Below are 144,179 nucleotides of genomic sequence, written 5' to 3'. Positions count from 1 at the left end.
CCAACACTCGCTCAGTGGTTTCCTATTGCCATTAAAGTATTATTGCTAATCCAAAAATCCCACAAAAAGGAAAGGAAAGTATCGGATGATAAACGATTTCAAAATTCACATTGCATTCTAGTAAATTCTAAAAATGATTGTGATACGAATTTTAGAACTAAGCTAAAAAAGAGAAAAACTCACTTAGAGGTTTAGATTTTTTCTTTTTTAAAAGCTACAACAAATACTACAAAAATACCTTATACTTGTAAAGCCTCACATGTCAACACCTGGAGTCATTATTATGATCATTATTATGTTAAATAAAACGATTTCAGTATCTCTCGGCTATCTTCATTTAGCCCTTAAAACAAAATCAAAAATTAACAAATCAGTTTTCTTAAAAAAAAAAAAAAGGAGTTTGCTTTCAGAAAGCCTTTATTGTCCATCATCGAATTCATTTCTATTTGAATAAACAGTACACAAAACAAGGTTCATGCTGTGAAAATTCCTGAAACTTCCAATCAGCAATATGCAGGAGGTAGAGACTTTGTTTTTGTGTCTTTTTAAGGCATACATTTTCCACTTATTTTTAAATTTTGAGCATAATTGTTTTCCAAAACATTTTTAATGTGAATTATAGAACCTCTCCCTTGAAACTACAGCTCCTGACCCCAAAACACTACTCTTTTCTGTGAGACTAAATATGCCTATGATAGGCACCGTACATCACAGTTTTCGCAAAGGCATGCAACTACTAATAAAATTATCGTTGTGGGATTGAATATACATTTGGTATGTGCTTTAGTTTTCATATATGTATAGGATACTCTTTCAACTCTGTACTTTAACACTGGAGGAGAGAAAACTTATACATGAATACTAAAAAACCTGATCCTCTCCAGAACTATAAATAGCATGAAATAACAGTTGTCCTTCAGAAGCAAATATTGTATTGTTAGCTGGTGATGCTTGCTTCTTTCTTATTCTGCCCTTTAAGAGAAGATTTTAAAATTCAGTGATTCCTGGATATACAGCAACCATTTCCTCCCTCTCAGGGATGGACCCCTGAGAATGGTCCAGGCAGGATTAGTGAGTTGTCCAAAGTCACTGTCAGACCAGGCAATGTTTTCCACTGATGACACAATCAACACAGTCAGAATAGCCAGAAGCAAGAGTGTAAGAGTGAGAATAAAAAGGAGCAGAGAGCACGTTCTAAAGCTATGACAAAATAAACAAGAAAGAACAAGAATCCAATGGCTTCCCTCACCAAAGATAAACATAAAGCAGAAAAGACATTAAATATTGCTTTTTAAGATATAAACATAGTTCTTGATGAGTTACAGCTATCAATTTGCTCAAAATAATACTCTTTGAACATGCTGCACCTGATCTTAAAATATCCAGAGAGTCTCCCAACTCAGTTACACGTCACATTTTCCTCTAGAGCACAGATCAGCCTGACAGCTACTTTTTACAACAGCAGAATATTGATACTGGAGGGTCACCTTCTATTCTGTATTTTCCAGAATTGGGTAGATCTTTGCACTCTGCTATAAATGTATGAAGTTCAGTCTCTGGGAAGCCAACTTGTTGGTAATGCTATACAGAAGAATAAAAAAAGCTCTAGTTAATAAACTCCTTGAAAAAAGTTTATTCCAAATTCAAAATAGATCATTTGGTAAGGGAGGGGATCTTCCTAGAGGGATAGTTAGTCACTTCCGAAGTATTTGCAGGAAGCTGTAGCCTCTAGAGCCACTCTTAGGTTTGGCTAAGGTCAAGTGGGCTTGGGATTCTGGAGTGCCCTCCTGGGCTCTCTTTTGTGGGTCTGGTTCAACCCAAAATGGGCATGCCAAATCTGAGTCTGATTCTTTTCACGGAGAATACAGCCAGTGTTGTCCCAAGTCTAAGAACCTCTGTCACTACTTTGCCCTGCACCCCATGACTTCCAGGCCATTGTGAAGCAGACACCTCAGATGGAACCTGGTTCAGGCCACAAGGAACCTAGCTGATCTAAATTAACAATGATGCAGGCTGCGGCACTGTGGCTTAGTTGGTTAAAGCGCCTGTCTAGTAAATTAACTATGATGTTGTTGGGGGCTGCGGGGTGGGCATACCTAGCGTTCCTCTGAAGACTTCAGCACAGCCCTGGATGCTCCTGAGCTAGTCCAGGTATCTGGGAAAAGATCTGAATGCTGTAAGGGTCCTTTCCAGTCTGCACACCCTTTTGGAGTCTCTCTTCTGGACAGACAGGTTTGTTTAAGAGCCTCATATTTATATCCGTTTGGGATCTAAGAGGTCTAGAATGTACCCTGACCAGAAAGGATCAAAAATAACTTAGCTTGCCCATTTGGAAGTGCTCTGAGCCCATGGAAAGAAGTTAACACGTGAACCATGAGTGTCAGGCTTGTGTCATGGAGAATTGTCAACTCATGTTACTCTCAGAGATCTTGATGTCACCTTTGAATAACATATGGTTTTCTCTGCATGCAGAGTCAGGGTGGTGAGTTTTTAGAGGATTTGGACAGGTTCAACTAAATTCTTTCCCAGTCGCCTTGGTGACTTTAAGCACACAGCCAAGCAAGTACTGAGGAAAGTCAGTTCCTGAAATCTGATTCAGTAAGAATGAGGTCATGGCCCTGGCTTCATGTGTAAGCTACTCACAATTATCAACTCATAATCCATCAACTCCTGATGGCCTTCTCTTTGTCCCAGGACCATTCACATGGCCTCATGTCTCATTACCTTTCTCATACCAGAAAGAGAAGTCTTCAAGCGAAAGTATCTATGCCAATAGTATACCTGATGGTATAAGGTTATTAGAAATTTAAATAAATGTGGGTATTTATTCTGCCTCTCCACATTTCAAAGGGCTCAAACTGATTTTTAAAATATCCCAGGTGAATGACAATATGAATGATAACAGCTTTTCAAATAATGCTTCCGGCCGTATAAAGCACACATGGCTGGTACTTGACACATCAATCCCTCCCCTGTTCTGGAGACCAGGCTTCTGGGATAGTGCCACACAGGGCCTTGTAAAGGGTAATGGGTTCAGTTACAGCACACTCCAAGTGAAAAGGCCAATTTTTCTTCATGAAAATTGGATTTTAAAAGTTCCCCACAAAATTTTGTCTTTCTCAAATGCCATCTGTTTTACTCACTCAATACCTACTGATCCTTATAATTCCAATAAATGACTAGAAAGCTTGTTTGCAAAAGCACAATTACTTAGAGACAAAACTTCCAACGTTCTAGAAATGCTGTTTCTCCTTCATTTCTGTTTCTCAGTATCTAAAACTGAAGTCCTTCTTCTCTACCCTGAAGAAATGAACATTCCATCAATTCCCTTCCCCTTTAAGTACTATATTTTACTGTCTCTCTACAAGTTCTAGAAAAATGCTGCTGCTGATGGCTCTTGATGAACCTACCTTAATTGTTTCGTATGTGTCAGTGATCAGTGCAATGAAAAGACTTAAAATCATATATATAAAGAGGCTTATGAACGAGTAGAGGTAAATTCTGCTAAACAGCCAGACCAAGTAACTTTTTTGGTGCATCTCTGCAAACGTGGCAAACATATCGTCTCCATTTATCAGAGAGAAAAGGCACTCAGAGACTGTGTTCAGAGAACGAAACTGGAAAAAGAAGAAAAGAGAAATGTTCACTTTAGTTCATATTCCTTCTGACTGGAGAGTTCATTCATGACACCATATTTAAAAATAATGGGACCAGTATAAGCCAATAAGACTTCAATAAAATAATTTCTAAAACAAACAAATAAATAAATAATGGGGCCAGGTATCCCAAGTTACCCCTTTCAAATAAATTACCTGAGGTAACTACAAGCTTTGCTTTGTGACATGCATAACGTGTGTAAGCCTACTATTTTTCCTGAGACAAGCAGCTCCTCTCCTTGATGCTCCTCTTAATAGAAGCAGAATGATTTGAAGGCAGAGGGGCTGGTCCACACCCACAGCGATCTTCTGAGTCAAGCCTTACCCACCGCACCCCCCTCCATTACCTTCATAGAAAGAGATCCTTAAAGGCTTCTGCAGAAATACCCAGGTCCCAACATTGCAGGCTCATGCTTCTCCTCATAAAGTTCATTCAGTTAAGATAATGGCCTTATAGTCAAGATTAGAACTCTGGTAACAAAATTTTCAAGTATTTCCACAAGTTTCTCTCTGTATTACTTTTTAAAATAAGGTCACATCTTGGGAAGGCTTACCTAAATAGCCTACTTGAATATACATTGATGAATCAAATTTGATGTAGCTGGTGACAAAAAGGACTTAGTTATCTGACAGACTCCATAAGCAGAGTTGAGGCAGTTGAGCGAATCAATTATCCTCTCAAGTTGGTCACACTTACCGGTTTATAAACATACTGATGGATATACAGTCGGCCCTCAGTTCCACATCTGCCTACAATGGTTGCATCTGTACTGACTTTTTTCTTGTCATTATCCCCTGAACTATACAGTATAACAACTATTTATATAGCATTTACGTTGTATTAGGTATTACAAGCAATCTAAAGTATACAAGAGGATGTGCATAGGTTATATGCAAATTTTATCTAAAGAACTTGAGCATCCCTGGATTTGGGTATGGGGGGCTGTCCTGGAAACAATCTCCCAAAGATACTGAGGGACGACTATACTACCTTCAGCATTTTAAGGCTGAATCACAAAATAAAAGGAGATCATTTTAAAAGGATAACAGACTACTGGCACTATTCTAAAAGCTTCATAGGAACAGAAAAAAGTTGGTTATCAGTACCTTCTCATGGTAAGGCCCCAGCACAATCCATCCACAGAAGCAATAGCCTAAATAAATCATAGCTGCACAGCAGCAGAACCTCATGACATTGGGCAGAGCTGCCTGAAGGGTCAGAATAAGGAGCTGCAAAAGTAAGAGAGGTCATAAGAATTCCTCTGTCCTTCAGCAAAAGCAGTGCAATAACTTTGAAAGGGAAACACCAACAGCATGGAGATCCATGGAATTCCTTACATTATACTTCTGAAAGAAACCGAGGTATCGGATGACTCCAAGCCACACAAGCATGGTAGAAGTCCCAAGAAGTATGCTACAGACGTCATAGCTTGTTAGACTCTGAAACAGAGTGGAAGAAAATAATCAGATTATATGGCAGAAATTCATTTGGGTAAAAAATATTTATTGGGTAGCTGTGAGTCAGGCCCTGTTCTAGGTGCTAAGGACAATGCAGTCAACAAACAGACAAAACCCCCTGCCCTCATGAAGCTTACATTCTAGGGTGGGGAGAGAGACAATGGAAATAAATTATCAAAACCCTTGGTAGATTAGCTAAAGGTAAGTGCTGAGGAGAAAATTCAGGGGAAGGAATAAGGAATGGCCATGGGGTTGCATTAAATAGGGTGATCAGGGAATGTCTTACTGAAAAGGTGGCATTTGAGCAAATGCCTGAAGGAGTGAGAGAACAAGCCAAGCAGAAATCGAGAGGAAGAGCTTTCCAGGCACAGGAACCAGAAAGTGCAAAGACCCAAAGCAGAAGGGCGCCTGGCAAGATAGTGAATCTGAGCAAAGGGAAGAATATGGAGTCACAGAGGTAAGGGAGCAGGTAGTGTAGGACCTTGTGGGTAATTTAACAACCTTGTCTTTTACTCTGAATACGTTGGGGAGATTTGAGAGCTCTGAACAGGAGTGATATGATCAAGTGTTGGCCCCTATGGTTGAGAGCAGATTGTTGGAGAAGCGAGAAGCCTATTGCAATAACGTAGGTGAGAGCTGATGATGGTTTGGACCAGGCTGGTGATGGTGGAGGTGATGGGTGATTTTTGAAGGTAGACCAATAGAATTTCCTCTTGGATTAGATGTGGGGGAGAAGGGATTGGTGAAAGAGAGGAGTCAAGGATGAATCTATCACTTTTGTCTTGAGCAACTGAAAAGAGTTGCCATTAACTGAAGTTAGAAAGGCCATGGAGAAGCAGGTTTGGACTGTAGAGGTGAGGATTTTAGAGATTCTGTTTTAGGTATGTTAAATTTCAGAGGCCAGGTAGACATCCAAGTGACGATATGGAACAGACACTTAGATAGTTGAGACTGGAGTTCGGGGAAGAATTCCAAGCTGGACATATAGATTTGGAAATCATTGGCAAATAGATACTATTTAAAGACATGAGATAGGATGAGATTACCAAGACAGTGGCAGAAAAGAGATGCCCAAGCCTATACCTTGAAGCACTCTTGCTGTAATAGGTTGGTGAGATGAGAGGGAGCCAGCAAAGGAAAGTCAGAAGACCAATGTTTAATTTAGGAGGAAAATCAGGTAAGTGGTAGCCCACTGAAAAATGGCATCAACCAAGAGGGAGGGCTTGCAGTGTTAAAAGCTGCTGATAGGTCAAGATGAGGATAAAAAATTGATTGTTGCACTTAGCAACATGGGAGGTCACTGGAAAGAACACTTTCCAATGGAGTGGCAAGGCAGCCCAATTGGAACAGATAGAAGAGAGAATGGAAGGAGCAGAATCAGAAACAAGATTAACTACTCTCCTGAGGTCTTTTGCTATACAAAGGGGAGCAGAGAAATGGGAAAGTAACTGAAGGGAGAAATAGGTTGAGATTTTGTCTTTTTAGAAAGGAGAAAAAATCATGCTAATAGAAATGGCGTGGTTGAGAATGGGAAATTGATGATGTGTGAGAAAAGGAAGAACAGCTGGAACCACATTCTTGAGTAAGCAGGCGGGGATGGCATTGGTAGGCACGTGGAGGAGTTGGCCTTAGATAGTACCTTAAACAATATATCCACAGGAACAGAGAACAAGCAGAGTATATGGGCACTGATGCTGGTAGGTAGATAAATGAAGCAGAGGTTTGTGGAATTTCTATATTTTTCTATTGTTTTTATGAAATAGGAAAGAAGGTCATCAGCTGAGAGTGAGGATGGGGCAGGGGTGTTAGAGGTTTCAGAAGGGATGAGAACATATGAAATAACTGTCTGTAAGACAGGGGAGTGAATGGTCTAGAAAAATGTAGAAAGATTGTTGGACACCATTAAGAGCTTATTCAGGTTAATGATAGTTGAGGTTGGTAAAAATAAAGATCTACTGCAAATCTCCCCTTACTCCTCTCTTTGTTATCCCTAAAGTTAAACCCCGATTCCAATGATATATACCACAGTTGCATATGGTGGCAGCTGCTCGATGTCAACCTAAACCCATTCTCTCCTTCTGAGGCACGTGTCTGGGCTGTATTCCCCAGTGCTCCTTGCAGTTAGATGTGACTAAATTCTCTCTCCAATGAAATGTGAACAGAAATGAAGGCCACCACTCCTGAGCCAAGGCTATAAGACTGTGGGAGAGCTACCTTCATACCATGTTTTCGCTTCCCACAGGCTGCAATCTGTTTCTGAGGCAACCCAGCATCAACCCTTAATGCTGGCAGAGAAACAAGATGGGAGGAAATGAGTCCCTGAATAACTGCGTGGAGCTGAGTGACTCACCAACCTGAGAAACCTGCCCTGACTATTAAATGAGGGAGAAATGGCTCTTCTGAGCCATTGCATTTGGGGGTCTGTGCCCAGGAATCTGAATCATAACAGGCTCCCCAGGTGGCTCATTCTCATACTTAGTTGCAGTGAAGGCTAGAAAAATATAAATTTGAACAATATTAGTTTTTTAATTTGATTTTTGCTTTGGGGGGAGGGTTGATTTCTAGACTGGGTTAATCCTAACTTGAAATGGAAAATCTTGTAGCACACCAGTGGGAAAAGTAAGAAAGTGGGAACATTCTCAATTTGAATAGACAGAGGAAACAGCAGCAAGCACTCCCACAATAGCAGCTTGGCCTCACTTTCTCACCCAGCCCTACACTTTTTATTGTTGTTGAAGTTTCTGACATTTCTCGAAAGAACAACAAAAAACACCTCTTACCTTAGTTACTTGGATGTATGTATGAATTCACAGGCCCCACCCCCAGAGTTCAGATTCAGTAGATCTAACTTGAGGTACCCAAAGGATGCTGATGCAGAAGCTTGTGGATCACACTTTAAAGAACTCTGCCTAAGAGATTTCCTAACTAGATTTAAGAAAATTACTGTTACTGATTTTAAGTTTACTTGCTACAAAATTTGAAAGAAATCATTTACTCTGCAAATTCTCACATTCTGGGAAAAGAAATTACTGCTAGTGTAAATACGACACTAATAATTGACATAAATAGGGAAAATTTTACCTTAGCTTGTATTTCCATTTTCAGAATTGATCCACTGATTGTCAATATGTCACTAATAATAATCATAATGTACCATCCATTGATGAATTCCATTTGATCTGAAACAGAAACTCCCTTCTTATAATGCAGGAGGAAAAAATTGACAAATTCCTTTAGGGAAAAGAAGAGAGGCACAGTGAATTTCTCTGTCAATCAACATGTTCATAGCATTCCTAGAAAGCAACAAGTCCTACCTGCTGAAGCTGAAATCCTCGAATCACAGATCGAATGCATAGGATCATTGAAGCCAAGCATATCAGAATAACAAAGGCATCAAAGATCATCATGTAATGAGTGTTCTTCTGAACTGGAAGAAAAGAGGATTACCTGTTTATGTAGTGGGGCATTAATATGATGACATCTGCTTCTTTTTTTCTTTTCATTTTTAGCCTTATTTATTTTAATTGCTACATTGTATGCCACAGTATAGATGCACAATACTTTATTTATAAGGACAATCCATTTTTTCCCCACTACAAATAATTCTCCACATCCTCTTTGTGCACAGGTGCAAGTGATTCTTTTCTATTTCTTTTCTTTTTTAAAAAAGCTTCAGTGTACGGTTATGTATCCTAGTTGTTAGTTTAGTTCTCTCTATGAGCCGCTGCCACAATGTGACAACTGACAGACAGGTGGTGTTGTTCCACGACCAGGAAATAACCCAGGCCATGGTGGTAGAGCACCAAATCTTAACCACTAGACCACCAGGGCTGGCTCACAAGTGGTTCTTTAGGTGAATGGATATCTAAAGGTGGAATTGTTGAGTTAAGGCATATGCGTATTCCTAAAAAGAGATCCTAAGAAATTACTCTTCAAAAAGATCATGCCAGTTTATGTCCCTACATATATCTCCACATCTTCTCCTTCATTGGATATGAGTAATCTTTCGTTTTTGCCAATCAAAAGAGCAAATCTATCATTCCCAATGATTTGAAATGCCATCTTTATCATGTACCAAATTACTGTATGTATTCAAGTACTATATCTTACCCTTTTGATGTTTTTGTGCGTTTTAATCCTTAAGATAAATATCTCTCTTTTCTGGAATTTTTGCTGGGTATTTTAGCTTGTTTATTTTTCTATATATTCTTTAGGATCAGATTGTCAACTTCAAATAAGAATCCTACCAATAACTTTTTTTTGCGGGGGGAGAAATAATGTTAAATTCATACATTAATTTAGAGAGAATTGACATATTCATGATGTTAAATCTCTTGTCCAAAAACATGTCATGCCTTTCCATTGATTCAAGTCTTCTTTTTACCTCTTTCAGAAGCATTTTCAAGTTTTATATGGATCGTTCACCCTCCTTTTTAGAATAATTTAGATAATTCAACCATTCTTTCCACAGAGACAACAAAGAGAAAAAGTCCTGATAAATGGTCTTCCCATTAGTATTTAAAGAAGGTTAAAAGTCCTTCTTTTAAAAATCACCACAACCATCATTCAAAGATCTTTAATTACAGCTTGTGGTCTTTCGTTCTTCATACAGTTAGCCTCCCTGAATTCCCTATTAAAATATACTTATCTAGGTATAAAATATTTATTAAGCACCCACAATGTGCCAGGAATTTTTCTAGATGCTGAGGATATAGTAGTGAACAAGACAGACAGCCCCCTGGCTTTGTGGAGCTTCTATTCTACTGCAGTGAGACAAGCAAAGAAGTAAACAAGCAAATGAACAAAATACTTTTAGGTAGGAGTAAGTGACGTGAATAAAATAAATCATAATAGCTAACATGTATTGATAGGCCACACATGGTTCTAAACACTTTATACGGATTAATTCATTTGATCCTCAACCCCAGTGAGGTGGGTGTGATTATCCCTACTTTGCAGGTGAGAAAACTGAAGCACAGAAAGGTCACTTGCCCAAGGTTACACAGCCAGTACGTAGCAGAATCAGGATGCAAACCTTTGCAGTCTCCAGCATCTGTCATATTCTATTAGTGGTTCTTGGCATCCCTTGGGAACTTGTTAGAAATGCACATTCTCTGGCCCTACCTTAGACCCACTGAATCAGACCCTGTGTTTTCCTAAGTTCTCCTGGGACACTAACGTTTGAAAACCACTGCTCTACATGAGGGAGGTTGGTGTAGGGGCACGGTGAGAAGAGAGGTTCATCTATATTGCGTAGTAAAGGAAGGCCTCACCAAGGGGGCAGCAGGTTTTAGAGGAGACCTGAGTGCTGAAATAGAGCCATCATGCAGAGTCTGGAGAACCCAAGTGCAAAGTCCTGGCTAGCAGGAGTGCAGCCAGGTGAAGGGACGTGGCAGAGGTCTCAGCATCCTATGCTCTGCTGCAGAGCGTGTCTTTATTTAACAAGTTAGACTGCTCTATACTAATAAAGCACTTACGACTAATTCTGTAATGAAGCATCCCGTTAATATCAGCCAAGGGCATCTCATTATTACACAAATGTCTGAATCTACTTTAGAAAACAACTTATAAACCAAGAAAAAAACATTTGAGAGAAAGCCTATGTGTCAAGCACTTTCACATGCTCTTTTTTTGCCTATTCTGAAGTTCATGGAGAAGTATTACAATGTTTACAGATGACAAAACAGGATTGTGTTTCAAGTAAACAATTTTGTGGTTGAAATAAAATTTTTGATTCAAAAGCCTCATGTATTTGAAGTTACCTATTGTGAAAAGAATACTGGAATAATAAATTTCATTTTATTTACTCTTACTATCTCATTAGTACTTCTGAACTTGGTGAGTTAATCAGTAGGAAACCCTAAAGCAATTATTATCCAAGTGTGGTATGAGTAAGGACCACCTGCACATTCCTAGGCCCCACCCCAGACCTACTGACTGTCTTATGTGAAACTAGGGAGAACTGCCTCGTAGCAAGTACCTGCGATGATTCTCCCACTCACTAAAATCCAAGACCCCCAACCTACTCATTAAGTCAAGCACAACATACCATTATGTTACTTACAACGGACTAGAAAATGAGATACACAAATTCTTTCCAGTCAATTTTCTCCAGATCAGCTCCAAAATTCTCAATGGTACTCAGTCTACACCTGACCTCATGTCCATATTTTAGGAATATACCCTTTCCTTATTTAGTCTACTTTTTTTGACCCAGATAGAAGACAGCTATAATGTGTGGGATGCTTCAGAGTCAAATCCTACTTGACTTCTCCTTGGCTGTATGACCATGGACACTAAGTTTCTCTTCTGAACCTTAGTTTCTTCATATTTAAAAATAGGGATGCAGCCTATCTCAAGGATATTTAAAAATACTAAAATGAGGAAAATGTAGGTGGAAGTACTTATGCAGTAAGCACTCAATAAATATTGGCTTGACTACATGTGATTTTTTGCTGAGGGATGTAAGCATTTTCTTGGTAAGGAGTGGGCCAGTGAGGGCACATGGAGAGGCAGGAAAAGTCATTTCAGTTACTAATAAGTTATGTATTGCCTGGAACATCAGGTATCTACAATTGAATTGATCTACCTGCAGAGAATTAGGGACCTGGGAATGATCCAATCCTTTCATTTGATGCTCTACTTATCCTTGAGACTAGTAATTTAATAAACATTTTGAAAGCTAATAAAATACATCACTTACTTGATCCAGATACATGCCAGTTTTTACATTCTCTCATGGATATCTCATTATCTAACCTTATCTTAATTCTTCCACTATGGGCTTTGTTGTCAAATGTTATCTGTGAAGAACAGGAACACGGTCACAAACATACCTATAGTTTTTGAAGCCGAGATACTTCTATGCATTAATCAGAAAACAGCTCTTTCAAGGTAACAGGAGACCCAGATTCTCTTCCCTGACCTATTACTAACTCTGTTCAACCTTGGAACGTTCTCTTCATTTATCTGTGAAATAAGAAAGTTGAACTTCTCCATCTTTAAAATCCTATGTTTCTAGGACAGTAGTCTAGCCTTGGATGACTTCTAGAACAAGAGAATTTCCCCTTTCTTCCCATTCTCAGCACCTCTAGATGCCCTCCTGACATGAGCAGGAGCCAATTCAACTGTGCTTTTCCCCACATTCCAGCAGGGCCTCAACTGGGGACAGATTTTTAGTGTTACTGCAATTTGTACTAACACAGAGGTTCATTACTTTGGTCTTGAGAGATTTCAGGTGGAGCTTTTTCGATTTTCATTCTGCGCCTAGATTTCTAAGTCACTCTAGAACCATATGTATTACAAAGGATGTGGTCCCAGGGAACCGACAGCCATGTCTTGCTTCAAGGATAACCATTTCCGGACACCTGGCACCAAGCAGGTCAAAGCCATGCCAGAACACCTTCCATAGTCCTTCTACTGTTTTCCCCTTCTAGCTCCCTCCACTTTCCTCACACGGGGAACATAAAGGCAAGGCAAGAAAATTAGTCTGTTTTTTTGTTTTTTTCTTTTTTGGTTTTTGGTTTTTTAGTGCCTCCTCTTTCAAGTCCTAAAGAAAAAAAGTTCTTTTAATTCTGACGTTTATATGAGTTTTACTGAAGCTTCTTCATGTGAGGTAGTCAGATAACACTTCACATATAAGATTTCAAATAAATGTAATGAATCTAGTCACTCTGTTTCTCCTCATATTGGATTGTAGGTTTCTTTCCTTGACAAGCAACAAAGGGCATTGTCAGTGTCTGCCCATCCCCATGCTGCTGGAGGACCCAGCCCACAGCCTCTTGCAAAGAAGATGCTCAGTATTATTTGAATGAGTCAGAAATCCTTGCCAAGGAGAAACCGGGCTTTTCCCACACAAAGAGCCTCGGGCTCTTATAAATAGCAGGTGCTCACTAAATATCTGTTGAGTAAATATACTTTGACTAATGTCAACCACGTCTCAGTTAAGGCTTAGAAGAAGCTGAATTCCTTAAACAAAGAAGACAAAATACTGTATGGGATTAACAACAGATTAAATAATAGAGAAAAGAGATAAGTGAATTTGAAGACATAGCAATAGAAACTATCCAAAATGAAACACAGAGAAAAAAGACTGAAAAATACTACAAAAAAGAGAGTGTTAGTGAGCTGTGGGACAATTTCAAGTGCCTAAATACAAATGTAATTGGAATCTCTGAAATGTAGGGGAAGAGAGAGAAAAAAATTTGAAGAAATAATACTGAGTAAAGGTCAACTATAATGAAAACTATAAACCCACAGAACCAAGATGTTCAATGAACCCCAAACACAAGAAGTATGAAGAAAACTACACCAAGGTATATCACAATCATATAGTTAAAATCAAAGACACAGAGAAAAATTTTAAAGCAGCCAGATGGGGGAAAATATATCCCATACAGAGGATCAAAGGTGAAGACGACAGCAGATTTTTCATCAGAAACAACGTAAGCAGGAAGAACAACATCTTTAAAGTATGAGGGGGAAAAAATCCCTAGAATTATATAACCAGTGAAAGTATCTTTACAAAATGAAGGTAAGGGGCTGGCCCCGTGGCCAAGTGATTAAGTTCACATGCTCCACTTCGGCGGCCCAGGGTTTCGCCAGTTCGTATCCTGGGTGCGGACCTGGCACTGCTCATCAAGCCATGCTGAGGTGGCGTCCCACATGGCACAACCAGAAGGACCTACAACTAGAATATACAACTATGTACTGGGGGGCGTTGGGGAGAAGATGAAAAAAAAAGAAGATTTGGCAACTGATGTTAGCTCAGGTGACAATCTTTAAAAAAAAATGGAGGTAAGATTCTTTTTCAGACATACAAACACTGAAAGAATTCATCACTGGCAGACCTACACTATAAGAAATGTTAAAGGAAGATGTTTAGACACAAGCAAAATGACACCAGTTGGAAACCTGGAGCTACGCAAGGGAATGAAGCATGCTGGAGATGGTAGCTCCATGGGCAAATATATAGACTTTTTTCTTATTATTGAAACTTCTTCAAAAGGTAACTGTTTAAAGCAAAAATAATAGCAATGTATTGTGTGGTTTATAACAGATCTGGAAGTAAATTGTATGACAACAATAACATAAAGGCTAAGATGGGAGAAGCGGAAATACATTGTTGATAGGATCTTATTCTCTACATGCAGTGGTATGACGCCACTGGAAGGCAGACCATAATAAGGTAAACATGTACTATGAACCCCGAACTAATACAGCAAAGAGCTATAGCTAATAAGCTAATACATGAGATAAAATGGAATCCAAAAAACATTCAATTAAACCAAAAGACAGCAGAAAAAGAGAGAAATAATATTAATAATCACATGCAATTTAAATGGTCTAAGCACCCTAATTAAAAGGTAGAGATTGTGAGGTTGGATTAAAAAGCAAGACTCATATGCTGTTTAACAAGAAACTCACTTTAAATATAAGATACAAACAGGTTAATATTAAAAGGATGGAAAAAGGATATACAATGATAACACCAATCAAAAGAAAGCTGGAGTGGTTATATTAACATCAGACAAAGTAAATTTTAGAGAAAGAATATTACTGGGGTAAGGAGTGCCATTTCATAATGATAAGAGAGTCAGTTCATCAAGTGAACACAAGAATCCTGGATATTTATACACCTAATAAAGAGCTTCAAAATACGTGATACAAGAATTTATCAAACTAGTATGGATGAATGCTAATACAGTACTTTTACACTACGAATCCAACTGGGCACACCCAGGAAAAGTTTAATAAACAGCTATTGAATGAATCAAATATTACCAAATACCAGATATTCAGGCAGATCTTTTATATATGTTATCTTCTGTCTTGACAACTTTTCAGGTAGGTGGACATTAATTCTGTTTTATAAATGAGAAAACTGCAGTTCAAACCAATTAAGTAATTTGCCTAAAGTTACACAGCTACTAACTGGTGAGCTGGAATTAAAATCTAGGCTTGTCTGACTCTGAAGTCCCCGCATTTTATATCAGGGGTATACTGTCCTGGTTCATGTTTACTTATGACAATGAAGTTGCACTAATGGTTTTTATTATTAAACTACCCTATAGGATGTAAGTTCTCCCACAGTTCCATGAGATCCACTGCTAAATCCACAAGGCACAGGCGCAGCTTGGGGTGACTCTACAATAATGGTGAAAATGCAACATCTGCATGTGGCTAACAGGCCAGGTGGCTTTCACTACTGTATTGAGTCATTGGAAAGGACCTAGATTTCACAAGTGTTTCATTTATTCATTCAACAAATATTTGAGTCACCTACTATGTTCTTTGAGGGATGAAAAGATTAATGAAACAGTTCCTGCCTTCAAGGAGCTTTCAGTCTAGCAGAATTAATGAAAAACACCCAGAAAATCCTGAAACAAAGGAGAAGGTGCTAAGCCCATAGAAAATACAAAAAGAAAACCTGGGAGTTCAGAGCACAGAACTTATTTCTGAGGAACCACAAAAGGATCCACAAAGGAGGTGTCAGGTGAGCTAAGCCTTCAAGGATTACAAAACTTCTGAAAAGTACCATTTCTCAGTTCAAGAGTGGGGAGGAGAGAAGAGACAAGACTGTGGATAATAGCTCAATTTTTTCAGAATCAAGTAATATTGAAAATTCATAACTGCTGGTTAATATTAAGATCAAAATTTGTAACCTATTTCAAAATAGTCTTATAATTTTAGTGCTTTTTCTGGTTAAATGATATGCATAATTATTACATTATACTATATTCTGAAAGTTTTTTAAACCTCAATCTCTGAAAACTTGATTTCTTACAGCCAATTAGGTGAGTATCGTGACAAAGCTTTTGACATAAACTACTGCTAAAGTAATAGAAAGGTGGATCATATGAAGGCAAGTTGTATCGAATGTTATCCTGCATATGCCCATTCAGCATTGCGTTACTGACTCTGATCCTCTGGCCCTCGAACTCACGGGAGAGGCATCGTGTGCTCTCTAGAGAACATTAATGGCTCCATTTGCAACTGGAATCCAGAGAACATAGAAGTGATAGGGTGGGCAGGCTGAAAGGGGAGGAACTACCCGGAGCGTTCAGAGGCAGCACAAGGAAGGTGCTGTGAGCAATAACCCAAAGGCTGCAAATGTCCATGGGGAGAAAACCCAATAGCAAGAACCCTTGGCAATGACTTTAAGCAAACAGCCACAGACTGCTAAGAGCTGACCATACAGAAGCTAAAAACCTCTGTTCCTTTTGTATTTGAACACCTAGTCTGTGCCAGGCATGTTCTTGGTACTGGAGACACAGCAGTCAACAAGGCAAGGTCCCTGCATCATAGAACTTACACTGAGGTGCAGAAGACAAATAATTAACAAGTAAACAAGTCATTATAACAAAACAGAGCTAGCTGTACCTATGTTTCCCCTATGCACATTCACGTGGAAAGATCCTATATATTTGATCACACCTTAATACAAGTAGATGAAACACATAACTAGATAAAACAATTGTTTCTCCAGACCAGAATCAAATTCCGTCTGGCCCACACTTACCGTCAGGGTAAATTTGTAACAGTCAGGGAGCTCCTGATGACGAATAGTCTGCAGATTAATGGCCTTCAGTTTAAACTGCAGCTTCACCATTACGAGTCTAGAAAACAGACGAGACTTTAGTGCAGTGAAAACACATACACGTGAGCATAAGTTACACTCCCATCTGCGTGCCTCACCTGTGAAAGTCCAGCGTTAAATTGAGTTTATGTTCTTCTAATGTTCCGAGGTGAAAAGATTCATCTGGCTCTACAAAGAAACATTCTGCCACAGAAAGGACCAAAATATAATATGGCACCTAAAGTAAGTAAAACTGCATCTTGAAAGGATAATACATTTAAGACTACATATTCAGATTCCAGTATTTTCCTGAATTAATATTTTATAAGCTAGGCATCCATACTACTTGGTTACAATGATTTGCTTGTTTTTAAGATGTTGTAAAGCAACAAATGTTGTTTTATCAGTGGCTCCAACATTTCTGGAGTGGATAGGGATGGAGAAAGATCTGAACTCTCTCTCGTTTAGTCTTCCATAGAATGCTATCTGCCTTCCCGTCTTTAAACCTAAACTTTGAGTCTCTTCTTTCTTTTTAGTGTTCTAACCATAGGTTTGAAGCACTTGGGGTGCCTAAGACAAAATTTTCTAAGTTTAAAGGATCTATTTTTCTTTAAATATTATGTGTTGATAATTTTTCCTCAATAAGCACTCAAAAGAAAAAAGAAAAAGGAAGACAGTATCTTAGAAGGTTTGCACTAGTTAGTACTGTAATCCTTTACTATCCCTCTCAAAAAAAGTCCTGGTGGATATTGTTAAAAGTATTTGAATACTTGTTTTTTAACTCAACAACCTAAGCTAATGTTTTAGGTACAAATTGCGAATAAAACTTTACTAATAAGAATAAGCTGGGGGCCGGCCTGGTGGCGCAGCAGTTAAGTGCTCACGTTCCGCTTCAGCAGCCCGGGGTTCGCCAGTTCGGATCCCCGGTTCGGACATGACACTGCTTGGCACGCCATGCTGTGGTAGGTATCCCACATATAAAGTAGAGGAAGATGGGCATGGATGTTAGCTCAGGGCCAGTCTTCCTCAGCAAAAAAAGAGGAGGATTGGCAGCAGTTAGCTCAGGGCTAATCTTCCTCAAAAAAAGAAAAAAGCATAAGCTGAGCTATTCTAAGTTCTGGCTCTCATTCTGCCCCCAACTTACCCCTAAAGATACTGAATAGTGAAGTGCTATTAAGGGGAGGGAGTTTTATATACATCAAGAATTTGCAAGCGTAATGTTTCATAAGGACAATATCTGTCTATTTAACGCTTCTCCAGCATGAAAGGCAGTAGAATACAATGGCTTAGAGCACAGAAAGGCTGGGTCAAATTTCAGCACTGCCTCTCACTAGCTCCGTCATGAGTGGATCGCTTCACTTTCTGAGCCATACTTGAGTCTTCTATAAAATGGGCATCATCATAAACTTTGCCTTCTTGGGCTTTTTGGTGTTTGTGTTTTTTCTTTGAAGAACATGAGTTATAGTAAAGTATCTGACACATGATAATTCCTATATAGTTCTTACTATGACCTAATAGCAGAGACTAAATCAATGTTTTTAGAGATGCAATGACTGACTTCACATATAAATCAAGAGGCTAAAACTAGAAGTTCTAACTTATAGAAGAATATCACCATTTTCAATTTTTGGATCAATGTCAAAGGTGTCATTTCCAGGACAGATGTTTCCTTGCTTGTAGAAGTGCTGACAGATTGCCATCGCGGACTGCTCCGTCTCCTTGTTCTCATAAGCATGATTCCCAACTGAGATGTTGCGTAGCTTGAAGTACTTCAACCAAAAAGAGAAACAGAAAATAGGAACACCAGCCAGGGCAGAAGTGAAGCCCTGATTTCCCTCCCTCCCTGCCTTTGAGACTGGCAGGTCCCATCTGCCCTCTAGGTGGCGACATTCATGGTGATCTGCAGAGGAAGTTGTGCACCAGGACAGCAGAGGGCAGAGTTTGGGGTTCAAGTCTCATTTCTGTGACCACGGACAAGTCACAAACTTTCTGAGCTTCTGGTTCCTTATCTGCAAAATAAAGGCTTAAACCACATAATCTCTGAGGTTCTTTTCTCCTTTAAAGAACTGTGTTCAGGAATGGATTTTACATTCAGTGTGAATACAAATTTTCTTCCTCTTTGAACTGCTTTCTGCAAGGTCAGAGTTCTGCTTTACTACCATGATATAGTAGGTGGAACATAATTGTTCCAGGCTAACTAGCAAAACTTCTTCTAGGAAAATTTTTTTTTAATCTTTATCTTTGTATGAATGCAGTGTAGTTACTTTTATAGCAATATTCTCCTGTCCCAGTGAATCCTCTAAATAAAACAAAATGTTAATTTTACAAATGAATTTTATGGTACCTTGGAATAACTGTCAACTTGAATTCTTAATGATTTCTATAGATGGAAGACACAAAACTCAGTGTTTCCGAGCTTGCTATGAACAACATTGTTTGGCACAATTGGTGATACAAAGATAGGGATACTGGCATCTGTCTCTTGGAATGAATTTAGTGGGATGGACACATAAATAAACAACTCTCCTAAAAGATGCATGTGAAACATTCTATAATAAATGAAGGAAATCATTTATAATCTGGGCCTATGGGAGGGATTCTGAGCTGGGCCTTGTCGAGGGCACCAATGAGCAGGATGTTACCAGATCTGATTTTTAGCTCTCAGTCCTCATCTAACTCCACTTCTCCATGGTGTTTGCTGCAGGGGACTCCTTTTTCCTTCATGGAATATTTTTTTCACTCAACTTCTGGGACACTGGTTACTTCTCAGTCTCCTTTGCTGAAGCCTCCTCTTGCCAACCTGTACATCTGGGAGTGCCCTTGGATTCAGTCCTAGCCCTCTTTATCCACATTCTCTGCTTAAATGGTCTCAACCAGTCCCATGTTTTAAACACCATTTAAATGCTGACCACTTCCCAATTTACACTTCCTGACCTCTCCACTGAATTCCATACACAGATAGCAATCTGCCTACATGACTCCTACGGGGTCTAAGAAGAATCCTAAATGTAAACATGCAAACAGAAAAACCGGCTCCTTCGACAATAATTCCCTTCTCAATAAATGACTCCATAAGTCGAGAGCTGTTCAGGCCAAAATTTAGGAATGATCCTTTCGTCTCCTTCCCTCATACTCCACTTCCAGTCCATCAGAAAAATCATGCATTACGTTCAAATTATATCCCCAAACTGACTGTTTCTCGTCACCTTCACTGCTATTGCCCTGGTCTACACCACCAGCATCTCACACCTGAAGAAATTAAGCCTCTTAAGTGGTCTTCCTGCTTCCAATCCACCTCTCACCACAGTCTAGACTCCAAACAGAACTAACTCGAGGACTGTTACAAGGAGTAAGTGAATTAGTGCAGGGAAAGCCCTTAGAACAGGGACACATAAAACACGAACCTGTTCAAGACTCTGTTCTTGCTGTCCTTCTCTCTGGAAGGTTCTTCCTTGAGACAGCCACAGCTGCCTCCCACATTTTTGTCTGCTCTCTGCTCACACTATTCCTGACCACCTCGACTCATTCACTCTGCCTGGCTTTTTTTCACAGTGCTTATAACCAACTGACAGATGATATCCTTGTATACTTCATTACTGCCTGTCTCTTCCTTTTGGAATATGATCCTTGACTTGGTCTATCGATTCAGGGCAGTATCCCTGCACAAAAACAACATGTGAGGGCCAGCCCCGGTGGCCAAGTGGTTAAGTTCAGCACACTCCGCTTCGGTGGCATAGGTTCATTCCCAGGTGCAGGGTTACACCACTTGTCTGTCAGTGGCCCTGCTGCAGAGGCAGCTCACATAAAAAAAGAGGGAGATTGGCAACAGATGTTAGCTCAGGGTGAGTCTTCCTCAGCAAAAAGCAAAAAATAAAAAAAAAAATCTGATACATAACAGATGCTAAATATTTGGGTGAATAAATGATGTTAGCTTTTGCGAATGTACATTACAGTCTCTCCCTTACTGAAGGCCCTCTCATGGTTTCCTGTCTCTCCAAGACTAAACCTTAAAGCTCTTTTCCAGGGCCTATAAAGCCTGGAGAGGCCTAGCCTACCCACACGTGCCTCCTTTGCATTTCCTTAAACATACTAAATGTTTTCAGGCCTCCAGAGGCTTTGCAGTTGCTACCCTTCAGCCTAGAACACTCTTCCCCAGGCTTCAGTCCTCAGAGAGCCCTTTTCTGACCACCCTGAGGTCACTGGGTATTAAGCTACATTATTTTACTTCATTGCAATTATCACTATCTGAAATCAAATGATTTCAGTTAAACTTGTTTAAAATCCATCTCCTCGAATAGAATGTAGGCTCCACAGGGCAAGGAATTCCTCAAGTCCTCTGCTCTAACACTTGCACTTAGAACATAGGAGGCACCGAGGAGGTGCTCAAATATTTGTCAAACTAATGGTGAGGTAAGAAATTAGTATATGGCTCTGCATTCACTAGAGATAATCTATGCACAGTGAGATGGGGAAAGGCTAGGACAGAATATGTGATTACGGCCACAAGCTTTCTGTTAGCACTGGGATTGAGAAAGTGAGCCAGAAATCTATGGGAATGGAAGTAAGCAGCATAAGTTAAATAGCGTAATGGCTGACACGTAGGGGGGAAATAGTATAACGCGGGAGATGTTCATTTTGAGATTTTTGTTTTCTATTCAAGGAAAGAAGTGTATTAAGTCTCTCTAAAACTACTCTGAGCCAAATTGGTAGTTTTATATTGGGGGGCAGGAGGGGGGATAGATAGTCCATTACGTGGAAAAGAAGGTAAAAGATATTAAGTGTGGTAAGGCACCAAGTAGACCAGCCCAGTGTGCCTGGAATGTGGGGTGTATAACGGGAGGTAACGCTGGAAAGGCCAACAGGGGTCAAGAAGGAGAGTCACACCTGTATGGGGCCCTGGAACCTTTCTCAGTGCCCACTATCTCCACAAGAACTACCTAAAGATCTGAACCTCTTGACCACAGAAACTTGAGTGTCTTAAACCTTGTAAGAGCTTGACACACAAAAGATCTGGGGCACAGGGCTGGGGTACCTGTGACCATTATAAGCTATGCCATGGCCAGACTCCCTTGCTGTCCTAAGAAGGCTCTTTGTGGAGGTCTGAGCACCTGCAAGAGCTGGGTGGGCTGGGGCACGTGGCAGAGCCGTGTCCAGCTAAAGGGCAGCACTGAAGCCTGAGCCAGAGGACCTTGGGACATGAATGTGGTGTGGGCCCATGGCTAGAAGGCAGGTGACCTGTGGGACTGACCAATCGGGCACCTAAGTGGCTGTGGCCTCTGTGAGTCTTTAATCGGGCTGGGCAACTGTCCCCTTTTGCCTCTGCAGCCCTGCCTTGAGAGAAGGAGTTTTTCACACAGATTCATGGGTCCAGGTCATCTTATGGGGGACAATAAAAATACACATTAACGGTCCTTACCTGAGTGATGTGGTACCCAGAGTAAAGCAGATTCAAACCCATTGCTCCTTGACTACAGATTGCTTGTTTGTAGTCCTTCTGTGACCACTTGATCCTAACACATAAAATGAGCCTTTTAGGCTCATTCATTCATTCACAAACATCTGAGTGCCTGTATGTACCTTTGCCTTCATGGAATAAACATACCAAAAGCTGTGTCTCTGAACACTGTTTGCACACACACACACACACACACACACACACACACACACACACATATATATATACTGAGGAGTATTATGCAATCACGTCTGTGATTTTAGGTGAATTCTCTAGAAAGCAGCCAAAGAGTAGTAGGGCAGATGGGTGAGGAAGAAAGGAAGCCATCCAGAAGTAGGAATTTAAAGACTACACTTGAGCTTCAAGAGTAAACGATTCCAAGACACTGAGGTCTTTAAATCTAACTGACCAGAAAGATAAACAGGTCTGGGAGCAGATGGGGAGAGAACGTGGACCTGCTTTGGACGGGCTTGTTCTGAGGCGCCGGACAGCTGGCTGGCACACAGCAGTGTGAGCAGCTGTTTCAGAGTCACTTCGCCTTGGTGACGGCTGAGGCTGTGCAGTGGAGGAAATGCTGCAACAAGAGGACAAACCTTTGAGGACTGCCTAAATTTAAGGGGCTGGCGAAAGAAAGGAACCCAGTAAAGATGTCCCGAAAATGATTGAGGAAAGCCAGGATATAGGGCGAAAATAAAATAACTAGGTCTTTGACATTCAAATATATAATCATATATAATAAAGAGAAAGTGGTGCTGTTATAACCAGTGTTGGCTCAGGATGAGCCATAGACATTATCCAGTTAGACCACAGCTTGGGGCTAAACCTTCAGGATAACTAATTAGTCATGGAAATACATCAAAGGGCTGAGAAGGCACTGTCTTATCTGTGAGTTCCCCAGGTGACTATCACTTCAACTATCAAGGGATTTCCTTACAGCAAAAAAAGATCCTTCTTTAATATCAGTCTGTTTCGTCCCTTTTCATTTCTCTGGAATCGTGTCGAATAACCGACCTCATTAACCACAGAAACTGAAGATATTCATGAAAATCGTGATCAAGATACTTTCTACCTTCAGCTAAAAATGCCTGAAAAAATGTCCAAAAAACCTAACTACCAATTTGGTTCAGAGTAGCTTTAGAGACACTTAATATGCTTAAAACAAAAATCTCAAAACTGACTGTCTCCAGCATTATACTATTTTTTCCCTTTGCAAATTGTAGGACATAATTCTCTTTAACAACGTAGGCAGCTGACTTCTATTACTATAGATTTCTGGCCAATTTTCACAATCTGAATGCTAACAGAAAGCTTTGGTATTTATCCTGGCAGTTTACTATCTCACTGTGCATAGATTGTCTCTAGATAATGAAGCCACAATTGTGCTATAATAATTTTTTGAAGAAGGGTTGTCATAATTTTGAAATGTGGTCTGCAAGCTAACCCAGGTTGGAAATATTGACTTCAAAAACACTTTCAATGATACCTACAAAACAAGAGATTTAGGATCTCAGGAAAGAACTGTTTTAGCAAAAACGAACTGATTAGAAACTCAGAATAGGAATTTGACTCATCTGTATGAAAAAGGAGCTTACTCTTTTTTTGGCAGTTAATCAATGTTACAATAAAATCATTGTCATGCATGACACAAAGGCCTTACTATTTTTTAAATGAACTTTCAGGTCTTGGTTACTATATATACTCTGCAAACTTAATATTCTCATTATTTGTTAAGGGCCCCCGAAAGTATAAACTCTGAAGACCTAATGACTACTTACAACCAGGGCCATGGGTAATAATTTTAAATCTTGAGGCTCCCATGCCAAGCCCTAGCTTTGATTCGTCTCATTAAGTCTTTAAAGTTTCTGTCTCTCTGTTACTAAACAAAAGCTTTTCTCAATTTCTAGTTTTGTAAAAGTTTGTTGGCAATATTTTTAAAAAACAATTTTAAAATGGTTTTATACATGTCATTACAGAAATGTCCACCCTTTTACACATGAATGTCGGTTTCTGTTATATACATTGCTAACAATTTTCCAGTCTGTTCTTTCTCCCGAGTAAGGAATGAACGTGCTTGATTTACCTGGTTCACCGCGAAGGTGATCTGGTCGTATACGTCACTTTGTGTGTACACTGCATATGTGTCATCCATGCCGTCCACATAACCTTTCAGGAAGAGGTGTTTGAATGCAATAGTGTTCTCTTCCTTGAAAGTTACCACCATCTGGTTACTTAGCCCAAATGTGACCAGCTTAAAAGAAAAAGTAAGAAGGTGAAAAAGCAATGAAATACAGGTCTCCATATAATGATCAATTTATCTATTCAAAGTCTAATTGATCCCAAATACATTCAACAGAAATTAAACTTTTGGTAGCTGTGAATTAATTTCTTCTTAACGATAAGATGTGTTTCCAGTTTGAACATGAGAGAAAGTGGCTTTGCATGTTTTCAACATTTATTTTCACGTATGATGTCACTTATGACATTGCCTCCACCATTAAAAGCTCTAGGAGTTCACAAAAGCAAAGTCACTTTGGCTAGAGAAATGGGAAGGTTTCCTTAAGGAAATAGTATGATAGAAAGCCTGAAGTATGTGCATCGCTTGGGCAGGGGGCATCTGACGAGCACGGGGGAACGGTGGAGTAGAACTTGGCACTTTGAGGGGCCACGAGGACACCAGCATAACAATCAGAGGAACAGCAGGAAAAAAACGCGAGCAGAAAAAGTGGGGGCAGATGGTACAGGGGCTTGAACAGCATGTGGAAGAGTGTAAAATGAATTCCATGAGACATCAAGAAGGGCACGAAACAGGTACACCACACAATGTAAGAAATACCGTTAGTCTAAGCTCTTCAAACACTATTCCTAGGTCTAATTACCAAAACTGTGACAATAAGACGACAAGTAAAAATATCCTTTCCACTCATCCCTAAATTAAAGAATATTTATAATATATCCTTAATATTCAGGCAAGATTGACCCCAGAGTTTAACGTGAAACTCAGTGGTTCACACACACAAAAGTTGTCTAACTGCACTGCTGACCTATTAACATAAGATCGTTCAATCATACCCCAAACGTTACTGTACTCTGAGTCTCTCTTTCACCTTCTCTTCCCTCCCAAGATGCCTCAATCTCTCTCACTCTTGCTTTTGGTCTCGCTCTCTCATACACAGACACACACACATATGCTGTGAATTTAGAACATACACTCTGATTTAGACCCCAGAGTGAGGCAGGGTGAATTTCATATGGAAAAGGGGAACAACACTGAGCACCTATGTGCCCTACGTTATTCCAGGAATTTTCCTCATACTAATTCCACAGTATAGTTCCTAATATACCCATTTTACAGATGAGTACATAAAGGCTCAGAGAAGTTAAATAATTTTTTAAAGTCACATCACTAGCAAGTGTATAGTAAGAATTTGAACCCAAGTCTAACAGACTCAATCAAGCTCTATCCACCCTACCATGCTAATAATCCAGGCTCAGATCAGGAAAAAAGAGGGAGGAGACAAATTTTTTCCCATCACCTCCCCTTGTGATGTATGCTTTGCACCCTACCCACGTAATCAGTCTCTACCTAACTCAATTCCCATTTCCTAAGAGCCTCTTAAAGCTAAGTATCCTATTTAAATCTCAATAAGATGACAGCTTGATATTTCATGGATTTTACATCTATTGAAGCTGATGACCACAAAGTCTTGGCCAATTCATTCAAATACAGGAGTACCTCCCACAGGCCAGCCCTGAGCTAAGTAGTGAGAATACAATGAGAAGACTACAGGCTCTGCCCTCAAAGCCTAGTGGCAGACAGGAGAACCAATGGCAGAGAAAGAGCTGTGATAATTCAGATCCTGAGCCAGGTAGTGGGAAAAAGGAAACTTTTAGTACGGCGCCTAATGTCACAGACATCCTTCTTTTGCTGCTGCAAGCACAAAAGTCTCCAACTTAACAGAAAGACTACCTTTTTTTTTCCTTGAAAAGAGGAAATCTGTCACCAAATCACCCTCATTTGCTCAATTACAAAGTTGTCTTTATGTATTTTTGCTTGATTTCTCAGATATAAATTAAGGAAACATCACAATTAAGAAATCCTCAGTTCCTTTTGAATCTTAATTAAGTGCCTTTTACTCGCTTATTCCTAACAGGCTTAAACATCTTAAACCATTGGTCAATTTTCCTCTTGATCACCCTAGGAAATCAGGAAGATTAGATGAGCTCCCTAAAAGATTAAGGAGTAATTAAGAACATAAGTTTTAGACGGAATAAATCTGCATTTGAAGCTCACTTCCACTCTTCTTTTCCTGCCTATGACAGGTTATTTTACTCCACTAAGCTTCAGTGTTCTCATCCGTGAAATGGGGGTACCACTACCCACCTCTGATTTGTTTTAAGAATTGAACTTGATGATGCCTGTAACACGTTTAGCCCAAAACACAGCAAACACTCAAGAGGTACCTATCATTCTAAGTAGAAAATATCCACATTCAACTGATATAGGCTTTTCTCCCTACTCATCAGAAACAGTACAGATAAATTTTTCACTATCGTGACACACTGTATTATCATCTGAAAGTTAAGAATTTCAATTCCAACTTGCCAAATATTATACCGAGAATTGAACATCCGTTTTCGTGGTGATAGAGAGAGAGCATTGGCCTCTAATGTCTTGATTCCACCAGTGACTAGCCATGCGGCTTTTTAAAAACTCTATAAACATCAGTTTCTTCTTCTGTAAAATGAAGGATGCTAGTGTTTATCCAATAGGAGTGTTGATGGAATTAAATGAAGTACTGTCCTAGAACAACAGAGTAATCACTCGAATATTGGTTTCCTTAAGACAACATCTAGCATCAGAGAGAGGCAGGAATTCTGCCAACTTCACGTGAGTATAGAGATTGTCTTAGCTTCTAACACTCTTTCTCAATAACATTTTGTTCTCAATAATCAGTTAAGATTAGCAATTTCAGGGCTGGCCCCGTGGCTGAGTGGTTAAGTTCGCACGCTCCGCTGTAGGCGGCCCAGTGTTTTGTTGGTTCGAATCCTGGGCGCGGACATGGCACTGCTCATCAAACCACACTGAGGCAGTGTCCCATATGCCACAACTAGAAGGACCCACAATGAAGAATATACAACTACGTACTGGGGGGCTTTGGGGAGAAAAAGGAAAAAACAAAATTTTTTTTAAAAAAAAGATTAGTAATTTCAGAGTTTTAAAAAAAAAATTCTCCTTGAATAATCAAACATGCATTTTTCCACCAAGTTAAGAAGAGAAAGTATTGATAAAAAATAAACTGATCACATCTATTTTTCCTATTAAAATCTGCTTGCATTTTTGCCCTTTTGCTTTTAACAAGAGATAGTTACTCTCACCAGCAGGAAATCCTATCTTCACAAGAGTAAAGCATAACTAGTGTATATAAAGGATCACAAAATATAGTCTCCCCAAACAATGTTAAGAGAAGTCAAGGAAAGGAAATTCAAAAAGCCCTAAAATGAAGCCTCACATTTCACTACCTAATGCCACTCCTTTTTAGTTAACCTACCTTCTCCTGCTGCAGGTCTGCCATGATTACAGGGCTGTGAGAATCAGGACTTGCTTAACAGAAACCCCTGAAGTTTCCAATGAGGGAGAAATTCCCAGGAAACTAACTAGGAAGAAAAAGAATCCTCTGGTTGGGTAACAGCTTGTTTCCATTTCTGATTTAGAAACCTTCAGCTAAACCTTTCTATTGTAAGCCAAATAATAAAATGTTCTTTTCCTGAAAACTAATTACATGATGTGACTAAAATTATAACTTAATGAAAGATGAGAAGGAAAAAAGTAAGAAGAAATCTCCAAAGTCTTCTTTCACAAATATTGAAAAGAGAAGGGTTTAAGATTGTATGTTTCCTTATTCATTGTTCTCTATTATGCATACAGTTTAAAAGTTATTAAAAAACCACTGTCCATAGTCCTCTTTGTTAATGAAAGAGGACTTCACTAAACTCACCATCTGAGATGCTTACCTGAATAGTCACCATTACAATTTTTAGAATTTGTATGCTAAGTTTCCACGGTTTTCTACCTCGAGCCCAGAACTTTTCACAAGGATTCATGAAAAAAAACTTGAGTTTACGCCGCATCTGGTCTTCTAACAGAAGCTTCTCAGAGGGAGTCGTATGCTGGTTACAAGTGCAGGCATTCTCGTCTTCACAGGAGCTGCAGCTACTTATAACAACCTCAAGATTTGACATCTCTAGGGGAAAAAAAATGTTTCCATTCTGTAAGTAAAGGCACAAATCCACATTCTTAGTTATAGCAGGATAGTTGAAGAAGCTGAAACAAAAGGTCTGGTTTCAAATAAGCACCATTGTTCTAAACTGCACTTTAGACATCCACAGATCAATTAGAATGTAACACATCACTTTTCTTTTTGTTTCAGTTACTAAGTCACCCAGTTGAGAGTTACCAAATTCAAGGGCTGCTTCTATCAGTAAAAGATTATATGTGCATATAGAGTATGTATATGCTTTCTGCCTCATTCAGTAATAGATACAGTTAGAGCATGGTGACGTGAAAGGCCAGGGAAGGGTTTCAGAGGGTAGGGGGACCCTGAAATTATGTGCAAAATTTTGTGTATATGTGGATATGGCCATTTTTCCTGGGGAGATACTTAAAGTTTCATCAGAATATCGAAAAAAGTTTAAAAGCACTAAGTCGAAGGTAGCAGATGTGGTGTAGAGAAACAAGATATGATTCTACTGAGCATTAAGTAAGAATGCAAATAAAGCCCTTGCCTAGGGTCTAACACCGAGCGAGCAGCCTCAGTTTCCGTACAGCCCAGCAGACAGATAGCTTCCTAAACAGCCAACAAGGTTCTTAAGGGGCGGTGTGAGCCTCAGGCGACTCGACTGTTCTACAAAGGGAAACGCAGCAGCTGAATTTAAGTCCAAATCCCAATCAGCCATGCCACTTGCATTTGCTTTTCACTGAAGGCCTTATATTTATGTAGCACATTTTACTTTTCAAAGTACTTCATACCTATTATTTGTTTTGTCCCTTTGAAAAGGATGGGGCTGATTTTATTGTCTTCATAGTCAGCTTTTCCAAAATGGCACAGAAGTCACTCCAGAAGCTGGGACCTATCTTGGATTTTCCCTCAGATTAACATTAGTATTATGGAAACCTGTTCAACATAAAATACCCCAGACCACTGGGACCAATACAGTTCTTCCATCGAGACTAGAAAGGCTGGCTCTGTTTGAAATTTTTACAGTAACTTCCAATTGCAGATCAATGGGGGGAAATTGAAACCATATTAATACAATATCTAACAAGTCACTGTTTAGGTACCACGCTGCTTTCCAAGAATAGTACCTCACATTGGGCTCTGACTCAAACATTCTTAGCAAACCCATCATCTCCAAACAATAGACATTGGCTATAAAAGCTAGCCATAGGAAAAGTTTTTAAATGCTTGATTAATGAAAAGATTATTAAGGATGTTGCTGAGTCAATAAAGCATAAAAGATATTTACAATAGCATATGTAATACCTTGAATTAATGAAATGAAACAATTATGAAATAATGAAATGAAATAAATACGACAGAACTTATTAAAGCGTGGCTCAAGGCTGGCCTGGTGGCGCAGCAGTTCAGTTCACACGTTCTGCTTCGGAGGCCCGGATGCGGACAGGGCACCGCTTGGCAAGCCATGCTGTGGCAGACATCCCACATATAAAGTAGAAGAAGATGGGCACAGATGTTAGCTCAGGGCCAGTCTTCCTCAGCAAAAAGAGGAGGATTGGTCGTGGATGTTAGCACAGGGCTAATCTTCCTAAAAAAAAAATTAAAATTAAAAAACCCCACAAATATTAAAAAAATAAAATAAAATAAAGTGTGGCTCATGTATGTGTTAAAATGCCTGTCAAAGCATGAGTACAATAACTCTTAGGTAAAGACATAAGGGAGAGAAAAAAGTTCTCAATCTCTTAGACTTTTCACTCAAGAACGCTTTATTTCCTTCTTCAAAAAGGTATGCTATTTTAACCAGCATTTAAAGAGACTTTATCTATGGGATTTAAATTAAAAATGATTTTTGTTCACTGAAATTCGCATATGAACACCAAGATAATAATGAAGCAGTTACTTATCAAGCACGTTGATGAATTACAAGTTTGAGGTCACATGAAGCCCTTTCTATTTTGGTCAAGGGAAAATTAAACTTTAAACAAAGCAGCCACACACCGTGTAACAGTAACCCACGGGAACAAAGAGAAAACGAGCCAACCACAATTAATTTATTCAACGCATCGCGCCAAGTTGTCCCGGAACCAAGACATTTCATTCACAAGGAATGGCCGCTCAACTCGCTGCAAATGTTAGCTTTACCGCGTCACAGAAGCCCTTCCGAGGTGGCACTTTAAAAATTGCCACCTGTCCAGACCCCCAGCCGCGTAAGGAGTGCTCCCCAGCTCCACGCCCCCACCCCCACCCAGCGGAGCGCCGCGCAGGGTGCAGGGTGCAGGGCCGGGGGAGAGTCTCTCCGAGGTATTAGGCGTGCTCTTAGAATCTACAAACTAACACACAGAGGTTATTTATTCCTGACGAAGAGAGGCTTGATTGGATTGAGGCGCAGAAAATTAGAGGAAACCGGGAAATGTGTGTAAATAGTAAAAGCCTCACAGTCGACAAAAGTAACGCAACTCAGTTTCTTCAGAAGCGCTTTCTCATCAAACACAAAACTTCAGTCTCTTTTTCTTTCTTTTCCTCTTGTTTAAAACAAAACGAGCCTTTAGACTGACTGCGCTCTCAGGATCGGGCGCGGGGAGCCGCGGGGGGCGCTGCGCGGTCACCCGGAGCGCGGCCCGCAGCAGCGCGCCCTCCTCCCAGCCGTGCGCCCCAGCTCCTTAGACGACCCGGGCGGGCGGGGGCTGCTGTCGCCCAGCGCAGGGACCCTGGCTCTGGCTCCCATTTCCATCCGCCCCCCACGCGCCTAATACAGGCACACTCCGAGTCCAGAGAGGCTGGCTGTGCAACTTCCAGACCATCTCGAGCCCCGGCCACACCCAAACGACCGCCCCGTCCCCAGGCCTCTCAAGGCGAGACTCTGGTCCGCCGGCGACTTTCTGCTCTCGGATCCCTGCCTCCCGGCCGCCACAGCTCGGGTCCAGGCTAACCGGGGCGCGGGCACGCCGACCTGGGGGGCACGCCAGGGGCCACCACTGACCTTGCCCGGGCGGCCGCGCGGGCGCTGTGCGGAACTGCTGCAACTCGTGCCCTGCGCCCACCTGTGTCCCTTCCATGGTGCCTTCGGCCTGGGGCCGGACCCTACCGCTCTGTCACCGGCGGCTCGTGACATCTCGGTCCCTCCCTGGGTTCCCACGACACCTGATGCCTGCGGGCAGTGCGGGGCTTGACTCACCTGCGGCCCGAGGCGCGCGGAGGGAGCGCCCAGCAGGGACAACTGGACAAGCCGGGGGAGCAGCGTCAGCGGGCCGGCGGGGGGCGTCAGGTCTTCACAGCTGCAGGGGGCCGCGGCATGTCAGCGCGCCGCTCTAGAAGCCTCTGAGGCTCGGCTCAGTCCAGAGTCCAACGTGATCCCGCGGCCGCGAGTCGCCGCCCGTGGCATCCTCCCTCCTGCGGCCGCTTTAACTCGTGACCCTTCTCCCCATTGCTCTGCTCCCTTCCACGCCCCTTCTGGGGCCTTCTATCAGGATAAGTAGGGTGAAGGAGGCCATCTGCAAGAGCCCAACACTGTCGCGTTCTCTGGGCACCCCATCCCTTTCCAGTCCTCCCTGTCGCCATAAACAACCCGCACAACCTCACTCGCGTTTTCTCCGGTTGCTCGGGTGCTGCCGAGCAGTGAGGTGCAAGTGCGTGGGCTCCAGGCTTCAGACCTGAACAGTGGCCACCCCTCCTGGCCCACTCCTCTCTCGTGGTTACAGACGTGAGGATGGATGTCAGGTGCCCCGCCGCGTGTGGGTGCTCAGGCCTCGCTAGCTGCCGTCCGTTCCTATTTTTGTACACAGGAGAAATCATGAAGTGTAAGACTTTTCAAGTCTGCGCCTTGTACCCTCCCTAGGCCTTCCAGTTTCGCAGAATTGCTATGAGCTTAGTCAACTGTTGACTAGGCTCTTCTCTAGACTGAGTGCTGGGACAGAGAGAGTCCTGGAAAGCTCTTAGAAATGTAACCAGAAACATGTGAGGTAGTGACAAAGCTTCTCTGCTTGACCAAACTTCAGTCAGTCTCCCAAACCTTCTCCCAGGCCTATGTTCCTTGTAAAATCCGATTTTAGCAAGACCCCTGCTAAGTCACTTTAACTAGAACCCCCACCCTCAGTATCTGATCATCTTCAATATCTGATCATCCTCAATTATCTGATGGGGTTCCTCATCCACCACCCTCCCCCAGGTGGTGTCTGATCATCCCGGCCTATTTTCAGCAAGAATCCTGTTAGGTCAGTTTAGCCAGAACTCCCGTTAACCCTGTTGTTTTCTCTTAGTCATTTTCCAGCCACTGATCCTTACCCTGCTCCTGGGCTGTAAATTCGCACTTGCCCATGCTGCATCCAGAGTTAAGCTGCATCTCTCTCCTACTGTCCAATCCCATTGCAGTGGTTCCTATAACTATCCTCATGGTCCTGAATAAAGTCTACCTTACCCCGTCTTTAACAAGTGTCATTGAATATTTTTTCTTTAAGAGTAGATGTCCAACCATAACCTATTTCTTCATGATTTTTTAAAATTAAATCTTAGCTTACTCCTTATCAGGAATAGATCAGGAGCTTTGATTAATCCTAATTACAACCTCTTTGGATATGTTTTAATTGACTTTGATTTTTGATTTTTTTGGTCTATAACAGGTAATTCCTCAAATTATATTAAGAGCTGTCAGGTCTTTTTCAAAACCTTTCTCAAATTCTAAGCCAGTTTGCATGGATAATTTATAAGTGGAAATATCTTTTCTTGCAATGGGGTACAAGAATTGTATGCTATTCATAAACCTGAATCCCAAGTACTATGAACAAGGTAGAGACTCAAAGGTTTAATTGGCACACAACATTCTCAAGTGCAATTTGGAAAATGTCATTTAATCTCTAACGCCTGTATGCCTCCACAGGATTTAACACTTTCTCCTTACCGTAACAGTGAATTCATCATGATGGTTGGGGTTTGAAATGCTTGGTTGTTCAGGAACAATCTGAACTTTGGAGAGGTTTGCAGGATAAATGATGGCCCTCACTTAACCCTAGTTAGAGCTGAGTTAAGTAGACTGGAGAATAGAAAAAGCCAGGTTTGCAGTCAGACAGGTGGGAGCCCACATTCCCTTTTATGCCAGCTACTGACTGACCTTGGGGAATTCCTTAACCTCTCCACCTCCCCATTTCCTTCTGTGTATAATCTGTCTAATAAAAGGAATGGTGAATTTTAATTAATAGGATGCATGTAAAGCACCCATTACTGTGCCTGGCATATTTTATGTGCTTGTAAATATTGATCCTTTTTTATTTTATTTTATTTTTTTGGAAGATCTAAACTAATGAAAAGATCAACCATGTTCATGGATTGCAAGACTCAATAGTGTTAAGGTATCAATTCTTGCCAAGTTCATTCTATAGATTCAACCCAATCTCAATCAAACTTCCAGCAAGCTATTTTGTAGAAATTGACAAGCTGATTCTAAAATTCATGTGGAAATACAAAGAACCTAGAATAACCAAAGCAATTTTTAAAAATAAGGACAAAATTGGAGGACTTACCTTACCTGATTTCAAGACTTATTATAAAGCTATATAAGCAGGACAGTTTGGTATTTGTGAAAAGAAAACTGTGGAATATATAGAGACAATGGAACAGACTAGATCCAATAGATCTAGAAATAGATCCACACATAAATGGTCAATTGATTTTTTTTTTTTAAAGATTGGCCCTAAGCTAACATCTGGTGCCAGTCTTCTTTTTTTCTTTTTCTTTTCTTCTTCTCCCCAAAGCCCCTGAGTACATACTTGCATATCCTAGTGGTAGGTTCTTCTGGCTCTGCTGTGTGGGACGCTGCTTCAGCATGGCCTGATGAGCAGTGCTGGGTCTGCACCGGAGAAACCCTGGGCCGCCGAAGTGGAGCATGCAAACTTAACCACTCAGCCGCCAGGCCAGCCCTGGTCCATAGATTTTTGACAAAGGTGCCAAAACAATTTAAAGGAGAAGATTAGACCGTAACAATCAACATAGTGATATTATTGGCTCAAAGAAATATACTGACATCAAGTCAAAAGGAAGACAGGAAATACTAACATGCAGAGTCAAAGATTAAGGTCAACATTTCTGGAAAGCACGACAGGAGCACATTATAGAGAGAAACAGTTATGATCTAAGTAGTGAGTCTTGTTTGTAATTGTTGTCATTTTATAAGTGTGTGTTCCTGGCCCTGCTGGTGAGTACTTCTTGCAAATAAAATAAACATTAATATGTTTATATACATAGAATACATTGTGCTAGTCCTATGGATAGTATTTCAAGAAACAACAAGCTTTGCAAGCAAAATAACTCCCTAAATTGACGATTTCAACATATTTCTATGTAAAACTCTTGGTCATGCTAGGAGATCCAAATGTTACATTATTTGACTACTACCCAATAGTGTTTACTGTGTTTTCCAGTGTTTGAATATTCACTAATGCATACGGTTCTTTATAAAACAGGCAAAATATCTTCATTGTTAAAAAAGTAAACGAGCTTATGTAAAGCAACGTATGACCTAATGCCCAATCTGATAATGCTTTTAGGCACATTTGAAAACTGAACCGGGGCAAACCCGGTGACACAGTGGTTATGTTCGCACGTTCTGCTTCTTGATGGCCCGGGGTTCACCAGTTCGGATCCCGGGTGTGGACATGGCACTGCTTGGCAAGCCATGCTGTGGCAGGCGTCCTACATATAAGGTAGAGGAAGATGGGCACGGATGTTAGCTCAGGGCCAGTCTTCCTCAGCAAAAAGAGGAGGATTGGCAACAGATGTTAGCTCAGGGCTAATCTTCCTCAAAAAACAAGCAAACAAAAACCAAAAAAACCCTGAACCAACATCAAACACAGAGTAAGAGAAATTTCCCCTTATCTGGAATACTTATCACAAAACGTAGATCCCATCTGCAGGCCGGCGCTGTGGCCAAGTTTGCGTGCTCGGCTGCAGGCGGCCCAGTGTTTTGTCGGTTCGAATCTTGGGCGCGGACATGGCACCGCTCATCTAGCCACGCTGAGGCGGCATCCCACATGCCACAACTAGAAGGACCCACAACTAAGAATATACAACTATGTACCCGGGGAGGGGGAGGAGAAAAAGGAAAATAAATAAATAGAAATCTTTTTAAAAAAATAGATCAAATCTATTGAATAAGGCAATTAATGTTTTGTGTTTTAAATTGTCATTTGAATAATAACTTTTTAAATATTTTTATTTTTAAAAATGATTTTCATTTAGAATTTACTTTGCATTAATGCTTCCTTCTTTTAATGATTTTTATTATGAAATATCTATAGCAGGTAGTAATCATTGCTACATGTAACTGAAATATATAATCTTGTCCAATATGTTGGTTCATAATAATAATAAACTATGCTTTTATTATTATCTCTTTTAAAACAGAAAGAAACCTCTGGAGCTTCTAGTATACCCCTCTTACAGAAAAATGATTTATTGCTTATTATTATGGTGACTTATATTTTAAAAACATGTAAATAGAGTTGGCCTGTGCCCCAGCCGTTAAGTTCACCAGCTCAGCTTCAGCAGCCAAGGGTTTCACAGGTTCCCATCTTGGGCGGCGCCAGGCACCCCTCATCAAGCCACGCTGAGGCTGCATCCCACATAGCACAACTAGAAGGACCCACAACTAGAATATACAACCATGTACTGGGGACTTTGGGGAGAAGAAGAAAGGGGAAAAAAAGAAGATTGGCAACAGATGTTAGCTCGGATGCCAATCTTTTTTAAAAAAAGAAAAAGTAAATAAAGTGTTATGAAAAATACAAAATAGTTTCAGGAATTCTATTTTTTTTATTCCTGAATCTCCAAAATTAATATCTGTCAGGAATTGGGAAACACTACTACAATAACTAATGGATCCCTACAGCATTGTTGCTATCTAATGGATGGAAGAGAGCTTTTATCACGTCTTTATCTTCTTGCCATCTTAAAAATCCTGTCTTTTTCAGAGTAACACAGCTCGACTGGAAGTCTCAGGCAGCATGAGTATTAATTCATGCAAATGTCAACCCAACATATTTTTCACATCTGTACCACTTCGGTCTTTTTACATCTGTACCGCTCATCTTCTTTCCCCCTTAATTCTGTCTCCTTTTTTTCATTAAAATGTTTATTTATTCAACACATATATATTTAACAAGTATTTATTGAGGACCCCCTATATCCTACTAAGAGTACTAGGTACTATGGGTAGAAATATGAATAAAACATAATTTTTGCAGTTAAAGATCTTGCAGTCTGGGAGACAATTTTTTCTTAATTTTGAGAACATTTCAAATACAGAGAAGTACAAAGAATAACATATTAATTCCACTCCATACCCACAAGCCCCAAATTCAACAAATTTCACATTGCATTTTGTTTCCAGTCTTTCCATTCTATAATAAATAAAATGTTATAAAATTAACCATCCCTCCTAAATGCAATCCCCTGGCACGAAGTGGTGTGATTCATCTCGGTGGTTCATTCGTGATGCTTTTCTCATGTATAGGTACCCATAATAAATAAAAATAGTTCATGCATGTTTTTGTTCACAAAGATGGCATTGCTCTGGACAAAGTCCTCAACATTTATCTCACCATTTTTGATTCTGCGCTATATCCATGCAAGTTTATTTTAGCAGCTTTATGGTAATTTATTGACTATACCACAGCACTCTATCCATTTCCCTACTGATGGACATTTGGGTTGTTTCCATCTTTTGCCATTACAAAAAATTCTGCAGTGGACATCTATGAACCGTTGTCTCGTGCACACGTGTAAGAGTTCCTCTAGGGTAACTCTTCAGGAGTAGAATTGCTAGATTATAGGATATGTACTTTTCAGTTTTTAATAGGTACTGCCAAATTACTCTCCAAAGTGGTGATTCCAAATCATTTAATGGACATAATATGGTACACCTTCTCTATGGCAGGCAGAGTAAAAAAGACAAAAATTTCTGCCTTTGTAGAGTTTACGTTTTAGTGGACAAAGACAGTAAGTAAATTACAGAGTGTGTTAGAAGGCGATAAATACTATAGGAAAAGATAAAGCAGAGAAAGGAGAATGCAGAGAGTTTTGAGAAGTTGCCATTTTAAATAGGATGGGGGTAGGGCTCATTGAGAAGTTACATTTCAGCAAAAACTTGAAGGATATCTGGTTTAAGTGTTCCAGGCAAAAAAGAATGGCCAATGCAAAGCAGGAACGTGCCTGGGGTGTTTGAGTAACCCCAAGGAGGCCAATGTGTCTGCAGCAACATGAACCACAGGGAGGAATGGTAGGAAATGAGGCTAGTAACAGGGACTAGGTTATGCTGGACCTTGTAGGCCATTGTGAGGACTTTGGCTTTTACACAGAGTGAAATGGGAGCCATTGGAGTGTTTCAGGCAGGGGACTAGCATGATTTGACTTATGTTTTAAAAGTGTATCCCTCTGGCTACAGTGTTGAAAATGTATCCCAAAAGGGTGAATGATAGAAGCGCAGGAATCAAGAATGACTCTGAGGTTTTTGCCTGAGCAACCATAAAGGTGGAAATGCCATCAATTGAGGTGAAAAAGATGGCAGGATGAGCAGGTGGGTGGGGAGAAGCAGGAGTTGAATTCTGACCAGGTGTTTGAGGTGTCTGCTAAGTGCTTCTCAGACTCTCTATTGGGGGCTACTTGATTTGGTTTTGTTTCCATAACTCTCACAGGCTGATACTTCTGTAAAATACAGTACAAATAAATTACTAGAAAATGAAATAAAGACATTTAAAATACAAACCTTAATTTTGTTCAAATGTAACGTAAAGTAGTTACTCTATCAAAGTGCTATAAAGTTTTTAAATGCTTTCCATTTCTGTACTTCTTTTGTTGCAGATGGTGACAAATATTTCCTGGACTAGTGGACAAGTAACAAATATTTCCTGGCTGGCTGTGATCTGAGGGCTACACTTTTGATAAACCTGTATTAGACTTCCAAGTGAATATGTCTAATAGACAGCTGAATATTCACATCTACCTTTAATTATCACCAAATGGCAGAGGCAATGTCTATATATTCACTTTGAACAGAATTTAAGATCAATTCCGGTTCAACAGCTCTTGAGCTTGAGCCACATTTGAGGCATATGTTGGCCTTTTTATAGCAGTGCTATGGGAAAGGGACAGATTAACGTCTGTGGGCAATCTGGACAGGCTAATAATTTGGCATCTGTCCATACTAATAGTCTTTAAAAATTTATTCACCAGGTATCTAGTGAAAATAGGGAAAAACTGATTTCTGTTTACAAATATGTATACTCTTTCTTTACATTTGAAGTAATTTATTAAACACAATTTTCCAAACTAGACAACTTATTGGGCACATATTGAACTGTTCAAAATTTAAATATTAAAACTGGCTGACCTCAGGGATGGGAACATTGTCTTTTGGTGAAACCTTGTGATTTGTACCGTCACATGGCAAAATCTTTCAACATAGGTTTTATTTCAAATCTGAAGCTGTCTACTTGGTTGAGAGAAGGATTTTCTCTCTCTCCTGATGTGTACAACGTCCCCTGTAGAAATCTGAACTAATTAACAGACCACCTATTTCCAATTCATTCCTGCAAAGTTTTCTCTCTTTTGAAGAATATCCTCACAGCAGAAACATGGTTGTTCTCCCCCTTTGTTTGGCTTGGCTGTGAGGAAAGCATTAGCATCCTAGATTTTGCAGATGTAAAACGGAGAGATAGAGAGTTTAAAAACTTGTCCGATGTCACTTATCCAGAAAGTGACAAATCTTGGCTCCAACATAATTTCCTGTCTTTAAGGACAGTATTATTTGAATGATTCCACTTTAAAAAATATTTAAAGTACCTTAAAGGTGACAATCATTATACACATAGAATGATATTTCACTGGCTCTTGACGCCTGGTGACATTGTAGGACTACCACCTCATAAAATGGCTCTCCCACCACCAACTGTTTCTGAGTGTAGAGAGTGGAGTTTCACCTATGCTCACAAATAAGTTCACTCTGCTACCCTATGACCCCATATTTTCCTTCTCAGCTCATGCATTGACCTCTCTAGAAACATCTCAATTGAGATGTCCTTAAATAATCAAATTATTTTTAGTTAAAACTTCTTGACTCATTACATTTTCACTCAGCTAGTAAAACTGAAACTAATTTTTAAACATCTTCAAATTTTAGGCGAATTAATTCAGCATCCCCTGGAAGAGCACGAAGTGTTCACCAGGCACCATGGGGATGTTTCATTTCTGACCACTCCCATGAAAGAAGAGATGTTCTGTTAATCATTCATAATTTGAATTTGTAACTTGAAAAAATTACTAAACATTTGCCATTTAATTTCTAACTTTCTTGGTATCAGAACTTATGACTCATGCCTCCAAATCCCCTTGGGGTGTTTCTAAAGAAAAGATAACAAAGGTTTGGTATCTCATCCAAATCACAAGATTATTATCTTTACTTCCTTAAATCTGACTGCAAAAGATCATGAATTTTTTTTTAAGAAAGGGAAATTCTTTGGAAGAATACAAAGAAGCTTTTGTTAGAGTTTTTTCTAGATTTGCTTTCAAGAATAGTCCATCAATGAAATAATTCAACATATGTGTTATTAAATACCCGTGGCAGACGCTGTGTCGAACAACAGAGATAAAAAGGAACCAGATACTGTCCCTGCCCTAAGGTCCAGCGGGGGAGACATCCATATAAATTAGCCAATGCAACACAATGTAATACTTGCTGTAGTGGAAAAACAGAGAAAAGAGTGACTAATTCTGTTGGGTGCCTGGATAGCTTTGCAGAGAAGGTGATATTTGAGTTGGATCTTGAAAAATAAATAGAAGTTTACCAAGTAACAAAGATGAAGAAAGGTATTACAGGTTGAGGGAGAGGTAGAAGCAGAGGCAGTGGGATGAACAGATGCACAGTTATCAAAGGGCACAGCACATTCAGGCAGCGGTCAAGAGCTCTGCCTCTGATCCTGGGACGCACAAATTCCTGGGCTTGTGCAGCAGTATGCCAAAGGCTGTGGAAAACCACAGTAGGAGCCCGTCACAGCTGCCTGGCGCTTCTTTGAGTTTATTCAATTTATGTCAATTTTAATTCATAGGGGTTTTAGATATTTTTTCTGTTTTTTTTGAGATATAATTGACATATAATGTTGAATAAGTATTTTAGACATTTAAGAAAATGAAACCAAACATGAACACATTGTGTAACAGAATGCAAAAACTTCATAAATTCTTTATATGAAACAAATGTATCTCAGTTGCAGAAGTCTATCTCAAGTGATAACTCCTCTTAGCACCAGCCAGTTACCACCCCCAACCCCTGTGGTTTCATGCCCCTTGGCATCCAGGAGCTTCACTTGAGAAGCACTGTACTAAAACATGGTTGAGTCTGGGAGAGAGGCAGGAAATAAGGTTAGAAAAATAACTCGTTATCTTCCAGATATCTTTAAGATATCTTTCAGAACCCTGTTTATACAGGATTTCATGTGCTAGACTGAGAGTTTTTAAGCAGAGTGATGTCAAGATTGAATGCATTTTAGAACACGCTGTGGCAACCTGGCAAATAAATTAGACAGGAGGAGATAGAACAAGTCAAGAGGCTATTACTACCATCTAGGCAAGAGATGAGACACACCTGAAATAAGGCAGAGGCTGTGAAGATGGCTACGAAGAGATAGATTATTTGAGAGATAACTTAGGAAGGAAAATGACACGACTTAGTGAGGTGTTGACCGTGGGCGATAGAAGTCAGGGATGACTCAGGTTTCTAACTTTGCAAACTAATGAACAGTGGATGCTATTAGCTAAGACAGAAAATAAAGAAGCAACAAAAGTTTCTGAAACACATATGAAAGATATCTGAAAGATAAGGAGTTGACTTTTGCCTCTGCTAAGTTGTAATGCCTGTGGTACAGTGATTATTCATTCAATATCTTTATTCACTTATTCATTCAATATCTTTGTTTAGCAATTACTAAACACCATGAGCTAAGCTAGAAATGTGTTTGGAAATGTCCAATGGATAGTGGAAATTCAGGTCTGGAATTTAAGAGATGTATTAGGCTGAGAGTATAGAAATGGAAGTCATGGGTGTATTTAGGGGGGTGGTTGAAGCTAAGGGAAATAGATATGATGTCACCAGGAGTGTGCGAAGAGTAAGAAAATAAGACTCAGGACTGAGCCCAGGGGATGCTAACCTCTCAGTGTCGGAGAGTGGAAGAGACTGGGAAAAGGTTGTCACAATGTCACAATGATAAGTCCTCCTCCTAGATTTGTTTTGTTTTTTAATGATTTCTTTAGTAAAGTGTATTTGCATTTTGCAAACACAAATTCTTCAGGAATTTGAAAGACTATACATGATCTTCCTACATATCATGTGAAGCCATCTTATTTAGGATCACTAAATTTCAGGTATGTTATGAATCTATAAGCCTCTTCTCAATAAAATACTTTCATTTAAATTGGGTGTAAAAAATTAATTTAGACCAATTACAGCAGTCAATTGCATTACTTTATTAAATTCGGCTAGCTTACAAATTAGGCAGGGGAGAAAGGGAATCGAGAGCAACATTGTTCAGAGAGATGAACTTGACTGTGTGAATCCCACAGGACCCACAAACCACAGATAAAATGAACCTTGGAGCTACTTAGGCATTTAATCTTCTTCCCCTGAGGCTCATGCTTCTAGTTTGAGTCAAACTCTATACAAACGTTATTTTGGCAGGAGGAAAATGTAAAACATTAGAAATTCTGGGATACCCACGACACACAGTTGAGCCGGACTTTCTCTCCTTCACACCTGAATCTAAGACAGGTTCCCAGGAAGGCCCCAGCCGCCGGCGGGGTAAGCAAGGCGGCTGCCTAGGGATTCCCAGCCCGCAGTCTTCGTGTCACCCTTCCCTCCCCGCTGCTCGGGTCCACACACAGAAGGCTTCTCCTTTGGGTACAGTTGCACTGAGTGCGAGGCATGGCCCACGCCTGTCAGTCCTGGGGCCAAGCCAGGCCACCAGCCTCAACGCTATTGCTAAAATTGCTCAACTCCTTCCTCGCTAGCGGAGCTCCGAGGACTTCGCGCCGGTTCATGTTGCGTGACGTCACCACCACAGCAACCAATCACAAGCCTGCCCGGAAAGAGACTGTTAGGGAGCGGACACTGTATTGGTGGTGGTAGTTTGTCAATCTCAGCAGAGGCGTCGCCTCTTTTCTCTTAGCAACGGATGCGTCGTAGCAACAGCTTGCCTGCAAGCTGCCGTTTGTACTCTTAGGACTTGATTTTATGAGAGAGGAGAGTCAAACTTCCATCTCCAGCTCCTGAAGGAGCTTTTCTCCGGGGTCTACAGAGACTTTTTTTCCCTTCCGTTTAGCAGTATCAGGTAAGGGAACCTCTGAATGGGAAAGGAGGCTTGCAAGACAATTTTTTACTCACTCTTTCAGGGGTGTTTAGAACACTCGCTGTGCCAGCGATGTGCTAGATGCAGTGAAGACTACAAAAAAGTACATTTTCCCTGCTTTCAAAGAACTTCCAGGCGAAAATAGCAACGAGAGAGCAGTTAACGACAGTTTAAGAACTTTGAGGACAAGTACTGTGTCCTATTCACAGGTTATATATCCCCAATGTCTGTGACATTGCTTGGCACATAGTAGGAGCTCAATAAATACTGAATGGATAGATAGATGGATGGATGGATGGATGGATGGATGAAAAGGAAACACCATGATCCTTGTGTAAGGGATCAAAGAAGAAAAGATTACTGTGGGCTGAAGTAGCTTAAGAGATGACTTCAGGACTGTTAAGAAAGGGCTGGAGTAGATAAAGAGTGAAGATGAATAAGGGAACATTAACTCTTTGAAAATAGGAACCTTGTCTTATTCCTCTAGTACCTTATTGCTGCTCAGTAATTTCTCTCTCCTTCATAGTGTATACTGAATGCAGAATGAACTCACCCTAGTCTTTCAGGCAGCTCTGAGTTTGAGGCCGTCTGCCTTTGCAGAGGCCTAGCATAATTAACTGTACTACAGTGTGGTTACAAAGTGTCAGGGAGAACAAGGTTATTTCAGCCTGAGTGAGAAAGTTGGGGAGGCTCCTGAGAGAAGGGCATATTAGAGTTCAGCCTTGAAGAGTGAGTAAGATTTAAGCAAACAGAGAAAATGTGTGCATGGTGTGGAGCAGGAGAGAATGGGAGGGAAGGGGATTCCCCAGGGAGAAGAAAGGAAGGGATGGGGACTGTTTGGAGAATGGATAGTAATCCCATGAGGCTGGAGTAGAACTGGAAGAGTGGATGTGGTGAGGCAGACTGTGAAGGGTGTTAAAGGCGATGCTTGCAAGTTTGCACTCTATCCCATTTTGCAAAGTCTGGTCTGCAGACCACTAGTGCAAGACCACTTCATGGTGATTTAAAAAATGCAGAGTCCCAGGCTCACCCAGACCTGCAGAATCACAGTGGGTCCAGGAAATTTGCGTTTCAGATGAGCTCCATTTCTACACTGCTGGAGGAGGATGCTGCTATGGACAATAAGGACCCACACTATGTTCCCCAGGATACAAGGAAATGACTTGTTAAGATCTGTGTTTCGGAAAGAGAGCTCTGAAGGCTTGCCCTGGGGGTGACTGTTCTGGTTGAAACAGAGGCAGGGAGGCAAGTTAAATGTCCATGATTTAGGGGTCGGCCGGGTGGCACAGCAGTTAAGTGTGCACATTCTGCTTCGGTGGCCCGGGGTTCACGGGTTTGGATCCTGGGTGCGGTCATGGCACCGCTTGGCACGCCATGCTGTGGTAGGCGTCCCACGTATAAAGTAGAGGAAGATGGGCATGGATGTTAGCGCAGGGCCAGTCTTCCTCAGCAAAAACAGGAGGATTGGCAGCAGATGTTAGCTCAGGGCTAATCTTCCGCAAAAAAAAAAAAAAAAAAAAAGAAGAAGAAGAAGTCCATGATTTAGTCAGAGGGTGGGGGAAGGGGAATCTGTGGATAGAACAAAAAATTACCCATTTTTACTAGCTGCTAATTGAAATGTGTGCGTTTGGTAACAGATCACAGCAGTATTAGCAGGACTTGTAACTTTGTTACCCAAAGAAATTACAGCTCTTTTCATAATATATTATGGATGTAATAGGCATATTATTTATGCTCGTCACTTCTTCAAAATTAAGGTAGTAATTAGAACCACTGCTAGATCTTGTTATTTAATGAAGCACATGAGTTATCATATTATAATTTCAAAAATAGTTTGATAGCTATTTCAATATAATCTATCTCCCTTGTAATCTCCTGTTTTCCCTTGATGCATGGGCTTCACCAGGCTGCTGAAGGGGTTCATGGCACAAGATAGTTAGGAACCCCTGGTGTAGGAGGACAGGTGGAAGGCCTGAACCAGAGGAGGCTGTGGGAGAGGAGGGCTGGGAATTTAGGAGGCATTTCAAAGGGAGAAGAGATGGGATGGCATCCACTTAAATAAGTAAATATCCAGTCTTGGAAAGAAGTGGAAGTAGGTTGGAAGGGGAAAAAGAAGAGTAGTAGACTAATCAGAAACACTGCAGGAACAGTTATCTCTGGAGAGTGGATGTTGTGTCCCTGTCAGAACATGGCTGAAGAACCCAGGAGAAGCTTGAAGTTTAATCGCGGTCTTGGTGGAGATTGCCCAAGAAGCAGCAGTTCTTGGAGACGCATTTACCAGACTCCAAAGATGTTAGTCTTGGATCTTATTCTAGATCTCTATTTAAAAAAAAAAAAGAGGGGCCAGCCCCATGGCTGAGTGGTTAAGTTCGTGCACTCCACTTCTGTGGCCCAGGATTTCGCTGGTTCAGATCCTGGGTGTGGACATGGCACAATTCATCAGGCCACGCTGAGGCAGTGTCCCACATAGCACAACTAGAAGGACCCACAACTAAAAATATACAACTATGTACCAGGGGGCTTTGGGGAGAACAAGAAAAAAATAAAATCTTAAAAAAAAAGATAGGGGGCAAGCATGATGAGCTTACAGATGCTTTGGAAAGAGAAAAGAGGATGATGACTACCTAAACAAGGTCAGCTAATTGACGAAGCCTGGGGGAAGTCACACTTTCTAAGGAAGACCTAGGTGAGGAGAAAGTGTCAGTGCTACAGGTCTTCTCATAACGAAAGATCTTGTGGCTGGGAGTGATATTGAACCTGAAGTGAGTTCACTCACCAGTCACGCAGCAAGCCAATCTCTGACACCGGGTCTAGTGGAAGAAAATAGGAATTTTATTATTGCACAGCACTGAGCAAGGAGAGAGGACAGCTAACGCTGAAATCCCAAACTCCCTAAAAAGCTAAAAGGAAGGGTTTTTATTTGGGGTTTTAGGTAGGGGAGGGGGAGCATATGGCCTTGCTGCTCAGAGCTTTCACACCAGGCTGTCTTTGGCGTTGAGACTACTTGCAGAGAGGAGGGAGCCCGTGACCTTGCTGGTCAGTGGCTTTCCCACCTGCCTGTATCTCTTTGCAGGGAGGAGATAATGAATCCAGGTGCTTGTCCTTGTCTATGTCTGTCTCCATGGAGGATAATGGATTCTGGAGCCAGGAAGCCAGGGAGTAAGCAGGGAATGAGTGCTTTGGTTTTAATCCCATATATGCTGGGTTTAATGTAGGGAAACTGATATCAAGGTCGGTATCAGGAGTAAGCCACACATGCATGCGGGTAACAAAGGGGAACATGGAAACAGGTGTATGTGTTACAGCAGCATAAAGTGAAGAGAGGAAGCTAATACTTGTTTAAATCGTGGAATTTGTCAATTATAATGGTGTCACTGATCCCTTCATCTGCAGTAGTTATCTTCCTGAGTAATCGAAGCATCATCAAAAGACGCAGTCACAGACACCTCTTGAGAATTAGTTTGGAGCCAGGTCATGGACAGCTCTGCGTGCAGTGTTCCTCATCATCAGTGAAGTGCATCACAGGTTTTGAACTGTTACGTGGAGGACTTACCCAGTACTCACTTCCCTTGTGACTCCCTCGTGTCTTTTGCTGTTCATGTGCAAGGTAGAAAATGTGTCCTTTGGTACATTTTTGTTTTCCCTAAAGATTGGCACCTGAGCTAACAACTGTTGCCAATCTTCTTTTTTTTCCCCCTGCTTTTTCTCCCCCAACCCCCCCAGTACATAGTTGTATATTTTTAGTTGTGGGTCCTTCTAGTTGTGGCATGTGGGACGCCGCCTCAACGAGGCCCAATGAGTGGTGCCATGTCCGCACCCAGGATCCAAACCGGTGAAACCCTGGGCTGCAGAAGGCAGAGCACGTGAACTTAATCACTCAGCCACGGGGCCGGCCCCCTTTGGTACATTGGTAGCAAAAAAGTGTTCTGGAATAGGTGAATTAATTTAAAAGAAAATAAGTGGTTTTAATATCAAAAATATTTAAATGGAATGCTTAAATATTTATAGGTATTATCTTTCACAAATTCTATTTTGAAATTCAATCAGTTATAGTAGCTTTGCAAACCAATAGTAAACAAGCCACTGGGGTAGGCATAACCTTTATTTTAGGAATAAATAAAGTATCTCTTCTGTTACTCTTGATAACAATAATGAATTCACGTAAGTTGGGAACAGGAAAAATGTGGTAAGCATTTCAGAGCAGTCTTAGTAAAATGAAATCTGCATTGAAAAATTTTCATGACCTTTTAGTAGTCAATTTAATGGGAAAAAATTTTGGCAAATATAAAACAGTGCATTCATTTGCCTGAAACATGCAATTAATTTTATGAAAAAAATTTTAGTAAGACCTGCTGTATTTAACAGCAACATCTTTTATTTGAGATTTATTTTTAAAAAGAAAATCTGCATAAAAAATAAACCTTGAATAAATAAGTATGTTTATTGAAATTGTGCAGACCACATTATTCATTTGATTTAGATATCTCCAATTAAAAGTGATTTATTTTCCGGACCCAATACTGGTAAGGTTTTTATTATTTGCGAATACTAAAATAAACTATAAAATTTTGCCTGAAATGCAAACACGATAGAAGGTAGCTACTCCCACAGTAATCATTTTCTGTTCAGTTTAGATTATATTCACCAGGCTGACCTCAGCTAATGAATTTTTCCATCCATGATGCCTAGCAACTCAGCAGTGTGCTTTGTAATTAAAAAGATTAGGACCTGTAGAAGCCTGTAGAACAAAATGGTCTTCCTTTTTCCTTGGTCACTAGTCAACATTTTAGACACAGAAGTTAATTAACGTTGGTGAAAGTAGTAAACGAGCTGTCCTGCTAAGGCAGCACACATTTAATGTTTGTTCCGATTTTGTTCCCTAATGTACTGCTGGAAAATTGACTTTGTTTCCCCCTGAAAATTGGAAATTGAGCCATATTACCCACAGATCATTTAACAGCAGCGTTTGACAAGAAGTGGGCACAGTGATTGACTTTCTGTGGATGATTGTGTTAAACTGATACCTATATATCCCAAGCTTAATACTAAGGCAGCGCCTCTTAGTCCCTGGAAACTGGATATTTTACCATACACGGCAAAGAGGAAGTAAGGTTGCAGATGGAATTAAAGTTGCTAATCGGCTGGCCTTAAAGGAGGGAGGTTATCTTATGTTATCTAGATGGGCCCAGTGTAGTCACAAGGGTCCTCAGAAGTGCAAGAGGGGAGAAAAAGAGAAGATGAGAGTGTGCTCTGTGAGAAGGATTTACCCCACTGCTGCTGGCTTTGAAGATGGAAGAAGACGGCCCACAAACCAAGAAATACCGGTGGCTCTAGAAGCAGGAGAAGGCAAGGAAACAGATTCTCTCCGAGAGCCTCGAGAAACGGTGGAACACAGCCCTGCTGACACCTTGATTTTAGCGCAGGGAGACCCATGTCAGACTTCTGAACTACCAAACTGTAAGATAATAAATTTGTGTTGTTTTAAGACACTAAGTTTGCAGTAATTTGTTACAACAGCAATAGAAAAGGAATACAGCATGCACATAGGTTATTCCACAGACCATTAGGCAAAAGCCTTTTCTTCAGACTGGAAATTCATAAGCTAAGAATGGCAGAAGGGAAGGGGGGACCAAGGAGTCATTAATTCAACACCTTTTTTTAGAGTGTCCACTGTGCCAGTTGTGAGTTTACACTCTACCCTACAGTCTAACTTCACTCGCCCTGAACTGAATTCCTGATCTTCCCTTTCAAATTTGCTCTTCCCGTGGGATCCCCATCTCATTTTATTTTTTTAATTTTTTTTTTAAAGATTTTATTTTTTTCCTTTTTCTCCCCCAGCCCCCCGGTACATAGTTGCATATTCTTTGTTGTGGGTCCTTCTAGTTGTGGCATGTGGGACGCCGCCTCAGCGTGGTTTGATGAGCAGTGCCACGTCCGCGCCCAGGATTCGAACCAACGAAACACTGGGCCGCCTGCAGCGGAGCACGCGAACTTAACCACTCGGCCACGGGGCCAGCCCCCCCATCTCATTTTAAATAGCAGTCCCATGCTTTCAATTCCTCAAGCAAAGGTTGTTGAAGTCATCTTTGATCTCTTTCTTTCTCTCAGACCCTACATCCAAGTCTGCGGCAATCCTATTGCCTCTGCTTACAAAACACACCCAGAATCCAATCACCTTTTCCATGCCACTCTCACCTCCCTGATCTAAGCTGCCTTCATCTCTCTCTTGGACTGTTGAACGTCTCTTAGTTGGATTCCCTGCTTCAGCCCTTTCTTCTCTGCAGTCTTCACCACACAGCAGCCACAGAGATCCTTAAAATGCAAGGTCAAGGAAAGTAACTCTTCAGCTCAAAAGCATCCAACAGCTCCCCACCTCATTCAGAGGAAAAGCCAAAGTCCCAATACATGACCTAGACCCCTTGTGGTAGTTTATAGGATTGTCCCCAACTGTTTTATTCCCAACTATTACCTCCCTTCCCTGTAAGAAAATCATACTTTCCCACTCATTGCTATGCAAGCATACCTTCCACCCCCATTAACAGGCTGTGTGACTTGCGTGGGCCAGTGGAATATGAGCAGAAAGGACAGTGTGCCAATGCCAAAGAAAAGATTTAGGAGGCATTATGTGGTTCTGGCAGCTCTCTCACTTTTTCATCTGCCATGAAAGTGGCGTTTGTCAAATAGGGGCTACTCCTTCAGCCTGAGTCCCAGAATAAGGCTTGAAGCAGCTACTCAGCCACAGCCACAATAAAGAACATAAGAAGAAATAACTGTTTGTTGTTGTATGTTAATGAGATTTGGGAGATATTTGTTACTGCAGCAAAGCTGACTAATATACATCCCCCTGACCTCTCTGACCAACTTCATCTCCAACTCTTCCCTCATTCCCTCTCCTCCAGCCACCATGACCTTCTTGCCATTTTCTGAAAGGTGCCAAGCATATTCCTGCCCTAGAACATTTACAGTTACAATTTCCTCTGTCTGGAAACACATCTTTCCTCCCCAGATACATAACTGCATTTCTGGCTCCCTCCCTTCTCTTAGGTCTTTGCTCCAGAGTCACTTAAATGAGGTCTTCTTCCCTGATTGTCCAGTATAAAATTGCAACATCCCCACTCCTACAATCCCTCTGCCCTTCCTACTTGATTTTTCTCCTTAATAGTTATCACCATCTAAAATACTAATTATTTTGCTCCTTTATTTGTTTGCTGTCTGTCTCCCCCCTAGAATGGAAGCTCTGTCAGGCAAGGAGTTTGCCTATTTTGTTCACTGCTGTATTCCTAACCCCTAGGACTGCATCTGGTGTGTTAAAATTGCTCAGTAAATATTTGTGGAACAAATAGTGGTAGTAACAGTGTGTGTGGGGGGGGGGGGGGGGGGGGCGGGCAGGGCATGAGGCCAGGTGGTGTCCAGAGCGTTTCTGAGTATTCAAAGTCAAATGCAGCAGGAATAGAATATGGAGAAGGGTACACTGATACAAAAAAATTTTCTGGAAGAAGGACTAAGTCCAAGATCTGAAATTAGAGAAGTGGGATGGAGGCTACTTGACACGCTGAAAAGTTGGGTCAGAGACATTCATGGCAGAATATGTAAAAAGCAGAAATTCCTAAATTGTCAGAATCAGAAAATGCTGATTAAATCATAAAATCATACCTTTCTTGATAAAGACAATGATTTTAAATAGTTTTGTTTGTAATGAAACACAGTGATATCATTGAAATCTAAGCAATAGCCTTGTACAAAGGTTAAAAGTGTGGATGGACGTGGGAGCCAGACAGCCGGGGCTCACAGCCTGACGCCACCTCAAGGTTTATACAGCCCCTCAGGCAAGTTACCGGACTGCTCATGGCCTCTGTTTTTGCATCGTAAAATGGGGATAAAGATAATAATATTAAGAAAATGACTACCTAAAAGGGTGGTTAAAATTAAATTAAAAATACAAGTAAAGTACTTAGAACTGTGCCTGGCTCATAGTTAGCTCAACAAATGTGAGCTATCGTTGTTGTCATTGGAAAAAATATACGTGAAAAATTTGAAGGAAAAAATGTCTATACGCAAACACACAGACACATACCCACACTTTGGTCAGGATAATAATCAAGGGACTAGGCATGAAAGAAAATTCGTGATATTTTGACTGTGGGCTATGAAATAATCGTCAGTCTGTGTTGGTTTATTAAAATGAGGCAAACCAGTCTGAAATGACTGAGTTGATGATGATGCAACTCTGTCATTAAATTTCACAATCACCTCGTGAGGTAGGTTTTGTTATCATCCCCATTAAGCAGATGAATAAACTGAGATTTAGAAGATAAGTAATTTGCCCAGGGTCACTCAGTGGGGGAAAAAGGTGGAGGCTGTTTTTATTGCTTTTGAGGAAGATTAGCCCTGAGCTAACATCTGCTGCCAATCCTCCTCTTTTTGCTAAGGAAGACTGGCCCTGAGTTAACATCAATGCCCATCTTCCTCTACTTTATACGTGGGATGCCTACCACAGCATGGCTTGCCAAGCAGTGCCATGACCACACCCGGGATCCGAACTGGCGAACCCTGGGCAGCCAAAGCAGAGCACGCGAATTTCACCACTGCGCCACCTGACAGGCCCTGCAGCCTGTTTTTAAACCCTGCTGGTTAGACTCCTGAAATCATACTCCTAGCGATTTAACAAGATGAGACTGAGGTGAGCATTGAGGAGATGACAAGGATTGGGTGTCATGGCGACGACCTTGGCCAGTGTTATTTCCTGTCAAAACTGATGAGCAATTCCATAGAAGACTCTCAGAGGCATTCTCAGACGGCACAAATAAGAACACAGTGGTTACATGTACACATGCTAGGACAAAAGTACTATTTAAATTATATTAATTTAAAAATAACGTACATATATGCACGTGATGGGCCCGTGGACTTTAAGCCCGTCTTTGTAGCTGGGGTACCTGCCAAGGAACCGGGCACAGGGCAGCACAGAGCAACTCCCTGGGATAGGAACTGCAGCCAGAGGCAGGGGAACTGTCCTCTGTCATGCCTCTGTGGCAGGGCCTGTGACTGAAACCTGGAAGTGTTGGCAGGTCACCTCCTTGTGCTTCAGCTGAATGACTCCATTGGAATAGCAAGATCTTATCAGTAAGACTGGTGTTGCAATAAACTTTTGGTCACAGAACACCCATTCTATGAAGAAACACGTCGATTTAGCTGAAGGCAAAACTTAGAAAACATATTCTTTTTTCTTTTTTGAGGAAGGCTAGACCTGAGCTAACATCTCCTGCCAATCCTCTTCTTTTTTTGCTGAGGAAGACTGGCCCTGAGCTAACATCCATGCCCATCTTCCTCTACTTTATATGTGGGATGCCTACCACAGCATAGGCCCACACCCGGGATCTGAACCCTGAACCGGTGAACCCCAGCCTGCCAAAGCAGAATGTGTGAACTTAACCACTGCACCACCACGATGGCCCCAGAAAACATATTCTTATGTTTACTAAATGCTAATGCTTACCATTTGAAACTGAATGCTTACCAACTTGAAACCAGAATGTGCTAATGATACTATTTCTATGCAGCCTAAGTCAGAGCCATGGCTTCAAAATTGCAAAAACGAAAGAGCTCCAGTGGCCAAAAAACTTCAAAACGTGGCAAAAATAGACCAACGTTAACTGGTAGGATTATTTTTTCATTAATGGGGTTTTTCTGGATTTAGTATATGTATATATATTAGCGCCAAAATGATTGTGGTTTTATGTATGAAATGCACGTAATATTTTTGCTGTCATAAAGTCGAACATGTGGAATTCAAAATATGGGGATTTATTCTTACTTTTTATTCATTGCATTACAATAACAATTAAATGCCATAGCAAATATATCACTAAGAGAGAATTCTGTGAGAAAGACAATTATTCAGATTGTGTCTATTTAATTATTCATAAAATAGTTTGTCTTCATCATATATTCGCATTTATGTTTTGAGGCTTGGTAAAAGATTGTAATTAACTAAGATGTATATTTGATTCAAAAATGTAAATTTGATATCATTTTATTATATTCTAGTTGGTGAAGAGGAGGAACCTACAAATATGGAGAGCTTGGGTAAGTGGAAACACAACATAAAATTTATGTCCCCAGTTTTGTAATATTTTAATATGCAATAAGCAAGCAAGCATATTATAAATTGAGCGATTGATCGCAATGTACGTGGGCTAAAATTACGTCACGTCAATTAGAATATAAAATGAAAAATTTTAAAGAAAGAATAAAAAGTGGAGGAGAGAATTTCAAGCTGAGAAATAGACTTGGACCAAGCAGTCCCTTAAAAATACAACATTGTATGATTGTTGAGAGACCTTTTGTAACTATAAACCGCAGTAAGTCAGCAAGTTCTTACTTTTATTAGAATAGTACTTTTCAAATTCCCGCTCATGGGCAATATTTGTCTGTACCTCATGAAGATTCCTACTATTTCAAGGGAAGAGCCTGATTTTTAAGCAAATAAACTAGAACTTAGTCAACCAAACTAATGTTGTTCCTACTTTTAGAGGCTAATCTATTCCAATAGATCTTTTTGTTTCTGTCAGTGTTGTTGAAACTTTCCTCTTAGGGTTGACTTAGATGATGCCCTTCGTGTTTATCAACACAGGAAAAACAGTGAGAGTGGGTCGGAGGAAGATCTAACAGCCTTGTGGGCCACTGTAAAGATTCTCACTTTTAATCATGTATAATGGGGAGCTATTGGCAATGGGCGATATTGGCAGAGGAGCGACACGATCTGACTTAAGTTTTTAAAGCTACTCTTGAGAACTGCAGGGCTAAGGGCAGAAACAGAGACCATTTAGGAAGCTATTGCAGCAACCCAGGAAAAAGACGATGTTGGCTGGGCCAGAGGGGCAGAGAGGGTGGATGTGTGGAGTGTGGAGGTGAGGAGATGGTAGGAGGATGTCAGCTAACAGTAAGTGCACTGGAGCAGGTAGGCTGCCCAATGCAGTAGTCCCCTTCATACATGGGGGATACAGTCCCAAACCCCCAGTGGCTGCCTGAAACCACAGATAGTACCAAATCCTATATGTACTGTGTTTTTTCCTACACATACATACCTATGATAAAGTTTAATGTATAAATTTGGCACATAGAGATCAACAACAATAACTTCTCTGTGGCATACCTGAATCACTACTCTGGAGCTTTGAGACCATTATTAAGTAAAATAAGGGTTACCAATCGTCTGATAGCCAAGACGACTGCTAAATGACTAATGGGCTGGCTACATACACAGCGTGGATACACTGGACAGAGGGATGATTCACGTCCCGGGCTGGATGGAGCAGGACAGCAAGAGATTTCATCACACTATTCAGAAGTGCATGCAATTTAAAACTTATGAATTGTTTATTTCTGGAATTTTCCACTTAATATTTTCGAACCGTAACTGAAATCTCGGAAAGTGAAACCATGGATAAGGGAGAAATACTGTAAATATTTATTGAATTAATGAATGTACCACTCAGAAGCTGGGGAGTCATCTTTGACTCCTTTCTCCCATTCAACACCTTCCCCACTCACATCTAAACCATCCCAACTCCTGTCAATTCCACCTCTAAGATATACCTCAAAGCCATCCACTTCACGTTACCGCCACATTATCTCTAAGGTCTGCAATCTTAGTCCAAACCTCCACATCCCTCACTTAGCCCCTAATTGGTATCACTGCTTCCGCTCAGCCACCTTCAGTTCATTCTGCACACCACAGCCTGGTCCTGACTCTTTCCTGCTTAAAGTCTCCCTTGGCTTTACTTTGTCATTGTAGTGGTCCTGGCTCTGCTTTCCTCTCTGACCTTGTCTCTCCATCCTCTCCTCTCATCTACAGAACACACCAAATTTATTCCTGCCTCAGGGCCTTTGCTTTTGCTGCTCCCAATGCTTGGCTAGATCTTCTCCCAGGTCCTTACCGACTATCTCCTCCCCATCATTCAGATCCAGACTCCAATCCCATCTCTACAAGAGGCTCTCCTTGAAGGCCGCCCTTTCATCTAGTACCCTGTTTTATTGCCTTTGTAGAACTTGTCATAATTCTGAAGTTAAAGTCCAGTTGATTCTACACACTTATCCTATACAGTTGCTTTGAACACCTAATTAGCTAATACCGAGCCATTGCTCCTAGAGAAATACACGGTTAGGTTCCTGCGAGTCTTTGGTCACATTTTCAATAACCAATCGACATGCAACCTTGTTGTATGTGTGTTTCTGTTTAATGACATTTTATTTAACATATATCATTGATTCATTAACATCGAACTCGCAGCCAACAGCCCTGTAACTCACGCCCACACAATGGCTGTCTAATACGTGAATTTTCTCCGTAAGGCACGTCATAGCCTTCGTGTGCTGAGGAACCCTGGATAGTACTTCAGCACTACATTTGGGGGCCATTTTAAATAGCAAAATCACTAATAAAAAGCAAAAAAAAGTGAAAAATGTGGCACTAAATAGAGAGTGGAAAGGACACGCGTACGGTGTGAGAGCCGATGCAAGATGGCAGAGCAGCATCTCGCTTGACCTCAGCTGGCAATGTGCACAGTGGGCAACTCAAACTTCTTGCCACTCTAAGCATATCCACTAATGACCATGAAAGTGCCATAACTATTGACTCTGAGATTACAAGTAAATTTTACACGTGAATTTGCAAATGCAAAGTCTGTGAATAATGAGAATCGACTGTATTTATTTGTTTATTCATTTATAATCTATTTACACACATACCCATGCTGGCTTGTCTCTGCTCTCTCTCTCTCTTGCACACATGCACGCAAGCTCTGGAGAGCAGAAACTCTCTTGTTCGCCACTGTACCCCAATGCCTAGAACAGATCTTGACACATAATAGGCATTCAATAAATATTGATTGATTGATCGATCGAATAAAAGAATGAGTGAATTTCTTTCCCTGTTCTTCCTGTCTAAACAGACCATCACCACTACTACCTTCCTTAGCTCTCAGTTCTCTCTCTCACCCTGTTTTCCCCTAAATAGCTCCTGCCACAACTTGTACTTAAGTATTTTTGAGTGTATTTATTTGCTTGCTGTCTGTCTCCCCCTCTGGTTTGTATGCCCTGACACTAGAACCGTGCTTTTTACGTAGTAAGTGCTCAATAACTATTTCTTGACTAAATGAATTGACTGGTAAAAAATAAAAAATCCATGAGCCTGAGAATGGGGCATAGTTTCAGCTGAAAGTAAATAGACTGAAAAATAGACATGAGGATGTTTGTTTAAGGAGAAAAAAACCCGCCTCAGTACTTTGCAGCAAAACTTGAGGATACTTTTGATTGAGCGTCCCCTTGTGCTCGAATCTCTCTCCTGTACCCCCAAACTCCCCTTGGGACGATATCAGGAACCCCCTGCCTTGCTCTCTGTGGAGTCCCAACACTGTCAGCTGTCACTCAGGGCTGATGGAAGTCATGCCCCAGGGGACTGGGATTCCTTCTCCCACCAAAGAATCAAAGGATCAACAGACTAAGTAAAAAGAACTCTCCCCTAAGGGCGCAAGGGGCAATGGCTAGAGGTTTCTAGAGAATAAATATAATTTTTACACGTAGCTAACATTTATGGAGTGACAGCTTTGTGCCAGGCACACTCCTCTCATCCCTATAGCTCTATGAAGCAGGCATTATTAAAGCCATTACAGGGGCTGCCTGGTGGCACAGCGGTTACGTGCGCACGTTCTGCTTCTCGGTGGCCTGGGGTTCGCCAGTTCCTATCCTGGGTGCAGACATGACACCGCTTAGCAAAAACCATGCTGTGGTAGGCGTCCCATGTATAAAGTAGAGGAAGATGGGCATGGATGTTAGCTCAGGGCCAGTCTTCCTCAGCAAAAAAAGGAGGATTGGCAGTAGTTAGCTCAGGGCTAATTTTTCTCAAAAAAAAAAAAAAAAAAAAAGGCCATTACAAGATGGAGGTGCTGTAATTCCCAAAAGTTAAATAACTTACCCAAATTATAATTATAAATCATACTTTAATCCCAATTAGAGTCTCAGTGGTGTATTAATTGCTGATTGCTGCTGTAACAAATGACCACAAGCTGAGTGGTAGAATGCTTTCTGGTCTCTGTGAATGCCAGAAGCAAGACCACTTCCTTTTCGGCTTGAGCTCAGCATGAGTCGCACAGTTCCAGCTGGTGGTTTTCAAAGGCAAATCGGCAGCACTTTTATTATGCATGTGACACTTTGCGAATTACCATCTGCAGTGTGTTCTCACAGGATTAAATGTATGCGAATCACGTCAACAGTTGCTTATTGAGTATCTCCTACATGCCAGTGTTGGGGTTAGTATTTTGAGGGAGATAAAAACAGGCAGTTTGTCCCTAATTTATGAACAATGTGTATTCCAAATGTTTGTTTATCATGCCAGCTGATTGCAATTTGGAATATATTACCACATATATCAGTGTTATGCACACAGTCATTAAAACCCTCAAAATTACCTGAGTAATTGTACCAGAGAGCCACTAGGGTGGGGGGGGGGGGCAGAGTAAATGTTTCTCTGGGAAGATAATCTCAAAATTCCAACTTGAGCAGCCACACCCACTCTCCCCTGGCTGGCGCATCTGTTGAGCAGTGGGTGGAGGATGTCAGGACATCCAGGAATAGAGGGTCTGGAGAGACGGGAGTGGCTCTGGGACCCTGGGAGCAAGGATTTAGGGCAGGAAGTTCTGGGGGTAAATGCAAAGCTGAGGCTGGGGTGGTAGAAGCTGATGGTGACCAGAAGAGAAAGAAAATGAGAAGAAGGCTCATGAGAGGGACGGTCACAGTTGAATGACACTTTGTTCTCTTCCACCTGCTGTCCCAAGGCTTGCAGCTGCTGAGGACTGGCCTGGGGTAGGAGAGAGAAAGGCACACGAAGAATAGGAATGAAAGTCTCTTGAACCTTGCCTCCCTCCTCGTCTGAGGGCAATCCTGGAACTGGGGAACTAGAGGAGGGAGAAGGACTCCCTAACCCACTAATGTCGAACCTGAAATGAGTTTGCTCACTCATTGCACAGCAAGCCAATCTCTGACACCGGGTGTAGTGGAAGAAAGTAGGACTTTATTATTGCACAGCACTGAGCAAGGAGAGAGGGCAGCTAACACTGAAATCCCAAACTCCCTGAAAAGCTAAAAGGAAGGGTTTTTATTTGGGGTTTTAGGTAGGGGAGGGGGAGCATATGGCCTTGCTGCTCAGAGCTTTCCCACCAGCCTGACTTTGGCCTTGAGATGACTTTCAGAGGGGAGGGAACCAGTGACCTTGCTGGTCAGCAGCTTTCCCACCCGCCTGTATCTCTTTGCAGGGAGGAGATAATGAATCCAGGTGCTTGTCCTTGGCCGTGTCTGTCTCCATGGAGGATAAGTATATTCTGGAGCCAGAAAACCAGGGAGCAAGCAGGGAATGAGTGCTTTGGTTTTAACCCCATATATGCTGGGTTTAATGTAGGGAAACTGATATCAGGATCGGTATCACCAGCTTCCTTCCTACTTCCAAGGGGTTACTAATACAGCCTAATTGGGAAGTCAGTAGCTTTAAAATGTGAAGAATTGAGTAACAATTTTGGCTGTAAAAGGAGCCTGAGGGAGCAGAGGTACCTATATAGGGTCAAGGGAAGATTTCTTTAAAATGAGAGATTGTGGAGCAAATCAGCATGCTGAAAGAAAACAGCACAGAGGTAGGAAAAGTTGAACAGAGAGGAATACTTGATGGGGCCTCAATGGCTGAGAAGGGTGGAGAAGGGGCAGGCAGGTCTTCAAAATGGAGGGAAGGACAGTAAGGCTGTGTCTGTGCTGATCAGCTGGTGGGCAGGGCTGCAGGATGCCACAGGATTGTGTGCTCCACAGACACAGAATTTTCTTTGTGAAAGGAGGCAAGGTCACCTGGTAAGAGAGAGCAGCAGGTGAGGACCTGAGAGAGTGGATGCTTTAGGAAAGCAACACAGGTTCAACAGGGCCTAAAATGCTGATCATACCTTTGGACTAATAATTCCACTTTTAAAAATCTATCCTAAGAAAATAGTTTGAAATATGATAAAAACTTAAAAACTAGATATTTGTTTGTAGAGTTATTTACAGTCATTGGAAACAAATGAGAAAAAAAAATGTAATGCTTACCAACAACAAAATGGTTAAAAATTATCCTATAGAATTATATTAGCTTAAAATGATGTGTTAGGGGGCTGGCCCCTTGGCCTAGTGCTTACATTCGGCATGCTCCACTTTTGTGGCCTGGGTTTGGTTCCCAGGCATGGACCTACCACTCAGCAGTGGCCATGCTGTGGCGGGGACGCACATACAAAATAAAGGAAGATTGGCCCAGATGTTACCTCAGGGAAAATCTTCCTTAGCAAAAAACTAAACTAAACCGAAATGATGTGTTAGAAAGATTACATAATGTCACAGTAAAATACTTAGAACATAATGGTTATGACATTAGAACATAACATAATGGTAAGTATGAAAGGCAGGATTTAGAATTTCATATAAGATACCCTATACAGAGTGGCTGGAAGGAAATAGAGCAGACTATTAATAGAGGTTCTCTTTTGGGAGGTAGCATTATGGGTAATTGTTATTTTCTTCTTTTTATCTTTTTTGACATTTTTTATCATGGAAATGCTTACTTTAAAAATAAGAATAGTGATTTTGAAGTCTTTTAAAATTTTAACCAAGAAAATTATTTAAAGCAAACAGTTGCATATTTCCTATTGTTAATATTTTAAATGGTTACATTTAATGACCAAATTCCACTTTGCCTTTCCCAGGTCATCCAGAAATTTATCCTGTGGTGTTAACTACCAAAACCCAGGAAATATTTAACTGCCGAATAGATGAAGATATCACAGATGAACAACCTTATAAACTAATCAAAAAAGAAGATATTTTGGCAGACTTTCAAAACAGAGCTGCAGTATCTGATTTCTACCCAGTCAAAAAAGTCATCCAGGTAAGCACAACATACCTCTTTATTTTTTGGTCCTACCTCAAAATGTTCCTAGTACATAAAAGCAAAAGTTGGAGAGGTTGTGAGTTCAAATCTGGCATTTCACATTACTTTGGGCAAATGCTGGCTTACCCACCCCTCCTTTGGAATCCACTTGATGACTTTCTGTGACAAACTCCTCTCAGTGACTCATTGTCTCATTCCACACCCAGAAAAGCTCATCCTTGCCCAATTTTAACTAGAATAGGAACCTACTCTTATTTTCCCATACTGCTTAATTGTTTAATTCATAATTTTGGTCCTGATTTGTCTACAAACATGCTACCAAGCACAACACCAAATAAGATGAACACTTCTTTTTTCCTGTTAGAAATAAAATTACAAGGTAAATTTTCCTGGACCCATTGTGTTTTAAGAGCTTTTTTAAGTTAATAAAATAATTTTGGAATTTGAAGTTATTAGCCACAGATAAGCACTATGGTTATCTCTTATGATTGATTGATTAGAGAAATATCAATTTTGTGTCCATGTCTGGATAAACTGAATGACCATTGAACAGTAACCCTTCTCTTTTGATTATGTTCTTGTAGGAATATCCTGGAGATGAAATTCTGCTTGTTTATGACAAAGACTTCAAATATGGACTTAACTTTTATCTTGTTGGAACTGAAGAAGGCAAGGAAAACTATTTAAATGTAAGCACACCTTAAGCCCTTGCAATTTGTTGATTGTCAGAAGGAAGAAGTACCTCTAGGGTTGCCCATTACATGGTTGTGATTATTCTTATTCAGCTCTGTTTCTCTGGGGCCTAGATCAGGGCCAAGAACCTAGAGTAGGTGAGAGTAAATGGGGGATGAACTAAATCAAACATCTCAGAGTAGCAGATAGTCTGCTCTCTGTATGTGGGGGTTCCACACCCATGGATTCAATCAACCATGGTTGGAAAGGTCTAGGATGGCTGCACTGCACCGAAAATGTACAGACTTTTTTTTCTTTTCCTTATTCCCTAAACAATACAGTATAACAACTACTTAATAGTGTTTACAGTGTATTAGGTATTATAAGAAATGTAGAGATGATTTAAAGTATGTAGGAGCAAGTGCATAGGTTACATGCAAATACTGTGCCATTTTTTATAAGGGACTTGAACATCCCCAGATTTTGGGATTGCAGGAGGACTGCACTCTACTTATTTACATTTCACTTAGCTAATGAGGGTGGAAACAGGGAATCTGGAGTATCACAGCTCTTAGCCACTCGTTGGCCCATATTCCTGGTTCTTCTCTTGCCATCTCCATGACTTTGGGTAAGTTACTGAACCTCTCATCTGCAAAATGGTGGCACAAATAGTGTCCATTTACAGGGCTGTTGTGAAGATTAAATGGGCTAATACAGGTAAAGCCCTTTGTATGGTGCCTGGCACAAAGCTAGATGCTCCATAAATGTTTGCTATCATTATTTAAAAGCAAAATGTTTAAAGCATGACTTGGTCAGTGGTCAACTGAGGGAGAGGAGTGTCAATGATAAGCTGAAAATAAAAGAATGGTAGTTTCCAAGGAAAGGAAATCACTTCACCTCTGGGGTATTTTATTCATTCATTCTTTTTTGTTTTTGCAGAGGAGAATTCACCCTGAGTTAAAATCTGTAGCCAATCTTCCCCTTCCCCTTTTTTGTCCTCCCCAAAGCCCCAGTATATAACTGTGTATAGTTGAAAGTTCTTCTGGTTCTTCTATGTGAGCCATCACCACAGCATGGCTACTGACCGTGGTGTGGTTCCATGCCTGGGAACCAAACCTGGGCTGCTGAAGCAGAGTGCGCCAAACATTAACCACTAGGTCATCAGGGCTGGCTCTGGGGTGTTGTATTCAAAGTGGTCATGAAAGGTGACAGATTTCTGAGACTTGCCTTCCAATCTGGAGGCCACATGGGGAGGTTTGGTCAAATTGAGGGAGATAGAGGGGTTTGCATGGTTGTCCAATAAGCAAGAAAAATAAAGGAAAGCCATAGAATTTTCAAATATCTAACACTTCATAAATTAAAAAAATCTTTCAAGAGTGATGTCAGCATCATGGCCAAGTGAGCTTTTCCTTTAGTCTCTCCCCACTAAGATACAATGACAAGGGCATTCATAAACCAACAGATGACATTCACACAACACAATAGATGTCTGAGATGTCCACACAGCCATATGTCTGAAGGTGGGGGTGCTGAGCCCCCCCAGGAGGCAGTGGAAGGAAGTAAGCAGATCTCCTCTCCCTCCCAAGTGACAGAGATCTAGTGCACAAGACCTCTTGTGGCAGCCAGCATGTGATTCTGAAAGGAGAAGGGGGAAAAGGCAACCCTCTGTGGGAATGCTTGCGCTCTCAGAGTTGCTGCCTAGCCTGCAGGAATGCTCCACACTGAGGCAGCTAAACAATTGAGAGGATGTCCACACCAAGCTGAGCAGCCCAGGTGGGCAGACAGTGAGTGCAGAGTGAGAGCACGCAGGATTGAGCACATGAAAGAAAGCGCCCTTCCCCACCCCAACCTGGTGCACTAGCTCTGCTGGTTGGCCAGAGCAGAGGATCCCCGCCAGAGTGCCTGCTCTTATATATGTAAAGCAGCAGTGGCCACTGGGAAAATGCAGATGGGTCCTGTCAGCACAGCTTCCAAGAGACAGGCACATCTGTCAGAGGTCACAGTGGGCTCATAAAACACAGCGCCTGCCCCCACTCCCAGTGGTGGCAGGTGGAATCTGCAACCAGATACTACCACCATGCAATGGCAAAAGTCCACCCCATCAAATAGCATGAAGAAGTTTATTAACACTCCAAATCAGAAGGGAAATGACAAGTACCCAGAAATCAATCCTGAAGTCACAGAAATTTACAATCTAAATGACAGAGAATTCAAAATAGTTATCATAAAGAAACCCAATGAGTTACAAGAAGACTCAGAAAGACAGTTCAATGATCTCAGGAATAAAATTAATGAACAGAGTGAATTCTTCACAAAAGAGATGAAACTGTAAAAAAAAGCCAGTCAGAAATGTTGGAGATGAAAAACACAATAAATGAGATAGAGAAAAATCTGGAATCCTTAAAAAACAGAGTTGATACTATGGAGGACAGAATTAGTAATTTAGAGGACAGAAATATAGAAATGCTACAGATGGAGGAGGAGAGAGAACTAAGACTAAAAAAAAAATGAAGAAATTGTCTGAGAAATATCCAACTCAATTAGGAAATGCAATATAAGGATTATAGCTCTTCTAGAGGGAGAAACGAACAGAAAGCTTGTTCAAAGAAATAATAGCTGAGAACTTCCCAAATCTGGGGAAGGAGCTTGAATTTCATGTAAATTAAACTAATAGAACTCCTAATTACATCAATGTAAAAAGACCTTCTCCAAGGCATATAGTAGTAAAGCCAGCAAAAGTCAATGACAAAGAAAAAATATTAAGGGCAGTAGGCAGAAAAAAATAATTTATAAATCAATCTCTATCAGACTTTCAGTGGATTTCCCAGCAGAAACCTTACAGGCTAGGAGAGAGTGGAATGATATATGCAAAATTCTGAAAGACAAAAACTTTCAGCCAAGAATACTCTATCCAGGGAAACTATCCTTTAAATATGATGGAGAAAAATAACTTTCCCAGATAAACAAAAGCTGAGGGAGCTCATCACCACAAGAAACCCGCTCCCTCCAACAGAAATGATCAACAAGGCCCTCATGCCTGAATAAAAAGAAGGGTTTACAAAGTCTTGAGCAAGGAGATAAATAGACAGATAAAATCAGAAAATTGCAGCTCTCTATCAGAACAGGTTAGCAAATACTTAATTATAACATTAAAGATAAAGGGAAGGACAGCATCAGAAATAACTATAATCGCTTCATTTTAATCACAAACTCACAACACAAAACAGAATAAGTTGTGACAACAATAACTTAGGGAAGAGGAAAGGGATGGAATCTGCTTAGACTAAGGAAATAAGAAACTATCAGAAAATACATTTATGAGATCTTTTATACAAACCTCATGAGATTTGTGAGATCTTTTATACAAACCTAATAAAGAAAAAGTCAGAGACACAAACGATGAAGGTAAAACTGAGAAAACCATCATAGAGAATCACCAAATTGAACTGACAATCAGAAATACACAGGACGAGAAACAAGGGAAATACAGAACAACCAGAAAACGAGTGATAAACAGCAGTATTAAGCCCTCATATATCAATAATCAGTCTAAATGTAAATGGGCTGAATTCTCCCATCAAAATACACAGGGTGTTGGGGCTGGCCCCGTGGCCAAGTGGTTAAGTGAGCACGCTCCACTGCAGCAGCCCAGGGTTTTGCCAGTTCAGATCCTGGGCGCGGACATGGCACTGCTTGTCAGGCTACAGTGAGGCAGCATCCCACATGCCACAACTAGAAAGACCTGCAACTAAGATATACAACTGTGTACCAGGGGAATTTGGGGAGATAAAGCAGAAAAGAAAAAAAGATTGGTAACAGTTGTTAGCTCAGGTACCAATCTTTAAAAAAAAAGATACAGAGTGACTAGATGGATTAAAAAAACAAGACCCAACAATATGCTGCCACCAGGAAACACATCTCAGCTCTACAGACAAACACACACACTCAGAGTGAAGGGAAGGAAGACAATATTACAAGCTAAGGACAAACAAAATAAAGCTGGTGTTGCCATACTTATACCAGACAAAGTAGACTGCAATATAAAAAAAGGCAATGAGAGACAAAGAGGGGTAGTATATAATGATAAAAGGGACACTCCACCAAGAAGGCATAACATTTATAAATATGTATACATCTAACACACGAGCACCAAAGTACATAAGGCAACTATTAACAGACCTAAAAGGGGAAATTAACAACGACACAATAATAGTAGTAAACAACACAACACCCTACTTACATCAATGGATAGGCCATCCAGACAGAAAGTCAACAAGGAAATAGTGGAATTAAATGAAAAACTAGACTAGATGGACTTAATAAATATATATAGAACACTCCATCCAAAATCAGCAGAGTACACATTCTTCTCAAGTGCACATGGAACATTCTCAAAGATAGACTCTATGTTGGGAAAGAAGGCAAGCCTCAATAAATTTAAGATGATTGAAATCATATCAAGCATCTTTTCCAAACATAGTGCTATGAAACTAGAAATAAACTACAAGAAAAAAAGCTGGGGAAGTGACAAATATATGGGACTAAACACCATGCTACTGAACAACCAATAGATCAATGAAGAAATTAAAGAAGAAATCAAAAAATATATGGAGACAAATGAAAATGAAAATACACCATACCAACTCATATGGGATGCAGCAAAAGTGGTCCTAAGAGGGAAATTCATAGCAATACAGGCCCAGTTACTTATCTTAGTTTTTTTCTCACCTGACCTCCTAGGAGACCAGACGACTGCAGCTAACCCCCTCAGCACTCCCCAACACATGAAGCCAGAGTGGTATTTCTTATTTGCCTACACCTTCTTATGATCTATCCCTAACAAAGTAGAGATGCAGCAAAAGTGGTCCTAAGAGGGAAATTAATAGTAATACAGCCCACCTTAACAAAGAGGAAAAAATCTCAAAAAAAGTAATCTTAAACTATACCCAACAGAACTAGAAAAAGAAGAACAAACAAAGCCCAAAGTCAGCAGAAAGAGGGAAATAATAAAAATTAGAACAGAAATAAATGAAATGGAAACAAAAAACCCAAAAAGGATCAATGAAATTAAGACCTGGTTCTTTGAGAAGATAATCAAAATTGACAAACCCTTAGCCAGACTCACTAAGAAAAAAAGAGAAGGCTCAAATAAATAAATTAGAAATGAAAGAGGAGAAATTACAATGGATACCACAGAGATACAAGGATTATAAGAGAATACTATGAAAAATTATATGCCAACAAATTGGGCAATTTAGAAGAAATGATAAATTCTTAGAATCATACAACATTCCAAAACTGAATCAAGAAGAAATAGAGAATCTGCATAGACCAATTATAAGTAAAGAGATTGAAACAGTAATCAAAAACCTCCCAAAAAATAAAAGTCCAGGACCAGACAGCTTCCGTGGTGAATTCTACCAAACATTCAAAGAAGACTTAATACCTATCCTTCTCAAACTCTTCCAAAAAATTGAAGAGGAGGGGTAGCTTCCTAACTCATTCTACAAAGCCAACATTACCCTGATACCAAAACCAGGCAACAACAATAACACAAAAAAAAATTACAGGCCAATATCACTGATGAACATTGATGCAAAAATCCTCAACAAAATACTAGCAAATCGAATACAACAGTACATTAAAAAGATCATGCACCATGATCAAGTGGGATTTATTCCAGGGATGCAGAGATGGTTCAACATCTGCAAATCAATCAATGTGATACACCACATTAAAAAAATGAAGAATAAAAATCACATGATCATCTTGATGCAGAGAAAGCATATGACAAGATCACAGCATCCATTTATGATAAAAACTCTGAATAAAATGATTATAGAAGGAAAGTACCTCAATGTAATAAAAGCCATATATGACAAACCCACAGCTAATATCATTCTCTATGAAGAAAAACTGAAAGCTATCTTTCTAATAACAGGAACCAGACAAGGATGCCCACTTTCACCACTCTTATTTAACATAGTATTGGAAGTCCTAGTCAGAGAAATCAGGCAAGAAAAAGAAATAAAAGGGATCCAAATCAGAAAGGAAGAAGTGAAACTGTCACGATTTGCAGATGACATGATTTTATATATATAAAACCCTAAAGAATCCACCAAAAAACTTTTAGGAATAATAAATGAATATGGTAAATTTGAAGGATACAAAATCAACATACAAAAATCAGTTGTGTTTCTATACACTAACAACAAACTAGCAGAAAGAAAAATTAAGAATACAATCCCATTTACAATTGCAACAAAAAGAATAAAATACCTAGGAATAAATTTAACCAAAGAGGTGAAAGACCTATACACTGCAAACTATAAAACATTGTTGAAAGAAATTGAAGACAACACAAAGAAATGGAAAGATATGTCATGCTCTTGGATTGGAAGAATTAACGTAGTTAAAATGTCCGTGCTTCCTAAAGCAATCTACAGATTCAGTGCAATCCCTATCAAAGTTCCAACAACATTTTTCACAGAAATAGAACAAAGAATTCTAAAATTTATATGGAACAACAAAAGACCCCAAATAGCCAAAAGAATCCTGAGAAAAAAGAACAAAGCTGGAGGTATCACACTCTGATTTAAAAATATACTACAAAGCTATACTAATCAAAAGAGCATAGTACTGGCACAAAAAAAGACAAACATCAATGGAACAGAATCAAGAGCCCAGAAATAAACCCACACATCCATGGACAGCTAATTTTTGACAATGGAGCCAAGAACATACAATGGAGACAGGAAAGTCTCTTCAGCATATGGTGTTGGGGAATACTGGACAGCCACATGCGAAAGAATGAAAGTAGACTATTATCTTACACCATACACAAAAATTAACTCAAAATGGATTAAAGATGTGAGTGTAAGACCTGAAACCATTAAACTTCTAGAAGAAAACATAGGCAGTACACTCTTCGACACCAGTCTTAGCAGCATATTTTCAAGTACGATGTCTGACTGGGCAAGGGAAACAACAGAAAAAATAAACAAATGGGACTACATCAAACTAAAAAGCATCTGCACAGCAAAGGAAACCATCAACAAGACGAAAAGACAACCTAAAAATTGGGAGAAGATATTTGCAAATCATACATCTGATAAGAGGTTAATATACAAAATATGCAAAGGATTCATATATCTCAACAGCAAAAAAACTAACAACCCAATTAAAAAATGGGCAAAAGATCTGAACAGACAATTCTTTAAAGAAGATATACAGATGGCCAACAGGCACATGAAAAGATGTTCGGTATCATTAACTATCAGGGAAATGCAAATCAAAACTACAATGAGCTATCACCTCACTCCCATCATGGTTATAATTAACAAGACAGGAAATAAGTGTTGGAGAGGATATGGAGAAAAGGGAACTCTCATACACTGCTAGTGAGAGTGCAAACTGGTGCAGCCACTATGGAAAACAGTCTGGAGATTCCTCAAAAAATTAAGAATAGAAATACCATAGGATCCAGCTATTCCACTGCTGGGTATTTATCCAAAGAACATGAAAACATGAATGTGTAAAGATATTTGCACCCCTATGTGCATTGCAGCATTATTCACAATAGCCAAGACTTGGAAGCAACCTAAATGTCCATCAAGGGATGAATGGATAAAGAAAATATGGTGTATATACACAATGGAATATCACTCAGCCATAAAAAGGATGAAATCTTGCCATTTGTGACAACATAGATGCACCTTGAGGATATTATAGTAATTAAAATAAGTCAGAGAGAGAAAGTGAAATACTGTATGATCTCACTCATAAGTAGAAGATAAAATCAACAACAAACAAACACATAGAGACAGAGATTGGATTGGTGGTTAGCAGAGGGGCAGGGGGAGGGCAGAGGGTGAAAGGGGTGACTAGGCACATGTGTATGGTAATGGATTGTACTTGGTCTTTGGGCGGTGGACACGATGTAATCTACACAGAAATGGAAATATAATGATGTACACCCAAAATTTTTTTAAAAAAGCAGTAAGGACAATCAATCACAAACAGCCAACTAAGCTTTGAGCTATAACCAATCAAATAATTTACTTTCTTTGCCTCTGCCCTTTCTCTATACGTGTAAGTCTTTCCCCTGGCTCTTGTCAGCGGAGTGCTCCTAACAATTCTAGTTTGACCCTTCTCAATTCCAATGGATTTTTGCTCTAATAAACTCTTAAAATTAAAAATAAAATAAAATAAAAAAAGAACAAAGCTGGAGGCATCACAATCTCAGACTTCAATGTATACAACAAAGTGATAGTAATCAAAATAGTATGGTACTGGAACAAAAACAGACACACTGATCAATGAACAGAATTGAAAGCCCAGGAATAGAATCACACATCTATGGACGACTAATCTTCGACAAAGGAGCCAAGGACATACAATGGAGAAAGGAAAGTCTCTTCAGTAAACGGTGTTGGGAAAACTGGACAGCCACATGCAAAGAATGAAAGTAGACCACTATCTTTCACTGTACACTAAAATTAACTCAAACTGGGTTAAAGACTTGAAGGTAAGACCTGAAACCATAAAATTTGTAGAAGAAAATATAGGCAGTACACTCATTGACATCAGTCTTAGAAGGATCTTTTTTAATACAATGTCTACTCAGGCAAGGTGAACAAAAGAAAAAATAAACAAATGAGACTTCGTCAGACTAAAGAGCTTCTGCAAGGCAAAGGAAACTAGGATAGAAATGAAAAGACAACCCACCAACTGGGAGAAAATGCTTGAAAATGATATATATGACAAGGGGTTACTCTCCAAAATGTATAAAGAACTCATAAAACTCAACAACAACAAGAAAAACAACACAACTAGAAAATGGGCAGAGGATATGAACAGACATTTTCCCAAAGAAGATATACAGGTGGCCAAGAGGCACATGAAAAGATGTTCAACATCACTAATCACTAGGGAAATGCAAATCAAAACTACACTAAGATACCACCTTACAACTGTTAGAATGGCTATAATTACCAAGACAAAAAGCAACAAATGTTGGATATGATGTGGAGAAAAGGGAACCCTCATACATTGCTGGTGGGAAAGCAAACTGGTGCAGCCACTATGGAAAACAGTATGGAGATTTCTCAAAAAATTAAAAATGGAAATATCATATGACCCAGCTATCCCACTACCAGGTACTTATCTAAAGAACTTGAAATCAACAATTCAAAGAGACTTATGCACCGCTATGTTCATTGCAGCATTATTCACAATAGCCAAGACGTGGAAGCAACACAAGTACCCATCGACTGATGATTGGATAAACAAGATATGGTATATATACACAATGGAATACTACTCAGCCATAAACAAAGAGAAATCATCCCATTTGCAACAGCATGGATGGATCTTAAGGGTATGGTATTAAGTGAAATAAACCAGACAGAGAAAGACAAACACCACATGATCTCACGCATATGTGGGAGATAAACACATGGGCAAAGAGAACAGTTTAGTGGTTACCAGAGGAGAAAGTGGTTAGGGGGTGGGCATAAGGGGCACATATACATGGTGACTAACAAATAATAATGTATAACTGAAATTTCACAATGTTATAAACCATTATGACCTCAATAAAATAAAAATTAATAATAAGCTTTCGCTGAGCCTTAACATTTTCAATTTTATTTTCATGGTTGTTTTTCTCTGTGTTTTTAATTTTTTCATTATGGTGAAATATTTCAAGTGTACAGAAAAGTACAAATAGTATAACAAACATCCATACAATCACGACCCAGAATTAACAAATATTAATATTTTATCATATTTACACCACAATTTTTTTAAAAGAAATAAAATATAACAAATAATGTTCCACTCTCTCTTGTATCCTCCCTAATTCCAACCTCACTCCTGTCTATAAGGAAGCATTATTTTGAAGATGTTATATATTCTTCCTGTCAATGGTTTTATACTTCTACCATATGATCTAGGCTCCACAACTAATGTATTTCATTGTTGTATTAATTTAAAACTCACATAAAATTATATCATACAAATTGTTCTGCAACTTTTGTTTTTCACTGAATTATCAAATTCTAGGATCTGTCCATGTTGATACATTTAGAATACCATATATTATCATATATATGAAGATCAAGACTGTTAATTGCAACTGTTTTATGGGATTTTATTTTATGATTATACCGCAATGTATCAACCCATTCCCCTATTGATACTTACGTGCTTGCCCATTTTCTTAGTATTACAAATAAAGTAGCCATCAATAACTGTATATCTATATCTATATCCATATCTATCTACCTATCTCCTATGGACACCTTGGTTTAAAAACATTCACTGCTTATTGGGGCCAGCCCAATAGCATAGTGGTTAAGTTCACGTGCTCTGCTTTGGTAGCCTGGGGTTCATGGGTTCTGATCCTGGGCACAAACCTACATACCGCAAATCAAGCCATGCTATGGCAGCATCCCACATACAAAATAGAGGAAGATTGGCACAGATGTTAGCTCAGCAACAACCTTCCTCAAGCAAAAAGAGGAAGATTGGCAATAGATGTTAACTCAGGGCCAATCTTCCTCACCAAGAAAAAAATCCACTGCTTATTCTTTAGTGGATATCATATTTACTCATATATATAATCCTCTTATCAATGAATAGTTAATTAAATCAGAGAAAGTTAGTTCTATATTTTCTATAAGTTTTAGCATCCCATATTTATAAAGATATGTAGTAAATGCTCTTTACTTATCACTGATCTTTTCCTTTTTCCTCTCATCTTTTTCTTGTTTCATCTTCTTTCTTTATCCTTGATTTCTTTCTTTTTTGTTCTTCATTCTTCCTTTTTTTGCTGAATTTCTTTCTCATAATTGAAAAGCATGAACCAACAAAGAACAACAGTAATAAGGAAGGGCTTAATGAATTTACATAAAAGTAAAGTTTATTGTAAAATATACACATATAGCTATAAACTAAATTTGGCCATATATTTTAGAAGGCTATTTCTTTTACTCTAGGCCCCAGAAATACCAGAAGAACAGGAGGAATATAAAGAGCACATTCCTGAAGAAATATGTATTTATAAAGCACCTATCTCGAAACCATGGGTTTCTTTGGGCAGTGAAAAAGAAATTGAGGAAGAATCAGTTAAGGAATCTACAAAGAAGGTCAGAGGCTTGAATATGATCTCCAGTCATTACCTCCCTGTAGCTGAACATCACTTATTCCTGAGGGATCCGTAAGGTTTGCTATATCTGCTATGGGGATATGGTTTTTCTTTTGATAGAAGAATGGTCATTGTTTTAGGTGGGTGTTATGGGTTGAATTGTGTCTCCCCAAAAAGATATGCTGAAGTCCTAACCCCCAGTACGTCAGAATGTGACCCTATTAGGAAATAGGGGGGGCTTTAACCAATTACTGGGGTCCTTATAAGAAGACAGCTGTGTGAAGACAGAGACACAGGGCGAGCACCATGTCAAGAAGGAGGCAGAGACTGGAGTGGTGTATCTACAAGCCAAGCACTGCTGGCCATCGCCAGAAGCCACAAGAGAGGCAGGGAACAGACTCTCCCTCAGAGCCCTGAGAATGAATCAGCCGTCCCACACCTTAGCTCACAGGCCCAGCTTCCACAGCTGTGAGAGGATAAAGTTCTGTTGTTGGAAGCCAGCCAGTTTGCGGTACTTGTTCACAGCAGCCCTAGGAAACTGACAGTGGCAGAACAGCTCCTGAGAGAAGCCATTATGTGCAAGTGATTTATTAGGAAAGTGCTCCTTAAGAGAATAGGAAAAGCAGCAGGACAGACACGTGTCGGAAGCCCCGCGAGGGTGCAACCTCAGGCACAATTCTGGCAGAGGCATCTGCAGCCTGAACCCCTAGGGGAACTCTGAGGTGTACATTATGTCTTAGAGCTGTCCCAAACAGCAGCAAAGGAGATGGGCTTACGGATGTCTCCAACCAGCCCATCGTTGATCAAGACATAAACTGCCAGTCACTTCCTGTTCCTTGTACCTGCGGGCAAAGTTGTCCGGGTAGCCCCAGAGCAGTCCTCCATGGAAAAGCAGTGGGTGGTGGCCACGGGAACCGAAGGCACACGAAGCTGGAGGGAGGCAAACATAGCAGACACAGAGATCTGAGAGGATCTGGGCAAAGCACTGGCATTGTCTACCCAACATCCATTTTTCTCCAGGGACTTGATTATGTTTTCTTTACTCCTTACATATGTTACAGATTACATATATGATTTCTCGAAAACGGCATCAATTTGGTGCACCAATTAAGTTCAGTGACCAGAATGCTTCCAGTGTAAAAGACGCCTATATTGAATGTACAGCCTACCCAGATAAAAATTTTACCCTTAGGCAACTTGAGAAAGATATTGGCATGCAAGTAGTCCCCGAAGTCAAGGACATAAGTACTCAGACAAGATGGTAAGTTTGTGATGGGTTTATGTGTTTTCAAAGGTAATTACAGTAAAATCTAGCACTGTCCATGATTATTTTGAGAGATCTGTATAATAAATAGAAATAGATTGACAATGATGACATAGAGCTCCACAGAATAATTCAATTGAGAAAGATCTAATCACACTCAACAATGTCTTTTAAGATCTTAATATGGGCCGGCCAGGTGGCATAGTGGTTAAGTTCCCGCACTGCGCTTTGGTGGCCTGGGGTTCACAAGTCCGGATCCCAGGCGCGGACCTAGCACCACTGTTAGGCCACACTGTGGCAGCATCCCACATAAAATAGAGGAAGATTGGAACACATGTTAGCTCAGCGACAATCTTCCTCAAGCAAAAAGAGGAGGACTGGCAAAAGATGTTAGCTCAGGGCCAATCTTCCTCACAAAAATATCTTAATAGGAAAATGAGATACAAGTAAATAAGACTGTAAAGACTGTGAAGTGGAAGAATGATGGATGCTGCTCATACTTACCGTACTGCTTTCAGAGAAGGGGCCCGGTCACCTCTGCCTGGAATATTACCGTTGGCGTCTAACTGCGCTGTTCTACCACTTGAAGGATCATTCTTGCATAGCCTAGGTGTCTTCTTTGGCACCCCATCACATCCAGAGCCCTTGGGATGGCATATAAGGGCCTCGTTCCTCCATGAGGAGGCACTGTCTGCCTCTCCAGCCTTGTCCCCCCTGTTCCCAGCCAAGCCCTCTGTGCTCTAGCCCCGGAGCTGCTTCCAGCTTCCAGAATACCTGCTTTTCTGCATCTTTCTGCCTTTGCCCATGCTGTTCCTCTGCATCAAATGCCTTTCACTGCCTTGTCCACCTGGGGGACTCCTCTTCACGCTTTAAGTTTCAGTTCAGTGCCCCCTCCTCTGTGATTTCCTGGAAACGCCAGATAGAGTTGATCACCCGCTCCTCTGTGTCCTCGCTAGAGCTTAGAGCTATCTTTATCATGACACTGTCAGCCCATATTGCACTCATTTGCTTACCTGTTTGTCTGCCTGGGGTCCAGAACACTTTGAGGCTATAAACCATATAATTACACACAACGCTCTTAATTAAAATTTATCAAGTGAATGAATTGGTGTGAAATGGATTGCCAAGGGACTGCTTTGAGGACTTGAGCCAGGCTTTGAATGTTGTATAAGTGTGAAGATGTGTTTAGCTAAGCCATACATTTTTTGTCAGGATTTTAAAAAAAGCTTTTCATTTTGAAATAATTTTAGATTTATAGAAGATAAGCCACAAATGTTGAATATGATTTGGGGCATAGAGAAAGGGAAACAGCCCCTATTATTAAAATGACCTGAACAGTTCAAGGGAGTGGGAAGAACAGAGTTTGCATGGACCACGAGGAGACCTGCCTGGGTAGAATGGAGGGAGTGGCAGAGGTAGACAGAGAAATGGGTTTTCTGCGGCAGACAGTAGGGAACTTTGGCAAGTTCTGAAGCAAGAGAGAGAGACAGGGTGGTAAGGCTATTAAAATAAGATGAACCAGGCAGTATGTATTGAAGAGCAGTGAAAAAAAGCTTGGAGTTGAGGAGATTGACTAAGTAGGAGTCTGCTGTTATTAAACCAGGTAAAATGTGACCAGTGTCTAAAGTAAAGTGGTGGCAGTAGACCGAGAGGAAAAGGTGGAAAGGAGATGTGCAAATACAAAGTGCTGTAACTCCCATCATTAAAACAAATAAACAAGAACGAACTTTCTTGACCTCTCCAGCTCTTCCCTAATTTCTCTGCTTGTCTTTACAACAAAACTCCTCACAGCGATTATCCACACTTTTTAGTTCCGCTTTCTCTTCTATTATTCTGTCTTGAGCCTATGCCAGTCTTAACAAGGTCACCAAAACCTCCAGTGGTCTAATTTTCTAATCCAATTTTCAGATCTCCTTTCTCCCCTTCTCAGCAGTATTTAACATGGTTAACCATTTCTCCTTCTTATAACACATGTCTTCTTGGCTTATGGACAACACTCATGATACCCCTCCTAACTCACTGGCAGTTCCTTTTCAGTCTCTTTTACTAGATCCGCCTCTTCTCAACTCCTAAATATTAGAGAATCCCAAGGCTAGCTCCTTTTGATCTTTCCTCTAACTACACTTAATCCCTGGGTGAATGTATCCAGTCCTATGGCGTTACCTGTTATCTGTTTGTTGATGGCTCCCAAATCTATGCCTTCAACCTCAATCTCTCCCCTGAACTTTACACTCATTTACTCATCTACCTCCTTGGATGTCTAATAGGGCTCTCAAATTTAAAATGCCCCAAAACAACTTTTTTTCTATTGGGCTTCCTTTATGCATCCTTTCCCTCCTACATTCTGTTCTCCATGGAAGATCCAGAGTGATCTTGTTAAAATGAAAGTCAGATCACGTCACTGATCAAACTCTCCAATGGCCTCCCATCCTGAAGGAACCTGCAAGGCTTCATATGATCTGGATCCCCTTTTCCCTCTTCCCTCATTTCCTACAATTCCCCTGGCTCATCCATTCCAGCCACACTGGCTTCCTTGTTCCTTGAATTCACCAAGCATGCTCATACCTAATGTGTTCATGCTTACACTAAGTTCCTTTACATAGGCTGCTCTTCCCTCAGATATCTTTAGGGCTTATTCCCTCCTTCCTTCAGTTCTCTCCATGAATGAGGCATCCCCAACATCCTAGACAAAAGCAACCACCCTCGTTACTATCTATCCCTTACTCTATTTTTCTTCATGCTACTACCATCACTTGACATGTATTTGTTATTGTCTCTCTTCTCTCAGCTTCTCCTCACCACCCCCGCACCCCGCACTTAAAATTTAAGCTCCATGAGACAGGAACTTTGCCTATTTTGTTTACTTCTATATCCTAAGCTCCTAGGACAGTCCTGGCACATATTTATTAATTGGAGGGGAAAAAAGGAATGGAGGAAGAAAAGGAGGAGAAGAGGAATTGAGTTAAGGAAGAATGTGAAGAATGGATGACTGACTTGAGTTCAATATTAGGAGAAGAGCCATGAAATATACAGTGAGAGAGGCAGAGACACGGAGAATTGAGGTCAGAGTGTGAACTGTAGTACAAAACATGCTTTTCATACCTGTGTAAACCAACAAGTCAGAAACCATGAAAGTGCAGTGTTAAAGTCAGGACACACACACATAGATACCAAGGGTCAGGATAAGAAATGGGTCAGAAACAAAGGAGGCAGATGAACAGACAGACCAGAACCAAAGGAGGTGAAGAGAAAGACAAGAATTGGTGGTCAAGTCTTGGCAGTGAATTAGGACATCACAGATCCATAAATACCAAGAAGTAGGAGCAAGACAGGAAGGAAAGAGGTGATACATTAGTACTAAGAAACTTAGATTTTGAGACAGATTCCTAAGCCAAGTCAGCCAGAGACTTCTATGTTCCTGCCAGTTACAGAAAAGTGACAAGAATGAGTCAACCAACGTAGACTCAGGTGGTAGACTCAGAAAAGGACAGTGAACTTCCAACAACTAGGTCCCTAACCACAGGACTTGCATTTAGTAGGCGCTCAATGAATGTTGACTGATAACAATGGGCAATTGTTTCTATGCAAATGGAATTAATAGATGAGAATTAAGGGCAGGTCTTGACCCATAAAATATTTTAGAAAAAATAATCAAAAAGAACTCAAATTGTTCAAATCTAGGTGACTGGGAGAATGCTGGTCCTTCTTAATAAGATCAGGAAATTAGCAAGAGTAGCTCATCTCAGGTGGATAAGATGGGATATATGATTGTGATAGAAGAAGTGAAAAAAAATCAAAGATAAGATTCAAAGAGTAATGGCAGTGAAAGCAAATGCCTACAGCGTTCTGACCATGTCCTTGGCATTCTTGTACGTACTCTGCACATGTCAACCCAGTTAATCTTCATAACCGCCCTCTGAGGTAGACACTATCCCCATTTTACAAATAAAGAAACTGAGGCAAAGAGAGGCTGAAAATGAAAGCTCAATGTTTGGAACATAATTTAAATCTGAAGCAATAATGAATAGGTTTGCTGAGAAACAACAAATCACATTTAAAGAAGAAGAGTAACTCTTTGTTGTTGCTACTTTGATGAAACCACCAGATGCCTCATAATCTCTTTCTTAATCCTACCTAGAGGACACTAATGTGGAATAGACATTAAAAGGTAAAGCTAAGATTTGAATGTGAGTCTCTCTGGTTCCTTTCTTTCCATCACTTTGCCTTCTGTTATGGATACCGATCTAGGCAGGGAAAAATGAATGAATTGTTTAATAAATGTAAACAAAACTCTCTTTACCCTTCTGTTTGATGACTCTCTATTTAATATATTTGCCTCTCACAGAGATATTTTACTGACATTTATTCAGGAAACACTGGTTAAATGAAACAATTTTTTTTGAGCACTTAGGATGTGCTAGGCGCTATTTTAAAAGCATTGCATGTTAATTGCACCTTCAATCCTTAAAATGACTCTAAGAACTAGGTACTTTAAGAATTTCACTTAGAGATGGAAAAACAGACACAAGGGTGTTGAATAATTAGCTCAGAGTCACAAAGCTAGTAAGTAACAAAGCAGGCTTCAAAACCAGGCAGCCTGTCACCAAAGTGCACACTCTTAACGACCATGCCGTATGACCTCTCCATAGCCTCATGTTCTAAGACCAAGGAGCTCACCCGTCTAGTGGGTGAGACTGACAAAGCCCAGAGGTACAATGGAACATGATATGTTCAGGTGTGGAGGTGAGCGCTGATTGCAGACTGTATGGAATAAGCTTTCTTCCAGAGATCATGTTGCCATCTTTGCTAAAATGTAAATTGTTCCTAGTTTTGTGTATTTAGAGCAGAGTTTCTCAACCTCAATACTACTGACACGTTGGGCCCCCCTCTGTTGTGGGGGCTGTCTTGTGTGCTGCAGGATGTTTAACAGCATCCCTTCGCTCTACCCACTAAATGCCAGTAGCATTTCCCAGTTGTGACAACCAAAAAGTTTCCAGACATTTCCAAATGCCCTCAGGGTGTGGAGGTGGGGCAGGATTGCACTGGTTAAGAAACCCTGATTAAATGAAATGAAGAGAGAGAATGGCAAACAAACGTGGCAAAATGTTAATAATTGATGAAAATGGCTGAAGAGTGTATGGGAGTTCTTTATACCCTTCTTACAACTATTCTGTAAGTTTACAATGATGTCTAAATAAAGTTTCTTAAAAATAAGACTTTGTTGATTATGTTGGACAGAAATACTCAAATACTTTGAATAGCAATCAATATTAATTGTCTAGGATAAAGAAAAAATTCAATGTATAGAATTTAAATATAAAATAATATCCTAATATTGTCACAGACAAACTTTTGGCCTGTCATGATCTATCTTTCCTTCTCTTTGATCTAATTTTTGGTATTCAATTTTCTTTTAATATATTAGGACATATCCCAAAAATGCTATTACGCAGTATCATCCAAGAGAATTTTCAGAAGAGGAAAAAGAGACACTTGGACAAGCAAAGTCTTTGACTGATTTTCTTAACAATGTATCCATAAGGTAAAAATTATATATTAAATTTTAAAAATAAAACACAAAATATATACCTTTACTTATAATAATAGGTCTTAAAAAACAACTCCATACATGGTGTCTAGATAGAAAGTATGAAGACAGTTATCAGATATGCATGAGCATATGACACGTTCTACAGATTCTCAGTCTTTCTTTCCCTTCTGTTGCTAAGCAACATCCTAGACCTTCCAAGCTAGGGCCGCACCAAACAGTGTGGACTGGAAGATGTATACAGTTGAGTGGGTGAGGATCTTTTCCTAATGGCAAATTAGCAATTATATATTTGCCATGATTTGTTTTATTTAAGTCTTTTTCTCCACTCCTTACTCCTCTACTTAGCTTCGTTGACTTTTATAGGATTACAAAGATGAGAATAATGTGGATGTTGAAGATGATCATTATGATGATGATAGCTAAAAAAAAATATCTTTGTAAATGAGAACCTGAATTCAATTCAGATGTACTTTTTGGATATGTCACCCTTATCCCTCATTCCTGTGTTGCTGTCCCTCTTATTGGATCTGAAAGAGAAGTGTCTTCAAAACACCGCCTACACTGATACTAGGACTCTAGTGTTTCTAAATGAGAGAGAGAGAGAGCTTGACAAGGTCTCATCAAGTGGATATCAGAGTTCAGAGAAGTAGAATCAGTGATGGACAGGTTTGCCAGTTGTACCCAATAGGTTGGTTTCCATTTCTTTCCATAATTAAATTTTGGTGGTCAAGTTCATAGATAGCCAAAGTTAAGCTTTTTTATTTTTCACATCATTAGTTCTTTCAAACTGGATTAAATGTCATGAAAATAGGTATGTCTAGAGAGAATCTGGTTCAAAATTCATCAGTTTTACAAGATTCAAAGAGAGTGCATTAACTATTTGCCACCCACTCACAGGAAGCATGCTGTAGTTTTTCCTTTGTGGGCAACGCGAAAGAAACAAGAATACCTAAGGTTTCTTTTTCTCTATGTCAAAATTAAGTAATTATTTAAAAATTTCCTGATATGAACTTTAAAAATGAGAAGTCTATCTACGTAGCATCAATTTCCAGGGAGTAAGTGGCCTATAGCCAATTCTAAGTTATCCACATCATATATTATCTTAGGTCCTGGGCTTTTATTCTTTCCCTTAAATTGCTATGCTTAGAGAGAGAGAGGAATACAGTTCTCTCCCTGAGATGTGTGAAGGAAAAGCCAGAACTATAGAAGAAAGAGAAAAATTGGTACAGGAATCACAATAGCACTGATCAAAAATAAAGAAGAAGCCCGTGTTTGGGGCCGGCCCGGTGGCGCAGCGGTTAAGTGTGCACGTTCTGCTTCCGCGGCCCCGGGCTCGTTGGTTTGGATCCCGGGTGCGGCCGTGGCACCGCTTGGCATACCATGCTGTGGTAGGCATCCCATGTATAAAGTGGAGGAGGATGGGCACGGATGTTGGCTCAGGGCCAGGCTTCCTCAGCAAAAAAAGAGGAGGACTGGCAGTAGTTAGCTCAGGGTTAATCTTCCTCAAAAAAAAAAAAAGTCATTGCCATGCTTCCCATTCTAAAACTGTTTATGGTTTATTTAAATTTTCGAAATTAATATAAGCCCATTTTTCCCCCCCCCAGAAAAGAGCCCTTTTCGAAATGAGTTCTTTCTTTCTCATAGAATTTTATCCAGAACGAATCTAAGGGAAGCATTATTTGCAAAACAAGGAAATTGAGAGGAGAGCGAGAAACTTCCATGGGGTTCTCAAAGCAAAAAGAAGCTTTCATTTTAGGGTTAAAAAAAACCAATGATACTCACGGGCTTCAACTCGGACAATACTTTTGCCAGCCTCCAGTTCCTCACTCTCAGGAGCCACGTGGTGGGGTGCAGGGAAATCAAGAAACAGAAATCCAGAGAGGAGGCGCTGGTGTCACTTCTCCCTTGTGAATTAGTTCCCCGTTCAGGCTGAGAGGGATGGACGAGCAAGGGGATCAGAGCAAAGGCCCCGTCTTTACCTTCTCTCTTGGGAACTCCTTTCTCATTCAGGCTGAAACAGAAAAGAAATAAGATTTTGAAAATTCTAACAAATCCTTCTGCTTGCAATGGGATTAAAACCTTAAGTCTCCAGGGTGTGAACCTACCCTCCACAGGGTTATTCCGACTTTCACGTGCATCTTGTAAAAGTGCAGGTGCTGACGCAGGAGGCCTGGGGTGGAGCCTGGGACTCTGCATTTCTGACAGCTCCAGGTCATGCTGAAGCTACTGCTTCTAGGAAATGCTTCTAGTTTGAAAGATGAAGTACAAGAAGAATTTAACCAAGAGTATTCAATTAAGCAGTGAGTGGTAGTGTTAAGGCTTAATTACAGAGGTATTAAATGGCACGTTTGTTTAACTACATTTTCAGGAGTATCTGTTATTATATTTAGTGTTTATGTTTTAAGTGTCTAAATAAAGCAGTTTTTTCTTATTTAAGGAAATTCAGAATTGAGAACCACTCTTTCAGCTTACTACACCTTTTAAAAAACCAAGCTATCCGGACTTTCAATCATTAGGATAAAACTGTGGGTGGCATTCTGATTGTGGGAAAGCTCCTTGAAGCTTTGGGAGTGAGCTGAGCTTTCAAATCTTAGCACACAAAGGAACAATAAACATTATAGTAACTTATAGTAACTTTTAAGACAGGAGCCTCTCTGGGCTGGCCCCATGGCTGAGTGGTTAAGTTCGCACGCTCTGCTTCCGCGGCCTGGGATTTCGCCGGTTCAGATCCTAGGTGACGACATGGCACTGTTCATCAAGCCACGCTGAGGCAACATCCCACATGCCACAACTAGAAGGACCCACAACTAAAAATATACAACTATGTACCGGAGGGCTTTGGGGAGAAAAAGGAAAAATAAAATCTTTAAAAAACAAAAGACAGGAGCCTGTCAAGCCAGGGTCCCTAGACTATAGAGATGAGTCCAGCACTCAGGTTGTTTCCTAAAGAAGCAATATGTATATTTTTTTCTTGAGGAAGATTCACCCTGAGCTAATATCCATGCCAATCTTCTTCTAGTTTTTAGTACGTGGGCCACCAGCACAGCATGACCTCTAATAGAGTGGGGTAGGTCCACACCCAGGGACTGAACCCAGGCCACAGAAGCAGAGCATGCCAAACTTAACCACTAGGCCACTGGGGCCGCCCTTAAAGAAGCAATATTAGCATTTTCAACAAGATAATTCTTCATTTTCGGGACTGTGTCATGCACTGCAGGAGGCTTAGTAATGGAATTAATTACGCTAGCATCTCCCAAGCATTGTGACAGCTAAAACTACTACCACTGCCGCCACCACCACCACACATCCGCGTGCGTGCCCACACACACTCTCACACACACACACACACACACACACACACACACACTTCTAAACTCTGAATCTCCCCTTAGGAATCTCTTATTTGTTGTTCTGAATTTTACATCTATCTATATATACAATCCCAATTATATATTAGTATAATATTTAGTATATATTGTCATTTGGTACTGAATATGGCTAAGAAAATTGCCTTTTCTGTCAGTTTGGGTTTCAGGGAGCAAATGAGACCAAGTTCAGGGTAGAGCTTTACTGAGGGTCACACTGTGAAAAATAAGAGAAGGGGAAGCAGGATTGCACCGGGAGAGCTTCACACGGTCTCAGCCAACCCAACAGGGAGCTGCGGCGTGACCACGGGCTGTGGAGGAGTCCCCATGAGGCACAGCTGGCCAGGCCTGGAGTCCCTGCAGCTGTCACCCTCAGTCCTTGGCCTGGGGAGAGCACAGCCTGGGCTTGAAGACCGAGACAGGTCATGCAGCTGCTGTAGGCTGTCAGCTAGCCACATCCTAGCAGCCGAACAGCAAGTTCTTAGAAGTTCTCAGCAGCACACTGCCGTGAATTTTTTCTCAGTCATTTATTTCACGTGGGGTTAATCATTAGCTACCAAATATAATTGAGAATACTTTTTTCTTTTGGTATAAATGAAGTAGGAGCTGCTGAAAGGCTTATCATTGAATACTAAAATCCAACATCTTAATTGCTTTCTTCCCCCTTTTTTACAAAATAGTGTTGAAATAGCCCTGCAGCAAAATGAAATCATGAACACGTTTATTGATGACTGGAAATGCCTGGCAGAAGAAGAAGGCACCTTTGGTGACAAGACCGATACCCACCTGAAAGAGTACCAGTCCTTTACCGACCTTCATAACCTAACGGAGAAAATGATCACCTGCGTCTCGTGGCATCCCGTCATCTATGGTGAGAACGAAATGGCTGTGACGCCCTTTTGTGATGGCGTTGCAATAGTCTGCTGCGTTTATATGGAAAATTGCAAACTCGCTCAATTTCAATAAGCCAGCTTCCATTTGCTGAGAGCAGGCACCCACCAGCGCTTTCCCCACCTTCTCTCAGTCACGTGTCCTCCCACAACCCTGTGGGACACGCAGTGTGGTCTCTCCTTCACAAGGAGAGGACCAAAGCTCAAGTCAAGAGAGTGACTGGCTCTGTCACCCAGCTGGTGCAATGTTGAATCTGGATTTGACTCCTGCCTGTTGGACCCCCAAGGCTGACTTCATTCCCACCCCACCCCCTCACCCATGACACTTGGCCACTCTGATTACCGGCCAAGAGAGGACACACCTCCTTTAAAAGGCTCAGCAGCCAGGGGAGGTAGGAATGTGTGAAGCGGAACCCTGGAGAGTGGCCGTTGTCCTCTTTCTTCCTCCTACCCTCTGCCACATTGGCCCTTTGCTCACAAAAAACCAAAACATTTTTTTCTTACTAAATCTTCAGAGTCTACTGTTTATTTTGGACTAAAAGTACATCTCAATTTGGACCAGCCACGTTTCAAGTGCTACATAAGCAACATGTGGCTGCTGGCTGTCATATTGAACAGGAGCACTCTAAGAAAACTCTTGGTCCCCTGTGGAATATTTTTACTCAGGTTTCATCAAAACGGAAAGGAACAGGGACTATGTAGAAAAGCAAAACCTAAAAACACTTCTCTCTGTGCAGTCACTGCAGATTTTCACTTCTGATTGTGTTTCCATCAGGGCTAATAGCAGTGTCAGTGGCTGTACGACTCTCCTTTGAAGACAGAGTCCACTTTTCTGGTAAATTATTGCTGCAACCATCACTGATTCTTTTCTGGAGCTTCTCCGATCCCATCCATCCTCAGGTAATCAAAGGGAGCTGTCCCCCAAAGTCTAAAAACCTCCAAAGCTGCTTTCACGTGTGTCTTTAGCACTTATGATCACTTAATGTTGTAAACCCTTACAAAGTTAGGTTTTCTTCCCTTCAGAACTTGTCATCATTCAATTTGAGCAAAACTAAAGTTTATGCTTAGTTTATTGCAAAGGTTTATTGAACAAATCAACAAGTCCTCGTCAAAAAAGATTGTAAGAGGTATGTTTAACCGATTTTGAAAAGCAAACTCTTTTGTGGGCTTTATTCAAATACTAGTTATTGAAAGGCAAATAGATTTTAGCTTTGCGCTAATCCCCTCAATTCCAAGACTCACCAGTAGGTGACGGTAATAGGTAAAGATGAGTTTGTGGGAGAGCAATGGGCAGTGGTGGGGACCGTGGCCTGGAGAGCGCACAGCCCATCTGTGAGGACAGCTACTCTTCAGCTCTCTTGTTGCCAGGTGGTCCCACTTGTCAAGAGAATCCAGAAATCGGGAATTTAGTGCAAAATCTCTCAATTTTTAAATAGCTCAACTAAAACCAAACCCAAACACATGAAAAACCCCCACTCGAACCAAACCAAACCAACCACGCAGCAATCTAAATAAAATAAGACTGAAGGCTAGGTCTGCTTCATCTGGTTCTATTTCCATCATCTGCTCAAGAAGAGTGCTGCTTGGGAGGAGGGTGCTTTATAGTGTTAGATTATGGTTTTTTCAAAAATGTACTTAAATATAATAATATTTTGTTTCTCTAAAGTATTGTGTAATTAGGGCTTTCTCTAATAACCCCTAGGTCCCCTTCTTCCTCGTTCTCTAATTCATCTGAATTAAGGCAGTTTTACTGTAATAGATTCTGGATGCTTTAATTATTATAGACCCGGAGATCAAAAGGACAGTTCTTTAGTTCTTCTTATTAGCCTGTAACCATGGGCCCTCTAGGACCAGTTCAACTGACCCCATCTTATTAAAAGAGTAGTTAAGAGTGGTTTTTCAGGAACTGATACCCCTTGTCCAGTTCAGGCCAGTTGAGACCACCAACCCATCAAGTGGGCCTGTGCAAATGCCTGATAAGTGACCTTATTGACATCAAAGGGCTGAAAACTCCACCCTCAGGTCATGCTAACACCACCCTTTTGTGAACATGCATCCTCTCAAGAGCCATGAAGTTTGACTATGCTTGCACAGATCATCAATTACCTCACTTCTCCTTACATCCAATCATCTTTCTCCATGCTTCAGACTGCCCCGCCCTTCATCCCATAAATTTTGCCCCAAGCCCTGGATTGGGGAGGCAGATCTGAGAGCTGATGCCTCCTGCCTCCTTGCAGATCCATCTAGCAATAAAGCTGATTTCTTTTCCCAAAAGCTGATGCTGTAATAATTGGCTTTTTAAATTCACGTCAGGTGGGAGAATCCCATTTGTGCAGTAACAAGCTTACTTACCACAAAAATGGTGCCATTATCTCACCAGAGTTTTCCAACATTTCTACTGTTATAGAATTACCCTCCACTCAATGCCACGGAAGTCAGGCTGAAATAGAAAGAGGAAAGAAAGGCCCTTTTTTCCTCTGTCTTTTTTTTTAATCTGAGTTCATGATAGTCTACATCATTGTGAAATTTCAATTGTACATTATTTCTTGTCTGTCACCACATAAGTGCTCTTCTTCACCCCCTGTGCCCACTCCTATCTCCCTTCCCCTGGTAACCACTGAACTGTTTTATTCATCCATGAACTTGCTTATATTCCACATATGAGTGAAATCATCTGGCGTTTGTGTTTCCCAGTCTGGCTTATTTTGCTCAGCATAATTCCCTCCAGGTCTATCCATGTTGTTGCAAATGGGATGATTTCATCTTTTTTTTAATGTCTGAATAGCATTCCATTGTATATGTATACCACATCTTCTTTATCCAATCATCAGTCAGTGGGCACTTGGATTGTTTCCATGCCTTGGCTATTGTGAATAGTGCTGCAGTGAACATAGGGGTGCATATGCTACTTTGGATTGTTGATTTCAAGTTGTTTGGGTAGATACCAGTAGTGGGATAGCTGGCTACCCATATGGTAGTTCTATTTTTAGGTTTTTGAGGAATCTCCATACTGTTTTCCATAGTGGCTGTACCAGTTTGCATTCCCACCAGCAGTGTATAAGGGTTCCCTTTGCTCCACACCCTTTCCAACATTTGTTATTTTTGGTCTTAGTGATTAGAGCCATTTTAACAGGTGTAAGGTGGTGTCTTAATGTAGTTTTTATTTGCGTTTCCCTGATGATTAGTGATGTTGAACATCTTTTCATGTGTTTCTTGGCCATCTGTATATCTTCTTTGGAAAAATGTCTATTCATATCCTCTGCCCATCTTTGATTGGGCTGTTTGTTTTTTTGTTGTTCAGTTGTGTGAATTTCTTATCTATTATGGAGATTAACCCTTATCAGATAAATGATTTGCAAATATTTTCTCCAAATTGGTGGATTGTCTCTTTGTTTTGATCCTAGTGTCTTTTGCCTTGCAGAAACTCTTTAGTCTGATGAATTCCCCCTTGTTTATTTTTTCTTTTGTTTCTCTTGTCTGAGAAGACATGGTATTCGAAAAGATCCTTTTAAGTTCAGTGTCAGAGTGTACTACCTATTTTATCTCCCAGGAGTTTTATGATTTCAGGACTTATCTTCAAGTCTTTGATCCATTCTGAGTTTCTTTTTGTGTATGGCGTGAGATAATGGTCTGCTTTCATTCTTTTGCATGTGGCTGTCCAGTTTTCCCAACACCATTTATTGAAGAGACTGTCTTTTCTCCATTGTATGTTCTTGGCATCTTTGTTGAAGATGAACTGTCCGTATATGTGCAGTTTTATTTCTGGACTTTCAGTTCTGTTCCATTGATCTGTGTGTCTGTTTTTGTATCAATACCATGCTGTTTTGATCACTATGGCTTTGTAGTACATTTTGAAGTAAGGGATTGTGATGTTTCCAGCTTTGTTCTTTTTTCTCAGTATTGCTTTAGCAATTCGGGGTCTTTGGTTGACTCATATGAATTTTAGGATTCTTTCTTCTATGTCTGTGAAGAGTGTCATTGGGATTCTGATTGGGATTGCATTGAATCTGTAGATTGCTTTGGGTAGAATGGACATTTTCACTACATTTATTCTTCCAATCCATGTGCATGGAATCTCTTTCCATCTCTTTATGTCATTATCTATTTCTTTCAACAATGTCTTATAGTTTTCATTGTATAAGTCCTTCACCTCCTTAGTTAAATTTATTCCTAGGTACTGTATTTTTTTTGTTGAGATTGTAAATGGAATTGTATTCTTGAGTTCTCTTTCTGTAAGTTCATTATTAAAGTACAGAAATGCAACTGATTTTTGTAAGTTGATTTTGTACCCCACAACTTTACTATAGTTGCTAATTATCTCTAATATTTTTCCAATGGATTCTTTAGGGGTTTCTATATATAAGATCATGTCATCTGCAAACAGTGAAAGTTTCACTTCTTCACTTTCTATTTGGATTCCTTTCTCTTGCCTAATTGCTCTGGCCAAAACCTCCAGTACTATGTTGAATAAGAGTGGTGATAGTGGGCATCTTTGTCTTGTTCCTGTTCTCAGAGGGATGGCATTCAGTTTTTGCCCAGTGCGTATGATGTTGGCTGTGGGTTTGTCACATATGGCCTTTATTATGTTGAGGTAATTTCCTTCTATCCCCGTTTTGTTGAGTTTTTATCATAAATGGCTGTTGGATCTTGTCAAATGCTTTCTCTGAATCTATTGAGATGATCATGTGATTTTTATTTTCCATTTTGTTAATGTAGTGTATCACATTGATTGATTTGTGGATGTTGAACCATCCCTGTGTCGCTGGTATAAATCCCACTTGATCATGATGTATGATCCTTTTGATGTATTGCTCTATTCAGGTTGCCAATATTTTGTTGAGGATTTTTGCGTCTATGTTCATCAGTGATGTTGGCCTGTAGTTTTCCTTTTTTGTGTTGTCCTTGTCAGGCTTTGGTATCAGAGTGATGTTGGCCTCATAGAATGTGTTAGGAAGGCTTCCATCTTCCCTAATTTTTTGGAATAGCTTGAGAAGGACAGGTATTAAATCCTCTCTGAAAGTTTGGTAGGATTCCCCAGGGAAGCCGTCTGGTCCTGGGCTTTTATTCTTTGGGATGCTTTTGATTATTGTTTCAATCTCCTTACTTGTGATTGGTCTATTCAGATTCTGTATTTCTTCTTGATTCAGCTTTGGGAGGTTGTAAAAGTCTAAGAATTTATCCATTCCCTCTAGATTGTCCATTTTGTTGGCATATAGTTTTTCATAGTATTCCCTTATAATCTGTTGTATTTTTGTGGTATCCATTGTAATTTCTCCTCTTTCATTTCTAATTTTATTTATCTGAGCTTTCTCTCTTTTTTTCTTTGTAAGTCTGGCTAACGGTTTGTCAATTTTATTTATCTTCTCAAAGAACCAGCTCCTTGTTTCATTGATCCTTTATTCTGCCTCTTTTGTTTCAATAACATTTGTTTCTGCTCTGATTTTTATTATTTCTCTCCTTCTGCTGACTTTGGGCTTTGTTTGTTCTTCTTTTTCTAATTCAGTTAGGTGTAGTTTGAGATTGCTTATTTGGTATTTTCTTGTTTGTTAAGGCAAGCCTGTATTGCTATGAATTTCCCTCGTAATACGGCTTTTGCTGCATCCCATATGAGTTGGTATGATACGTTTTCATTTTTATTTGTCTCCAGATATTTTTTGATTTCTCCTTTAATTTCTCCAATGATCCATTGCTTGTTCAATAGCATGTTCTTTAGTCTCCACATCTTTGTCCCTTTCTCAGCTTTTTTCTTGTAATTAATTTCTAGCTTTATAGCATTGTGATCAGAAAAGATGCTTCTTATTATTTCAATTTTCTTCAATTTATTGAGGCTTGCCTTGTTTCCTAACATATGGTCTATCCTTGAGAATGTCCCATGCACACTTGAGATGAATGTGTATTCTGCTGTTTTTGGATAGAATGTTCTATATGTGTCTATTAAGTCCAACTGGTCTAGCTTTTCATTTAATTCCACTGTTTCCTTGTTGATTTCTTTCTGGATGATCTATCCATTAATGTGAGTGGAGTGTTGCAGTCCCCTACTATTATTGTGTTACTATTAATATCTTCTTTTAGGTTTGTTAATAGTTGCTTTATGAACTTTGTTGCTCCTGTCTTGGGTGCATAGATATTTATAAGTGTTATTGCTTCGTGATGGAGTGTTCCTTTGATCATTATATAATACCCCTCTTCATCTCTCTTTACCTGTCTTATCTTTTTTTTTCCCCCAAGGCAGATTAGCCCTGAGCTAACATCTGCCAATCCTCCTCTTTTCTCTGAGGAAGACTGGCCCTGAGCTAACATCCGTGCCCATCTTCCTCTACTTTATATGTGAGATGCCTACCACAGCATGGCTTGCCACACAGTGCCTTGTCTGCACCCGGGACCTAAACTGGGGAACCCTGGGCCGCCGAAGCAGAATGTGCACACTTAACAGCTGCATCACTGGGCTAGCCCCTACCTGTCTTATCTTGAAGTCTACTTTGTCTGATATAAGTATGGCAACACCTGCTTTCTTTTGTTTGCCATTAGCTTGGAGTATCATCTTCCATGCCTCCCATCCCTCTGAGCCTGTGTTTGTCATTGGAGCTGAGATGTGTTTCCTGGAGGCAGCATATTATTGGATCTTGTTCTTTAATCTATCTTGCCACTCTGTGTCTTTTTATTGGATAATTCAATCCATTTACATTTAGGGTGATTGTTGATATATGAGGGCTTAATGCTGCCATTTTATCACTCGTTTTCCAGTTCTCCTGCATTTCCTTTGTTTCTTGTCCTGTGTATTTTAGTCTACCAGTTGAGTTATGCAGATTTTATGATGAGTTTCTTTGTTTTCTCTTTATTTATTATTTGTGTCTCTGTTCTGATTTTTTGTTTGGTGGTTACCATGAGGTTTATATTCAAAATCTTGTGTATAAGATGGTCCCTTTTCTGATGACCTCTTATTTCCTTAGACTAAACCAATTCAGTCCCTTTCCTCTTCCCCTCCTAAGTTGTTTTGCTCACATCTTATTCCATCTTGTGTTATGAGTTTGTGGTTAAAATGACAAGATTATCTTTGTTTTTGGTGCTTTCCTTCCCTTTGTCTTTAATGCTATATTTGATTATTTGCTATCCTGCTCTGATTGTGTCTACCTATTTATATCCTTACTCTGTGCTTTGTAACCCCTTTCTCCCTTTTATTCAGGTATGAGGGCCTTCTTGAGGATTTCTTGTGGGAGGTGGGGTCTCACGGCTATGAACTCCCTTAGCTTATATTTGTCTGGGAAAGTTTTTATTTCTGCATCATATCTGAAGGATATTTTCGCTGGATAGACTGTTCTTGGCTGGAAGTTTTTGTCCTTCAAAGATTTGAATATGCTATTCAGGTCTCTCATAGCCTGTAAAGTTTCTGCCGAGAAATCTGCTGAAAGTCTGATAGGGGTTCCTTTGTAGGTTATTTTCTTCTGCCTTGCTGCCCTGAGTATTCTTTCTTTGTCATTCACTTTTTCCAGTTTCACTACTATATGCCTTGCAGTAGGTCTTTTTGCATTGACATATCTAGGAGATCTGACAGCCTCTTCCACATGGGTTTCCATCTTCTTCCCTGGGTTTGGGAAGTTCTCTGCTATTATTTCTTTGAACAAGCTTTCTGTTCTCCTTCTTGAATACCTATAATTCTTATGTTGCATTTCCTAATTAAGTTGGATATTTCTCAGAGACTTCTTCATTTCTTTCTAGTCTTATTTCTCTCTCCTCCCCTATATGGAGCATTTCAACATGTCTATCTTCAATTATGCTGATACACTCCTCTGTGATGTCCACACGAGCATTCAGGGAATCCATATTTTGTCTTATTTCTTCCATTCATCTTTAATATTTCTGATTGATTCTTCTTTATAGTTTCAATCTCTTTTGTGAAGTAGCTCCTGAACTCATTGGATTGTTTCTCTATATTCTCTTTTAACTTGTTGAGTTTTTTTATGATAGCTATTTTGAATTCTTTGTCATTTAGATTACATATTTCTGTGTCCTTAGGACTGATTTCTGGGTATTTGCCATTTTCTCTCAGGTGTAGAGAGCTAATATAATGTTTGATATTGCTAGCAGGAGTGGCTCTGTTTTTACACATCCTCATGTTATTTGGTCACAGTTACGCATATCGCCACTGGGTAGGGGTCAAGAGCCGTGTATTCTGAGCCATCTGCCTTCAGCAGAGGTCCCAGGCAGTGGAACCAGTCTGGGTGGGTAGAGGGAGGGGTGTTTCTCCTGTGTGCTCTCGGGGTTTTCTCCCTCTGCCCTCACTATCTGCTCTCCTGGGATGTTAGCTTGATAAGGTGACCCCCTGTGAAAGCTTTCACCCAGGTAGAGAGCTTCCCTCTAGGCTGCAAGGGCCCACCAAGAATCCTTGATGTTCCTGTGAACAAACATCCTCTCCCCTGTTCCTTCCCTCTCAGAAGCCTCCGCAGTCTTTAGGGGAGGGAGTGAAGTTTTCTCTTACGCTGTTCCATCTCCTCTGAGGGGGACTCCAGCCTCTCTGCCCTCTGTTGTATGGCTGCATGGGTCTCTCCAACGTTTTTTGTGTTGTGTTTGGGTGTCCTCTGTTGGAGTATGAATGTCCTTTTTTGTTGCACGTTGGAGGGGAGAGGTTACTGGGAAAACTCACTCTGCCATGATGTGGACATCATCCTCCTTTCCTCTGTTTTGAAGAATATCTTTAAAAAATAATAATAATAATTTCTTAAATAAATAATGCAAATGATTTATTTTGCCTTTATTCTAATCAAAACTGTAAGAAAGTATTGGAAATTTTTATTTTCAAAATAGAGGTTTCTCTAGAATCTACATAGTACCAAATAAAACAAGATAATTCACCTCAGTTCCCATGTGAAAACTTCAGCCCAGTGGTGGTAAACCAATGGCCTCTGGGGCCTATATTTTTGGTTGTTATGTGTAAAGGAGAATGGGAATCATGCAAGTGTTTTGCTTGGTGGTGATAAAGTAGTGACAAAGTCACATAGGTGACTTTGGTTAATATACCTGTTCCTTCACACTTGTATACTCCTTGCAGGGATGCCTCCCTACCCTCTAGGCACTTGAGTTTGTTCACCTTCTGGGGTGTGTATTATTTTAAAATTTGAAATATTATCACTGGCAATACCTCCATCTTCTCTCACTCAACACATTTCATTTTTTGAGTGCTCACTATGTTCCAAGCTATGTACACAGGAGGGAGCAAGACAGAGAAATATCCTGCCCTCACAGAGCTGACCTTCCACACTTTTCAGAAACACTCGTTTCATAGTCTTTTTGTTCATAAAAAATTATAACCTGCCCCACCAATGACCATGGGGAGTAGAGGAGGGGAGACCTGGGTCCCCTTGAGAACACACCTGCTCTCATATGCATGGCCAAGGTCCATGGTAAAATTCAGCAAAGCACCTTCCAATCCAGAGGTAGAATTCTGGTTGCATTTTTAATGGATAGCTATAAAATTAGACTTTTGATTGTCACAACATTTTCCATCCATAATCTCAATAGATTTTCTCACTCTTTCTTGAATTTGTGGGGTTTACATTAGTTAATGCTGGAGAGCCCAGATGACATCTTCTGCTTCAAGTTCTGTCCGAGTGACCCTAACATCATTGCTGGAGGCTGCATAAATGGGCAGGTACTTATGGACTTTTTTTCAGGTATTTATTAATTTAGACAACATTCTGTACACATTTTGATGGTAGTTTTTTTAATTTAAGGATTCATTCAGCAGAAGGAAGCCATGCCGATTGTGTGCCCATCACCATGACGGGAACTGGAATATAAAGTTGTATTAGACATGGTGTCAGGGTTTGAGGTGTCTACAGGGTAACCCAGTTATGATAACAGGAATGAAACCGGGTCAGATCTATTTCCGTTGCTGGAAAGAACCGCACATTGTACGAGATTCTACAAAAGAGCAAAAACCATGAGAATTAATACTTCTTGGTCAAGAGGCCACTTCTGAAACTTCCCTGGGGATAGGAGTCAGGGGATGATCCAGTCTTTAAACATATATTCACTGGATGTGAATTTTTGCTTTTTTCTTCTTTCCCTTTTGAGTTATCAAACTCCTATAAAATTTAGATCCTAGCATCCAGTTGCCTGTTTCTCCAAAAAAGCAAAACAGCTTGTTTTATGATCAGAGTTTAAATTCATGGTGATCCAGTGAGTTTGACCATTACAAGCATATAGGGTCTTTTTGTGTGTGGTAGGAAAACTTCCTTGTGGTTGAAATTTAAATGTCTGTAGCGTCCACACCTGTTTATCCAGAACCAAAACAACCAGGAAATTTTCTCCCTCAGCTCTGTTCAATAATAAGTAATGGTCATAACGATGACCCGAAGCCCATCCTCCAAGCCCTGCAATCCTGAAATGCCTTTTTCACTCATTATGGAAGTAATACAACTTTGTTTTAGCATATTTCAGAAAAGCAAATGGCAAAAATAAAATTCCGTAATCCTGACATTTTTTTGTTAACATTTTAGTGTACTGAAATGACTTTTAATCAATGAAAATTAATCTAGTTTCTTGTTGCATATTCTACTTTAACCTGATTTTTCCAAAAATGACCATCCATGTGCACGCAAATTCGGAGTTGGCTGTAATATTTGATTAAATAGAAATGATCATTTCTCAGTCTTTTTGGACAATTGGGTGTTTGTACTTAATTTTGGAGAACAGGCTGTTTTGGGTCTAAAGCTACTGTCCCCCAAATCATAGCACATTCCCAAAGACAAAGGAAGAATTCTTCCCAAAGCAGAGGGAATTGCATGATGTTTATCTTGGATTTAACAAAATACTAGCATTTATAAACACAAGCACAAAAATCAAAGTGCTGAAAATACTTTTATAGAAAAGAAAACTTTTTTGATATTAGCTTTAAAAGTTGCTGACTTACCTAAGGTGTAGGCTAAATTTAATTATCCCCCAGGGTGATTGATTTATCAGAGTGCATACCAAAACCAGTAAATTTCTAAAAATCTTTTAAGACCTAATTAGCTGTTTCCTGGAAATATGTTGTAATAACATTTATTTCTGTTTTAGATTGTCATGTGGGATATTACCGCACATGCAGATCGCATAGAAAACATCAAGACAGGTGGTAGCAGAAGTAAAAAAGTCACACTCAAGGTTAGCTTTCTATAATTTTTCATCTGCAAGTCTTTCCATTTCAGGAGTTTATCAAAAAGTGCATAACAGAGATGCCAACTAAACAAAGACTCAGTAGAGAAAAAAAGTATTTTTTCCCAAGCCTTCCCATCTGCTTGTGGACATGTTCTGAATCACTTTTATGTAGGCTCTTGATTAAAAACACCACCAAACAGGTCACAGGCTGTTAAGTTCTTTTTTGTTGTTATTGTTGTTAAATACAATGAAGGGACCAAGTGATTTTCCTATAGTGATGTAATTGAAAGAGTCCTGGACAGTAGGGCCGTGTATACAGGGTCTGGATCATAGTACTGTGAATTTGGACGTGTCTCTTCACCTCAGCAAGCATCAATTTTCTCATGGATAAAATGAAGGAGTTGCAATCCTTTCGAATAATAATATACTGCGATTTTGTGAAGCTGTGGATTCTGCCAAGAAGGTTGGGAAAAGATTCCTCTACTCCCAGCTCAGTACTTACTCACCATAGTGCACTCTCCACCCCCAGTTCTTCAACCTGAACATCAGTGGGTCTCTCACCAAGCAGCAGTGGGATGTGGCTTTCTGTGCATGCAAAGAAATACCCCTTCAAAGATGGGATCTTAGGGCTGGCCCAGTGGCGTAGTGGTTAATTCCACACACTCCACTTTGGCCCGGAGTTCACGGATTTGAATCCTGGGTGTTGACTTACACACTGCTCATCAAGCCATGCTGTGGTGGCATCCCGTATAAAAAGTAGAGGAAGATTGTCATGGATGTCAACTCAGGGACTATCCTCCTATAGCAAAAAGAGGAAGATTGGCAACAGATGTTAGCTCAGGGCCAATCTTACACACACACGCGCGTCTACACGTGCAAAAACAAAGATGAGACCTCACTATTCTTTAGGGAGTGGGTCAATAATTCTTGTTAAGTTACAAATAAAATCTTAGACTAAGCTGAAGGAGAAAGTAGATAGTCTTATTGCCTAAATATACAATACATAGAATTACTAATTTACATTTTTCCTTGAACTGGTATTTTTCCAAGTTGTTAATTTTAGTTGGAATGATGAGTAAAGAATGAGTTCATTCATCAGCTCTCTGAAATTAGCACATAACTTTCTGTTAACATTTTCAGCCTATGTTTCTCCTTGAACCAGACAGTAATAAGGAAGCAATGTATATCAGGCACTGTGCTGTCTCCTCAATAGAAAATGGACATAAGCACGTGATTACAGATATTCATTGGCTGCCCGACACATTTGAGGTGAGTTTTAACAGCTTCATACTTTTCTCCTGCTGGATTGTAAAGTTTTGGAAGATTTTATTCAAAGAGGATGTTTCAGGTCAACAATTCATTTACATTTAAATTATGAAATGACCAAGAACTCGGCATCAAACAGTTGTGTCACTGTGGTCAGAACAGTATCTGACTTGGGGATGAGAAGAAGGCCAATGTTTCAACTCCAATGGTTTATAAACCACTAAAAAATGTAGGTGGTGTCAACATTGATATAATACTACAGTGGAGAAGAGAAGGGTTTGATATGTAAAAATAGAGTACAAATATTTCACACCCTTAGACTTTGTGGATTTAAAATGTATGATTTCTACTATTTGGAGCAGGCACCTTGAGGATCTGTGACATGTAGTGATGTGTCATGAACTGAGTGTGCCATGAGGGAGGTAGATGAAAATTAGCTGTGCAGTGAGTGAGCCCAGCTGACTGCCCAGCATCTGCACTGAAGTTTGGCTTTGTGGTTCTGTACTAGACTCACAAAGACTTGCGTCTGTGAAACTGGTAACTGATTAGCTCCCCAAATGCGTCTCTCACTAAAGACACTAAGGATCTCCTATGTGCTTTGAGGAGTTCACAAGTGAGAATATCAAGGAATATTCTGAAAAATTAGGGTTATAAAAGGCAATTAGCCCTTCAGGGTATTCAAATGGATTATGCAAACAACAGTACTTTAAAAGTTATAAAGGAATAGAATAAATAGCCCAGATACAGTTTCTGTTATTTATAAAAGTTTAACATATGTAATAGAAGTTAAAGCCCAAGAGAGGGAACTCCATTTTAACTCATGTCATACACACAAATTAATTCAGATAAATTGAAATGGAAATAACAAATCACAGGAAAAATACAATAAATTGGAATAGAATATCATATTGCTGGAATGGGCCTAGTTTTCTAAACTAACTAATGTTGAAAGAAACTCAAAACATACACATGTAAACTTCTAAATTAAAAAATGAAAAGTAAATAACCAAATGCAGGAAAATGTTTGCCCCAAATATGGTAAATACAAAATTTCCACTAAATAAGCAAAAGACATAAACTGAAAAACAATTAGTAGAAATACATGAAAATCATTCAGCCTTGTTAATATCAAAGAAATTAACAACGAAGCAACAATAATGTGCTGTTTTCAACCTATTTAATTTTTAAATGAAAATTTCAAATAATACCCTGTGTCAGGATGAAATGATGAAATCAGCAAACTGTTGCTAGTTCTAACATACAACTTTTGGAATATGATTAGTCAATGTAGTTCTTAAATCATCCAAATTTTCAAACTTTATGACCTGTAACTCAAATTTTAGGAATTCATACAAGGAAATAATCCAATTTGTGTCTCAAGATACAAAATTACACGCATACCTTGACAATGTCAAAGTGTATCCATGAAAGAAGATTGGAAAAAAATATAAGGTAGAATTATATTTTATTTTAAAACCTTCTATTTTCCAAACTTCTGTAACATTATTATGTGGTTTCTTAAAATCATTAAAACATAAAACCCCAGGGCAGGCACATCTCTGGGGTCTGGCGCTTCATGCATCAGGGAAGGCTGGGTAGAGGAGAGCCAGCGTGGGTTCTGGGTTATTTGTCAGATCCAGGGGAAGTTGGCAGCCACTCTCCAACCAGAAGGGGTTCATGCTGCGGTGGTGTCAACCAGGTTCCCCGGGTCCCATCTCCTGGGATGTCTGCAGGCCTTGCCAGAGCAGCACTTGTATCCCTCCCACTCCTACTTTCACTATTTCTTTGCTGCTGAAAGCCCCACCTTTTCTTACTATTTTGCTCAATCGGTCCTACCAAGCAGTAGGGAATCCGGGAAACTCCTGTTTCCCCATTGATTCGAGAGTGGCCCCTTCATAGGTTGCCACAGAAACTTTCACCGCGTCTGAGGGCGAGCTGGTTGGAATTTTGTACCTTCTAGGACCCTGAGGAGTCATGAACCCTCATTAGACTCCCATGTGCTAGCAGAGCAGTGCCCCTAATTACTGAAAGATGCAAGTGCCAAGGCATGAACTGCATGCTGTTGGTGTCTAATTTAACCCTAAGCCTCTTTTCTGTTGATCTTACCTGCTTGAGCTCCTATGTTCGGCTCCGTAGTTAATAGTGAAAAACCGAAAGAGCCTACATTTCTAATAATAATAGATAATGAAATTATGATATATAATCTATATATTACAAAGCTATAAGAATGATTTATGACTGCATAGGTAAGTGTTCAAATTATATTAATTGAAAAATCTTAGGATAGAAATTTATATGCATGCTACTTAAAACTATGTAAAAATGTTTCTGTAAAAAAACTGGAAAAGAATATATGGCAGAATTATGTTTGATTTTAAAACCTTCTATTTTCTAAATTTCTGTCATAGTGTTATATTCTCTAAATAAAAAATTAAAGAAGAAAAATTTTAAAATGTAAAAAGTTATGAGAAAAAGGTCATTACCGTTCTAGGTACATAGAACTTACTTATTGCATTTTTAAAAAATAGATTAACAGAATGGGTACTGTCTTTGAGAATCGAAGTGGAATATGCTGTCAACTTGTCACCTGTTCAGCAGATTGGTATGTCTTATTTTAAACAGTTCTTAATATGTTTTCATACAATATATTCTTTTTCTTAGATGCTCCTAAAATCATTGTCTCTGTTCCTTAAATAATCTTTATTGTAGCAGTTAAACCTAATGTAACTAAAGGACAGAATGTTAGAGATTGCTGCTGGTTAAAAAAATCTGTTTATAGATACAAATATGTTGTAAAAAGAAGAATTAACTAAGATTCATAGTTGATAATGTTGGATAACATTATCCATAGTTATTCTGCTTCTTCACATTCTCATATTTGTACATTTGTAATTTGTGTTGCTTATATTCAGTTTTATCTCACAATTACAAAATTAAAACATTGAATTGGGAAAGCTTTTAAAAAGAGGAAGACTTTAACATTTTTATTGCATATTTACAAAAAGTTTTAATAAACAATTCAGTAAGTACGTTAAAGTGTTTATTTTTAAAAAATTGCATCTCCCAATTTATAGAACTAAAAATTCATAACGAAGTAGAAAATGTGAAGAGAAATAGTATTATCTAGCATTCAAATACTGGCAAAATTTTACCATTCCAAATAGCTTTGATCCCAACAGACATAATGACACCTTGGGCCATAGATGCGACAACAGCAGGAGAAGCAGCTATGGAGGGGCAGGCAAAGGCATAAGTAACATGAGCAGCAGCCATGAGCAAAGAATAGGGGAGACGTGGTTAATCCCATGGGCACGTATTGGGTAAGGTTCTGTGATTGCAAGCAACAGAAATTGACTATGGCTAACTTAAGGGGGAAAAATAAATTTCTTGGAAGTTTATGCCACTTCTCTACCTACTAGGTGCTTTAATAGGTTAACTGTTTTTATATTCATAACAACCCTGAAAAATGCTTGTTGATAGAGGAAGTGAGGCTCTGAAGGCAAATACATATATAGTGAGCTGTATATATAATTATACCCTATACTGTAACTAGCAAGTAAGGATGCTTCTGAATCAAAGGAAGAGCTGCCTCAGGCCTCAGAAAGAGCCCCAGGACTTTGGGTAGCAGGAATTTAATGGCTGACTCCTTCCATATGAATGAGTCAGTTCCAACTATTGCGGTCACTATTGATGAGTCAGAGCGACAAGAGAGACTCTGACTTCTGTTACATCAGGAACTCGCCCCTTTGGCCAGGGAAGGAACGGCAGAGCACCTTCAGTGACACCTTGAGTGACAGTTCCAACCTGACTGCATGCAATAGGAAAGAAACAGTTCCCCAAAAAACAATTATAATTCTTTTGCCAAAAAAAGAAAGGAGAGGAGGGGTTGTTGCCCAAGCAAAAACCACACATGACACTTATAGGGCCATATGGAATATTATGCAATAATTAAAATTTATTATTATTTCATGGAGAAATTTTTATGGTATAATGTTGATTATTAACAGCGGAATGCAAAGCTATACTGTCCTTCAGTAGCCTTGGAGAACATTTAGAAGAACTGAACAGACTAAAAATATTACATGTACTTTATTGAAGACTCAGATCCTTGACTGTTGTTTATAATGATGGCCCTTGAATTTGGAAATATTCTGGAATATTCTGGAAATAGTTCCTTCAAAAATTGTTAAAGTAAGAAAAAGTTTATGCATTTAGAAAAACTAACTTTTAGCTATCTGGAAAACTCATCAGCCTGTATCCTTTATATTTAGCCATTCTAAACGTTTTATAAAATAATTTAAAATTAGGTTCCATTAATTGAGAATATATGACTGATTTATGCAGAAAGTTCAACTGAAGTTAACGGTATTTAGCAAAACCATTTCATGAGTAATGCAAATTAATGGTATAAATCATACTCAAGAAGAGCTATATAATTTTGAAAAACAATTTTAAACCAACTATATTTATATTTTAAAACAGATCTTATTACATCATTTGGTATTCCCCCAAGGATTTATGTTTTGACAACATAAAATGATTAATATTTTATTAATTTTAACTATTTATTAAGATGAATAAATGGTTAATGTTAGATAATTCACATAAATAAATAAAAGTTTTGTTAGTCTTGCTTGAGTTACATCTGTATCTAAATACTTTAATTTACACATCAAAATTCCTTAGTAATATCTTAAATTTTTTAATCGATTTACTCATAACCTCAGTGATAGAAATTATGGAGCTAACATGGCATATTCATTACAGCTCTCATATTTTTTCACATAATCAATATGAAGACGTTTTTATACTAAAGTACTACACAAGTATCATTATAAATTTTTTTACCAAGTTTATTACACTAAAAATGACACTCTATAGATGTGTGGAACTTTATTAAGACTTTTCACACACATTCCCATTTGATTTTCGTAATCAACCTGAGAAAGGAGAAATAATACTCATTGGATGCCTACTATGTAAAAAGTACATTAAACCCAACTTTGCATATGAGTTGTTGTCACTATACATATATTCATGACACCAAAAACAAGCAATAGAAGAAAAAAGATAAATTGTACTTCATCAAAATTTAAAACTTTTGTGCTTCAAAAGACACTATCAAGAAATTGAAAAGACAACCCATGGAATGAGAAAATATTTGCAAATCATATATCCGATAAGAGATTTCTATCTAGAATACACAAAGAGAACTTACAACTCAACAATAAAAAGACAACCCAGTTTAAACTGAGCACAGATTGTCAATTGACCTTTCCCCCAAAAGCATATACCAAAGGCCAATAAGCACATGAAAAGATGCCCAACAACATGACCTATCAGTGAAATGCAAGTCAAAACCACAAGGAGACCTGAAATAGCCAAAAGATCGTCTTTGTCAAGACAAAGAAGATCAAAGTTGGAAGACTCATACTTCCTGAACTCTAAGCTTTCTGCAAAGTTATAGCACTAGTGACAGATATACTGATACTGGCTGGCATAAGGATAGACATATAGATCCATGGAATAGAATTGAGAGTCCAGAAGTAGACCCATACCTCTATGGTCAGCTGATTTTCAACAAAGATGCCAAGAGAATTTAATGGAAAAGGAATAGTCTTTTCAACAAACAGTGCTGGGACAACTGGATATCCACATGCAAAAAAATGAAGTTGGACCCTTACCTCACACTGTACACAAAAATTGACTGAAAGTGGTATAAAGACCTAAATGTAAGAACTAAAACTATACAACTCTTAGAAGAAAACATAAGCATAAATGTTCATGACCTTGGATTAGGGAGTGATTTCCTAGATATTATACCAAAAGCACAAGAAAATGCAAATCAAAATCAGTTTTGATGAGATGCCACCTCGTACCCACTAGGATGGCTATAATTTTTTAAAAAGCGGAAAATATTAAGTGTTGATGAGGATGTGGAGAAATTGGAATCTTCATACATTGCTTATGGGAATGTAAAAGGATGCAGTTGCTTTGGAAAACAATCTATCAGTTTCTCAAAAGGTTAAACATAGAAGTTACCATATAACCCAGGAATTGCACTCCTAGATATATACCCAAGAGAAACGAAAACATGCATCCACACAAAACTCACACACAAACGTTCATGGCCGCACTATTCATAATAGCCAAAAAGGGGAAACAACCCAAATTTATTTATCCATTCATCGGCCTATCAACTAATGAACTGATAAGTGAAGTGTAGTATGTCCCGTACAATGGAGTATTATTTGGCAAACAAAGGAATGATGTACTGCTATATACTACAACATGGATGAACTTTGAAGACATTATGCTAAATGAAAGAAGCCAGTTACAAAAGACCACATATTATGTGATTCCATTTACATGAAATGTCCAGAATTGACAAATCTATAAAGACAAGAAGTAGATTTGTGGTTCCCTAGGCCAAGAGGGAAGAGTTGGGGGGAAATGAGGAATGACTGCTAATTTGTACAGGGTTTCTTTTTGGGGTGATGAAAATCTAAAACTGTTTGTGGTGATGGTTGCACAACTCTGTGAATATATTTAAAACTATTGAATTATGCATTTTAAATGGGCTAATTTTGTGGGATATGAGTTGTATTTCAATAAAGCTGTTCCATTAAAGAAAATTGTGTCAATGTCCAAACTCAATTCTCATATAGGATAATATTAGTCTCAAGACTAGCAAAGTTATTAAATAACCCTATAAACTGTAAATTCTCTAGAATATAAAATGCAAAACAGTCCCATTTCATTTTTTAAAAATCTTAATTCCAGAGATATTGAAATACAGCCACAATCACATTGCTAATATGTAGCAGCAAGAATAGTAGTCCTGAGGTTATTCTTCTATTTTGTACTTAATAAAAAATAAAATGTAAACTTTTTTTTTAAAGCACAATATGTTTTTGGGATATCAGACCACAGAAAGCTTTAACTCCTCAACCCACAGAGAAAAAGAAAGACGAAAGTATTGAAATTCCTTTCGACGTACCATCTACTTTTTTGCATCTAGATCTCGCCTGGAAGCCTCTCTCTAAGGTAAGTAACATGGGAGTTAGTCCATCTATTTGCTTTCATACACTCTATAATTTATCTGCATAGACATACAGGTATACGCGCACTCTAAAAGTAGAGCGGTTCAAATTAACACAGGACTTTACAATCCAGGTATTCATTTATCCAATAAATTCCTTGATTGAGAGTTATGGTGATGCTTGTCTAAATCAAGTCAGAAATCACAGTTATTGTGAACTTGAAATTGATATTTGTTCATGTATAAGCAAGCTACAACTTACAAATGGTTTCTATAATGATTATTCAATTGCATATCAGTTGCTTGAAAATTGGCAGGCTCACGGGTTAACCTGGAAGAGCTAATTTTACCTCTATTGTAGCCAAAATTCTGCATATTTTATACCTCAGTAGTAGGAAACAGTATTGTAATACCACGACCAAGCAAAATAGAAAAATAATTGAACGAGAAATTATTTGTACTTATCTTGAATGGCATAGCTTGCAGAAAAGCAATCTTAGTTTAAGAAACATATGGCTGTGTATGGGATGTGTGTGGAAAGTATGAATGGACATCTGATGTTGATGACTCTCTTTCTTTAGAATGTCTAATTCTAGTTCCAATGAGTACTTTTCTTCTCCTTTGATTTAAAGTATCACTAGAATTACATTATTATGTGTTTGCTCCCAATGGAAGAGAGAGCACGGAGGGGTGAGCATATTCCTGAAGTATTAGAAATTAGAAAAAGAGAATTAGAAACTTCCTCGGTAGGATTTAATGAGCTATAAATAGTTAAAAAAGAAACAAGCAAACGAAAATTCACCTAAGAATAATCGTATAGCAGGTGGACAAACATCCCAATGGAGAGAAGTTGGGTGGAAGAGGGAACCATGAAGGAAAGATTTAAAGCGTGACAATTTTCCATTCTGCTGCAGACCCAGGGCCACTTCTGCAACTCAGGGGCATGTGTGTCCCCAAGATGGGACTTGCCAGTGCCAGGCAGATACAACGTCCCCACACAACTTCTGGAGTTTCATTTAACTGAAAGATTTAGGGAAAAGGGGAATGAGCCTTTATTTTCTATTAAATCCAACAAGGATGTATTATGGAATAGAATGCAAAACATTTTCAGAAATTAAACAGCACATGAGACTTTGGGATTTGGAAATGACGCCCTGGACAAACTCCTTTCGGGAGCAGTTTTAGAAACCATGATTTAGGTGCTTCCCATTGAGAAAAGCAGCTAGAAATCTGAGGGAGAATGGAGAAGGGAAGGAGAAGGAGGTGGGAATAAAAATCTGGGGGAATAAAGGAAAAGCAAGAATAAATCACCCATGGATACCTTAAGGGGATATGGAAATAATCTTTCTTATATGTTCTCCCAAAAGATAAGGCTGTCTAAGGGTGAAACAAGCTTAGACCATTGCCCAACCAAGATAAGCCTGAGTGAAGATCATCTCCAGTACAAAGCACAAGGTAACTGCCTCTGCTCATTAAAAAGGCATTTAATCATTTGCGTGTTAGTGTTTCCATATGTCTAAGGTGAGTTACTTACTAGTTAGTCTAATTCGTAAAAAGAATACGGAAAATCAAACCCTCCAATATGGAACTTTATAATGGCCAAAATAGCTTTAGCCAACACATTAAAACTGCCTATACACACAGAAAGATTTAACAGAATTCAGTTCAATTTAGTTTCACAAACATTTATTAAGCACACATATATTTTTGAAAATTCACTACATTAAAAAAATTTAATGAAGCCCACTTAAAGAATACGTATGTGCTCAAAGAATAATTCTATAAGATGGAATATATCTCAAGTCTAGCAAAACAAGTTATGAAATGCTAAGAAATAAATTACCATTCTCAATCAGAATATAATAGAAAAATTAATATTTGTGCAGTACTGTGATAAAACTGAGTAAAGAAAGAACAGTTGGCTTCTAAATTGATCGCAACTCAACCCATGCACCTTTGTTGAAGTAACTGAAGGATGCACATATAAGCTGTCAAAACTATTAACATAAAGATGTGCATGAATGTGCCACCTTGAGAACAGCGTGCAATGAAAATGTACAAGAATCACTAGCAACTGAAGTGGTTTCATAACGTTTGCTTTATCGAAAGGATTTTCATTTATAAATTTTTCAACAGTCACTTAAATGATAAGACATCTAAGAAAAACATACTCTATATCTAACACCCAGCTTGGGCAAAATTCACTTTGAAGCAATGTGTTTCATACATACAACTCAAAGACCTCATGCTAAAAAAAAAAATGGGATCACTAAATTTTATAGACATTTTCAAAGCAATATGAAAAGATTGCGTTTTTTTTAGTATTTGGGCCTGCTTCATTCCGGAGGGAAGCTAAGGTGGGCACTCTCCTCCTCCTCTTTATATTCGATTATTGGTTACAATTTGTTGAATTCCAGTCATGGGTCAGGTTCTGTGCTAATACTGCATGTGCTTTCATTCATTTAACAAGTATTTATGAAGTGCTTATTTTGTGCTAGGCCCTGAGGGTACAACAGTGAATAAAACAGGTGGTAATGATCACAAAAATCCTGCAGGCTGGGAATTTTCATTACCGTTTTATAATTAAGGAAACCAAGACTGACAGAGGTTAATGTCACTTGTAAAAATGTAAGTTTATTGTAACTTATTAATTGTCCTACTCTTATTTTTTAACCTAATAAAAAGAGAAGGTCATGAGGATATTACGTGCTTTTACCCAGTTTATATTAAGGATATCACTACACCTTTTAAAGTGTGGTTTTTTTCATTATTCACTTTTAACAACTTTATTGAGATGTAACTGACATACAAAAATGCACACATTAAAGTATTCAATTTGGCATGTTTTGACATATTAAAAACACATGAAACCATCACCATGATCGAGATAATGAACATATCCATCACTCCCAAAAGTCAACTCATATAGCCATTGCCTTTGTAATCCCTCTGGCACCTCTCCCACTTCTACTTCCAGACCACTGATCTGCTTTCTGTCACTATATATCAGTTTGCATTTTCTAGAATTTTATGTAAATCGTACAATATACATTCTGTTTTTGTCTGGCTTCTTTCAATCAGGGTAATTATTTTGGGATTCATTCATGTTGTTGTGTGTATCAAAGGTTCGTTCGTTTTTATTCCAGAATAGTATTTCATAGTATGGATATACCATAGATGTTTGTCCATTCACCTGTTGATGGACACTTGGATTATTTTCAGCTTAAGGCTATTGCAGATAAAACTTCTATGAACATTCATATACAGGTCTTCATATAGACATATGCTTTCATTTGTCTTGGGTAAATTCCTAGAAATTGAATGATTAAATCATATGGCAGGTGTATCTTTCACTTTTTTTTTTTTTTAAAGATTTTATTTTTCCTTTTTCTCCCCAAAGCCCCCGGTACATAGCTGTATATTCTTCGTTGTGGGTTCTAGTTGTGGTATGTGGGATGCTGCCTCAGCGTGGTTTGATGAGCAGTGCCATGTCCGTGCCCAGGATTCGAACCAACGAAACACTGGGGCAGCGGAGCGCGCGAACTTAACCACTCGGCCACGGGGCCAGCCCCTGTATCTTTCACTTTTTAAGAAACTGCCAAAGTGTTTGCCAAAGTGGTTGTACCATTTTACATTCCCACTAGCAGTGTAGCAGAGTTCTACTTCTTCCACATCCTTATGAACATTTGGTATGACTAGTCCTTTTAATTTAACCATTCCAAAATGTGTGTAGCGAAATCTCATTTGTATTTAGCTAATGACTAGAGATGTTGAGCATATTTTCATGTACTTGTGCGCCACCTGTATATCATCCTTGAAGTGTCCAAATCTTTTGTGCATTTTTTAATTGGGCTGTTTTCTTATTAATGAATTTTGAGAGTTCTTGATACATTCTGCATGATACTCCTTTGTCATATATATGATTTGCAAATATTTTCTCCCAGTTTGTGATTTATCTTATTCTCTTAACACTGTCTTTTGAAAAGCAGAGGTTTTTAATTTTGAGGAAGTCCAATTTATCAGTTTGTTCTTTTGTGGATCATGATTTTGCTGTCGAATTTAAGAAATCTTTGCCTAACCCAAGATTGAGTTATTTTTTTCCTAGGAGTGTTATAGTTTGATATACTTGATTGCACTGACTAGAACTTCCAGAATGGCAAATAGAAGTGGTGAGAGTGGGCATCCTTGTTTTGTTCCAGATCATAGGGAGAAAGTGTTCAGTGTTTTACTATTAAGTATGATGTTAGCTGGAGGGTTTTCATAGAACTGTTTATCAGGTGGAAGAAGTTTCCTTCTATTCACAAATATGTTGGATTTTGTTAGAAGCTTTTTCTGTATCATTTGAGATGACCATATGCTATTTTTCTTTTTAAACTTGTTAATATGGTGAACTACACTGATTAACTTTTAAATGTTAAACTAGCCCTGTGTTCCTGGGATAAACCCCACTTGGTTGTGATGTAGTATTCTCCTGTATTGTTGGATTCAGTTTGCTAAAATTTTGTTAAGAATTGATGTATTGTGTTTTCATTTTTATTTAGTTGAAAATACTTTTTTAAATTCCCTCCTGATTTCTTCTTTTGCCCATGGGTTATTTGCAAGTATGAGTTTTAGTTTACAAATTGTTGGAGATTTCCCAGAGATCTTTCTATTATTGGTATCTAATTTAATTCCATTCTAATGGGGGAACATACTCTATATGACTTGTATGACCATATTCGGTCTATCTTGAGAAATGTTTCATGTTCACTTTAAGAGGGTGTGTGTCTGCTGTTGTTGGATGGAATGTTCCATAAATGTCAATTTGGCCGATAGTAGTTTTTAAATCTTCTATATTCTTGCTGATTTTCAGTCTCCTTGTGCTATCAATCATTGAAAGAGTGGCATTGAAGTTTCTGACTGTAATTCTGGATTTGTCTATTTCTCCTTGCAGTTCTATCATTTTTGCTTCATGTATTTTGAAGCTCTGTTATTAGATACATAAATGTTCAGGATTGTTATGTTCTCTTGATGAATTGGTAACATCCTTTACTCTGAAATCTGGTTTATCTAATATTACTATAGCCATCTAGCTTTCCTTTGGTTAGGGTTAGCATGGAATACCTTATTTTATCCTCTTGCTTTTAACCTATTTGTGTCTTATATTTGGCATGCCTTTCTTGTGAGTCTTGTATTAAAATCTAATCTAATCATTGAAACATTTAGAACATTTACATTTAATGTGAATATTGATATAGTTAAGTTTAAAAGTATCATCTTTTTTTTTTCTCCCTTCTCTCAGGGATCAATGTCCTTTGTGGTCTGATGTCCAGTGCCTTGAAAAGATATTATTTCATATATGTTGCCTGTTTTTTAGTTGTTTTAGGTGAGAACGCTTAGGTCCAGTCCCAACTGCTTCATCTTGACCAAAAGCAGAAGTTTATCTAAAGTGTGTTTTAAAAAATTCATTATGAGATATGACTATATCTTTTTTAAAAAAAAACAAATGAATCTAAACTTTAAGATCCCTCAAGTGAGTATAATTTCTGTTGCACCTTCATTTCTTTACAAATATTAGACTCCGAGCCCATCTCTTTCTGAAGGCTGCCTAAATAGGGTACCATTTCGGGAGATAGAGGCCTTATTTTTCCTCTTAAAGAATGTTATATTTCATTTTAGTGTACGCACAATTAGCACCAGGTAATAGGTGCATAAAACTAAGTGGTGACAGAAGCATTATATAGAAATATTGTGATCCTTTAATTTTTTTAAGAATAATTTTTACACTGGGGTTTATTCAACACTGTGTTTGTTCAACACATTTATTAAACTCCTACAAAGTGCCAGGCTCGGAGGCTATAGCTGAGAAAGACAAGTCCTTGCTTTCATGGAGCTTACATCCTGGTGGGATAGACGCTGAAATACAGAACAAATATGTATCCACATCCCTTCAAGGAAGGGCCTATTTAAAATGGAGAACCTGGAAGCGTGCCCCAAATGTAATCAAATAGAAATACTCCCCATTAAATGAATGTTCTCTTTCCAGACAAAGTCATTTTGTGGATATTTCTTAGAGAAAGGCGTATCTGGCTAAGTCAGTTCATAAAGAGAATGGACACGTTTTCAGATTCTCAGCTGAGACGCTAGTCGGTAGTATCCGCTTACGTGTGTCCAGAAGTCCATATTGTAGGCAATTCCACAGGTCCTGGAGAGAATGAATTGTCACTTGGCAATCCCATGGAACTTGCTAGCACATGCGTCTTATCTCTAAAGGCAGCTACTATGGCCATGGGCTGCTTCCTGTGTGGACAACCAGCTTTGGGGACTTTGAGATCTAATTATGTTATTCTGGATCTCCTTCAGACACAACGCCAGGAATCCGCTTAACTCTCGCCAGACTTGGACCTGTTGACTAGAATACACTCATATGCTTCTTGACCACATTTTACTTATTGACCCTATAGTGTCTCTCCTTCGACTGGGAATCACAAGTCCGTGCTATTCTATCGCATTTTCTTGAGGCCTCCAGCAGTCCCAGTGTCAGTGTCTGGTACTCTGTTGCCATCTAGTGGCCACAGGCCGCTCGCTTTCCCTGCCATGTCAGTACCCTTCTAGGCAGTCACTTTGAGAAGTTGTCTATTTATTCTCATGAAGAAGCCTTTACCCTAAATGGTTTTGGAATTCCTTCTTTGGAATTGCCTTCGGAGCTTCTGTTATATTCTTCTAAGCAATGTGGCATAGTAATTAAGGATATGCATTCTGGGGTCCATGGTCTGAGTTTAAATCCCAAAGCCACATTTATTATTTGACTATGTCAAATTACTTAACCTCTCTGTGACTTACTTTTTTTTTTTCAATCTGTTGGAAAAAAGAGAAATGTAGATAAGGTGAATACATAATAAAGGTAACTATCTCCCAGAATATTGTGAAGATAAATGAGTTAATACATGTAAAGCTCTAAGAACAGCACATCAACTCAATAAACATTGGCCACCATGTGTGAGACCTTGGGCAATCTACTTAATCTCTCTGAGCCTCAGTTTACTCATCCTTGAAGGAAGATTGGTGCTTAACCATCTCAGGAGTTACTGTAGGGGCTGAATAAAATGGTTCATGTAGAGCACATGGTTTAGTGCCTGGCAAGCAGCAAACACTCAGTAAATGTTAGCTGCTATTATTGTTACTATCCCCGGTGGTGGAAAATCCATGACTTATGAGGATGACGTTGAATTTCATAAATATCCAGGTTATTCCTGTCAAGTCTCAGTAAATGCAGCTGATGATAACATTTTTCTCTGACCTCATCCTGTTTGATCTACCATATTAAACGCTATTGACTAAGCCCCTTTCTTGGTGCTTCCACCTTCCTTGGCTTTTGTGATTTTCCTGATACTTCTTCAGTTTCTCTCCTTGGTCTTCTTTCCCTGCCGCATTATACCTTGATGCTCTCTAATCATGAATGTATCTCAAACTCTAACTCCAGCTCTGTGCTTTCCTTATTATGCTCTCTCCCTTTGGTAACGCAGTCTATTCTCATACCTCTCCTGAGAATCCTTCCTCACCTCTCCCTATCTCCTGGGTTTGAACTCAACCTTTTCCCTCAAAGTCAATGTGTCCAGAACAGAACTTGAGTCATCCCTGAGACTCTTCTCAGGCCCCGAGGTCCAGTCTCTCACACAGGATAATTGTCTTCATTTACAATGCATCTCACAGCTGCCTCTTCCTTTGCATTAGCAGTAGTGACCCCTGGATCAGGCTCTCGCTTCCCTTGTTAGACCAGAGGGCTCCAAACCATTCCATCTTGCACCCCTACAGGAAACATTTTTGAGCACATATTCCCGATGAATATGTGCTTATTTACAAATTATATACATGTTCTACTCTGCTAATATATTTGTGTACATTATTAAAAAGAGAAAAACAGACATTGAAATGAGAGTGAAGTTTTAAGTATTTTAATGATTTTAATTTTATGTATCAAATGGATACAAAATTCTCTTTGCTCTTTTGCTCTGGCTAAATGTATTATGAATAATATCTTTTAGTAAGAACAATGTGACTGAACGTGCCTAGTTGTTTCTTGAAATGTTGCTGATACTTTATAATACATCTCTTTAAAGTCTGGTTCCACGTTTGGCTTGCTTTGGTACTTGTTTTTAATGTCTTCACTAGTGGGAAAAGGGACTGTTCCAAACATGCAGACCCCAAACAAAGGAAGTGTTGGTTGACTGTGCCTATGAAATCATGATGCTTATTTTTTACTTTTGTCCAGAATTGTGGTAAAATTTTTTTGAAATGCAGTATGTATTTTTAGTATAGCTGAAGTTTTCTTCTCCTATTTTAGTTTTCATTGATATGTTTGCTGGTTGGTTTTTATTTGTTTGTTTTCCCGTGGGTGATATAACCCAGAGGATGTATTGAAGAGTTGTGGTGAGGAGGGTTTTGCAAGCATATATTTCTCTACCACCTTTCCTGGATTTAATATCGTATTTTTAAAAACTAATAAGGGACCTCAGAAAGTGCCCAAGATATATCTTTAAGAGTCTAGAAAAGCAGGATACAAAGCTAAAATATTCAATTTTTTTAAAAAAGATCTATTTATATATATTGTAGGGGAGGAAGACATTTCCTCTACCCTCTCGGGGTTCTTCTGGCCAGAGAACAAATTAAATTCACATGATACAGAATAACAGGAGAAAATTAAACAAAGCTTTATATATAAAATGTATACATGGGAGAGGCTCAGGCAAGCTGAGCAACTTGCCAAAATGGCTGAAGCCCCCACCTTAAATATCATCTTCAGCTAACCACAAAGGAGGATATTGGTGGTAGGGGGAGTCAGTTACAGGAGGTTACCAGACAAGCACAATAAACAAATGCAGATTTAAGTCCTTGCCTTCTGCTTTGATTAAGAGTTTCTAGAGATAAGGTCATCCCCACTTCTTCCTGGTACAGAGAGGGAGACAACTTTACAGACGGAGATTTCCTTTACAATGTAAATGTCTCCTAACAAAGGGCAAGCAAGTTCCACTCCTCAGAGCCTCCTTCCTTGTCTGCAGTTTATTAAAAGCAATCAGCCCCAAATAATCCTCATGCCAAAGAGACATATCTTGGGGTGGCCAATGCCAGTTCCCCACAATATTCACAGAAAAGTAACTAGAAGGAAACATACCAGTATTTTAATAGTAGTTATTGCTGGGTGACATGATACTTGATGACTTTTGTTGTTTTCCTCATGCTTTTCTCTCTCTTCCAAAGCTTCAGTAAACAACATATATTAGTTTTAGATCATAAAAAGACTTTTGTTTTAAAACGAGATGACACCAGATACTTTTAAAAAGAAAGCTGTTCCACATGAAAGTTGAATTTCAGCCCCCAAGGTTAGCTATGCTCTGACTGTTTGTATGTATAGTTGTAGCTATAATATAGTACAATCATTGATGTTCATAAATGGTAAACCTGAGATAATCAGAAAACATTAAATTATGTTACATATGCTGTGCTTACGACAAACAAGTCATATATTTTAGAGGGATTTATTTTTTTTTAAGTTAAAGAATTTTTGGTGCTTAAAAGGCTAATCTTGAATTATTTGAAAAATTTCCATATGAGGCCAATGGAATACAAATGGCATGAATTTCTCATTAGAGTTTTGTTGAGAATATCAAAGGTGATATAACCATCAGATATATTTTGTGTCCAATTTTTCCTGTAAAGAATTCTGAAATTATGTAAATGATGTAAAAGTGGTTTTCACACTGTGTGGCATGGAACCGTTAGAGCCCCTGAAAAGTAGACAGAGGAATCTTCTCCATTCCTCCCCAGGAAACACGTTAACCTGAGCAATGCAGCTTTGATCAGTTTTACATGCAGGGGGCTCCACAGAAGCTTTGGTGTGAAAAAAAAAGCACTCTGCTGCTAAATTAGAAGTCTAAAAATGCTTGGACTTACGCCCGCCACACTGAGGAGGGAACAGGGCAAATGTGTGTGGCAAAGGACAGAAAAATACAAGCTAGCTATATTTTTAAGGATCCTTCACTGTTCATATGTTTCTTCTATCCGTACTTCTCTGAAAGACAAAATGTTGGCCCAGAGCAAAGCAGCGAAGGTGGGAGACATGAACCCCTACCAGAATCTGGAAGGTGGGTTGGCCAATCATCTCAAGCCAAGAGAGGACTTCTGCACAAAGTTCTTTGTGGGAACGGAGGTGAGTTGGAATTATCTGCTCTTAAAATTTATGTTTTATTTCAACTTTATTGAGGTATGATTGACCTATAAAATGGTAAGATAAAGTGTGCATCATGGTGATTTGATATACGTGTACATTGTGAAAGGATTCCTCCATCCAGTTAATTAAGACCTCCATCACCCCACACATTTATCTTTGTGTGTGTGTGTGAGAATATTTAAGTTCTACTCGCTTAGTAAATTCCAATTATATGATACAATGTTATCAACCATAGTCACCAGATTACACATTAGATCCTCAGATCTTATTCATCTTATAACTGAAAGTCCGTGCCCTTTTACCAACCTCTCCCTAATTTCCCCACCCCCAGCCCCTGGTAACCACTTTTCTATTTTCTGTTGTATTGTAACCTGTATTGTACATGTTTGTTTTAGGAAGGCTTACAACATTTATACCATTTCCATATTTTAATATGCTTACTTGCATTTAAACTTTTAAATCCTGATGTCTCATAGATTCATATTTGAAATGTTTCTGAACAAATGTGGAAAAATCTGTAGAATTAGGTTTGACTGTTTTTACTAATAACTTATTGATCAACCTGCAAGTATTTATCAAACACCTACACCATATGGAAGAAACCATGCTAAGTGTTAGAGATTTACTAACAAAGTATATTGTTTTGTCAGGCTAGCACATCAAGTAGGAAAGACAGCGAAAAACTCACTCAATTCAAAAGATAAATAACAATTGGATGTAATAATGATCATGGCTGCTGTTTTTTAGCACCTACTGTAATAACCAAAGCGAGCTCACACTTACTGGACATTTTCTATATGGCAGAGTCTCTGCCAGATGTTTTCCAAATTCTATCTCCTTAAATCCTAATAATCCTGTAAGGGTGATATTATTATTCCCATTATACAGATGAAGAAATGGGGCTCACAATTTTATTTACAGTCATACAGGGGCAAAGATGCCCTTTTCATTCGTGAGTCTGTTTCTTTGAAATAGAGCTTTTCTCCCGGACCATGCCACTGTGGGAAGACGCCAGAGCTCAACCTCACTGGACTGCAGTTTGCATTCACGCTTTAGTATTATAAAGGGGTTAGTCAATTCCACCAGCTCTGGAGAATGTACCACCTGATAGGCACAGCGCTTGGCCCTGGATCAGGATGAATCAGTGGCACAGTCCCCGGCCTCACTTAGGGTGCTCACTGCCTACTTAAGGAGCAGACACATTGGCAGTGTGATCCACGCCAACACCGGTCCAGAGGCCGCAGGGACAAGACGGACGAGGTTGGGGAAGGTGACTCGTGGGCTGGCTGGACATTGGAGGTTGGGGAGGCACCTGAAAGATCAGGTGAGAGTACAATTCCCAGCAGAACTGACAGCCTGAGCAATATTTCGGAGTTATGAAAGTCAAGGATCTGTCTGGAAATAGTGAACTAGTTTGGCACAAGAGAGAAAACTGTGCCTAGAATGCTAGGTTACGTTCCAACCAAAGGGCCTTTTCTGCCATGTCAGGTAATTTGAATTTCATTTGGTAAGCAATGGGGCACTACCAAATAGATATATGTTTTATAACTTGGATTTCACACCAGCATGTAAAAAACAATTTTTTTTAATTCTGGAAAAATATAAACAACAAAATTTACCATCTTAACCATCTTCAAGTGTACGATTCATTGATATTAGATACGTTCATATCATTGAGCAACCATTGCCACCATCTATCTCCAGAATTTTTTCATCATCTTGAATTAAAATCTGTACCCATTAAAACAGTAACTCCCAGCCCCACTCCTTCCCCCAGACCCTGGCAACCACCGTTCTACTTTCTGTCTCTATGAAGCTGACTGCTCTGGGTGCCTCATGCAACTGGAATCATACAATATTTGTCTCTGTGCACCAAAGATTTGCAGGCAGGGGAATCACAGCTTTAGAAAGATTAATGACCACGAGATCTTAAAACAGAAATTAAAGCACCACACCCTCTGCTTCAACTCTTCAGTGACGACTGACTCAATGCAACATGAATCAAATCCTAAGTCCTCACACCGTGGCTTATAAGGTTCTGAGTGATTTGGCTCCTTCCTCCCTCTCCACCTCATCTGCACCAGTCTCCCTCACTCACTCTGGCAGCTCTGATTTTCTCTCCTTCTTATGCACCAAACTCTCTCCTGCCTCTCAAGGCCTTGCTCTGCTTGGAATTAACTTCATCTATCATTCAACAGATATTTATTGAGCATTTAATATATGCCAAGCATTGTTCTTGGCCCAGGAAAGATAGTAGTGAATAAAACAGGCAAAATTCCCCACCGTCATGGGGCCGACATCCCAGTGGGATGCTCTTCCACCAACCCTTGATGTGGTGATCTGTCTACTTTGGAGAAGGAGTTTAAGGGGGGCTCACTGGGACCTAGGCTGGCTGGCACAGGGCGAGAGCAGGAGGGAGTGGAGCCCTGAGGCAGAGAGGCCAGGCTGGTGGTAATTTCAGGTGGGCCCACTCAGAGATGAAGAGGGCCTGAGCAGGGGGCTGAGAATGTCAACACAGGGGTCGAGGGAAGTGGAATTGTCAGAACCAAGTAACTGGATAGAGAAGGATGGGAAAGTTTCCAGCGAGATGGCTGATGATATGATGAGCACTCAACACGTATTTATTAACCTGGTTCAAACTCAGCCTGTTTGACTTGGTTCAATTTCGGAATATTCCATATACCAGCTATGAGACCCAAGAGATATTAATAACTCTCTTACAGGACTTTGGTGCAGGCTGGGGTCACATACATAAAGCTCCTAACAATTCTGGCAAGCACTGAGAGCTCAACAAATGGCAACCATGAGGCTGATGCACCACAAGCAACAGGCTAGACTTGGACACTAGACATGTACTGGTCTGTCTGCTCCCTTGGACTCTGAGTGCCATGAGTGGAGGGAGGGCTCCTCTCTGAATTTCCAGCACCAAACACAGTCCTTATCTGTTAAATGAAATAACGTGGATGAATAAAAGCACAGATGAGTGAATGAGTGGGCCCTGGCCTCAATGAGCTTATCCTTCACTTTGCATAAATCAAATGTTTTCCAGTCTCCTCTACCTCGCCTACACATCTGAATCCATCCCCTCCTCCAAGTCCTCTTAACTCGTCTCTTCATATACCCTTCTCTGTGTCGTCCTCTTATTATCCAGTGGAAAAAACCTTTGGAGTTAGGAGACCGCATCTGGCGACCTTGAGTTAGTCTCTGAAGCCAGGTTTGCATCTATAAGAGGACAGTGTGGGACTAAGTTTTTCCTCTAGGCCTCTACCACCTCTGTCACTCACTGGTTCTGTCTGCCTTTCCCCTTTGTGTGACTGTTTCTGCCTGCTCTTTACACCAGGTCCCCCTGCCGTCCCCTCTCCTTAAAATGGCCATAAGTGGAATATATCTTACTTGTTATGTTATTTGGAAGGAATTTTATGTTTTCTGTTCTCAACTTTAAAAAGTAATGAGAACCATATTATGAATTCATATCCCCTCATTCTCTCTTATTCCACAAATATTTATTAAGTTCTGACTCTGTAAGATGCAGGGAACAAGTCGGACAAGACCTGTCCCCTCCTGGAGTTTTCAGTCCGTCGGGATTGTTTTCTGTTAACAACAAAAACTTTGAAACCCAGCAGTTGGGACTTGTGTACATAGATCATCTCCGTAATTGCCTATGTTCTCCACATCACTATGTGTAGATAAAAACTCAACAAACTCACTTTTTTGTTCAGTATAAAATCAAGTAATCATTTTGAGCCTTTTCCCTCCGTGGTACCAAACTTTCATTTGATTAAATTGACCAGTTGCATTGTGTTTGTTTGGTGACAATCCGTCTTAGCACACAAAGATGAGATCTTTTGTCTCTGAAACTGTCATTGTACTCATCAGGTATCTGTGATATTTTTAGGAAGGTGAAGTGATATACACAGATTGGAAAATGGAAAGAGACTCTGAAACTGGCCGATTGATGAGTAAGTGTTGATGATTGCTCCATTATTAATAAGTTGTTCTTTTCTATGAAGTGTTGAGTAACCCTGGCCTTGCTAATGTGAGGAAATTAGTCAACAATTCATGAATGTTAATTGTGCACAGACTACATGGCAGGCACTATGTGACATGGCGCGTTCTCTACCACCCCTCTGGGACACACACTTGATGCCATGACCCGGTTACGTACAAGTGGATACTGGTTCCTCCTGGTTTCCAAGATTTTCTTGGGGCCTTACGTCATCCTGCAGCTTCCAAAACTGCTTTTGAGGGGCCCATGACAAACAGGTTTCGTTATTTATTTTAAAAGGATTTTATTCCATTTGTAAAATAACCAGTGACAGTAAGCTATTCCATTTGTAAAATAACCAGTGACAGTAAGCTTCAAAACTAAGAGCTTTATGTTTGAGCCTCACTCATGTTTGTTTGTTCTTTCTTTCTTTCTTTCATCAAATCATTACTGAGAACTTACTATGTGCCAGGCACTGGGAATATAAAGATGACCAAGATATTATCCTCCCTCAAAGGAGTTTCGTGATCTTTTGGAAAAGCCAAACACATAAGCAAACGTTGACGTTACGCAGTCATTAGTGCTATGGTTGGAAGCAAACACAAAGTGACGTGGGAGCCGAGGGAGGGACCAACTTTCTTGGGCTGTTAAGGCCCCACTGACTGTCAGCCAGAAGGAGCCCAAGGAGGCAGGCCAACTAAATGTAATGTGGTGTCATAAATGGGATCCTGAAACAGAAGGACATAAGATAAAATCTAAGGAAATCAGAATAAAGTATGGACTTTAGCTAATGAATCACTATTGATTCATTAATTGTAACAAATGTATCCTACTAATGGATGATGTTAATAGTAGCGCTGAGTGTAGAATGTAGGGGAACTCTCTGAACTATCTGCACAATTGTTCTGTAAGTCTAAAACTCTTCTAAAAAATCAAGTTTATTTTTAAAAAAAGAAAAGAAAAGGCCCCACTGAAGAGAGACACAGCTGAGTTGGGTCTGAAAGGGCAGACTGCAGTTTTCCAGATGGAGAAAGACACTCCAAGTGCACACTGCAAAGAGTAACAAGTGCGAAAATAGGGACGTCCAAGAGTGGGGGACACTCAGGAAACAGGGAGATTCTTGGCCAAAGCACAGCAACAGAGAAGACAACAGTAGCAGGAGAGGTGCCAAGAAAGACATTTGGTCCCGATGGCAAAGAGCCTTGAGTGCCCTACAAGGCTTTGGACTTTATCCTAGAGCCACCAGTGGTAATAATAATAATATAATCAGAAAGTCACTCTGGCAGAAGAGCAGGGACTGAATTAATTTATTGGTGGGACTTATAATGGGAGTAGGATGACCAGTTGCCATAGTCCAGATGAGAGATATTGAGGGCTGGAGTACAGGCGAGGAAACAGGGCTGTACAGCAGAGGAAGTGTGAGAGGACTTAGGGGTCCATATGCCAGGACTTTGTGACCAATGGAATGTGGTCAGGAAGAAGATGAGTTGCTTTTAATTTCTTGGCATTTAGTTCATTTAAAAAAGTGGGAAGTAGCTTTAACCACCTACTTAAAGAATACTTTAAAATCATAATAATTCTTCATACTTTAAAATGCTTCAAAATCATCAGTGAAGTATTTTATAATATGGAAAGCCAAACAGCACTGTTATTTCCGTAGAATAGTGGTTGAAGTTCAGGGAAAGTCAATATGTAGATGCTCTGAACTATACGCTTGTGTCCTAGCTACATTCTGTGAGCTGGCAGTGTTCTCCTTGAGAGCTACCAGCCTAATGTCTTTCATAAACATCAGGAAGGTTTCCTGAGTGAAGATGAGGCATTAACTGGGACCGCATCTCTCTTGATCTACTGGGAACCCCATGTTCTTATCTCACCAGGCCAGAAGGAGAATGTCCTCTTCTACAAAGAAACTTCTGAAAGAGAGATTACCCTGACTGAGGTGTGTGATGAAGTAGGCCAAATCAGGCAAAATTTCCAGTGATCTAAGTGATCAGCCAAGAAACGCAGGCTGAATGAAGCATGCCGACATAATTATTTCATGTACTCTCCTCAAAAATAAGCACATGTTATGTGCCAGGCATTCTTCCAAGCACTTTCTGTGAATTAACTCATTTAATCCTCATGCCAACCTTGTCGGGTAGCTACCAGCAGCCAGCATTTGAACCCAGGCAGTCTGTGCTCTTAACTACATCATGATGCTGACTTCTGCATTAGATAATGACTCTGGAAACTACTTTTTTGTTTATTGTAATTTTCTTCATCATAACCTGGCCTGGAGGCTCTGGCACTCCACTTAATAACTTAAGGACAGTTCCATTCATTGCTGAATGGCACAAAGGTCTTTCAAAGGACAAAAAGGAAGGGAAAGTTATTATGGGCCGAGAACATCTAACATGTTATTTTAAAGTACAAGTCTTGACGTTTGTTATTGCTGTCACGATAGTGATTACATTTCGTAGAGGCCTTCTAGCTTCCTGGACGACCCTGCTCACCAGAGTTAGGTGGAGTCTAAGGAAGCCCTGCTAACCAAAGGCAAAACCAGGCTCTGAGAAACAGGAGCAGCAGTAAGAAGAAAGCTAGTGCTTTCTGAGATTCTCCCACCTTCCCAGGAATCTTCTAGATCATTTCAAGATGGCCATAGACGTGTGTCTTCTGTGCTCTCTTCAAGATGGTGCTTTGGTAGGCGGAAAATCGGTTTTTATTTTTTTAAATCTAGAGGAGCTACATTTAAATTTATTTACTTTTCCCTTGATAAGCTTTTTTTCAAATAATTTTCAAATTATGGTAAAATATACATAAACATGAAATTGACCATCTTAACTGTTTTTAAGTGAACAATTCAGTGGTATTAAGCACGTTCACTTTGTTGTGCAACCAATCTCCAGGACTCTTTTCATTTTGCAAAACAGACACTCTAAATCCACTAAACATTAGCCTCCATTCCCATCTCCTCTCAGGCTCTGGCCAACACCATATTCTACTTTCTGTCTCTGTGAATGTGACTACTGTAGGTACCTCATATAAGTGCAATCATGGTGTTTGTCCTGTGACTGGCTTATTTCCCTTAACATAACATGCTCGGGGTTCATCCATATTGGAGCATATGTCAGAATTTCCTTCCTTTTGAAGAATGAATAACATTCCATTTTATGTGTATATCGCATTTTGTTTATCCCTTCATCTGTTGATGGACACTTGAGTTGCTTCCTCCTTTCGGTTGTTGTGAATAATGCTGCTATGAACACGAGTGGACAAATATCCCTTTGAAATTCTACTTTATAAGCTTTGTGCAAGATTTAGTAGCTCTTTTTTTCTGTTTAATATCTCATTGTGTTCTGAGAAAAAAAAAATCCAGCCCTCACATTGCTCTTAATGTGATGAGATTCAGAATAAGTTCATGGTTTTGGTATAAAGTAGCCATTGTGGGTTGGCCTAGACAAGCACGTATTTTCATGGCCATCCCTGGGGCTTGTGAGTGTGAGCGGCAAGGAGTGGAGAGCAGTCAGCTCTGCAGCCAGGCCTGGAGGAGAAGAAATCCAAGCAAAGGCAGAGTAGACAGTACCTGGTACATATAGGCAATCCACAAATGTTTATTGACTGACAATATATAATATTGACTAACTGAATAGATTAATGAATGGGCAAATGAATAAGAACATGAAGTGTTCCTGTGAGCCGGAAAACTGGCCTTGATGGGCATTTCCCTGGACTTCCCGTAAAAAGAGGAAGAACTGTCCCTTGACAGATTCATTCACTCCAGCAGACCTCTGGTCCTCCACTCTTAGGCCACGTTAATCAGCACTTGTCTGTCCATTGGAGGTCTGTCCATTGCAGGAATATAAATAGTGTTATTAAAGATGAAACGGTCTTTTCCACCCTAACAGCAAAGAAGCCAGTGAGCCTCTACACCGTCCATGATGGAGCTGTCCACACTGTTCAGAGATCACCTTTTTATAAGGACATTATCCTCACCATTGGGGGATGGAACGTGGCCATCTGGAAAGAAGGTGTTATGGTAAATTGTCTGCAAAATGGAAGAGTGGCTCTGCGGTTTTTGTTATTGAGAAAGGCAATGGGAACAACAGACTGCTCTGACATAACAGTGCCTTTGGGACACTTTTTAGAGAAATTAGAACAGATGGCCTAGGCTCCAGCTTGTCAGCAGAACCGCTGTAAGCTTTTTGAAAACACAACCCTTTGTTTTTCTTTCCTAAGGGAAGGAATCATTTACAAGTCTCTTGTTCTCTGAAACGTAACAATCTTTTCTTCAAAGTATATATTGTGGGCAGTTGACTTGGTTTATTCCTCCCCTTAAAATCCAAGAAGGGCTGCTGATTACTCTGTGATGTCTAAGGGGAAGCATTGGGTCTGTAGTCTTTGCTTCTGTACCAGGAATACCTTAGCACGTTCAGAAAGTGGGAGTAAGAAAGCTAAAGGGCCCGTCACCAGGCTGACTAGAGATGAGCATGCATCAAAGTGAGGCTGTGCCAGGAGTCCGGTGGGAGGGTTAGGAACAGGCATGGAGCCAGGCAGAGAGGAGCTAAGCGTTGATAAAACCCAGTGAAGCAAGGGTATGGGGGAATCAGCACGATATGTCCCTTTGGTGAGCAATTTAAGATTATCAAAATCTGAAACATATATTTCACAGCTGTAATATAAATACTTTTTGAATAAATAATATATAAATATTATATATATGTATATAATTTGATCTATCACTTTCACTTGGGGCTCTAACTTACACAAATACTCAACGTACGTGTGTGAATATATGTACAAGTTTGTCATTGAAAAAAATTGGAAACTACTTAGGTGTCCATCCACAAAGGGACTTCTACTTTATACCAATGTACTTCTGTATGATCATTTTTTTTTTTTACAGTGAGCAAGTATTAGTTTTGTCTTTAAAGAAAAAAAAAAGAAAATTTAGGCAAACTCTGTTATCCACAGACACTGAAGGAACTGAGCAAAGTGGGCAAGAACAGGATTGGAGTGTCACTCCTAAGAATCCGTGACATCCTTTCTTCCCCACAGGAACATTCTTCTGCTGTATTGGAGGGCAGGAGACAACTGCATGGTTTAGTTGAGTCCTGCAGACATAAGTAGATAAATGAGTCCGCCTTGTTGCAAGGTGGAGCCTGACAGTGGGAAGAAAGTACATTCTGATCTTCTGTCTCTATGAAAACCTCCCAAAGAAGGCCAATTAGCCCAGGGTAGAGAAAAGAGAAGATGCTCTGATGTCACTGGTTCTCTACAGTCTCTTCTAAGTAATATTCATGAGCCATGGGAGACAGCTCACAGCTGGAATTGACTTTCCATTTGCTTTTCCTGCTGCCAGAGCTGTTTCCATGGGAAGCAGACACCTGACAAGAAAATAAAGATATAAGCAAAATTTCCTTCTAATCTTTACTTAGCTAATGTCCACCCATCTCTGTTGAAACAGCAATGGACTTGAGCGGCAGTGGGATTATCAGAACCATCAGCAGCTCAATTGGAAGGTTAGATCTTTTCTAAACAGCCACTAAAATAAGAACAAAGAGATGTTATAACAACATACAGGAAAGAAAAGAGCTGGCATTATCTAGAAATCCTACAGGAAAAGGAAATAAGACTTTAGAGTAGGCATAACTTTGCTGTTACAGGACCATAGCCATCTGAGTTGTACGTAAAGAAAATCATTGTGGATATCTCTCAGATAATAACAAAACCTTTTAATATGTCTTTTCAAAAATTTGTTTAAAGACTGGACCTCTCCTTCAGACATCTTGTGCACCAAAACGGTACACCTCAGGGCACTGGTCCCTGACAAGGCCCGGGGTCTTCTACATTGGCCGAGAAGATGGCTACATCGATATCTGGGACCTTCTGGAGAAAACCCACGAACCAGCCCTGTCACAAAACATCTGCATAACTATGATCACCTGCATCAAACCCTGGACCTTTTCTGGCATGTTGATTCTGATTAAATGTGATAAGTTATTTTGCCTTTTTGGGGTAACTCGGGAACATTTTGACACTCATCTGGAAAGCCTCCGATGTTTCTTCTCAAGTTTTTGTTTTTCTTCCCATCCTATCCCTTCCCTTCTCTGCTCCTCCCTTCCCTTTCCTTCCCGTCTTTCCCCTTCCTTTCGCTTCTCTTTTCCTCTCAAGTTTTGGATACAAGCTGAGTTTCTCTATTTTCTCCATCAACAATTATTTCTGAGATGTGTTTCATATGCCAAGCAGAGGCTGATTTTGAACCACACAATGGAAAGCATCCTGCTTATCTCCTCCAGGTCAGACAGGGTGATCCCTAAATATTTGCTACCTTTTGCTGCTTCATCTCCAAATAGAATAATTTTTGTGTCTTTAATTTTTCGTTATGTCACAAACTTCCAATATTTTATCCTTTTCCTGCTCTCCCCTGGACAATAGCAAGCAATTCTCTTCGCAAGATCAAACGACTCTCTGGGGATATATATCTATTTAGACTTTAACTTTTGAAATAGTTATGAGGAAAAAATAATGTATAACAAAGCAAGCAGAAATTTAAGGATGTGTCTGTGGAAAAGAAATTTGTATCGTTTGTCACAATCTCTCTTTTTCACCAAGCACTACTTTCTATGTAAATCTAGTATATTTGCCTCTTTTAAAAGAAGTTTCCCTTCATTCCCAAAGGTGTGCGGGCATAAAATTCTCTTTCTATCCATTTCTCTCTCAGAAACGTTACATTTATAAATTCAGTCTTCAGAATCTCCAGAGTGTCACAGTGTGGATACTAATTAGCCATAAGAGTCACCAAAATGTGTTTTCCCATCTTTGCTACAAAATATTGCTTTTACATACCTACAGGGATTATAAGTGTAGGATTTAGCAATTTGAACCAGACTTTCTGAAAAAGAGAAGAAGAAAAAAAACCTACATGATGAGATAGAAAATTAAAATTCTCAAACACTTTTGTGTTTTCTGACCATTTTAAATGATCCAAAGAAGCAATTTGTTTTTATAATAAGAAAACTGGCTCTGGCTATGACTTTGAAATTCATCTGGATAATGGTATTCTTTAGCACTGACTCTGTCTTTGGTGAAAATTGGTGTCATGATTTTTCTTTGAAAACCTTTCCATGTGTTGTCCTTACTTTCCTCTCAAGTGCGCCAAGTGAGCCCAGCCACAGAGAGGGTCAACCTCAGCAAGGAGCCACTGTACGTAAACACCTTATATAAACACCCAAGAAAACAAGATTTGAGGTGGGCAGGGTGACTGACAAGGGCTCAGGGCCTCAGTTTTCATTTTATCAACTGGAAAAAACGACTTTTACATGTTAATATGGTCCTCAGTCATAAATGTCTAATGAAGATGCCGAGATCATTGTAACCACAGCAGGTCCTCTGTAACCGCAAAACAAAAGCCCATTTCATGTTTAACCTCTGAGATGGCTGACTTGTTTTTTCCTCCTCATTTTTTGAATCTTTCAGCTAAGCAGCAATTTATAGCCGTAGCTGATTATTATGGAACACTGCATATACTGGAAATTCCTTGGACCTTAAGTCACCCTTCTGCCAATGAGGTTAGTAACTTGGGTTTGAGGATTTACGTGACCAGATATTACTGAAGCGTGTTTTAAAATGTGTTGAGAAATGATAGCATTTTTGCTCTATAAGAGAAGAAAAGAATCATACAGTCAAAAATAAGGGGATGTATTTCTGTTGTATGAGTTAAATAGTTTGGAGTTAGGAAAAAACAAACGTGATGAGAAGGAGGCCAGGCCCATGAAGACCATATTCAGGGAAGAATCGATTTGGGGACTCATAATCATAAAATGTTACTTTCAGGTTGTAACTGAAGCATAGGACCCTTATTTCAGTGATGCCCTTCCTGGAGGGCAGTAGATGTTTTTAGGCATCTCTCCTTCACCCACCTCCACCACGTCCTCCCGCAACTTGGTATACCGCAGGCAGCACGTCTGAAGGGACAATATTCTGCCCCTGCATATCTACCACCCAAGGGTTTCAAGCAATGTTAATAATGAAGTTATAAAAAGGAGATCAATAAATAGAAATACGTAAATATATATAAAACCAACATTAAATATCTAGAGTGCCATCTGTTGCAAGTCTCAACCCAGTTACTGGCAGGCACAAAGCTTTCCTTCCCTGGTCACCTTGGCCAAGATCTCTGCTGACTTTCCTGCTTCTGATTTGATGCCCATACACTAAGCCCTCCAGGGGACCAGGTACTCAGCTCTGCTTCCAGTCCCTTTAGGGTCCGCAAGGACCTCCTCATCTCGGTTCCCTGAGTTTGGTTGATGATATGAAACTTCCCTCAGTGAGAAGAGAAAAAAAGTAATCCCTGAATATGTATTCTACAAAATTGCAGTTTTTTGCAGCTCTCTCCTTCTATCCCTACTCCTTTCCTGGAATCCTCCAATTGGCAGGGCCCTAAACCTTAGCACAGTAGCCGCCAAACTGAGCTGGCTCCTCTAGTTGTGGGCCTGTGGTCAGTATCCCAAAGTAGGTCGTGTGCCTAGTGAATACCAAACAGCAGAAATTCTTCCAGAGCACAGGGGCTTCCGTGTGGGCTCCCCTCTCACGGGTCTCTGTTTCTAACAGGTGTTAAGTATGAACTACTACTTTGAAAGAGAAGTCAAGCATCTGGAATATGTAGACCAGCGCAAAAAAATTCGTGAACAAGAGAAGAAAGAAATGCAGCTGGAAATGGAGAAGAAAAAAGCTGTGAGTTAAATGTCAGAAACGGGAGTTGCTTTCCTCTAACCTCCGTGGAAATATGCGTGTTTGGCTTCTTTCATAGTCTCGATAGGAAAATTAGGCCTCTTCACATTCTTCTCTTGTTCTCGTGAGAGTCACAGGGGCATTTCCGATTTCCCAGCTTACCATGAGTGAGAACAGCCAACTGTACGCTTAGCGGGATTCTATCCAGTTAGTGTCTGAACTCTTGAGAAGTCAAATTTAGAAATTTCTAAATTTCGAAGTCCTTTAGAGACAATGGTATCTAAATATATTTATAGATACAATGATTCAAATTTGGAACACTTTCATCATATAGAATTTTAACACCTGGTGAATAATGCATTAAAACAGGTAGCACAAAAACGGGATATGGAATCGAGGCATATGAGCTCAAATCCCAACTCTGTCACTACCAGCTATGAGGTCTGGAGCAGGGCTTGTATCTTTGCTGAGCTTCAGCTCTCTTGTCTTTAAAATGGGAATACAAATAATTACCTTTTAGGATTACTATACGGCTTTCAGTTAAGTAACCTGACAAAGAGTAGACTTTTATTGCATGGGAGCTAGTACATAGACAGACAGATATGAACTTTATATGCTAGAATATACTGGAGCTATGAAATTTGAGATAGAGGAGAATTTGGTAGAGGACATCTCCATCTTAGACTGACCAAAAAGGACCCTAAAGCTCTGAAGCCCCCACTCTCCTTTTTCTCAACCTCTCTCTGTTTGATAGGAATTCTGTCACTCTGTTGGGGCCCCTTGCTCGCTGGAATCTGGGACCCTTATATATTCTGTGAATTCAGCTCATCTTTCTTCCTCACTTGAGGTCATCTCAGTCCATATTTCTTCTTCTCTCTTGCTCATTCTCTTCCTTGCCCTTTCGTCCCTGGCAATTTCATCACCGATCCCCTATATAGTTCCCTTATAGCCAAATGTATAGCCTGCTCCAACATAATTATTCACGCGAGACCCTTGGTCTCAATTAAAAGCACAAGCATGTGGAAATATTTTAATGTGCTGCATTAGCAAATAGATTAATATTATCACTATTGATAGATATTAATTAGTGTAATAACAGCAGAGGGGGCCTCATTTCAAAAACTTTGTATAGCGGTGACAAGGTATAAAAGAACACCAATTAATTGACTTTTCATTGTTTCTCTCTGCTGCAAAAAAATGGGTCTTATTCCGTTCTTTTGCGCACTCACAAATGGTGGGTGAAATTCTGTTGTGGGAGATAACCTGCCACCCTCCCCCAGGCCAGCAGGTTTCCACAATTAATATGAATATTTAAATACCATACTGACAGCTCCTAATTATCCACATCACTGGGAGAAAGTAGAATTGTGGATAATCCGAAAATAATTTGCATTTGAAATACTTTTAAAACACCTGAATATTATAATAATCAGATCTTAAAATTGTATCATGCATTCAAGTTTCCAAAACTTTTCCAACTCCTGCTGTAACTTCCCACCGTTTGATCTTGTATCCTCTTTTAAGCAGAGCTATCACTTCTCAGATTTTCTCTGGAGCTAGACTGTAGACAAGTGAATGGTCTAAAAGGGCTCCTCTGCTACATTTAGACATGAAAAGGGTCATCAGGGAAAGACAACTAATGTTCATCAGAAATAGCTCCTTATAAGCAAATGCAGATAAAAGGGAAAATGGGGACAAACTGTGACAACCTCTGAGGATGGCAGTGGGGGTTAAATGAGTTACAATATTTACAGCACTTAGCCATAACTGGCACGTAGAAAGTGCTAGTAAGCGTTCACTATTCGTATCATGATGGAGGGGCGGGGAAGATCACACAACCATCCAGCAGGCTGGTCTTTATGAGTGCCCTCCACTGCTGGGTGGGTTCAGCTGGACCCCTCAACCCACAGATCCGGGGGAAGCCATGCTCTCATCTCTCTGCAAACACTGAGTCTGGATACGGCTCACTTCTTGAAAAATATTAGTAACTACAACTCTGACAGCACATGACATGGGACTTTTCCTAACTGGAATTTCAGCTGGAGATCCAAAGCTGGGAAAATGAACAGTTTCCATGTGACCCATAAGCTATGTCATCTATAAGAGACTCGGAAGAGGGAAGAATTCAAAAGAATTCTGCCAACTCTTGTCAATTACCCATACTCCAAGCTACATAAGGGAAGCAAGAGTTATGGCAAAGAAGACTGGAAGAGGGGATTTTTGGGAGGGAGAGGTGTCAGAGGGCCATATATTCCCCACTCCCCACTTCTGCGATACCAGACTCCATTAGGAGACCTTCAAGGGAACCACTGCTAGAAATTGATTGCTGGCCAAGGTGGACAATGGGCCTCTTACACCTTGCAGGAGGCTTGCTGAGTCACAGAAATCCAAGGGTTAGGAGTTACCAAGGGACCAGAGCAGAAAGTCTGGGGAGAGTTTAGGGAACCCAGGGACTAGGGCCCAACTCTTGAGGCTGGAAAGTCTGCAGGCAAGAGATTGGCTTATACTGCTCTGAAGGAAGGGTGGAGAGAGGGCCGGGGGCAATGAACTTCTCCTGATGGCAGAGTGAGGGGGTGAGATTTCCTGGGGCCAAATGGACCCTAGGAAAGTAACTAGGCTCAAGTTGAATGCCCAAAAGGACTTTCTAACTGGGGTGAGGCAACCTCAGCAGAAAGAGCTGGAGGTGCACACTGGGGGGTATTGCAGTGGGGGCCCCAAGGAGCAGTCTCCACTTTGATATTAGACTGGCTTGGATCTTCAAATACCTGAAAATGACACTATTCCTAATAACCTTAAAGTGATGGGAAATGCCACGGCATCTGTCACATACGTTACAAAGGACAGCAGTTAGAAGGATAACATTTTTCTTCCTCACCTTATCCAGTGCTGCCCTCTGTGTGAACTGGTTACTGTGCTAACATGTATTAGGTGCCTCTTGGCTGTCAGGCTCTATTCTAGGACTTGACGTGTTAAATGATTCATTTAATCCTCACAGAGCTATGAAGTAGGTACAATCGTTAGACACGAGGAATCTGAGAAAGCAGAAATATTAAGAAAAGAGAGGGGAGAGCAAACATATGGAAAAAATACCGTAGACGCAGGGGAGGGGAACATCAATCGTTGGGAAGGCTCAAAGGAGGAAAATAGCTCTTAAAAATTATTCTCTGGAGAAAGTAGAATAAAAGCTCAGAGTACTGGACCCCTTCACGAAATCCACAAAGACACGGCTTTGTGACAAAGGAGAAGGCACAGGAAGACAATACGATGGGGAGAAGACAAGAGGAGGAGAAAGAAAGGCTACACAAGGATGACACACCAAGGGAAATGATCCTAAGTTTTGCCTGAAAGAAGACATATTTGAGAAAAAAAAAATCTTAAAAATCATAATGACTGCCCTAGCAAATACTATGATGAATTAAAATGCCACAATGTTTGAACCAGAGCAGTACTAACATAAACATTGACAGATCAAAGGATAGAACAGATTATTCAGATTATTTAGCAAGTGGTATTGGGTAAATTAGCTGAATAAATGTTCCTTGCTGTTATTCCTCCCCCCTCAACATGCTCCTCACTCAGTCAGTGGCAGGAGCTTGTGGGTCAGCCCCGGTTCCCCTGCTGAAAGCCCACATCCAACCCATCAGCAAATTCAGTCTGCTCCACCTCCAGGACTGACCCTGACTCTGCGCACGCTTCCTGGCTCTGTCTCTGCCTGAGCCTCAGAGCCAGCAGCTCCTCTCCCTGACTGTGCGAGATCTGCCCACCCACAAACCCCTTCCAGAAAGCAGCAGCCAGGACAACTGTTCAAAGCCAGCCCCTTCTCATCCTTCAGTATTTCTAGCTGTTAGTGTTTTATAGGGATGATTTGCTTGTTTTCCCCCTAGAAAACATACCAGAAGTCAAAAGAACAATTGGAGGCTGAGTTGAAAATGGACTACGAGAGTTATTTGGAACTGGAAAGGAGCATCCTCGTCAATCTCGGCCTAATCAAAGTGTCGGAGAAGGTGTCCTACATGGAAATGATGTAGAAAAGCTTTCAGTAGGGTGTTTTGGGGGCTTTGTAGGAGTTTCTTTTCTTTTTATTCAGTATTTTTTATGTAAGGTGAACTAGAAAATTAAACATTAATTAAATTTGTAAGTATTAGGCTTTTATTTCCCTACTAGTAAAACTTTTGAATTATAACAATAAGATCTGTTTCGGTTTTTGGACTGAATATATACTGAACTTTGTACTGAATAGAAAGTTACTGATAAGGAAATTTTCATTTTCCTGTAGTAACATAGAGCTGCAGACGCCCCTCACCCCCAGCTCTTGGCATCTGCCCAGAGCCCCTAATCCCAGACAGAGGTGGAAATCAGACTGTGCTCCTAATTACCAGGCTGCTTTTGGCCACCTCTCCAAAAAGATGCTCCCCCTGGGCCCCTGCACGATTGTAGGCCCACATGCTATACAAAATATTAGCCAATGGGATCCAGAAATATATGCATTAAAAAGGATAACATGCGAAGATCATGTTGGGTTTATCTGGGGAATATAAGGTTAATTTAACAGTAGAAATAAATCAATGATTGATTAAAAGAGAGAAGTTATGATTCCAGGTAGATGCAGAAAAGCATTTAATAAAATTTCGCATCCATTCGTGATAAAACAATAAATTCATAGCAACTACAAAAAGAAGGGAATTTCCTTAATCTGATGCAGGGTATCTGAAACAATCCTACAACAAACATCGAACTGAATGGTGAAAGTTGAAAGCTTTCCACTGAGATGTGGCACACGACACGGTGCCCACCATCATATTTCCTAGTCCATATTGTACCAGGGGCTAACGAGCGTGTGCACAGAAAGGGAACAGCATGCAAAACTGAGTTGCAAAAGATGCTGGCATATCTCAATTAGAGGTTCCATGTCACAGGATAATGACTGCCATGGGAGTTGGGGCTGGGGCGACAGGAGCAAGAGAGGAGACTGGAAAAGTCCCTTAGAGCCAGATTGTGAAGCCTCCTGTAAACGAGCCAAAGAAGCTGGATTAGAGTTTGCAGATCATGGGGAATTAATAGACGGGGTAAGCAGGAAGGTGACAGATCCGCTTTAGATTCAGGAAGATAAGGAATGTCTCCAAGCGGCGGGAGTCTCATGGCAGGAAATCCTATTAGGAGGCAGGAGTAATGGTTTGAGGTAAAAGATTAGGACGCCCTGTACTGAAGCTGAATGTGGCAATAGAAGTGAAAGGCTGATTGGATGGAGGAGGGAAGACAAAGGATGACGCCAAGGTTTATAAGCTGAGTTGCTAGAGGAAATAAAACACAAAGTTTTTCTGACTTCAGCAGTCAGGTGGATATTAGCACTTAACCGTCTGTGTGCCTTCAGACAGATGACTTACAGCTGCGAAACAGATTTCCCTTCTGTCGAGTCAGGTTGAGAGTATTTACCTTGCGACATTTTTATGAGGGGTAAGTGAGCACCTGCAGACAAGGTGGTGGTGCGCAGCACATGCTAGTCTCATCATTGTTGGATGTCCCAGGGCTCAACCTTGCATGTGAACTTCTTTTTTTGTTTTTTTCTTTTTTTTGTTTAACCCACACATGTCTTAGGTGAATCCATCCAGTCTCATCGCTTTAAACACTACCTACATCCCTGGCCTGGACTTCTCCCGTAAAATCAAGAGTTGTATACTACTTAATGTCTCTACTTGGATGTATAATAGGCATCTCAAATTTAAGCCTGTTCAAAATTGAGTGCCTGATTATCTCTCCAAAACCCATTCTTCCTCCTCCCTCCCAAGCACCTTACTTTGGTTGCTCAGGCAAAAACCTTGGAGTCATCCTTCATTTCTCTCTTTCTCACAATCCACACCCAACCTGTGCGCAGCTCTTGTTGACCACACCTTTAAAATATACGCAGAACCTGATCACTGCTCTCCTTCCTCACTGCCAGCACCGTGGTCCAAGCCACCATCACCCCAGCTTGGATTCTTGCGGTAGACTCCTACCCATGCTCCCTGCTTCTTTCTCGCCCCTGTCAATCTCTCTCAACAGCAGCCAGATGGTAGTTTTAAATAGAAGTCGGAGGCTGGCATCCGTCTGCTCAGAGCTCTCCTGAGCTTCCCAGCTCACTCAGAGTATGAGCCAAAGGCTTCGCTGTGATCTGCCAGCCCTCGTGTGATCAGGCTCTGCATTGTCACCCTGGTTTCGGCTCTCATTCTTCTCCCCTCCATCACACCCCGCGGTGATGCTGACCTCCTCCTGTTCATCAGACATCTCAGGAGGGTTCCTGTCCCAGGCCATTGGTGCTTGTGGTTCTGCGCTTTCTCCACCAATTTTCCCTATTTTTGTTTTCATGTGTTCCCTCAAAGAAAAACAAATGTTTTGAGTGCCTGCTGTGTTCCAGGCCCTACAATTTTAAGCACGGTGTTCAGGGTAGGCCTTCCTGGGAAGGTGACATTTGAGCAAAGACCTGAAGAGGGTGAGGGATTTTGCCGTGTTGTCTTCTAGGAGAAGCACATTCAATACCCCGGTCTCCCATCCCCACCCTGTCAGACTTCTGTCTGGGTCTCCTGACAGAACTGGGCTGTGTGGCCACCCCTCAGTGCAAGGGAAATTGGGACTACAGAGAACAGGAGTGTCATGATTGCGTGACATGAGCCATTACCTGGGGCTGGCACATTGTTGTCTCAAACAAAAGCAGGGTTTTCTTTGCGTAGAGACAGCGGGTAATGGATATGGAATAAGTGTCTGCCTCAGGGTTATCAAGTAAAGAGCTTAGGCATACAGCAAGCAGTAAATATGTTTTGCTATTATTTTACCTAATTTACAAATGCAAAATGATTATAACATTCGTGTTATAAGAACTAAATATAGGATTCATCTTGCTATGAGAGCAGTTATTCTCAGTTCAGTATGATATTTTCACTGTATGTTTATAACCTCAGGCTACCAGGTCTCATCATCTCACCAGCCTATCACCACCAATGGGGTCACACAAACAGCAATAGCCCAAGTCTCATGGGATCTTGCCCCACCTGTCTATGGGGTATCTCATCCTTCTGCAAAGGGCCACCAGGTGTGTCCTGTGGTCTCTGGGATGAAGACAGAGTCACAGATGTTTAAAAACAAGCCCACAACCACCAGGCACTCAAGGCGCCCTTCTCTCAAGAAGCTAGAGCTGCCTAATGACCTCTAACATAGGGGAAGGTGCTGGGACAATGCCTCTGTGTTAGTTCAAATCTGCAAGGAGCAGAGCTAGATATGCAGGAGATTTACTGGGAGAGAGAGCAGGAGAAGGCAGGGAGAGCCTTCAGAACTCCATGCAGGTCTGGTGCCTACAGAAGGAGAGAGGGAAGGAAAGAGGACAGCGTAGGATGAGTCTCGGACCACTTGCCATGCCCATTTCCCTTTGACTCGGAGGCACTGGAAGTTGGGCAAACTCACCGTGCCACCTCCTCCTTCCCTGGGACGAGTTCTCTCCAAGGCTCTTCAACGCCTCAAGCTAATGTCTTTTTCTCTGGCCCAGACCCCCCACTTAGCAGACAGGGCCAGGCCTGCTGAATCCTAGCAGAGAACACAGTTGAGGCTCAAAGTAGGAAGCAAACCACCATAACTGAAGAGGTAGGAATACTGGGCGTGAATGAAAATGGAGTAAACTGGTGTGCCTCCTTCCAGTCCCTGCCGCTCTGGCCCTGGCCCCTTCCCAACTGCACTGGGGGTCAACCCAACCATTTTTTTTCTGCCCTTAAGTCTTGTGGTCTGGCCTATAGTGTAGTGAAAAGAAAGGGGGCTTGAGATCCTAGCAGACCTGAGTCCTAATCCCAGCTTTGTCACCCTAGGCAAGCTGCACCGTCCCCTAAGTCTTAGTTACATCGCCTGTAAAATAGAGAGAATTATCCATACCTCATACAAAGACAACGTGTATACGATACCTGGCACATAGGTGGTGCTTAATAAATGTTGCCTCCTTTTCTTGCTTGGTCTCAGGTGTGCACACACACCTCAGAGAAACCATAGTGTTTCCTCTGCCCTGTGTAACAATCTCTGATTTTAACATTTTTATTATTATTAATCACAACGGGAACGTCGCTCACTCTCAAATATGACTTAAACAAGGGCTCTGCATGCCTAGTTTAATATTAGCCTTTGCTCATTTTAATATGAGACCACACATGTTGGCCATAGGCTTTAGAAGTCAAACAGTAGCTTTCTTTTTGCAGAACTTAAAATGCTGGTGGCTACTCAGAAAATTAATCATTCTAATAATATGTGGTTTATTTAGATTACATTCGATTATCATTTCAGCTTTACGAACTGCTTTTTACCCACCAAGAAGTGCTGTATAATTAAACCAGCGTATTTGCAGGTCCTCAGATAAACATATCGTCTGCGTGCACTACAGGTGAAAAGGCAGCTGACTCCAGCAGGCGGTGGCCCAGGTACACTTCTGCAGCCTCACTAATCCACTGCTGTAAATAATTAACCTCGCCCTGTGCCCTCTACCCCTGAGCACTGCTTGGGGTAGGCGCTGTGCCACCCGGTTGCTAGGTTGCCATCACCAGGTCAGACACTATGTAACTGAGCAAGGCCCCCACGGCGGAAATTAAATTTCTCAGCGAAGGGCAAATTAAACCCTGTGTGATGAATCCACTCCTTCGCTGGCCGAGGAGCTGTTTCAGGGTCACAGGCTCGTGTAAAACACCTGCACCCCATCAGAGGAGAATCCCAGACGCCAAAGAAACCAACCTCGGGAGTTTATTGGGGAATCGATGACTTTAAAAAATGAAGTGTAATTGCTTCCAGATGCTTTTCTGTTCAGAAACAGGGCACTAAAAATATACACAGTGAGGGTGGAAAATAATATAGGTTGTGTTTCCCTGCAATAATGCCGGCGTTCCAAACTTAAAAGGACAGGAAATCAGGTTTCTTGAAATCACCTAAACGTGATATTCTAGGCTGTTTTTATCCCTCTTTCTTGAAGAGGAGAAGGAAAGAAGATGTAAAGTAGATTTCACATTCTTCCCTGTCAGCTAAAGACACATTTCCCAACTCTTTTTAGGAGCTATATTTTTAAGCAGAGTAATTCTCTTAAAAAAAAAAAAAACTGAAAAAAGAAAACACTCAATCAAATCTAAAAGATGGCAAGTGTCCGCTTTATTTTAGCCTTAGTCAACAAGCTAAATTAACACTAGAAATTGATAATTTTTCACTTTTAATGAAGTTTCTTGACTGTATGGATCTAAATATAACAAATTAAAAACCAGAGTAAGCTCCCAATTATCCAGAATCTAAACAATAATAGCTAGAACTTTATTTTTTACTTCTGCGATGAACACTTCTGACAACGAAAGACAAATAAGCATCTTGTTATTAAGGATTTATTATTTTTATAACCAAATTTCAAGGTCCACCCAAATGCCAGATAGGCATGTCTGCAGCACTGAACAACAGCTCCTGAGCGTCGTCAGCACAGAGACAGCAGGTAGAGTTTAAGCTGAGCCACTCGCAAACTCTCTAATGTTGGACAAATAACCTTTCTGAGCCTCACCCACTAAATGGGGATAATAATTCCCACTACACAGAATTTATCATGAGACTATAAGATAAAACGCATGAAAGCAGCTTGTAAAGTCTAATTGCTATAAAAATAAATGCGTAGAATAATAAGAATATCAATAGATGCTGAACTGCTTCGGGATTCTAAGGTGAGTTTTGAGTCATCAAAGGAAGCTTGCTTCTGCTTATCATAGTATATTTTTATTACATTGTAATTCCTGACAGTGTTTAACATTCAGCTAATCAAGATGTTCTATTCTCTTATCCTGCTGGATGTAAAGAATTTACATGTGTTAATAGTCAATTAATTTGGTTTAAAATTAAATAGTCTTAAAGTCTGAAACTTAGGGAAAAAAAGGAAAAATTAGGCATTATCTTATGAAAGAGATCTACCTGTTTAAAAGGTAGGAAGACATTTTGTATGTCCCTCTCAACCCCATCCATGTCAACCAAAGAACCATGTAGCCATCACTCAATTGTCTGTGTTTTACTTTTGGAGACCATCAGAATTGTCTTTGTCTAAGCTGCTCCAACAGACCATCTGAGCACAGCATTGGGATGAGCAAACCCGAGAAAAACCTGGGCTCTAAGAGTCCTGGAAAGGAAATTGTGCATCCGGAGGGGTCTACTCCTCAGAAATGATGCACTGTAGACAGTGCAAAAAGACTTTGCATCTGTTCATTATGAGAATCTTCATTTTAACTGATTGAGAGTACCAGAAAATCTGGGCGGGGAGGGAGGTGACAGAAACTGCCACAGGTGCCTCTACATTTTCCAGGCTCCTTTGCAGTTAGATTGGAGCCTGTGACTGAATTCTAGCCAACAGGATGTGGGTGGAAATGATGGGAGTCACGTCCAGGCCTGGCTTTAACTCATCTCATGAAATCCTCCAACTGTATCTTCCCCCGTGGCGTGGTGTTTACGACGCCATAGTCTTAAATTAGAGAACAGTTTCTCAACGTGTTGCAGACTTTCCACAAGCAGGAAATAAGCCTTTACTGTATTAAAACACCAAGATGTCGGAGTTTATTTGTTACCACCTCATGGCCTGGCCCATCCTGCCGAAGTCAGGTGGCATAGAGAAGCCGAAGTCTCATTAGAACACATGGGCACAACCATCAGGTGGAAATCAGGAATTGGACTTAAATCTGTGCCCCTTTAATAAGACATCAGGAAAATGAAAAAGCTGTAACCAAAGATATCAAAAGAAAAAAAAGCTTTCTTTAATTGGAAATTACCTGTGTCTACGCGTTGGAAGAGTACGCTACATTCCAAGCAAATTCCCAATTATTCAGTAAATGGGTGAATTAGGATTTACGTATCACTCTAAACCCCATGGTTTTAAATACTCAACACTGAAGCAAAAGTGGTCATTTAAAAATCAAGCCTGAACCCCATCACTGCCCTGCTTAAAACTTTTCACTGGCCCCCGTTGTCTTCAGGACAGGGTCTAAGTTCTCTGCCTGCTATAACACAGCCTGCTTGCTTTTTGAGCCCGTCTCTGACAGCTTCGCCCTCCCCTGCTTCCTTTCAGACGCTGCCATCCATACTGTTCTCCACGCATGTAGGCTCTCTCACCTCTGCTCCCTGGAAAGTGCTATTTCCTTTCCATGGATAAAAAGCTACCAAGAATTAAAAAACACTCTAAAATGAATTAGTCTCTAATGCAGCACAACAGTTATCCACACACATTTTAAAAATAATAATTCATATGTAGTCCTGCTGTGGATCATGAATAGTGCTCATAAGATTTGTTTTTAGAGACTATGAAAGGAATTGCAATATGATATTAATAGTTTTCAAAGTCACAAAGTAAGAGAAATATCTGGACTGTAATCAGGGCTTTGGAGTCGGACAGAATGCTCAGCACTCACCACTTACAAGCTTTAGTAATTTAACTATGACAAGCTTCTGCTGCAGCAGAGTGAATTCTCAGAAATGGCCACAGCAGTATTTTCCGTCCCAAGAGATAGACTCTATTTCCCCTCCCCTTGAAACTGGGTGAGACTTTGTGGTTGCCTCAAAGAATAGAATGCAGCAGAAATGACACTGCATCACTTCTAAGAGCAGGTCATAAGGGTGACACAGACAGCTTTCACCTGGCTCCCCCTCGCTGGACACTCGCTGTTCAAACCCAGCCACCAAGTTGTGAGGAAGCCTGGGCCACATGGAGTGGGCATATGTGGCTGTTCTGGTCAAGAGCCCCAGAGAGGCTTTCAGCCAACAGCCAGCATCAAGCACCACACGTGTGAGTGAATAGTGTAGTCTAAGTACCTGACATTAAGCTTTTCATTGCCAGGGAATCCATCTCAAAAGACGTCCATCTTGAATAAACATGTTGCCAGCTGTACGATGTGGCTACTAGCAGAACAACTAGACAGAGAACCAGGCCGTCCCACCAGGAACGTCCTGCTTTCAGAAAGCCCTGCGTGACTTAAAGAACTGACTGCTTGAGTGACCCCACTTCTCCCTTCCTGTGCCCTAGTTCCTGCTTTTATGCTTTAAATTATCCAATAAAGACTGACCCTGTGAAACCCTGGATACCCGGCCTCAGGCTCTGTGGGCAGAGCCCCAGGTTCCTTCTCTCTCTCTGTGATACGTTTGCTAATGTGTTTCAAAATGACCTCTGTTTACAATTGCTCCAATGAAAATGAAATACTTAGGCAAAAATCTGATGGCAGATCTCTATGCTGAAAATTACAGGTATTGATGAAAGAAATCAAAGGAGACTTAGTTAGAGACATCGTGTTTATGGATTGGAAGACTCAGCATAGTAAAGACGTCAGTTCTCCCCAAAATGACATACAGACAACGCAATTCCTGTTGAAATCCCAGCAAAGGTTTTGTAGATATAAACAAGCTTATTCTAAAGCTCGTCTTGTAAAGGAAAGGTTCTGGGATGGTGTATTAACCATACTTATACTTTTTGTGAATCGACGATTTAATGTCTACAAATTGGCCACTAGCTGTTCCCAAGTAAGCCCTGGCCCACCCAAAAATATGTGGAGACCTCTTGAGTCGGCTCACAACAATATGCTCTAACAGTGACAGTGAAGATGAATTTTTTGTGGGGCACCACTTTCAAAAACAGCTAGCCGATCCTCAGCCCGCTTACCCTGCCTCACTCATTCCTTTCAGAGGAAATCATGGTGAAGGTTCTTGTCCACCGTTCCTTTCTCTCCCCGCCTCATGTTCCCTTCTCCCCATCTCGGTGCTTCCCCGAGTCACTCTGCGTGGCATGCTGCATTCTTTCCAGGGAACTACGAGTATAACAAACTGTAAAACTCTTTCTGCCTTCTCTCTCTTGATCTGTGTCACCTCTCACCATACGTTACCCCAGATAACCTGGTTAAAACAGCCAAAACAAGGTTGAACAAGAAAGAACACAGTGAGAGGAATCACCCTTACTGACGCTAAGTTTTACTATATAGCTGCAGTGTGGCACTGGCGTTAAGATGGACACATAGAGCAGTGGAACAGAATAGAGAACCCAGAAACAGAAGCACACATGTATGCCGAACTGATTTTTGACAAAGATACGACAGCAATTCAGTGGCAGAATGATAGCCTTTTCAACAAATTCTGTTGCAGCAATTGAATGAAAACATAAACCTGAATCTAAACTTCCCATTGTATACGTCTTTTGCATATTTATTTATTTATTTTAATTGTTATAAATATGCATAAAAATTTATCATTTTAATCATTTTTAGGTCTATAGTTCTGTGCATACATTCACATTATGGCACAACCATCACCACCATCCATCTCCAGAACTTTTTTCATCTTCCCAAACTGAAACTCTGCACCCGTTAAACAATAATTCCCCATTCCCTCCTCCCCCAGCCCCTGGCAACCATCATTCTACTTTGTATGAAATTGATTACTCCAAGTGCCTATAATAGTGAAATCAAACAGTATTTGTTCTTTTGTGACTGGCCTATTTCACTTAGCATAATGTCCTCAAGGTTCATCCATGTTGTAGAATGTGTTAGAATTTCTTTCCTTTTAAAGACTGAATAGTATTTCATTATATGTACACACCACATTTTGTTTACCAGTCATCCGTCAATGGATACTTGGATTGCTTCCTCCACATTTTGGCGATTGTGAATAGTGCTGCTATAGACATAGGTGTAACATCGTAACTCAAAATGGACCATAAACTTAAAGGAAAATGTAAAACTATAAAACTTTTAGAAAAAAATATAGGAGAAAATCTTCAGGACCTAGGACTAAGACAAGAGTTCTTTGACTTGACACCAAAAACATAATCCATAAAATTGGATCTTAATAAGACTTTTGCTCTGTGGAAGAGGATGAAAAGATAAGCTGCAGACTAGGAGAGAAAGATTTGCAAACATCTGGCAAAAGAAAAGACATAATAATAATAGACAACTCTTATGAAATGCTGACTGTGCTAGATACTGTTATATATATTAACTTGCCTAATCCTCATAGTTCCCTTATGGAGTACTAGGTATTATAATTATTATCATTCTATTAATGGGGAAACTGAGGCACAGGCTTAATAACTTACCCAAGGTCACACAGCAGAGTTGAGAGTTGAACGCAGACAATCCTGCTGTCAGGTCACACTCATTTGAACTCTTATACTACCTCTCCGTGCCCAAAGTTGTTCATACCAGGACAGACTGGAAACAACCCACATGTCCATTAAAGGGGACTGAATATGTAAATCATTGAAGAGCTATACGAGGCCATACTATAAATTCATTAAAATGATGATGTAAATCCATATTTACTGACCAGGAAAGATACCCAGGATATAGTGTTGAGTTAAAAAATAAGTTATATGGGGGCTAGCCCCATGGCCGAGTGGTTAAGTTCGCGCGCTCCGCTGCAGGCGGCCCAGTGTTTCGTTGGTTAGAATCCTGGGCGCGGACATGGCACTGCTCATCAAACCACACTGAGGCAGCGTCCCACATGGCACAACTAGAAGGACCCACAACAAAGAATATACAACTATGTACCGGAGGGCTTTGGGGAGAAAAAGGAAAAATAAAATCTTAAAATAAATAAATAAATAAATAAAATAATAAGTTATATGGGGCTGGCCCAGTGGTGTAGTGGTTAAGTTCACGTGCGTTGCTTCTGGGGCCCAGGGTTCATGGGTTCAGATCCCAGGCGTGGACCTACCACTGTTCATCAAGCCATGCTGTGGCAGCATCCCACATGTAAAACTGAGGAAGATTGCCACAGATGCTAGCTCAGGGACAATTTTCCTCAAGCAAAAAAGAGGAAGATTGGCAAAGGATGTTAGCTCAGGGAAAATCTTCCTCACCAAGAAAAAAAACAAAAGCAAGAGCAAAAAAAGAGAGTAAGTTATAGAATGGTATATATATGATCCCATTTTTGGACGATGTCATACCTATAACTACATATATATTATGTGGACTGTGAGATGTCTGAAAGGATATTCGCTAACATGTAGCCTAACCATTTTTTTGATGTTTAGAGTTCCGAAGATTTTTATTTTTGTCTTTCTATATTTCCATACTGTTCGAATTTTTTTTAATTCTTTTTATAAAAAAAAAACAAAGTTAGTTTAAAAAAATTCATTAGCTTTAAACAGATGTCGTGCAAGTAAAAGAATAAAAGATATCAGAGAAATATTCCTGATGGATTTGAACATTTTATTTTCTATCATTAAAACTCTTGCCCAAGCATATGTGCCTTGAAAGGAATAAAGCTCTGCGAGCGTTTGCAAAACAGTGTTCTAAACTTGGACATGCCTACATTGCTTTATTTATGACATCTACTACCTTAAAGAGCCACATCTAGAGCAGGGGTTCCCAGCCTTGCTTGCGTGTGAAAATGACCTGTGGTGACTGTCAGAGGACAGACGCACAGCCAGGGTTGAGAATCACTGGTCAAAAGTGGGAGACATGGGAGAGCTGGCAATTACAGGAAGGCTGTCTATCTTCTCTCTCTATTCAGCTGCTTCTGCGGAAGTGCCTTCTGATGCGGGGCCTGAAGAGTCAGGCAGGTGAAGATGAGCTGGGGTTAGAGGGGCTAAACGGTTTCTCCACATGGCACTACTGTCATTTGGGGCCGAATAATTCTTCGTTGTGGGGGCTGTCCTCTGCATGTTGGATGCTTAGCGGTATCCCTGGCCTCTACCCATTAGATGCAAGTAGGACTTCCTCAGTTGTGACACCAAAAATGTCTACAAATGTTGTCAAATGTCCCACCTGGGGTAGGGGCAAAATTGACACCCCTCTCCCCAAGAACTACTAGGCTGGAAAGAAAGCAGGGACTTCTCTGGAGGGGGAACTACACTGCAAAGCTGTAGGACCATTTCCAAGCAAGGCCCAGGGAGTTTGGTGCAGCTAGAGCGGGGGAGGGGAAGGCAAGAGACAGGTGAGTTTAGAATGTGAGGGAGCCCCTAGTATATCTTGAAAGGCCATTATAAACTCATTTTTTATCACAGTCTAAATATATGTCTTTGCTCCCATGTGTGCAAAACACTCATTGAAAGAAAAACAGCTAACAAGAATACACAAGTAATGACCTGAAAAAATAGCAAAAATCAATTACAGGAGATTGTGAAATAGAGCTCTGTAGTAGTTTCCTAACAAATTACCATGAACTAAGTAGCTGAAAACAGTGGAGACATGTTCTGTTACAGCTCTAGAGGCTGGAAGTCCAAACTGGGCTTTATGGGGCTAAAATCGGGATCTTGGCAGGGCTGGTTCTTCTGGAGACCCACTGGAGAATCCATTCTCTGCCTCTTGCAGCTTCTGGCGGCTGCTGGTGCTCCCTGGCTCGTAGCTGCATCGCTCTAATCTTTGCTTCCTTCTTCGCATCACCTTTTCCTCTTCTACACTCAGATCTCCCTTCGCTTCCCTTTCATAAGGAGATTTGTGATTACAATAGGGCCTATCTGGATAATCCGGGAAAATCTCCCTGTCTCAAAACCTTTAATTATATTTGTAAAATCCTTTTGTCCACATAAGGTAAGATTCATGGGTTCTAAGTGTTAGGACATGGACTTCTTTGGGGCCATTATTCAGCCTACCACAAGCTCATAAAAAGATTCCAAGGTTGGAGGGAAATTCCAACAAGGATTTTACATATTAGTTCAGTACTTTCTCTATGTGGATAACAGGATGAAATATAAATAACAGGACACATAAAAGGATCTGCCTGTAAAGAAATAAAAAGCATGACTTAGAAAACTCTTGGGCTTGTGGAATGAAGAGCAAACTTTGAAGATGTGTCCTTTGACATACTTTCTCAGGAAAGCAAAAGCAAAAGCAAAAGCAGTTCTTACAGTGAGTTGAATGTAACCCTATTTGAAATTTACTTTTATTGCTATTTTTCTCTTTTTTTGTTTTTTTTTTTTCCTCATAAAGTTAAGGAATGTATTGGTCTTCAAGGCACTCAGGGAAACAGTGGTGAAGTGTGCTCATGGAGGAGCATAAGACACAGTGTAGACCTCTGGTACTAAAGAGGAAATATTAGCCAGATCAAAATCATAATATATAGAAGGAATCTACATGCCCATCAATAGGAAAATGGCAAAGTGCATTATATTCATCCAGAAAACGGTCTACTCTTCACTTGTGCTGAGGAATGATATAGATTTGCTCTTTCTGATAAGGAAAGATGTCCACAGATTGTTAAGGGAAAAATCAAGTCGCACACCAATATGTACATGACCCATATATAAAATGTGTGTAAGCATTTGTGCAAATATGTAGATATTCATATCTCTCTGTATATGTATAGAAAGATCTGGAAATGTAGCCATCAAAATGTTAGTGATGTTTACTTCTGAGGGATGGAACAGGAGAAGAGAGGAGACTTTTACCATTCAGCTTTAATGACGATCAGTGCACGGCTAATCCTCTTTAAGCTATACCCGTCTCTTTGGATTATTTTGAAACAAAGGGACTTAGACTTTTTATATGTCTGTATTACTTAAATATTTTATAATAGGCCTTTGTGATTTGACAATGGTTGTGTTTACTCCTGAAAACTGTTAATAGATGCCACACCACTAATAACAATAGCTAACATTTCATGAGCCCTTACTCCAGTGTCAGGCGCTGTTCTACTGCTTTAAATATCTTAACTCATTTAATCCCCTCAGCAAGTCTATGAGGTAGTGAGTACTATGGTTATCTCCATTTTATAGTTCAGAACTGAGATACAGAAAAATTAAGTTACTTTCCCAAGATACATCATGAGACACAAACCAAGACTGTCTGGCTCCAGAGTTGAAGCTCTCACCTGCAATATTAGGCTCCTACGTGAGTCTCGTATGTATAGCACACACATGTACACATATACACTTTTAATAGAGTTACTGGGGTATAATTTACATAAAATACACTGTATACATTTAAAGCATACAACTGGTTATGTTTGACATATGTATACACAAGTGAAATTATCACCAAAATCAAGAAATAAACACATCCATCAGCCTCAAAAGTTTCCTCATCCTCCTTTTTACTAGCTCCCTCTGGCATCTCCCCTCTCTCCAATTCCCAGGCAATCACTGATCTGCTGTTACTATAAATGAGTTTGCATTTTCTAGAATTTTATATAAATGGAATCATATGGTATGTACTTTTTATCTTATTCTTTCACTTTTGAGATCCATCCATGTTGTATGTATCAATAGTTTGCTTTGTATTGCTGAATAGTATTCTATTGCATGGATATAGTACAATTTTTTTGATGGACAATTGGGGTTAATTCTTTCCAGTTTGGAGTTATTACAAATTAGTCTGCTATGATCATTTCTATACTTTTTTTTATGGATATATGCTTTCATTTCTCTTGGATAAGTATCTAGGAGTAGAATAGCTGGACCATATGGTGTGTATATGTTCAATTTGTTAAGATATTGCCAAATGTTTCCAAAGTGGTTGTGCCATTTTACGTTCCCACAAACAGTGTATGAGGTTCCTCCATGTTCTCACCAATATGGTCAGTCTTTTCAAATTTAGCCATTCTAGTTAGTGTGTAGTGGAATCTGATTGTAGTTTTAATTCACACGTTGCTAATGACCAATGGTCTTGAGCTTATTTTCACTTGCTTATTTTCCATCTACATATCTTTTTTCATGAAGTGTTTATTCACACATTTTGCTCACAAGTTTCGGAGGTTTTTTTTTATTTTTTAAGATTTTTTTATTTTTTAATTTTTCTCCCCAAAGCCCCCTGGTACATAGTTGTATGTTCTTTGTTGTGGTCCTTCTAGTTGTGGCATGTGGGATGCTGCCTCAGCGTGGTTTGATGAGCAGTGCCATGTCCGCGCCCAGGATTCTAACCAACGAAACACTGGGCCGCCTGCAGCAGAGCGCGCGAACTTAACCACTCGGCCACGGGGCCAGCCCCTCGGAGGGTTTTTTTAAATTATTATTGAGTTTTGAGAGTTCTTTATATATTCTGGATACAAGTTCTTTACCAGATACATGCAAACATTTCCTCCCAGTCTGTGGTTTATCTTTTTATTCTCTTAACAGTGTCTTTCAAAAGGCAGAAGTTTTTATTTTGATGAAGTTCACTTTATCAATTTGTTTTTTAATGGATCACGTTTTTGGTGAGCAGAGAAATCTTTGTATAATACAAGGTTTTCTTCTAGAAGTTTTATACTTTTAGGCTCTACATTTAGATCTATGATCCGTTTCAAGTTGATTCCT

The 144,179-nt window shown here is 40.0% G+C and overlaps 2 protein-coding genes across 6 annotated transcripts; one reads left to right on the top strand and one right to left on the bottom strand.

Moving 5' to 3' along the window:
- Positions 1-399: 399 nt before the first annotated feature.
- Positions 400-31,926, bottom strand: MCOLN3 (mucolipin TRP cation channel 3). 2 transcript variants are annotated; one of them, XM_070267402.1, is made up of 14 exons: positions 31,559-31,702; positions 28,160-28,389; positions 24,228-24,395; positions 18,308-18,461; positions 16,812-16,896; positions 16,636-16,732; positions 11,818-11,917; positions 8,429-8,541; positions 8,196-8,345; positions 4,995-5,096; positions 4,764-4,886; positions 3,411-3,617; positions 2,097-2,220; positions 400-1,581 (listed from the first exon to the last, which is right to left on the bottom strand). In XM_070267402.1, the coding sequence occupies exons 2-13, from the start codon at positions 28,385-28,387 to the stop codon at positions 2,143-2,145; spliced, it is 1,605 nt and encodes a 534-aa protein (XP_070123503.1). In that variant the 5' UTR covers positions 28,388-28,389; positions 31,559-31,702; the 3' UTR covers positions 400-1,581; positions 2,097-2,142. The 2 variants fall into 2 exon arrangements, with proteins under 2 accessions (XP_070123503.1, XP_023497516.1); XM_023641748.2 differs by lacking the exon at positions 2,097-2,220 and having other exon boundaries at positions 31,559-31,926.
- A 10,581-nt stretch (positions 31,927-42,507) lies between these two features.
- On the top strand, positions 42,508-139,511 carry DNAI3 (dynein axonemal intermediate chain 3). 4 transcript variants are annotated; one of them, XM_001495268.5, is made up of 23 exons: positions 42,508-42,746; positions 52,325-52,420; positions 52,812-52,850; positions 59,537-59,718; positions 60,306-60,410; positions 71,394-71,543; positions 72,604-72,803; positions 78,232-78,348; positions 82,403-82,593; positions 83,388-83,512; positions 92,169-92,258; positions 93,668-93,754; positions 94,889-95,017; positions 97,543-97,616; positions 101,917-102,061; positions 103,424-103,511; positions 112,112-112,242; positions 116,159-116,222; positions 120,133-120,263; positions 121,991-122,195; positions 123,704-123,795; positions 124,838-124,960; positions 128,842-129,095. In XM_001495268.5, exons 2-23 carry the CDS (start codon positions 52,339-52,341, stop codon positions 128,983-128,985), a joined length of 2,694 nt encoding a protein of 897 aa, XP_001495318.1. In that variant the 5' UTR covers positions 42,508-42,746; positions 52,325-52,338; the 3' UTR covers positions 128,986-129,095. The 4 variants fall into 4 exon arrangements, with proteins under 4 accessions (XP_001495318.1, XP_023497514.1, XP_070124860.1 ...); XM_023641746.2 differs by lacking the exon at positions 128,842-129,095 and adding an exon at positions 136,800-139,511 and having other exon boundaries at positions 42,512-42,746; XM_070268759.1 differs by lacking the exons at positions 120,133-120,263; positions 121,991-122,195; positions 128,842-129,095 and adding an exon at positions 136,800-137,041 and having other exon boundaries at positions 42,512-42,746.
- Positions 139,512-144,179: the final 4,668 nt, after the last annotated feature.

Source organism: Equus caballus, chromosome 5 (assembly GCF_041296265.1).
Source record: "Equus caballus isolate H_3958 breed thoroughbred chromosome 5, TB-T2T, whole genome shotgun sequence".
NCBI classification, from domain to species: Eukaryota; Metazoa; Chordata; class Mammalia; order Perissodactyla; family Equidae; genus Equus; species Equus caballus.
Note: the sequence above shows the minus strand (reverse complement) of the source record. Positions and strands in the feature narration are given on the sequence as shown.

Excerpts from the sequence above, each read along its gene's own strand:
- MCOLN3 (XM_023641748.2), bottom strand. The coding sequence starts at position 28,387 with ATGTCAAATCTTGAGGTTGTTATAAGTAGCTGCAGCTCCTGTGAAGAC. Across the intron at positions 16,733-16,811 it reads TTAACGCTGGACTTTCACAG|ACTCGTAATGGTGAAGCTGC; the intron begins GTGAGGCACGCA and ends TCTGTTTTCTAG. Across the intron at positions 4,887-4,994 it reads GTTTCTTTCAGAAGTATAAT|CTCCTTATTCTGACCCTTCA; the intron begins GTAAGGAATTCC and ends TTACTTTTGCAG.
- DNAI3 (XM_001495268.5), top strand. The coding sequence starts at position 52,339 with ATGGCTTCAAAATTGCAAAAACGAAAGAGCTCCAGTGGCCAAAAAACT. Across the intron at positions 52,421-52,811 it reads AAATAGACCAACGTTAACTG|TTGGTGAAGAGGAGGAACCT; the intron begins GTAGGATTATTT and ends ATTATATTCTAG. Across the intron at positions 92,259-93,667 it reads GAGGCTGCATAAATGGGCAG|ATTGTCATGTGGGATATTAC; the intron begins GTACTTATGGAC and ends TTTCTGTTTTAG.